Below are 127,302 nucleotides of genomic sequence, written 5' to 3' on the forward strand. Positions count from 1 at the left end.
TGTGGGAACTGGGAGATGGAAAGAATTGTGAGCTCAGTTTCGTAAACGTTAACTTTGAGAAGCAGTGAAGTAGCTGAATGCAGACACTACGTGGGCAGTGGATGTGAGTCTAGTACTCGGTGGTGAGGTAAAAAATGGAGAAACACACAAGACGGTTTTCAGGATACAGATATTTGTAGCCTTGGGAATGGCGAGTGGAGAGGAGGGAGGAGAGGGAGCATCGCTCATCGTGAACAACCCTCCCCCCTCCCCAGAAGACGGATGGAGGAGAAAGAAAAGAAGTGACCAGAATAAGGAAGAGAGCCAGGGGAATGGCTCACAGAGGGGAGCATTTCAAGAGGGAAGAAATGATCAGTTATTTGGAAAGCTGCCAAGAGACAGAGTAGGATGAGGACAAAAAGGTATCCATCGGTGTGGCAAGATAGAAGTCATCGGGGACTGTGGCAGAGATAATGCTGTGTGTTCACAAAATCATTTCCTTTTCCTCTCGGGCAGAGCCCAGGCATATTTCCCAGCCTCCCCTCCAGACGGGTAGGACATGTGACTCAACAAAAGGGTGTGAGCCCTTTCATGCCTGGACCCCAAAGCCTCCCGTGCCCTCTTCTGAGCTTTCTGTTCCTCTCTGGCAGCTAGACAAGAGGACTCTGAGGTCTCAGGGGACGTAAAGGCCCATGATGGAGGGGGCTGTGTCTCTGGATGACTGTGTGGAGCAGAGGCTCCTCTCCCCTCTTGCTCATGCCACCCCACACCGGAACCATAGCCTGCGTGAGGCACACTGGACTGTTCTAAGCTGCTGAAAGTTCAGGGGTATTTGTTGCAGCAGCTGGCCCAGCCTGAGTAACGCAGAGACCTTAAGATCCTTCTCAGCTGACTAGCGGGAGGAAAAGTTGGACTGCAGTGGACTGAGGAGGGAATGTAAGATGAGGAAGTGGAGATGGTGTGTAATCAACTCCTGAGAGGCTTGAGTAGGCAAGGAACGGGGAAGTGGCTGCTGCGGGATCAAGGAGATGAGGCTAAAGGGAGGAGAAACTTGAGCATGTTTACTTGCTAATGAAAATGACACAGTGGGGGGGGGAATCAACAATCAAGAAGATTACCAGGGTAATCCAATGCCCGAAGTTCTTCACTACCAACGCAAAACAGAAGTGTAATGGAAGTTTGATATCTAGCAATGCCAGGCACTGTGCAAAGGGTTTTTAGATATATTAATTATTTTAATGCTCACAGCACTATGAGATAGATGCCCGTGTTTCACAGATGAGGAAACTAAGGTCAACCTATGTCCTTGCAAATGTCACTGCTGAATATAATTATCCCAGTAGCTGTTCCAGTTCATGCTGCGATCCCGAACATGTGTCCCTCCAGATCTGGAACCCCCAGCCACTAGGTCTGGCTGAAGGCTTCACGTATGTGTTACTCTTCTCTCCTTGCCAAGGGCAAGGACTAGCATGAGGACATGGTGGGTGTGCATTAAATATTTTATAATTCTTGATTATGTTGTTTGAAAATTTCACATACATAATCTCATGTCATAGTTTGCTCAAGAAGTAAAGTTGTTAGAAGATGCTCTTTATGGCGAAAGAGTAAGAAATGGGGGCAAAGCAAGAGCCCCAACTTTACCAGCCATGCAAGTTCCTGTTAGCCTTTGCAAAAACCAGCATGTTCTAACTTCCTTCCTGCCTGCCTTCCCTTCTTCCTTCTTTCCTTCCTTTCCTTCTTTCTTCCTTCTCTTCTTTGTTGACTTCCTTTCTTCTTTCTTTCCTTATTTATTCATTTATCTGCTCATTCATCCTCTCAATAAAAACTTTATTACACACCTACTGTATGCAGAAAGCTGGGCTGGGGTGGGAAGCACAAAGATGATGTCCTTGCTAAAGAGCTTATGAGCTTGGAGGAACAAGACTGATAATGTCTGGGGCACGGTGCAGAGGCTGGTCTGCACTGAACAGAGGGTCTGTGCAGGGCTGGTGTGGATGGTACCCCCTTCCCATGAAGCCTTCTCCCGTGACCCTGCCTCTCGCAAATACGTATTACTCCGTCCTCCAGCTCTGTCTTCTATGTACATCACTTTTGGCCTTTTTGGAGAAACCATAGAAAGCCTTGCCCTGGGCCTCTCTTTGTATACCCAGACCCCAGCCCCTCAGCCTGTCACGTGTCCAGTGAGTGATCATCCTGAAAGAAAGATAAGGGAAATAATACTTTCTACTCTGCGCTGGGCACTGGGGGAGGTATTTTGTGGGGTGTGGGTACCACAGCCTCTCCTAGTCCTGGCAGGCGGGAACTAGTGCCCACAGTCAAGGGCCAGAGCGAGGACGAGGCTGGTACACAGGATCCTGCTGTTCTGAGAGCTGGGCCACAGTGACCCAAGGGCTCGTTGTCATTTCCAGCTCCCACTCCTGAGACGCTCACAGCGAAAGGGGGTGGAGAAAGAACGCTCCCATCTCAGCTCCTGAAGATATCAGACAGCCCTACTCTGGCCAGCGAGAAAGCGCCTGCCAGGCCCATCAGCCCAGAAGCAGCAGCAGCACATTTGAGTCAAGAGGATCAGCCAGCCCCGGAAAGCCCTCGCTCAGCCCTCCTGGAGACCGCGGCTGGGGCCCTAATTATCTCTCCTCTGAGGAGCTGGCCCTGGCTGGGTCTTCACAGAGCTGTGGGGCTGCTGCCGGTTCTGGGTCTGCTTTCTCCAGGGCCTCAGTCCCCCACAAAACCCCCAACTCAAAAAGACAGTTTAGAAACCCAAAGGTGAGGGTGGTTAAAGGTGGTCCTCCCGCACGATGCCGGCCAGAGAACCAACCATTCAAGCCACACTGCTCTCCCCGGCTTTTGTCCTCTTCTCAGTCCTCTAGCAGGAGGAGTGGTGCAGTTTAATCATTCCTCCATGCAGCAAGTATTTGTCAAGTGCCTACTATGTGCAAGATATGGAGCATCAACTGAAAACAGAAACACTCTACCCACCGCAAGCTAAAAACCTGGTGCAGGTTACTTTTCCAACCTGCTCCTTTGCCTTCATATAACATCTGCCAAACCACCCATACCCTGGGGCTGGGATGACAAATGTGGCAAGTGGCAGTCCTCAGATGGCCCTTGCCACGTCCCGTCTTTCCTGAGTGGCTTTTCTCTCTACGAGTTTGCATGTTCATCAGGCAAAGACCCTGTCATTTGGTTTCCTCATCCCCACAGGGCAGGCCCTGGGACCAGACACTCAACATGCATTCATGGGACAGAGCAGAATGAGACAGGAAAGCCCAGTGTTGAGTGCATGATTCCCTGGGCAGCACAGCAAGCTGCCAACAGCCCCACAGGGCACCAAAGGGGTATGGCTATTTGTTTTTTCTTGGCATCCTTGTTAATAAAGCAAGTTTCCGTGTTCTGACCACACACCTAAGGATTGCTGGGGGAAGCAGGCTTTTGATTCAAAAGCTCATCTGAGACCTCATGCATTTCCCCTAGAGGGAGACTAAGCTCTTTGTTCATGCAGATGTGGAACTTAGCCATGGAGTAGCGCTCACTGTCTCACTGCACCAAGATCAACTGGGCAGCTGCCACATGCTAGGCACTGATGACACACCCAGGCACTGATGTCACAGACCAGGCAGGGAGTTCAAGCGGTGAGGTGCCACAGTGTGGCTGGGACCTCAGTCATCTTTGTGTACTCCTGGAGGGCATGTATGTACCATCATCTTCACCTTGACACCACGCTGTGGGACCCTGTGTCCATCTGGTGGGATAGGGGAGGTGTGAATGACAGTGATTTTATCAAAACTCAGTCCCACCAGTGTCTGCCTGTTCCTTGAGCAACTGACGTCCAGTCTTTCCCCAGGGTGCACCTGGCCCGCCTGCCGCTGTCCATGGTGCTAATGGCTGTGGCCGACGGACTTCCCTTGGCAGGAAGGAATCGGGTTTCAGAAATCCAAGAATTAGCTCATGTTCCAGGCTTTGATGTGAGGCCATAGCGCTGTGTGGAAAGCTCAAACACTCCATATATGCCCTCACCTCCCAGCTCACACCCACGCAAGAGACTTCCTCCCTGGCTGGGCCAGAGGCTGGGTGGCTAAGAGGAACTGTTCCAGCCTCTCTGACTCCCTACTTCCTACCTCATGGCTACTCACTGTGCACTCACTCTGCTGTGTGTGTGTGTGTGTGTGTGTACACACAGGCGCGCACACACACACACACACACACACACTTCCCACGAAACACAGCTATAATGAGGCAACCACTAACCCTCTCCACAGTCAGGAGAGAGAGAAATCAAGCACAAAGCTAAAAATGCAGCTTTGACAATAGCAAAATGGCTTCCTCCAAACTCTGATCCTATTTTGCATTTTCTTATTCTGTAAAGTATTAGGAAGGAGCACATAATCCTCCTCATTTGGAGAGGGCCTGCAGTTCTGGGAGAAGACAGTGGGTACAATCAGGAATCAGAAAAATCCTCCAACCCCCACCACACAACCAAAATATCTAGCTTCCAATGGAGCCACTCTTGGGGACAAGGCAGCAATTCCCAAAGGGTTTTCCACCCTTGAAAGGAAAAGAAAAGTATTCCTGAGTAAAGCTGGTTTCAAAAACTCTGAGTCAAAAAAACTTTTGTTTCACTGATGAACTTTTCAGAACTTTTATCACTCATTGTGTTATTTTTCCCAGACATATTTGGCCAGATTTTGTTTATTATATAAATGTGCTATTTTATTATATTTACTAGTACAGCATGGATTCTAGAACATTCTTGCTTGAATTCCAAATTTGGCTCTGCCATTGACTAGCTGTGTTGCCTTGAGCAAGACCCTTCATCTCTCCATGCCACTGCTTCCTCACCTGTGAAATGGGCATAATGGCAGTACCTGCCTCACAGGGCTGTTACGACAGTTAAACGAGTCAACACATGAAGAGCTTTTAGAAAGTGTCTGGCATGTAGCAAGCGCTAGAACACTGTTGTCTAGTATTATTAGTGAGGTCACTAATATTTGTGAAACACATTCTTGGAAATTAAGGCATTGTCTCTGGACGGGTCCTACAGAAATGCATTTGTGTCTTGTAGACAATAAGGAAGGAAGGGAGGGAGGGAGGGAAAGAAAAAAATAAATACATTCTGGAACGTGCTTTGAGAGGAGGAAACTCTTTAAAAGCTTGTGCCTCTCAAAAGTGAGGGCAAGGAATTCGCACCACCAAAGGAAGCGCCTTTCCCTCCCACTGCCCTCTCTCCTACAAACTCAGGCCCTATCAAGGTTCTATAGTCCCTTCCCCTCTCCAGGCCTCAGTTTCCCCTTCTGTCACATGGACATAACCACTTGAGCCTTCCCTAACGGGCAGAGAAGGGGAGGGGGAGTGGAGTGAGAATCTCCCTGGACAGGCCTTGGAGGCAGAGAAGGAACAGACATTCTCCTTCTCTTGGGCTGTGGCTCCAAGAGGTCTTGGTCACCCCAGTGCCCCGGCCACAAAGCCAATCCCCAAGTCCTGAGTAGGGGTTTCTCCCCTGGCTCTCTCCTCCTCCTCCTTGCAGTGAAAGCAAAAATGGTGTCATAGCTCTAGGCTGTGGGTCCAGTGGCCCTCCCCGGAAAGGGGGTTCCCTCAAATGCCAGAGAATTGCACTCACAAGGACCTGAGGCTGGGGGGTGGCACTGGTGGGCGCAATTGAGGCAAAACAGTGTTTCCAGTGGAGTTGATCATCATGGTTTCCCGTGCCCACCTGCCCATACACCATTCTCCAGCTCTCAGCTCTATGCCATCTCACACACCTTCTCCCCATCTTATAAAACCCAAAACAAGCCCCAGTCAGCCCCTGTGCCAAGAGACAGACACTCTCTGAGAGGTGAGCACAGCTATCTCTCTGAAACCCTCTCAAAATGCAAATACCTCAGGGAAGAGCAACCTATTCATCACTAACATCTCAGTCTGAATTAGTATGAATATAATACAGGCTTTCCGGATGATAGAAGATGCTCTGTGCAGCCTGGGAGCCGAGTAGCAGGGACAGGTAAAGGGCCACCAGAGCAGCACAAGAGATTGGATCTTGGCACCAGAGCTCAGTTCAGAGTCTGGACTCTGATTGCTGGGTGACAGCCTGTCCAGCCCGAGCTGCCTCACCTGCCAAACTGGTATGATAGTGTTACCTCATGGAGTGCTGAAGAGGAGCCAATGAGATTGTGTGCTCAAATTGGTGGTGGGTGCCTGTAGTACCAGCTACTCAGGAGGCTGAGGCGGGAGGATCTCTTGAGCCCAGGAGGTCTGGGTTGTAGTATGCTATGCCGATCAGGAGTCCACGCTAAGATCAGCATCAATACAGTGACCTCCTGGGAGCAGGGGACCACCAGGTAGCCTAAGGGAGGGGTGAACCAGCCCAGGTCAGAAACGGAGCAGGTCAGAATTCCCCAAGCTGATCAGTAGTGGGGTCACGCCTGTGAGTAGCCCCTGCACACCAGCCTGGGCAACATAGCCAGATCCCATCTCTAAAAAAAGAAAAAGAAAGTTAAAAAGTGCCTGGCACATAAGGCGCACGTGGGCATTTTCATTCCCTCTTCCCTTCCTTTTCATGGCAAGAGAACGGCCTGGAGGTGGGAAGGGGGAGAGTTGGGAGGGGGCCGAGGCCTGACTCTGGCTGTCACGCTGGGAGATTTCTCTTCATCAGGCTGGCCTGCTTGTCTCAGGGGGAGGGAGGAAGACGTGGGGGTTCAGAAGGCCTCCCCAGATGCTGTACCTGAACCCCCCACCTCCAGGCCGGATGGCAGGTGCCTGGCGGTGGGCAGCAGGCAGCCTGCCTCTCGCCCTCACCCCTTCTCCCTCTCCACCAAGACTCCCTGCCTCGTCTCTTAGGCTGCTGGTTGGCAAAGCCACTCTATATGCAGAAGGGCAAGCCAGCTGGCTGAGCTCAGCCTGGGTGACACAAACAAGGGAAGGGTCTACAGAAAACACAGGCGGCCGTGGCCTCTGTCCCTGAGAGGAGCAGCAAGGGAGCCTCGGGGCCAGGCTTCAGCATGACACCACGGACGTGTGGGGAATGCAAGTGGGCCCAGGCCTGGGGCCCCCAGTGCCAGGCAAGGGTGAGCCAGCCACCAGAGCAGGAGGGCCGAGCCTGGTAGGGGAGTCCTTCCAGCTGGCTGTGTCCTCCCCAGGCCCTCGCTCCTTGTGCCCATCTGAGTCTGGGAGTGAAGAGGAGGGCATGTCTGCTGTGGGCCAGGATCTTCACTCCTGTCCCTGACCATGAACTTGTTCCATCATCAGCCCCGCAAAGCAGGAGCCACAGGGGTGGAGAAGTCTGCCCTAGGTCTGAGATCATTCAGGGGCTCTGTGAACTTGGAGGGGGAAGAAATACATCTTTATTATCACTAACGTTGAGAAGGTAAGCAAGGAGCCCCATGTAGTGTTGGCATTAAGTGTGACTTTGTCACCAAGAAGAATCATAGAGATTTTCATAGCCTAGTACAGTACTAACAGATACATGACATACAGTCACGTGACAGGTAGCCCCCTATAGTCTGGTTAATGGACTGTATTAATAAAAAAGCACATGGATCACCATATCATAAATTTGTGTTTTAAAATACTTTGATAATCATTTTTTAATAAATGTTTTCCTTTGTAGCCTTGTTCAATTTATTTTAGCCACATAAAGCACTCATTCAGAGGAGGGGTCCATAGTTTTACCAGGCTGTAAAAAGGATTGCTGTCAGGAAAAAAAGGTTAAAGATGTGTGTCCTGGAGCATGCTATATGACCTTGGGCACACAACTGAACTCCCCGTGCCTCAGTTGCCTCATCCATATAACGGGGACAATAGTGCCCGTGACGTGTGATGCTCAGAGGGTTAAATGTGATCAAAGTCTTCAGCACCGCCTGCCACACAGTGAGGGCCCACGCACAGAAACTGCCCCATCATCTGATTCCTCCTCCCCTTCCCAGGCACAGGGAGTGTCCCCAGCCCGCCGGGACCAGATGGAATCCCACCAGAGAAACAGAACCGGTAGGAGGGAGAGAGATGTGTGAGATTTGTTGCCAGGAACTGGCTTACACGACTGGGGGGCTGGCCAGGCAAGTCTCAGAACCCAGCGCAGGCCGTCAGGAGGGGCAGGCTGGGACTCTCCGCCAACACTGCGTCCACAGGTGGAATTCCTCCTTCTCAGGAAGCCTCAGCTCTGCTTGCAAGGCCTTTCAACTGACTGATGCAGGCCCACCCAGATTGCCAAGGGCATTCTCTTTTATTTCGGTCACCTGCTCATAGATACTAACCTCACTGCTATGGTTGGACTGTCCCCTCAAACCTCAAGTTGACACTGAATCCCCAGTGTAACAGTATTAGGGGGTGGAGCCTTTAAGAGATGATTGGGTCATGAGGGCTGTGCCCTCATGAGTGGATTAATCCATTCATGGATCAATGGCTTACTGGATTAATGGGTTATCATGGGAGTGGGTTAGTTATCGTGAGAGTGGGTCTGTTATAAAATCCTGTTTAGCTCTCTCCTGAGCCCCACCCCCCAACCCACCTGATGCCCTGCATCACCTCCGGACTCTACAGAGTCCCCACCAGCAAGAAGGCCCTCACCAGATGTGACCCCTTGACCTTGGATTTCTCAGCCTCCAGAACTATAAAAAATAAATTCATTTTCTTAATAAATTACCCAGACTCAGACATTCAGTTATAGCAACAGAAAATGGACTGACACACACCTACAAGATAGCTTCACAGCAACCCCTAGATTAGCATTTGATCGAATAACTGGGGACCATAGCCTGACCTAGTGGACACTGAAGACTGGTGGTCACACCACCCAGGCACAGGACAGTGGGTCCTGGAGAGTTTCATATGGGGGCAGGGGAGACAGGGAGTAGGAAGTGAACGTGGACCCCTCAGTTAATTCCCCCACTGCACAATGAGGCCTGCCCCACCCCTCATTTGGAGCCTTGCCCAGGGCCTGCCCCCTCACCTCTGTTTCGTGGGACATCTGGGCCCTCTAGTGTGCTCAGAGCATGTGGGTGTAAGACACACACACACAGAGAATGCCATGTCCTCGGGAAATGTGGTGAGCTCAGAGGGCCTCAGGGTGGCACTGGCAGGACACTCGCTTGGGCCAAACCTCACCTGGGATGCCAAGGTGAACAAGATATGACCAGTCCCCTTGAGGGGCCACCGCCTGGTGGTGCAGCAGACAAATAGGGGACAAGGGGCCTCTCAGAAGTACACACATCAGGTGCAGCCATCACTCCGAGAGCCTAGAGCCTCTTTGGGAGGGGGTTGGGGAGGGGTCTACTGTGCTGGTTTGGCCCACTCTGGCCCAGGATCTCGATTCTCATTGCCAGGTCGGCTTTACGCTATCAGAGCCCCTTGGCTGGGGACTTTATGAAGAAGCGAAGTGTTTGAAGCACCACTGACCCGCCCTCTCTGCCGGGAAACCCGGCTGAGCTCCCGGCAGGCTGCCATCCTGCCCCAGCCCACCCCAAGGCAGGGGCAGCAGCCGAGTCTGTACGCGTTGCTCTGAGAACTACTGCAGACGCTGGGGACCGCAGCTGCTGTCCCTCTGTCTGCATAGGACAGTGCCCACCGACTTCCGACTGCCACCCCAGGGCCCAGCGCTCTCCGCACACTGAGGCAAGGGTCACTCCCTGCCTGGGCTTCACACCGGAAAGAGGCCCCACGTGGCCTGGCGCAGTCCCTTCACACTTCCTGTGTAGCGTGTCCCCTGGCGGCAGCCGGCGGTCACTACTGTCTCATCTTTCTGCATCTCCAGGAGGTCCCAGCAGCAGGAGGTCGGGAAAGGCTGGGAAAGGTTCTGGAAGAAAGGGGCCAACTGACGTGGGTTTTATGAACCAGAGGTTAAAGAAAGGAAGGGATTTTTGGGCTTCAGAACACCACATGCAAAGAAATGGAGGTATTAAGGGAAGGGGCTCTTGCACCCCACGGGCTGGCAAAATAGGGAAGGCAGAGGGAGGAGGGTACCATTCTCGGTCGGTGGAAATAAAGCTGGAATGAGGAAGAGCATGAGGGAGTCTGTCTACGAAGCTGAAAGTGGGAACAAGCCTTTGTCAAAAGCCGGGTCAGTCGGGGCCTTCATTAATTGGCACACTGGAGAGTCAGCTCCTCTAAAAACAGTGGAAATTTCTGTTCTAAAGGACCCCTCCCAGGTCTCCGTTTATATGACTCATAAAGTGGCCTTCAGGCAGAAAGAAACCCAGCTCACCAGCGACAGAAGGGCCCCAGGATCAGAAGGGACCTGGGCAGGGAACTGCCACCCACACGGAGCACAGGCCCATTGCCCACATGAGGGAGCCTCCGCCCCAACAGCGTCACCGCCCAGAGAGGGATCCATCGGGAGGGTTAAATTCCACACCTCTCTGCAAATGGGAGCAGGTGAAGAGTACGAGGCATGCATACTGCCCTTTGGAGACCACAGCCATGTCGCCTGTGCTATCTTAAGGAATCCTCATAACAGCCACTCCAGATATATGGGATCAGCCCCATTTTACAGAGGAGGAAACTGAAGCTCAGAGAGATTAAGCAACTTCTTCTAGGTCACACAGCAGTTGAGTAGCACAAGTGGTGTTTGAACCCCGTTCTACGTGGAGCCTTCACAGGCTCTTTGCTGCATTCCACTGGGGTCTGGACGTTCAGAGACGAGTCTGCTGTGACCATCACAGGCATCCTCACAGCCTGCTGGCTGGTAGGGAGCACTGCCACCGTGGCTGTGATCACAGCTATCACGATCTCCATCTGATAGATGCTGAGGCTGAGGCCTGGGAGAGTCACTCAGTCTCTGTGTGAGGTTGGACCACCCTCTCCTGCAGCTCCTCCCCACCCCAAGACCCTCCAGGTCTGGAGGAGCAGTGCCACAAGCAACTCCTTGTAGCTACGCTTCTCTAGGTCACAGTGTAGAAAACTGGGCCTGGTTCCCCGCCTCCTCCTGAAGGTGGGAGCCGAGGGCATTGCTGGGCGTCGGGAGGTGCCAGCCAAGAGATGGTGGTGCAGCTGCACCCGGCTTCAAGTGCACGCAGGTGATGAAAAACTTAGTGTCCACTCTGGCCCTGACTCTCCGTGCAGTGAGTGCATGAGGTCCCCTCTCGGGCTCTGTCGCTCCTCTGGGAAATAAGAGGGTGGGAGAGATGATCTTCGAGCTCAATCATTCCATATAAACGCTAGGGTGCTGGGACAGATTATATTAATCTGTTGTAAGAAATAACACAAACTAGGTGGCTTAAACAACAGAAATTTAGTTTCTTACAGCTCTGGAAGCTCGAAGTTTGAGATCAAGGGGTCGGCAGGGTTGTCTCTCCCAAGGTCTCTCCCCGTGTCTTCACGTGGTCGTCCCTCTGTGTGTTGTCTGTGTGACAGTCTCCTCTTCCTACAAGGATGCCAGTCATGGTAGATTAGGAGCCACCCATATGACTTCATTTTGCCTTAATTACATCTTTAAAAGCTCTGTCTCCAAGTTAGTCCCATTCTGGGGTACTGGGGCTGAAGGACTTGGACGTGTGAATTTGGGGGAGAAGACACAATCGAGCCTATAGCACAGATAGAAGACACTCTTCATTTTATAAAAGAAGTTGCAGTCCCAGCCTTTTAACAGTGGGCTCCCTGGTGCATTCAAAAGAGAATTTCATTCTCACTTTTTTCCCAGGTCCCATCAGTGGCACGCATGGGGCCTGTCTGCAATCTGACATTAGGGGATAGAAATGGGCCCCATCCTTGTGCCTGACACATGCTGGCACTGGCTGGCGGAGGGAGAACAGAGTCCTTGGCCCCAGGAGTGCATCATCTTAGCAGGAGAATAAGATGTGCCAGGGTTAGAGTAGAAAGTGCGTGGGCTCCACCAGCAGATCCTAACACAGCTATCACCAGCTGGGGGACCTTGGACGAGAGACCTCTGTGAGCCTCAGTTTTGTCATCTGGATCATGGGACTCACAGTACTGCAGCAGACATTGTTCGTCCACACCATCTCAGCGCACACGGGCCACCCTTCCACTGCCAGCACCTGCGCATCTGTGCCCGAGGTGCAGAAAGAGCTGGCTGCCTGGCTGCCAGAGCCCGGCCTGCACTCTGCCCCTGTGCACGGGAGGCTGGAAGATCCCTGGAATCGCCGACTTGCTGGAGCAGCCATTCACCAGTGGCCATGGAAGTTGGTACATAAACACTCCAACGTCCTGGTCCTTTCAGAGGGACACTGTTGCATACCTGTGCCATGCCCCTCCTGGTGTCGCCCACCTCCCCTCCCAAATGCACTGCTTACCCTTGCACTCTTGTCCCGGCTCTGCTCGCCTGCAGGCTGGGATCGCACGCGATCACATGAGCACGCACTCTCACGCCTGCCCATGGCAAGTATCCGAAAACTGCTTGCTATTTTGTGGGTGGTGGTGAAGGGAATAGTATATTTATAATACCTTTAGGCCAGGAATTTGCATCTCCTCTGTCCTCTGGTCCTCCCTGGCTTCCACCTGCCTCTCTAAGCCCTCAGGGGTGCCCCAGGCTCTCTGGGCACCCCCAGCAGTGCCCTCATTCCAATGGCCCCGTGCCAAAGGGAGGGTGGGGGCAGGGAAACAGCTGGCCCCGGCCCCCAACAGACACTCTCTTCCCACCTCAGCTGTCTGGCCTTCCCCCGCCCCCCACAACATCCCGAGAGACCCAGCGGTGCGTCTTTCCACAGCCCTCTATCCCCTTCCGCAACCCAGGAAGGAGACGTGGAGATGGGCCGGCGGGGGTACAGGCCCCCCTTTCCTGAACAGCCACCTTCTCTTTAGCAGCACAAACCCACTCCCTCCTCCCACCTCAGGCCCCCTCACACCTCCAGTCATCCCAGTGATGTCCACAGTTTGGGGTGCCTCTCTGAGCTTTTACAACATGGTGAATTCGCCATTTCTTAATTGGCTGGAGAGGGCAAAGCTTTAACAGGGGGGTGGGCCCTCCTGGGCACTGGCCGCAGGACACTACAAGATATGATTCCAGTGCAGACGGAACAGCAGTCTGCCCAAGGGCAGGCCTATTTGGGGCAGCAGGGCAGACTTGCACGGAGACCCACACATGTGCTCTCAAAAGGACCCAGACGACCCCTCTGCCGTGTGCCCCAGGTTTCAAACCCAGGCTAGTCTGAGTTCCCAAAATGTGGGCATTTGATGAAAGTTGGGCTTCAGAATAAGGATAGGGATGGGGGTGGATGAAAATACACCTGGCCCCTCTGCCTGACCCCTCCCTGCTTTGGCCTGGGGGTTGGGAGAAGCCATGGAGGCTAGGACCCCTCTCTGCCTCTCCCAGCTCCTGCTCCTGCTCCGTCCACTGGGCTGGCCCTGTCTGCTGGGCCCTCCCCATGTGTCCTCTGCCAGCCCATGGCAGCAATGGCCAGAGAACCCAGCCAGCCCCCTGCCCACCCTGGGCCCTGCTCAGAGGACAGGGCTGAACTGATTCTGTCAGGAAGGGTTAGTCTTGTCTCCAGGCTGGCTGGATGCGAGGGAATGAGACAAATTCGTGCAGACAGCCTCGATCCAGAGCGCTATCTGTCAAACATGCTGGCCACCTCTCTGGGAAGATCACGCAGGCTTCCTGCATCCCATCTTGAGAAGGCTGGCCTGAGGCTCCAGGGAGGAGACAGGAGATGCCAGGTGCCTGCAAGCTGAGGCCTCGGGGGGAAGGGTGTCAGGACCCGCTACTTCCAGGCTCTTGCAGAAAGGCCAACAGCTGGTGCCTTCTCCTGCCCCAGGTAGAGACTGATCAGACACCTGATTCCAGCATGGTTCCAGCTGCATGCGCCCCTGCCTGGTCCTGCAATAGCTCCGGCCAGGCTTTCCTCCTGCAGTTGGGTGGATGAAGGGAGGGCCTGGTGAACACAACAGGGCGTCCTTGTGTGCGGGCTCTAGCTTGTTTCCGCACAGACAAGCTGGTGGTGCAGCGGGTAGCAGGCACCGCGGATGGACCTCAGGGTCGGCTCAGAGGTGGGAGGGGCTGCCCCCACCCCAAAGCCTTACTTCCATCCTTTCCTCTGCTGACCACTACGATATAAAAACTCCCAACACGAGGCCATAGGTGCTGCTTCCCCCATGAAAACTGACTGAAGAGTAGACTTAGGACACTCTCCCCAAATCTTCACCCCCATAACACAGGCCGGTAATGCTAGAAGCTTCAGGCAAGACCTTATAAAGAATTTAAGGAATTAAGGAGCCCTAGGCCCTGCGGCCTGGCTTACAAAAGAATAACTCTCTTTCCACCAACTTCTTGGCCTTTGTGAGGGCCCAGCCTGCCCAGCCCAGCCTCCTGGGCACTGGCTGAGTCTCAGCCAAGACTACCAGACCCAGCAAGTCCAGACTCAAGAGAAAAAACCAGACCTTCTCTGCTTGCACCCACCCGAGGCCCATCCTCACATTTATGGCTAATTGATGGGGCGCCGAGCTGTGGGTGACTCCTTTCTGGAAGCCCCAGGCCCTATAAACAGGTCCTCCCCTCATTGCTGGGCCTCGGCAAGGAGACAGTGGCTCAGTGGGACACAACCAGCCCACTGCCAATCGGGAGGAACCACACAGCAGCGGAGATGGGACTGTTTCCCTGCGGTGGAGACTGTACAGAGGGGAGCGGAGCAGGATTAAAATTCGCCACCTGGCCGCCCACCTGCACATCTGAAGAGCGCCGTTTCCTCAAGGCCCACCGAGCTCCCCAGAAGGAAGCTTTAGTAGCTATTTCCTTACGAAGCCAAATGTGTGTGCAATGTTTCCTAATAAAATGCAAAGGCTGTCGGAGACACTCCAGCCCCCTCATTTAGCTCTGAGGTGTAATTAATACATAAATTAAGCTCCTGCAGACTCACAAATGTCCAGGAAAAAAAAAATGAGGAATATAATTAGTTTGCCCATCTGACTCCATCTGTCAGCTCTGAGCTCAACGCCACGTAGCAGATCCTGAGGGCTTCTGCGGCCGCATCGGCTGAGCCAGGCTCTGCTCCTGCTCTGCCCCAGGGAAGTGGCCCCTCGGAGGGGGAAATCCAGCCTTCTGGGGAGCAAGGCTCCAGAGTCAGCCTCTTCTGGAAGCCAGGCCAAGCAGCAGAGCCGCCAGGGACCTCCAACGTGGCCCTAGGAGATGGCCCGGGCTGGGGAGGGCAGCCACGGTAGCCACGGGGAAGTTGCGTGTGCACCTTCCAGCCACGTCCTTATCTGGGCAGACCTTCGAGTGGAAGGAGTGGCTCACCCTCCTCCTCCAACCTGTCATCTCTGTCACTTACTATCTACAAGAAGAGAAAGGCTGGAAAGGGGAGAGGGAACTGGAGGGGAAGGCGCCAGGGAGAAGGAAGGAGACGAGAAGGCGTGTGGGAACAGAGGGGCCAGAGGGAGGAGTAGAATTAATAATGCTTATGTGACATCCGGGGCTCTGGTACAGTGGGTCACTTGATAGTCAGCCCTCTGGGAAAGGACAAATGGTCTTCCAAAAAATCTTCCCTTCCAAAAAATTATTTGTATTACAAAATTAATATGTTTGTTTTAAAAACGTTTAAATAAGACACAAGAGTATGAGGTTAAAGAAAAGCACCTCCAAATTCTTCTCCCCTTTACTCACGATTCTCAGGGGGGACATCATTAATAGTCTTGTGTGTATCCTTTAAAGTGCATTAATATTGAGTGCGATAACTGTCAAAGGCAGGCTTGTGCCGTCCGTGCTGTTTGGCAAGTCAGAGGCTCCCTCGTGGTCGCCAGGCGCCATGCGGTGCAGCGCGTCCTGTGTTCCTGCACACAGCTCAGTCTTATTCTTTGTAGTAAACGCACACTACTCTGGCGTGTGAAATGGTCTCTATGTGTTTTATTTATTTCTATTTACTGCCTAATTCATGCAGGCTCTTATTGATGGATAATTGGCTTATTTCTAAAATTTTACTCATAAATAATGCTGGGGAGATATTCAGGGCTGGTAGTATTTTTCTTATTTTTAAAGACAGAAATAAAACAAGACTTAGGAAGATCCAGTGTCTTGCCTGGGGGGTTACACAACTAGGAAGCGGCAAAAGCTCTCTTGGATTCACCTCTTCCGACGCCACCTCCGGCCCTCTGTTCATTTAGCCACCGAGAGGGTGAGGCAGGAGACAGGACAGGTTGGAGGGGGGAGTAGGGGCTGTAGCAGAGGGGAGAAGGAAACTTCAAGGAAAAAAAGGCAAAAAAAAAATCAAGGGGGCTGGGGATGGGGTAGTAAGAGGGGCAGCAAATAATTATCCAAACAAAGTCACCTTCTTATAAGAATTAAAAAATTCTTACAAGCCACATTTATGTGTTAAAGCAGTGCCTTGCAGTGTTGTGCATAATGATGAAGCCCACCTTGGCCCAGCCCAGCTCTGCGATGCTCCAGCCTAGAGTCCTGAAGGCTGAGACTCACCAAATGCTGTGGCGGGTCCCTTGCCCTAACCTCCTACTCTCGCCTCAGCCCACCTTGTGGCTCCTGCCCCTTGACACCACGGAAATGGTGCTTTCCAAAGACCAGGGACCTTCAGGTAAACCAAACCCCATGCATAGGCCCAGGCCCTCAAGTTCTCGAAATTACAGAGTGCATCCTACCCTTCCCCAGCTCTTCTCACACTGGGGTCCAAAGTCAAGGCTGCTTTCGCAGGAGATACGCCCATCCAAGGCCTACCAGAACCGTTCCCCACGGCACCGAGGGGAGACTCTGCCCCTAAGCCTTCCCCAGTGCTCACCTCCACCTCCTTCTAGAAGTGAGAAGTGCAGTTCCCTGAGATGTGGTGGCCCTGAGAAGAGGTGGCCTTGGGCTGGCCCTGGGCTGCCCTGCCTCTCTCAAGGAGGCAGAGTGGTGGCTGCAGGGCAGCGAGCCCAACCGCGAGCCCAACCGTCCTGGTTACAAACTTTTCTCAGTACCCCCAAGATATGCATGTTTACTTATTTTTCCATGAGAGCTAGAGCTTTAATAAATTATGTACTTTATTAAGCACACACAAAATTATGCATGAAAAGAAAATATAACAAGGAAATATTTTCAAGGTAATGCTTTAATTTTACTTGTTAATGGTACCCAATGAAAAAGCCTTTTCCTATTCTCACTAATCGATACTAAAAGTAGCATTGTTAGTGAGAGCAAGGTGCTTGAGAATCTTCCCTGTCAGTCTGTACACTAAATATTAGTGAAACAATTCCTTTCTTATTTTCAGTTTAAAAAATACATAGAACTAGAAGGTCTAATATTTTATTCCCATGTCTCAAGGGGTTTTCCTATAAACCCCATGGAGTGCGGACCCCACCGGTAAAGTAATTAGGAGCTCAGACTCTAGACTTGGACCACCTGGATTCAAATCCCAGCCCTCCCTCTGTGCCAAGTTCTAACTGTTGAATAAATTGTGCAGGAGGCCACTGGTTTGGCCTGAGCTCCTACAAGGCCAAGCAGAGAACACTCGCTGCAGTTCCACGCCTCCAAGCCAAAGCTAAGTTGTTTATCTGACCTTCTGAGAAACCAGGAGAGAGAGAGATAATAGCCAAATCTCCAAACAGGCCAGTTTAGCCAGCATGATAAGGAAGTCCTCTCTGCTTTAACCTTTACAAGGAAAGTGACTTTGAAATAACCAATCCACTTTCATTCTCTGTTTCCACTTCCTTCTGCCTATAAGGCCAGGTTCCCCTGCTCAGCTCATCAGAACACACATTCTATTTTATAGAAAGAGGTGTTGCCTAGTTTCTAGAATAGCAAATAAAGCCAATTAAAATTTCTAAGCTAAATTTGTTGTAGTTTTGTCTTTTGCCATAACACTGTATAACAATTTACCCCAAGACCTAGTGTCTGAGAACAACCTTAATCATGTATTACCTCCCACAAGTTCTGCAGGTCGGGAATTCGGGAGTGGCTTCTCCCGGCAGCCCCAACTTGGGGTCTGTCATGAGGTGGCACTCAGATGTCAGCTGGGGCTGCAGTCATCTGAAGGCTTGGCTGGGTTTCTATAGTGGCTGTGATATTGAGATATAATAAGAAATATATATTTTGGTTTCCACCTCCATTTCCTGACATACAGCTTCTAAAACCCTTGGAATCTCCAAAGTAATAAGTGTTTTTTTGTATGCTGATGAGATGACTGATAGCTAGGGGTAGCCTAGATAACCACAAGGGGATGGGGGCTGGTTGCCATGGGAACCAACCACAGTGATTAGAGAGTTGGAACTTTCAGCCCCACCTTCCCGCCCTCAGAGCAATGATACCCAAGGCCAAGGCAGAACCTGCGAGACCTCTCCTGGCCTAGTCTCGGAAGTCACGCACCATCACTTCTGCCAAGGTCTCCATTGGCCACATAGGCCAGCCTGACTTACTGCAGGAAGTTCTGGTGTAGCTGTCCATCATTTTGGTGAACACAGAGACAGGGGTCACCAGGGCCACTGCAGAGGCCACTGTCACAGATTTGCTAGCTGTGTGAGCTCAGGGAGGTTCCTTGATGGCTCTGTGTCTCGTTGTCCTGGTCTATAAAACAAGGGAAATGATCACCTGAAACTGTGACACCTTTCCCCACCTATCATAAGGGTCAGAGCTGATACTCCCATAACAAAAGACAGGGTAACAAGGGACGAGCATAACAAATTTATTTAACCAAAGTTTTATGTGGCATGAGAGCCATCAGAAATGAAGACCCAAGGACCCAGGGAAAACTGTCTGTTTTTATGCTTAGTTCGATGAAGAACGGACAGCCGTGTAGAACTGTGACCGGACACAAGGATGTGCGCTAATGGTGACAGACCGCGGGGAAACCCGGCAAGGCTGTCTGCTCAGACTCTTTCTGGCCTCTGTGGAGCTCCGTCTCCAGGCGGGGGCAGGCCTCCTCTGGAATGAGGGTCTTCGTGGAAAAAGGGAGAAGGTGTAAAGGCCCACTGGCTAGGTGACCTATGTCCGCTTGACCTATGTCTGTAACTGGGAAAAAGTACCCTGCAGAGATAAACCAAAGCAATTAACTTATAACTGATTGTTTAAACTTTCCAGCTGCCTGTCGTAAAGTTTGTTGTGCTTGCTTAAGGCCTGAAAGAATGTTTCTTAATTGGTGCTATCTGTTTCTGTAAACCTGCTCGCTTAAAGATTGTAACCGAAACGGGGGTCCGAGGCTGGTCCCAGACCCCACAGCTGTGGAGAAGATGATATAATGTTGTTTCTACCACTGTGCCTAAAGTCACGTAGCTCTAACTTAAGATAGTATAAAACCTCCCTGCTTTTTCGGCTCAGCACCATTCTCTGTACCTGTACCCTAACAGGGCAGGGGGTGGTCGCTGGCCAGCTAATAAAGACTCATAATTTGGCTCAATTCGGTCTCTAGGTGGTCATTTCTCGCACTCCACGCTATAACAAAGAGAGAGAGTGACTTTTCTAGGTTTTATGACTTGCTTTGGGGGAAAGGGGTTCTGGTTTCTACGATCTGCCTTGGGAAAGAGGAATTCTGGTTCCCATGTTGTGCTTTGGGGGAGAAAGAAAGAAGGGAGGGACATAGTAGGGCAGGAGAAGGTCAGGGAGAGACTTTGCTTCTGAGGCCACTTCTGAGGACTTCAGTCTCCCTCGGTTCCGAGCAATCAGCAGGCCCCAGGGCCGCGCTTTGGGGTGCTGTTTTCTGAGCCTTAACAAGACTAAACTGCACTGAATAAGTAGTAAATGTTTTGATTTTGTCAATCCCTGTCTTCAGTCAGGCTCTATCAAAACTCCTTTTCCTGTCCCTTAAGGACATCTCGGACAGGCGTCCAGCCCAGTTGAAAACCTCAGTCTCGTGTCCAACTGATCACTTCTTCCCTCTGCCCTCTGCCAGCCCAGGCCAGGCCTCTGGGCCCTGCAAAAAAGTGAGGCTAGGGTCTGCCACTTCCTCCCCCACCTCCCTCTGCTGAGTTACTTTCCTTCGTGGGGTTGGGCAGGAGAGAGGCCATCTGTGGGGCCAGTGCCCTCATGTCACTCTCCGGGGCATGGGTGAGTCCCTTGCCAACGTTTTCTGAAAGGTTCGTGGCTGCAGAGTCTGCTGACATGTGCGATCCCACCATGTACCCTCTTCTGCCACCCCTGGCTCCTGCCGTCCATCCCAGATGGGCACCAGCCCCGCTTGCAGCATCCTGGCCAGGCTGCGCATTACAGGCTGCTCCTGGGCAGCTCCTTTCCACTTGCCTCTGTCCCCTGCCCCTTCCTGTGGGCACCCCAGTCACCAAGAGGCCTCCTCCTCAGGCCCCTCCTTGTCTTCAGAGACCCTCCCCTTGCCCTGGTCAGTGGGAGGAAGGGCTCGGCCCTCAGGTCGCAGCCCCTTCTCCCTATTGCTATTAGCCACCGCTGCCCAAGGTCCACACTCACCTCACTTTCCACACGGTTCTCCCCTCCACCCACACCCCGTGTCACACTGCCCCCATCTGTCCTCCAGAGCCACCCTTCTAAAATGGAAATGTGACCCTGCCACTATTCTGCTTAAAAGGGCACCCTTCAGGTCAAGTGCAAACTGCACGGGGTGGGCCTCAAGGGGAGGGGAGGGGCGGGGCAGCTGCCACTGCCCCCGAAGGCAGGGAGCCTGCTGGGACGCTGCTGCTTCCAAGAAAAGGAAGAATTTTCTTGCCCCCAGGTACACGCTTTGACGTACTAAGTACTTTGAACTGAAGAGATGGCCTTGGAAGCCACATCTCTCTGACCTCTTGCTCCCATCTCTTGACCCTCTGCCTCTCCCCAGGCGCAGGGAGGGGCATTCTCTGAAGCTGTTTCCTCTCAGGGAAGTTCCTCCAGAAGGAATGCAACTGTCCTGGCCCCTCCTTAAAACCTCGCCAAGCAGAGAAGACCAGAGTTGCCGTCACACCCAGGGCCCAGGAGAGCTCTGTCCCAGGCTAGATTTGGTTCTTTGGGCCCATTCTTCTCCCCTAAGATTCATTTACTCTTCCTCTGAAAGTGCTTCCAGCCGCACGGCCCTCTTCCCTACGAAGAGGGTATTTAAGCTTCCACCATCTGGCCCTTCTTTGAGTTTCATGCTTTGTGTGACTCCCGTGCAAGTGCACATTAACACATTTGTATGCCTTTTCTCCTGTTGCTCTGTCTATTGTCAGTTTGTTATTTACAGACTCAAATTCTTGAACTTGCATGGAGTGGAAGGAAAGTTGCTTTCACCCCTACACCTGCACCCTGGCTGGAGCAGTTGTACATGGCCCCAGCCGGCCTCCTGGGTATCGAATGCTGCAAACCACCCTACAAAGGGGGAGCAGCAGAGGTCAAGGTCCCCCTCCCAGAGCACAGCCCTGCTCTGTGGACAGCTGCACCCAGTTTCAGCTTGCCTTTCCCCAAGGTGCTAAAGAGAGAGACTTGTATCCTGGTCTGTGAGCTCGAGCCTGCACCCACGTTGATGCCGCGGCGGTTTGCTGAGCCCTCTGCTCACGCCTGTCCTCGGCACACCCTCACTGCACGTGCACTGCCCTCCAGCCACACCAAACTGCTGGCACGTTGTGCTGCTCCTTTTGAGGGGAAGGCTCTCCATTTCTTCCCCCACTGCTCCTCCCACCTTCAGTCCCTACGCTCACCTCCTCTGCTCCCCGAGGGCTTCAGTATAGCTGTGGCAATGCTCTCCACACAGGGTGGGAGGCACGGACCCCAGAGAACACATAGCCTCCCCTCCAGGAGCTCCAGGGTAGCTGAAGACACTAGTAGGTAAGGAAGGCGCTGGGATGACGCAAAGACAGGAGCGTGTACGAGCTGCACTGCGGGGCCAGCGAGAGGAACTGGCCCTGCTGACAGGTACAGAGGGAGGCTCCTGCCAATGGCAGGGCTGCTGGATCTGGTGCCTGGAAGCTGGATTTGCGTTTTCTTTCCCCAACCCCAGGTGATTCCTGCTGAGGTGGCCACACCAGCGGGGGAGGGCAGAGGTGCTGCTTTCCTCCTAGCGATGGCCCCAGTGTGCTGCTGCAGCCTCCCCACGACACCTACTGTATGTGCAAGGCTGGGCATTTGCATAAGCCTCTGCCGAAGGCTGCCAGAGAAGAGGGGTAACAAAATAACAATACAACTAACAATTATTGTTTACCATGTTCCTGGTACATCCATGTGCTTTACAAGTACTAACTTATTTAATTTTCACTAATGACACTATGAGATGGGGACTGTTATACCCATTGTACAGATGAGGAAGCTCATCTGTTCATTAACTTGCCCATGGTCCCATGACTGGTGTGGCAGAACCAGGATATAAACCCGGTCAGTTTGGTCCCAAGCCCTCACTTCCTGATTTTTTTAACTATTTTTTTTTTTGAAAACTTCAAACATACACACAAATAGAATGAGAGAATAAAACTTCCTCTGTCCTTCACCCAACATCAACAATTATCAACACATGGCCAATTTTGTTTCATATGTGTGACCACTGACTTTCCGAGAGGACCTCGAGGATTTTGAAGCAAATCCAAGACATTATATTATTTCATTCATGAATATTTCAGGACCATGTCCTAAAAGCTGAGAACTTTTTTTTTAAGCATATAGCCACAATACTATTATCTGACCTTAAAAAGTTGACAATACTTGCTTAATATCAACTATTTAATCCCTGCTCAAATGTCTAGTTGTCTTACAAATGCCAGACTAGTAATCTATGGTTCCCTCAACTCTTTTCTCTCTCTCTCTCCTCCTTCCCCTGTCCCAACTTCTCTCCCTTTCTCTCTGTCTAGACTGTAATTTAATTGCTGAAGAAACAGGATTAATTCTCCTCTTAAATCCCCCGTAGCCTGGGTTTCCTTGATTGCAACCTGATGGTGTAGATGGCTCGTTCCTCTGTCCTCTGTGTTTCTATGAATTAGTAGCTGGATCTTAATCAGATCAGGTTAGAATTTCTGGCAAGACCATTTTAAAGGTGCTGAGGCATTCTTCCCTGGAAAGGTGCATTGTATCTAGCTGTTTCTCTTTCTGTGGTGACAATAGGGCCTGGATCTCTAATTCACTGGCGGTTGCAAAATGGTGCTATTCCAATTCTGTCATTCCTTCTCCATCTCCTTTTATAGAGACACTTCTCCTGGCCTATTACTTGGTTACTCAGTGGTACAATTTATATAGGGAAGAAAAAAATTTTTCTTCTTTCCCTTTATTTGCCAGTTTCAAAGTAACAAATTTGTTTACTAGTATCCTCAAAATTGATCAATTAGGTTTGGGTTTCTTGGGAGTTTAGTTTGTATAGAGTTTCAGTTGTATGGGTGAAAAAGTTCTAGAGGTCTGTTGCTCAACAATGTGAATATACTTAACAGCACTGAACTGTGCACATAAAAATAGTTGAGATAGAAAATTTACTGTTATGTATTTTTTACCACAATCATTTCGTTTAAGAAAAGCCCAACACCCTCCATCACCAAAATTCCCCCTGAATTCTCTGTGGCCGCTGTCCTTTCCCTGGGATCCTACCCTCAGTGGTACCCACACCCCCAGATTGCTGCTGTGCCCCAGAATTCAACCCAGTATGTGGCTCACGGGTCTAGAGAAGATGACTTCTCTAATTAGTCTCCAGGTAGGACAATATCAAAGACATTTATTTATCTTCCCAACTCTATGATCACTTGACTAGGAAAAAAGAAAAGAAAGGAAGAACCACAGTATATAATGGTACATTTGAAAATGAAGCATTTGTGTGTGTGCATGTATAAGTATGTATGTACACATATGCATATATGCATATGCTTGTATATGCATAGAATATTTCTAGAAGAATGCACAAGAAACTAGTAACATTTGTTGCCTCTGGGATTGGCAACAAATGTTGGCAACTAGTAGGAGATTGACTTCTTAGTATAACATATTTTATAGTGTCTTAATTTTCTATCCTGTGCATTATTATTTTTTTTTTCCTTTGGAAGGGATTTTGGTTTTGTTTTGTTTTGTTTGAAGAGGCAAATTTTAATGATAAAAAATTAAAATGGCAAAAACATTCAGTCATAGTCCCACCTCTCTGACTTACTCAGATCTGCTGATTTTCACATGGATTAAATACAAACGAAGGGTGGCCCTGGGCTTGGTTATTAGCAGCTCAACAATATGACCAATGTCTGGGTTCCTTCCATCTTTCTGCTCTGCCACCTCAGCTGGTGGACCTTGTCCTTGGACTTCCTAACCTCGTAGCTATGAGAGTCAGGCATATGATCAAAACAGGACACTGCCCAGACGGAGGGAAGAGACCCTCCCTTCCTATTTTTAGGAGTAAAGAAACTTTTCCCCATTGCCTTCCTGAAGACTTAGCTCACATGTCTCACTGGCCAGAATTATGTCACATGTATTAGTTCATTGTCCATTTTGTGTTTCTACAAAGGAATACCTGAGACTGGGTAGTTTATAAAGAAAACAGGTTTATTTGGCTCACAGTTCTGCAGACTGTACAAGAATCGTGACATCAGCATCTGCTTCCGATGAGGCCTTTAGGAAGCTCTCAGTCAAGGCAGAAGGTGAAGGGGGAGCAGGCGTGTCACGTGGTGAGAGAAGGAGCAACAAAGAGAGGAGGGGCTGCCCAAGCTCTTTTAAACAACCAGCTGTCCTGTGAACTAACAAAGTGAGAACTCATCGTGACTGTGGGGAGGGCGCCAAGACATTCATAAGGGATCCACCCCATGACCCAAACACCTCCCACCAGGCCCCACCTCCAACATTGGGGAGCAAATTTCAACAGGACATTTGGAGGGGACAAATATCCAAAACATATCACATGTCCATGCCCAAACCAATCCCTGGGAAGGGAAAGGGACCACCTTGAACGTCTCAGAGCAAGCAGGGCTCTGCAACACTATCAGACCAACCTCCCCTCTCGAAAACAATTACTGTATCCTTATAACCACCCTCCTTCAATCCAGAAACAAAGTTCATAGATAACATAACTTATCCACCAATACACATTTTGAAAAAGAAACCAAATGATCCTCTAGCTGTATTGTAAAGGAGAAATTAAAAGTGATTTATAATAAATTATTATATCTTTTATTAAGCAAATGCCCGGGCAGCAAGTTCCCTAGAACATAATGAAGTAGTGAAGCACTCACCACTGCACAGGGAAATGCCAAGGCTGCACTGGCCGAAGACACAGGCAAACTCGGGAGATGACTCACCTAGCACAAGGCCACTGCCACGGACGGCGTGATTTTCCAAAATGGTAACAGCTCTTGATAAAGTTTCAAACAAAACAAAGTGCAATCTTCCCCTGATTTATATAGTAGTTACATTCCTTAAAAATTCAGGGTATATTATTATAAAAACATACACAGGCCGGGCACGGTGACTCACGCCTGTAATCCTAGCACTCTGGGAGGCGGAGGCGGGTGGATCCCTTGAGGTCAGGAGTTCGAGACCAGCCTGAACAAGAGCTAGACCCCCGTCTCTACTAAAAATAGAAAGAAATTATCTGGCCAACTAAAAATATATATAGAAAAAATTAGCTGGGCATGGTGGCGCATGCCTGTAGTCCCAGCTACTTGGGAAGCTGAGGCAGGAGGATTGCTTAAGCCCAGGAGTTTGAGGTTGCTGTGAGCTAGGCTGATGCCATGGCACTCACTCTAGCCCGGGCAACAAAGCAAGACTCTGTCTCAAAAAAAAAAAAAAAAGCATACACAAAGATACTTGGAAGTTATATGTCAAGTGGAATGAAGTTTTAGGCTTAGAGAGGGTTTTCATCTCCATGGTAGTCTCATGGGACATCAGAAAGTCATGTGGGATATGGGGTCATTCTGTCTTAGGAAGGACTGTCCCACACACGGTAGGGTATTTAACATTCCCAGACCCCATCTGTTGAAAGCCTATAGCCCTCTGCCCAAAATATCAAAGCTCCCACTGATTTCCAGAACACACTTAGGGAATGGCACTGTCCTATTTAAGAACTACTAGCTTAGACCAGCCAGCCCCTCCCAGCCCCTGTGACCTCACAGACTGGGTAGACACCTGAACAAAATTGGGGTTCTTGTAGGAAGCATGGAAGGTGCACGGAGGTTGAACAGGTAATCAACAGTCTGTTCATCACGGGAAACATTTGAACATATTTGCTTCTAGCATTTCCTGTGTATACATATTTTTAAATACAACTAAGAATAACTGACTTACTGAAAGGGCAGAACCCCGTGGGCATATATTAATACAAGCGGTGGCTTGTTTTCCCCCTGCCAGCACAATTTTTCAGCTCTGTTCTGTCAGCGCTCCTTTCCGGGCCCCTGGGTGACAGCTGGGACTGTCCCAGCTTTCGTGTCACTGTGAGCTACCACAGCTGTGGCAGCCTATGGGAAGCACAGCCTCCTCTCCATCAGAACTCGGTCTCGCACAAGCGTCTTCCCTCCCCGGCTCAGACCTGCCCTGTGCATCTGAGGGTCACTCCCTCTCCACCACCCGCCTGCACACTCCTGGCTCTTCCAAGTTCAGGGTGCAGAAGAGGAGGCCGTGGGTCATCTGTTGCACATATCAGTTCTGCCTTGGCCTCCAGGGTGGGTTTGGAGGAGCCCCTCCTCACAAGGTTCTCTGCACGCCACGAGGAATCCCTCCATGTGCGCAGTGCGCTGTCTGGCTGATCCTGTGTGGCATGCCCTCTCTGGCCCCGCCTGTTCCGCCCTCACGTCCTTTCCCTGGGGGAGCCCCATCTCCCCATCTCTCAAATGGGTTTCTTTCAAGGTAGCTGAAGCCCAGCTTCTGGGAAGTCCATCTGGCTCTTGGGAGATTGGGCGTCTTTGCCTTTCCAACACCTGACCCTCTAAGAGATAGGAAAAAGCAAGGTGTTTTTTCTACTCTCCCACACTGCTCAACACAGAACTCCTGACACCAGGTGTGTGTGTGTGGAGGGGGGCGGTGTTTCTCACCCACCAGACAATTCTGCAGCGGACACCAGCTGAGTGTCCTCCAATTCAATTCAGCCCTGACACTTTCTACCTGGAGGTATCATCAGTTGCTACAGGTTGAGGATTCAGTCCCACAAGACTATGCCCACTTCAGATGCCAGTTACAAGCATAGGTTGTGACCTCTGCTTCTGACCCACCAGCTATATCCTGAGGCTCCCGTGACCCCCCTCCTTGGGTGAGATTAACTTGCTAGAGCAGTTCATAGAACTCAGGGGAGTGCTTTAGTTATGATTGCTGGTTTGTTATTAAAGGATAGGATAAGTACAAATGAACAGCCAGATGAGGAGATCCATGCAGTGAGGTCTAGAAGGGTCGAGGGCTTCCATCCCTGCGGATGGGGGTGCACCATCCTCCCGGCAAGCAGGTGTGCTCTCCAGCCTGGAAGCTCTCTGAACCCCGGGCAGAGTTCAGGGATTTTTTTTATGGAGGCTTCATCGCATAGGCAAGATTGAGTGACCCATTTCCATCCCCTCCCCTCTCTCTGTAGAATAGTGTGTGGGGCTGAACGCTCTAAGCTTCTGATCATGGCTTTGACTTTCTGGTGACTAGCCCCCACCCAGGAGCTCCTTAAGAGTTGCCTCACTAGAACAAAAGATGTTCCCATGACCCAGAAAATTCCAAGGAACTTAGGTGCTCTGTGTCAGGAACCAGAAGCAGGATCAAACGCCAAATATTAGAACAAAAGATTCTCCTAGCACCCCTGTCACTCAGAAAATTACAGTTGATCCATGCAGTCAAAAATATGCCTATATAACTTTTGAATCCTCAAAAAAATGTAGCTACTAATAGCCTACTGTTGATCAGAAGCCTTGCCAATAACATAAACAGTCAATTAACACATATTTTGTTTATTTGTATCTTTTGCATATTGTATTCTTCCAATTACATAAACCGAAGAAAAGAAAATGGTATTAAGAAAATCCTAAGGAGGAGAAAACCCATTTTACTGTGTGATATCTGTCATACAGTACTGTGCAGCATCTATCAATACTGTAAACTTGCACCGCCTGTTTACAAGATGAATGGTCCATCTGCAATGGCCACGCCCGCAGCTGCAGACCTCAATCTGTGGTGCATGTCAAGCAAATCAACTTTTTCTTGTAATGTCACTACTTTTCTCTGCTTCTTGGGAGCACTTCCGGCATCACCGGGGACACTTTATATGGATCCATGATTCAAGGTTTACAGCATTGCACTATAAACATGATGAAAATATGAGAGAACCTCAAGAGATCGCTTTTTACTGCGATACCCAACTTACTGGAGAGACAGCTGCTCACACAGACACGATTAGTGCCACACACGGCGTTTTAGCAGAAACTCCCAACACTTGAGCTCAATGCAAGAGCAACCGGAGATGGCTACAAAATTATTACAGTAATACAATATGAACTACAGTTAATTTTATGCATTATAACTTAATACTGGATCTTTATGTTTGTTTACATTTCTCTCAACTATGAATGGTGCCACATATGGTCTGTGTGTATGAAAGTTTTGATAAATGTTAACTTTTTATAATGGATTTGTTTGTATTTTGTGGTAGTAAATGATAAAATAGACTAATACCTACATATATTTTATGCAACAGGGGTGGGGCCCTAAGGAGGTGATTAGGCCATGAAGGCTCACCCCTCAAGAATGGATTAGTGTCCCCTGCTTCGGTCCCTTCCTCTATATGAGGATGCAGCAACATGGTGTCATCTTGGAAGCAGAGAACAGACGTCAGCAGACACTAAAACGGCCGGTGCCCTGATCTTGGACTTCCCAGCCTCCAGAACTGTGATAAATAAATTTCTACTATTTAAAAATTACCCAGTCTCGGGTATTTCACTATAGCAGCACAAATGTACTAAGACATGTCAGTACCCCAAATTCCACAAGCCATTCTCTTGGGGCCCCTTTTGCTTGGCCTAAGCATGAGGTTCTGCCTTGTCCCCCATGAAGAAAGAGGGTACACAGAAAAACTCTACAAATTAACTTCAGTGAATCTCTTAATTTCTAATCTTCTATTTTTACATCTTAGAAGAGAAAAGACAGGCTAGGAAATTACAGGAAAAGCTCATATTCTCTTAAATGACCCACAACCCCAATCTAGATCTCTTCCCTTGAATTTTGGTGTATAAACCCCACATGTGTTGATACATTTACATATGCATATATAAAATAATTTACATATATACATATGTAAAAATCATATATGTATATAAATGTGTGTTTGTGTATAACCTCAGAAAACATTTACTATTATTTTGGTGGTTTTATTATTTGCATAAATGATGTCTTGCTGTATATATTATTCTGTAACTTGGTTTTCCCACATAATATTTTGGACATCTTTTAGGCCCCATTTCACACTCTATTGGCTCACCTTTTGCACAACAGTTGCTGTGGCAACCAGCTGCTACCAGGTATAGCCTGACAGCTTCACCTCAGCTGCACAGGTATGTCTTCCTTTCCACCCCAGCCATCGTGGGGTTCTGGCAAAATTAGAAGTGCCAGGGAGCTAACCCTCCCTGGAGCAATCCCTGCCCAATAGGAGATGGGAGCCAATGAATAAATATTCCACACTTTCAGGTTTCAGGCCTGCAATCTCAGGCATGTTCTACATGATGTCTCTGGGGGTCCCCAATTAAACTGAGTCCCTATTGCCCACAGCAACAGTGGCTCAATAACACCAGCGGGATTGGCTTTCCCTGCCTCCCGACTTCAGTCTGCCCCATTCTCCACCTCTTCATCCCTCAGATCACATCCCAAAATAAATTACCCAAATGCAATCCCTTATCTCAGGTTTTTGGTGGAATCCAAGCTAAAACGCCAAATAAAAAATATTGTTAAAAATAAGTGTGTGTTGGTCAACATGGACCTACTTGAGTGGTCCTCAAAGTATGGTCTGGAAACTCGCTCCCTGAGACCATTTCTGGGAGTCCTCAAGGTCAAAACTATTTCCACAGTCACACTAAGAATTTATATTCCCTTTTCGCTTTCATTCTCTCTCAATTTTACAGTGGCGTTTTCAAGAGACTACATTACATGTGAATAGGTTGAATGCAGAAGCAGATATGAGAAACCAGCTGTTTTCTAGGATGCCAGAAGTTAAAGAGATTTGCAAAAAAAAGTAAAATAATAGCACTCTTCTCACTAAATTTTTGTGTTTTGAAAATATAGTTATTTTTCATAAAAATGTTAATATGAATAGAAATATGTTGACTGGTAATGGGTTGATTACTATCATTTTAATGAATTAACAAATAAATAGTTTTAAAATTTCTCAGTTTTAATTTCTAATACTGTAATTATAAGTAGCTATTTGAGGTCCTTAATAATTTTCAAGAGAGCAAAGGCTGCCAAGACCAAAAAGTTTGAGAGCTGCTGATTGAGTTCATTGTCTTTAACTCCTACGCCCAGTGTATACATTCTATCTGCAGGTGTACCCTGTTGGTTTTATTCATTCTCTTCCTGATGAACATTTAGGCTACTTCAATGTTCTTCCGTCGCAATGGATGCTGCAAACCTTCCTGCTGCTGTACCTTGTGTGGGCATGCCAAGGTTTCTCTACGGTAGATTCCTAGAAACAGAATGCTAGGTCAGGAAGTATAAGCATCTGTGGTTATAAAAATATTAAAATGCTGCAAATTGTCCTCTGTATTTGCCTGTACAATTTATGTTCCCTGCATCAGTATACAAAGTACACATTTCTTCACACCCTCTCTCATCAACACTTTACATTGTCCAACTTTGATTTTAACTAATCTGATGGCTGAAAATAGACTCTCTCTCACCACTATTTTCCTTTGGATTTCCCTGATAGCTCATGAGATTGGTCATCTTTTTGTACGATTACTGGCCATTTGGACTTTTTCTTAGGAATTACTTGTTCACACCCGTGCCCATTTTTCTATTGGATTGTGCCTTTGTCTTCTAAATTTGTGAGAGTCCATCCTATATTCCATATATTAAACCTTTGTTTACAAAAAAGCTGCTTCATTCACATTTTTGTCACCATTAAAGTAAAACAAATTAATAAATAAATAAACCGTTAGATCTGTTGCCAGTGTGCTCTTCCACCCCATCATGTTTTTTACCTTTATGTTTCTTTTGTCATGTCAAAATGATTTTGATGTCAAATTTATCATTTTTTCCTGTATTTTTTGTGTCTTAAGTCTTTCCTGCCCCCAGATCATAAAAATATTTTCTGATATTATCTTCTAATGCTTTTTAATGTTACTATTTTATAATTAGATTGTTTATCCATGTATAATTTATTTTTGTTTACAGTGTGAAGTAAAGATCTAATTTGACTGTCCCTGTGACTAGCCAATAATCCCAACATCATTTATTAAATAGTCTATCTCTATCCCATTGATTTATGATGTCAAGCTTTAATATAAAAAAACTTCCCATATAAAATAAGCTCTTTATTCTGTTCCATTTATCTATTTGCCCAAACCTGTTTAATACTACACTATTTGAATTATTATAGCTTTATAATGTCTTCATATCTGGTACAGTTTTCCTCATTATTCTTTTTTAGGATTATATTAATAGTTCTTGCCTATTTAGCTTTTCAGTTTATTATAATTTTAAAGTCAATTTGCCAAGTTGAATTAAAAATTTTCCTGTCAATTTCATTTGAGTTTTATTAAATTTATAGATTAATTTGAAAAAAGTGGTTTTTTTTACAATATTTACTTTCCAATTTATTTATTTGAGTCTTCTTTCAATTCCTTCAATAAAAGCTTATAATTTCCTGCAAAGAGTTATGATACGTCTTTGGCAAAGTATATTCCAAAACACATTATAGTTTTGGTTGTCTTTTTTACTATTATATTACTAATTGAATATTGCTGGTATATAGAAATGCTATTGGTTTTTATATGTTGGTTTTATATCTGGTTTTTTTATCTTAATCTCTATTATATGTTCTAATAATTTTTCAGTTCATTTGTTTTGATTCTATGTAGACAATCATATTACCCATTAATTATGACACTTTGTCTTTTTCTTTCCATTTCTTTATTCCTGCGTTTCCTTTTCTTGTCTTATTGTACTATTTAGCACAATATTCATTATCCTGACTTTGAATCTGTTAATGTAATGAATTTCTCCGATAGATATTCTAATATTAAACCATCTGTATACTGCTGGGATAAACCTTACTTGATTGTGATATATTCATATTTTATTAGACTGCTTATTCCTTTTTTCTTTCTTTCTTTTTTTTTTTTTAAGAGAGAGAGATGGGAGCTCACTATTTCGCCCAGGCTGGCTTTGAACTCTTCAAATGATACTCCCACCTCAGCCTCCCGAGTACCTGGGATTACAGGTACGAGCCACCATGCCTGGCTCAAACTGCTTATGTCAATGTGAAAATATTTTTGTTTAGAATTTTTACATCAATGGTCATAACTTATCCATAATTATCTTTTTCTGTGCTACCCTAATCAAGTTAGGCATACTAACAGGATAAAATGAGTTACATAGTATCCCATACACTCTATATACTCTAGGGAACTGTTTGTATAAGATGAGCATTATCCATTCCTTGAATACTAGATAGAATTTACCCATAAATGATATAAACCAAGTGTCTTTGCAAGGTAGGTCTAACTCTAATCTCAATTCCTTTCATTGTTATTGGTATAGTATGTTCATAGTTTCTTTGGAAGGAGGGGACAGTACTGGTAATTTTTATTCTTATCAAAAAACTTTTTATGTAGGTTTTCAACTCTGTTGGCATAAAGTTATTAATAGTATTCTAGTATTTAAATCTTATCTATGTTTGTAATTGTATTTCCCTTTCCCTTCCTCTGGTTTATTGTGTCTTTTTGCCTTTTTTATTGATAGTATTTGATGAAGGCTTTTCTATTTCGGGGTCTTCTCAGGATCCAGGTTTTGGGTTTATTAATCAAGTATAGTTTTTAATGCTAAATTCTATTTTATCTCTGTTTCTTTCCTCTCCTTTGTCTTTTTTTCCAGACCGGAAAAAATTCCAATAGAATTTTCAGCCATAGTGGAAACATTCTGTGTCTACCACTAGCCACACATGACTATGGAGCCCTTGAAGTGTGGTTAGTGGTCTAAGGAATTAAATTTTTAATTTTATTCCACTTAAACTAAATTTATTTAAATAGCCACACGTGGCTAATGGTCAACTGTATTGGACAGTGCGATTCTAGAGTCTTCATTTGAAAATTTATGTCAATTTTCAATTTTTCTCATTTTCTAATAAATGAGTTTCTGTCTGCAAATATTCTTTTGAATATAATCTATAGGTTTTGCAATGTAGTGTTTTTATTTCTCTTCAATTCTAAATTATATGTTTCCTCTCTAGCTCTAAAATTATATTTTTTTCCAGTTAAGATTAGAAATGTGTTATTACATGTACAGGGAAGTATAGGGATAGTGAAATTTTTGTTAACCATTTCTAGTTTCCAGCTTTCCTGTGGTCAGGAAACATGGTTTGCATGTTATTGATGTTAGGGTTTGTTTGCGTATTTTGGGGTGACTGGACATTTGGAGCCTAGTGGACCGCCAATGCTCATAAATGGTCCACAGGTATTTGAAGAGAATGTGTATTTTTCACACACACATCCCCAAAGCAGAAAAAAACACAAATACTCTCCAGCTTGCCCTGAGGCCTCTCATTTGCTGCTTCTCATGGAGATACTGGACCAAAGAGGCTCCTTCTTCTCAAGTCTAAGTACGTATTTGTTATTTTTTACATTTTTTTTTCTATCTTTTTCTTGATTATGGCCCCAAAATGGAAGATTTCTGCCATGCTCATTCTACTGCCTTGAAACTCTTGATTTTCAGACTCTCTAGCTCAAGGACAAAGCTCTTCCTCCACCTCAAGTAGCCACAGAGGAGCTTGTGCTACGCATCCCACCCCTCTGAGTAAACGAGCCCCCGGCGAGTGTTAGGTCCCGCACGCAAGCACTCAAGCACGCACGCACTCAAGCACGCACGCACGCACTCAAGCACGCACGCACGCACGCACGCACGCAGAGGATTCGGGGCAGAGGTGGGCGGCAGCAGCAGGCTGCCTGGGCTGCCGCTCCGCAGGGCACACTTGGCGTGTCGGGAGGGGTGGGGACGGGGGAAGACAAAAGGGTGGCAGTGGCCCAGGAGGGCACAAAGGATGGCAAAGTTGCTGCTTTTACAGTAGCGGTGGGAGGTGGTTCATGGAAACGTAGAAATCAATGGAGCTACCTCTGCCACCATTGAAAATGATTTATTATTTGTTCAACAAAATATACGCTTAAGAAAAAAATAAAAACCAAGGGCACAACCCACTTGCTAAATCCTGTCGGGGTGTAAAGGCATCAGCTCTGGGTACCCACCTGCCCCAGCAGGGTGGCTACACACTCTAGGGCCGTATACTCCTTCTCTGCTGCTCACCAGCTGGTGACTATGGGCAAGCCACCCACCCTCTGGACCTCAACTATTTGGAAAATGGGGACATTAACACCCATCTCACAGTTTGTAATGAGGCTTTAGAGTCCACATGTTAAATATTCAGAACACAGCTTGAAAAATCTAGAACTTCTTTCCCCATCTAGGCACCTCTGTATTCCCTGATGCATAACACAGGGCCTCTTGCTAGAAGGGGCAATAAATGGAAAGCAAAGAAATAGCATGTGGATACTAGATGAGGGATCTCTCCATATTGTCGAGGGCTGCAAAGGTGCAAGGCATTGGCTGTGCTGGCAACGCTGGTGGTCCCTGAGTACCTCCAGCTTAGCCATCGGAGGCCTACTGCCAAGAATGCTCCTCCATCAAGGTGGTTCAGTGGGCCGAGTAGCAGAGATCCACTAGGAGCATTAGCAATGTCAAGCTGCTGGAGCTGAAGAGGAAGGAAGCAACAAGCACAGGAGGAAGCTAGGCTAGAAATCTTGGAGTCATCGTTGACTCATCCTTTATTGTAATAGTTGCCAAAACTTACAGCTCCAAGACAACAGTGAAGGAGGGCCACAGTTATTTTCAACACTTCAGGAAGCTAAATGGAAACCACGCCTACAATAAGGTCTCAGAGTTAACTGAAGATCTCTGTTGTTATCTGGAAGGTAACACCAGCTATGTAATGATGATCAGAAGCCCTGACTGGCTGTGTTCAAATCAGAGTCCAAGCATAGCTCCCAGCTGCCTGTGCAAGTGACCATGTTCCTAGGGGACACAGAGGGTGCCATGGACCTGGGACAAGACAGGAAGGCCAGCGTCAAGCTCACTGCCCTCAACAAGCTGCTCGGCTTCTAGCAGGTGAGCTCTGGGATTTGGGACCCAGGAGCTCCTCCTCCCCCCACCGCCCACATTCCTGCCCTTCAATTCCCTGTACTATGCACAGGTCTGATGATTCTTCTAGGCCTTGGTGGGTTCTCACCTTTTAAGCTGCCTTCAATCTGCCCGTTTCTTCAAGATGGCACCAGGCATGGCCCATGCTGCTGAGACTGCCTGCTAGACCCAGGACTCCAGGTCCCATGTGATTTCACTTTCACCTGCTCTCTGAACCTCGAGGCCAGGCTATCCACATCAACTGAGATGGTCCCTGTGGGGTCTAGCCAAGTGATTGTGATATGTTCCCACATGCTACCTCCCCTGTCTTCCTTCCTACACTCCCCCATTTACCTACAATTCCCCATTTACTCCCCTTGCCTAGAATCTCAACATCTAGATTATGCAGAAGGACTTGCTCTGGAAGCTCTAGGATGTCCATGCTTATGGGAATGAGTCTGAGGCAAGACTAGACTGTCCATGAGCCTATGAAGCCTGGACTAAGTTTCTCTCCTTGTCTGGATATTTGGACCACGAGATCGAGAGGGGTCTCCTACCTGATGGGCTATGGCAAACAGAGCCAGAGTCTAGAGGGGAGAAATGTGGTGCCTAGAGCATAGGAGTCCTGATTTTTCCCTGGACCCAGGCTACAAGCAGGGTGACAAGAAGATAAGACACCAGAGGAGACCCTTTGTGAATTTACCTTCACTACAGAGTAGTTCATGCACTGAAACCACAGAATGGCACTGAGATGGAGCACTTCCAGGTGGGAAACTTTGCCCTGATGGTACAGTCTCCTAGTCAAAAGCAGTATCTCTGGACCACCCGGAGGACTTGTTAGCACACAGCTTGCTGGGCTCCACCATCAGAGTTTCTGACTTAGTAGGTCTGGGGTAGGGCCTGAGAATTTTCATTTCTAACAAGTTCTCAAGTGAGAAGGATGCTGCTGGTCCAGGGAACACACTTTGAGAACCACAGTTCCGGGTTGAAAGCTGGAAGGACAGAGACACTGAGGGGCAACACCTAAGTGAGTCAAGATGAGTACTCCCTCGGGGCAGGGGCCAAGTCTGATTCCCTAAATCTCTAGGACCCAGCTCTGTTCAATGCATGTATACATGTAATGCGTGTATACATGTAATACACATGACAACTACAACGTACAGGCCAGTGGAGGAGGGTTTAGGGACCCATATGGTTACCCTTACATTGTATGGGAAGTGGTAAAATATCAACTCTAAACAGACTGCATGTGGTTAGTTATTGTTAGGGGTTGAACTGTTTCCCTTCAAAATTCATGTTGAAGTTTTCAGAATGTGACCTTATTTGGAGATATGGTCTTTACAGAAATAACCAAGTTAAAATGAGGTCATTAGGGTGGGACCGAATCCAATATGACTTTGTCCTTTAAAAGTGGAGAAGTTTGGACATAGAGGCACAGGGAAAATGCCATGTGAAATTTGGGGTTATGCTGCCACACCCCAAGGAACTGCCAGCAGCTGGGAGAACGGCCCGGAACAGATCCCTCCCTGGCACTTTCCGAGGGAGCACGGCCTACCAGCGCCTGGATCTCGGACTTCCGGGCTCCAGACTGTGAGATGATTCGTTTCTGTTGTTTAAGCTACAGTGTTCATGGTACTTGGCTATGGTGGCCCCAGGAAACTAAAACAGTTATATATATTACATTATCTACAGCAACCAAAAAAATGTCAACCCCCATCCATGATAAAAACAAATAAAATGTCTCAGCAGACTAGGATTGAAAAGGAATATCCTTAACCTGATCAAGGGCATCTACAGAAACACACAACTAACATCGAGTTTAATGGTGAAAGACAATGCTGTCCTCTGGGATCAAGAACAGGGAAAGAGTGGCGACGCTCACCACTCCTGTGCGCTTATCCAAGAGAGATAAAACACCTTCACGCAAAAGCCTGTATGCAAATGTTTATAGTGGCTTTATTCACAATTCACCAAAAACTGGGACCAACCTAACATGACCTTCACCTGGTAAATGAATATGCAAAGCGTGATCTTAATACATCCGTACAATGAACTGCTCGCCAGCAAGAGAAGAAATACTGACATACGGAGCAACCTGAGTCTCACACACACTGTGCTGGCCGGGGAAGCCAGACTCGAGGGCTGCACACTGTGTGCTTCATTTTTATGACACACCGGAAAAGGGAAAGTTATAGGAACAAATCCACAGACCACAACAGGACAGCAAGAGGGAATTTTGGGGGGAATTGGAACTGTTCTGTATCTCAACTATGGACATGATTATATGACTATATGTCAAAACTCATACAGCAAAAAATGTGAATTTTTCTGTATGTAGATAGGTTTTGTAAAAGTGAATAAATGGAATGGAGAGCCTGGGAGCAAAGGGCAGGAGCTGGGCCAGGGCCGTGGCAGATCCAGGATTAGGGTCAGAGGTTAAGGTGAGTCTTAGCAGGATCCTGGGGAGATGGCTGCAGGTGGGCAAGGAACGGGGAGAGGGGCCAGTCTCAGAATGACTTGTAGATCTCGTTAGAAGGACAGATTCCTACTGGGGCTGCTCGCATGCTCCCCTGGTGTGGGATGGGCACTTCCTTTGTGGGGCGGCTGTGGACACTCCGGCCCTGGCCATGGTCCAGTGAGAACGCAAAGGAAAGGGTCAGGTCTGAGAATAACTTTCATAATAATACGAAAGGGGCAGGGCAGGGTGGTCCTATGGTGATGCTTTCAATTAAGCAGCAACAGCACTCAGTGAAACCTATTGTGAGGGACAGATTCTGACTCGATGGACGTGGCCACGGAAGACATAGCTTATCCGGGCGTCAGTGGAGGACGAACATGCAATTCCTGTGTTCCCACAGCTCACACGAGGGCTCTGCAACATCCTGAGGACTCCAGCATAGTTTTCTCTGTCCTTTCATTTCATTAATTGTACATAAAGCCACCAACGTATGTGCCCAAGCACTTGGCTTTTATTTCTTTGGTACGTGACCAACGGTATGTTTTGATGGATATCAAACAGGGATGGGGTGAGGAAAAACGGATTCTGCAGAAATTCTCCCTTTCTCCGTTACCGGCTTGCTCATTCAACTTGCACCTCTATTTTCTAGCAAGTTGTTTTGCTCTCAATGTTTAAACAAAAAAAAAAAAAGAAAGAAAATCCTTGCATGTCTTGTTTGGAGAATTACAATGGTTTTCATTGTCTGTAAAACCAAGGACGTTTTTTGCATGTAGCTCTTTCATGTAGGGCAATCTGTCCTTAGGGAGGGATATGGCACTTTAAATAGAGAGTTTTCCCTTCAAGTCAAACTTCTAGCTATTTAAAGAAAGTTATTGATTCTGGAAATTTTGGTTCTGTGGCTCTGGAGGGAGGTCCAGGAATCTGTATTTTGAACAAGTGAATGAGGTGAGTTTGACACTACAGACATCTACAAGCCTTTGGGACATGCTGTTCTAATCTGGAATGGAAACACTGAGGTACAGTCCCCCTGTTTGACTGAACTTGGGCAGGTCCATTTTGGCTGCCCCTGACTTGTTTTTGTAACGGAGTAGAAAACTCGTTAAACATCGCAGGTGCCCAGTGCAGTGCTTGCTGACAGGAAGTCACAGGGAAGACAAAAGCACAGTTTCCGCTTTGGTGCATTTCACAGTCAAGTGCAGGGAGAAGCAGATGGGGGTTTAGGCTGCAGGCGGGGGAGGCCGGGGCAGGGGAGGCCAGGCCTGAGGTGGCAGATTGGCATTTTGATCCCACACTGTGGGTTCTGTGGAAAGGATTCAGCGAGACAGCGAAGGGCGATTCCCACCCATCCTCCCCACAACCCCGCCACCAGATACCAGTTTTTCTCCCAGGGCCGTCTTGGATAATCACCACCTCAGCTTTCTGCCCACCAGGAGGAGCTCTGGTTTGGTGGGTGTGCCGAGGGTTGACCATGAGGATGTGAGGTGCAAAGGCGGAGAGCCGGATGGCTGGACTTGCAGGCAGAAGCACGCACTCCTCACACCGGCCCCTCCTCCAGTCTCCCGCAGCCCGAGTGCCCCTGGCAGCGTCTGGGTGCTCCCCTGGGCACACCCGACCAGGAAAGGCGCTGGGCTTGGGCTCTAACCCGGGACTCAGGTCTGTCCTCCTGCCTCCCCTCTCCTCTCCCCGCAGGGAACACTCAGGGCCTTTTTCCTCTTTCTGTTCAGGAGATGAAGACTCTTCCATTGTCATGGGTAATTTCAGGCTTTTTTATTTTTTTCAAGGCAAAGATTCTCATTGCCCCTGAGCTTGAAGTCCCTCTTTGCCTGGTTCCTGGCAGATTACACAGAAAGCAGAATACGGCCAATAGCCCAGGGAACAATTCCACTCCTTCCGGGCAGGGATCCATTTTCCAATTATTTCTTTATCCCATTTACTTAATGACCAAATCTAGTGTCATTCCATATTTTACAGCCATGAGCCGAGCCATGATGAGGGGAAATGGTCCATGCCACTGCCAACGAGGGGCCCTGCCTCCTCCGAGCCTGGAGGGACCCAGGGAGGCTTCCAGGCCGTCTCCTCTACGCACCTGTGCACCTACCACCGCCTCCAGGGTCGGCTTCCCCCTTCCCAGTTGTAGTCTTCTGCTCTGCCCACCCCTGGGACCCTCCCCTCGGCAGGAGACCCAGGCCTAGTGGCCCAGGACCCTGGTGGCCCCAGCCTTACAAAGCCCTTCTCACTCTGGCCCTCGCCCTCCCCTCCACAGGGCTGCTCTCCCCTGCAGTGGCACCTGCTGCTGGCCCTGGCACTCCCGTGGCAAGGTGGAAAGCGCTGTGCCAAGTGATTTTCCGAGTATTGTGTCCTTTAGTCCCTGCGACAACCACAGAGGCCAGAGAGGTTGGATGATTCCTGCAAGGCCACACAGGCAGCAAGTGAAAGAGCTACAACCTGAACCCCGCCCAGATTCTGAAGCCTATGCTCTCTGCCCCATGCTAGCTAACCCCACAAAGGCCACCAAGGGCAACCCCAAACCAAGCCCAGGGGTTCCTCTGGGCCTCGGCCTCCCTGACCACCACGCGGCATTTGACCCCAGTGGGCCTTCCCTCCTGCCTAGCGCTCCTGACTGCTGGGCCTCCTCAGCTCTCGTCCTCTGTCTCTCTCCCCTCTCCCCACTCCCGGCTTGGGTCCTCAGCCTTCCTCTCCTCTCACTGCACATACTCCAGCCGGCTTCCTGTGCTTTCAACTCTGATCTCTCTGTCCCATGCCCGTCACATCTGTGCATCCAGCCCTCGCGCAACTTCTTGGCTACAGATGTGTGTTTGCAAAGGCTTCACCACTCCTCCCACACTCCCTCCACCAGAAGCTGTGTCCTGGGTCATTGTGCCCCAATTTGCCCACCCGCACAGGCTGGAGACTCCAGGGTCGGCTCTGCCGGACTCTGCACTGATAGAGTCAGCTGCCCGCGCTGCTGCGTATTCTCGTCCTTGCTGATGCTTGGGGCATGTCCCTTGGAGGCCTTGGGAGCTCTTAATTGCCCCTTTTCAGGGGAACAAGCCCTGGAGCCCCTCACCTATCTTGGCTTTGCTAGCCAGTCAAGTGAGTAAACACAGGACTGCACCGGACTCAGCTCAGCAGCCACCTCCACCTGGAAGCCACCCCTCGCATCCAGGCACTTTCTCCTGGGGACTACTCTGGTATTGTGTCATTCTGTGCTAGGTGCTGGGGACACTGGTGACATATGGTCCCTGTCCTTGAGAAGTTCCCAGTTTTCCTGGAGGAAGTAAACAAGTCAATAGACAAATGTGGAGAAGATGCCTCAGGTCAGGTTTGCATGCAGGGAGTTATCACTTGTGAGGGAATGCCGAAAGCAAGAGCCAGCGGAGGGAGAAGGTAAACTGAGATGCAGTCCCAACAAGACCTCAGCTGACCCCAGGAAGAGCTCTGAAGCTGGGTGGCCCCTCAGAATTATCCCAAACTGAGGCAAGAATACTGGCCTCTACCCGCATCCTGGCCACCAAAATGTGGGCTGCTCCCAGAAAGGGCATGTGTTTGGGCAAGACATCTGCCTTCGGCGGAAGGCGATTCCAGAGAGGGCTGCGGCCATTGCTCCACCAGCACCCAAGGCACCTGGAGAAATGAGCGCCTCTGTCCAGAAGGGGGTCTTGGCAGCATGCCATGGCATCCAATGCAGGGCACACACGGGGGCACCCACAGGAGGGGTGGCTAGAAATAAGGGGCCATCAGATCTTCCCGTCTAGCCTGGGCCTTGAACTACACGTAGGTGTTTGTCAATTAGACAATCTTTTTCCTTCAGCTCCTCCACACACAAATATACCAATAATGGCTAATATTTTCTCTGCACTTACTACATGCCAGGCCCTGTGCTAAGCTCTTCACATGCATAGCTTATTTGCCCTGCACAAGGACCCTATAAATCAGGAGTATTATTGTCCCCATCTGACCTAAATGGACTGCGAGGCCTAGAGAGGTAAAGTGACTTGTCCAAGTTCACACAGCAAGTGAAAGGCTAAGCTCCCTCTCCCCGTTCTTCTTAGTAAACTCCTTTCACCCTTCAAAGCCCAGCTCGGCGCCCACAGCCCTATCACGCCCTCCTCATTTCCCTTAGGAAGACCAAATCCCCCGGGCCTCACACCTTGGTTTCTAGCCCCTTCGCCACCCTGGACAAGGTCACCTGGAGGTTCCATCCAGACTGTGAATGTCCCTCTTTAACCACACCCCCAGCTGAACCCACGACTTGAGGGATCTGTGGCCTTGTCCCCGGGTTGAGTGGGATTCTACTGCCCCTCCCCTGGACTCAGGCTTTGCCCACACACCTTCCTCCCAGGGCCTGTACTTAATCAAGGGCAGCTGAGCTGCACTGGGGACTCCCTGAGCTTGTGGTCAGCTGGCACCGTTACATCTTTCTCACCTGTGCCCTGGGACGCTGTCCCTGCTCACACCCTGCTGGGGCACCGGTTATTTGGTCAACCTGATCGAGACATAGGAGCCTGGAGGGTCCTGGGGCTCCTCGTGCTGGGAAACTGTGTTTGGAAACAACACATTCATTGTATCCATTGGGGAAGCATCAGAAGTCGACGATAATTTGTGTTTTGTCCTCGCTGGCTGTCACAGGGCAGGTTCCCTAGAAGCAGACCCTTAGATGAACACTGGGGAGACTGATTGAGGATGTGCTCCCAGGAGAACCAGGTAAGGGATGTGGGGAGAAGGACAGGAAAGGGAAGAAATTACACAGGCTTGGGTGGTGGGAGCTGGACTGTCACACCCCAGCCCTGGCCAGGCAGTGCCTCAGGGGTGCCCCAGCAGGACGCCAGCTCCCCGGCCACCCACACTCCGGCCCTGTGTGCATGCACGTGTGGCCGCACTGGCTGCCCTCCACGGTCGGCTGGAGGGAGTGGCAGGTGGAGGCCGTTAGACACAAAGCACCCAGCGCCCAGGGAAGGGCACAGACACGGTAACACGGATCTGAGAGGGTCAGAGCAGTGTCCCCTGGACTACCGTAAGTATTTTTGCCTCCCCATTACCAAGAAAGTACGAAGCGTTTGGTTCCCTGGGTTGTTACCTGTTCCGTGTTGCTCAGCCAGCTAAGATCAGAACTTGCCAAAGCTCGTGCGGAGACAAGGCACCCACAGAGGCTCTTGTTTGCAAAAGTCTGTGTTCATGAAGCTGATGGAGCTGGACTTCCCCAGAAGGAAAAGACACTAATGTCTGATAGGGTTGGAATCCAAGGAAAGAAGTATATGAAGTTTCCCCAGGGCCTAAAAACTAAAATTAGAAATTTCTAAGATGGCAGGAACCCTTCATCCAAGCCGCTTCCTAAACAGATAGCAAACCCCATAGGAGGGTGCCCGGGGGGGCTGACATGAAATCATGAGGCTCCCAGCCTTAGTGAAGACCCCCAAGCTGCAGCCTGGCCAGGAAGCAGAGGGACACACCTGCTAGGATAGGAACTTAGAGTAGCCAGTGACAGCAGAAGGCCGGAGGGCTGTCCCTCAGTGCTCGCCCAGGGTGAGGCCTGTCCAAACGCTGACAGATACAGATTTCTCATTTATCCTGACAAATGGGGACTTGCAGCCAATTTAATTTGATTTAAAGCAAATAAAATAATGTGACATCCTTTCATCCCCAGCAAGAGCTAATCCCTTTCTCCAGTGCTCCCACGGCATGGAGGACATTTCCCTGACTGGCTCTTTGAGTGACTGTCCTTCCTCCCCAGGAGACCCTCGTCTCCTTAGCAGGGAGGTGGTGCTTTCTTCACCGTTTCTGCAGCCCAGGTGCCTATCGACGGCCCAGCACCCAGTGGGTCTGCAATAAACGGGATCTATTGTAATCAACCTTTCTGCACAATAGCACATAAAACATCAAAGTACTATTTTCTGTTTGCATTTTTGCATTTCCTCTCCCTTCTTCTCACCCCAAAGCTCTCCAAGCAGAAGCTCATAAATGTTGCATGAACGAAGGGATGGAAGGATAGAGGGATGGATGGATGGACGGACAGAGGGATGAACTGACGATGAGGCTAGTGAGCATATGCAGCAATGCTTTTATCAGAGTGATCTGTTTGGACCACTGCCATTTCCTGTTGGCTGAGCAATGAGCATGCCAGGGGGCCAATCAGCTCTAAATGCCAGGGAGCATGTGGCCAGAGGAAGTTTCTTGCCATCTCTCCTTCACCCTGACCATCATGGCCCCAAGGGCTCGCCGAGGCCCTTGAGACCAATTCTGCCATCAGAAAGGAAAAGCCCTAGCAAAACATTTTGCATTCAGAACATTAACATTTATAGCACAGTCAGAGAACTATGAAATATCTCCCCAGCAAGCACTGGGCAATGCCATGCTGGTGGGCTCTCAGGAGCCCTGCAAAACTTACTTGTACCTTTCCTACCCTGAACCCGCATTACAAATACATGGCACACAAAATTCAAACTGTACAACATGAGAATTCCGGCATGGAACACTCTCATTCTCGTATGTTGCTGTTGGGAGTGAACATTGATACCACCTCTACTCAAGAGAATTTGACAATATCAACCTTTTTAATGTGCATACCGTTTGATCCAGGCACTCTACTCCTAGGAATTCATCCTGCAAACACAATCGTACCTGTGTATTAAAACACCATAAACAGTGTTTGTAAAAGCAGTTCATGGAAACCATCCAACTCCCTCTCAGTCTCTCTGATACTCTGCAGCCATCAGAAAGAATGAGAGTGCTGCATGTCCTGATATGGAACATTCCCCAGGATATATTGCTTAAGAGGGGAACGAGGTGCAGATCACTGTGAATCATTTACTACCATTTGCGATGGTCTTAACGTAGCATAGACCAGCCCTGGAAGGATCTGTAAGAATGAGTACCAGGGGTAGCTTGCAGGAAGGGACCACGGAGGCTGGGCGACAAGAGTAGAGAAACTCTTCTCATGTTGCACATTTTGAATTTTGTGTATCATGTGCATGTATTATGCTTAATCAAATAATCAATTTTAATATTATTAATTTTAAAAATTAATATCCTCACCCACCCAGTGCCAGGGTATCTGACATTCTGCCTATGGAGAATCACAAGGTTAAAATCTTGGATTGAACATTGTTTCTTCTTAGAAGCTCTTTAAAATGCATACCTCACTAGAAGTGACTTAAGTGTGATCTAGCCTATCAGACTGACTTTCCTCATTCAGGCATGCAAAAAAACCTCTGTTCTTGGCCAGGCATGGTGGCTCATGCCTGTAATCCTAGCACTCTGGGAGGCCAAGACGGGAGGATTGCTCAAGGTTAGGAGTTCAAGACCAGCCTGAGCAAGAGTGAGACCCCATCTCTACTAAAAATAGAAAGAAATTAGCTGAACAACTAAAAATATACAGAAAAAATTAGCCGGGTATGGTGGCGCATGCCTGTAGTCCCAGCTACTCGGGAGGCTGAAGCAGGAGGATTGCTTGATCCCAGGAGTTTGAGGTTGCTGTGAGCTAGGATGACACCATGGCACTCTAGCCCAGGCAACAGAGTGAGACTCTGTCTCAAAAAACAAATGAACAAACAAAAACCTCTGTTCCACACACTTGTGCAGGCACCAGAGAGGCAGGGAGAAGCAGGGCTGACCTCCCAGTCAGCCAGGCTGACAGCTGTGCACACAGAGTAATAGCCCTGCGCAGGGATGGGACAAATCCACCCTGACATTTGAGGCAACTGAGGTAAGGATGCAAGTGGGAGGTGATGTTAGGATTTAGAATTCTCAGACTCCTTGGGTTTCATTGGAACATGCTGGCATGAGAGAGCCAGGCCTTGGCCTTGGCCTTGGCCTGGCTCCGTGTCTTTCCATTCTCTCTCTGGCACTGTCCATAAAGCAAGAGGCCGAGAAGGCCGTTCCAGGGAGAGGAGTGGCTGGACAAGAGGCTGAGTGCAGAAGGCGAAGGGAGAAAGAGCAAGAGGGCAGGGGCCCAACCTCCCTGCTCACTGCCTCCCTGCTTCAGCGCCTGCCCTGCTCATGCCCCTCTGGTCTCCCCTGGCCCTCCATGGGTACACCCTTGCTACCCACAGGGACACTCAAGGACCAGAGCACTACCTGCGAACTTGGAAATGCAGACCCTCAGCCCGAGACCTCAGAGCTACTGAATCAGAGTTTGCATTCTAACCGCAGCCCCAGGCGAGCCCTGCAAACTTAGTAATTTGTGCAGTGGTGGTCTACTGGTCTACGCCAAACTCCAGCCCCGATGGCGCTCCGTTTAGCGGTGGTGGGCATTCTGCCTTGGACTGTTGCTTCTGGAGTGCACCTTAGGGAAGCGGCGGGGGGGGGGGGGGGGGGACTGCACTTACCATTCAGTCCCCTCGTGGTCTCTGGGTCCTTGGTCGCTCACAGCAGTCTGTGGGTGGAGTGAGCACCAGCCACTTTGCAGCATCATCGTTCCCTCCTGATGAAGCTCTTCTTGGCCCTGGCCTCTTTTGGATGCCCTGGAACACAGTGGCCACAATGTCCACTAAGGGACTCTCTGGGGAGGCAGGGAGGGAGAAGCTGCCCTCACCTTTCCAGCACTCCTGGATGAAAGAGGATGCCCTGGGCTGGGCTGGGGTCTCCTGGGTCCTCAGTCTCAAGCTGTCTTCTGATGTCTGTGAGTTCGTTGAGGTCAGGACCACGTCCTACACAGGATGGGCACAGAATATACAGTAGGATGGGCCCCGTATCTGGCCCACCTCCTCATGTTTCAGGAATGGGCCACTGGGGAGTCTCGGGGAGGAGTAGGCCCTGCCTCCTCCAGGAAAGCTTAAAAGGCCCTGGCCTGGGCCTGGGCAGCTGGGAAGCAGGCAGATGCCCCAGGTTCAGACAGTCGGGTGCTCCCACCAAGGATTCAGGTCTAGAGTGAGTGACATCTAGAACACCCCATCAAGAACACAGGTCAGAATTCCTGCTGGCCAAGGTGGCATCCCTGCCCCCAGCAGCAGAGGCAGCAGGGCCAGTGGTGGCATCTGGTGTCCACAGCGATGGCCACGGTGTCCCATGACCTTGGCTGTCTCTCCAGCTGCCTGTGGTTCCCACCTGTGTCCCTTCAGCCCCTCCAGATTCCACAAGGGGCCTGTGTCCTGCTCCAGGCAGGTGGAGTCCAGGTCAGTGGGGGCACAAGTCTGATCATCACTGAAGGGGAGGGAGGGGAAGAGGACATGACGCTGTCAGAACCTGTGTGTCGTCCTCGGAATTTAAGGCTGTTTTTAGCCCAATTCCCATCACCCAATGCAGCACGGACAGACTTCACCCTGCCTCTCCCGTGAGTGCACACCTCTGCTGTAACACTTGTGGCCTGCTGTTAGTCAAGCATCTTCATTTGCTTGTGGATGTTTGGAGGGCAATCTACATTTCTTCTCTGTGTGCCTCAGTTTCTCCATCTTTATAGAGGAGATTGGATAAGATTTCTAAGGCTGCTTCCCCTGCTGGCCCTACGAGCTGGTCCGTGCATTCAGCCAATCCGTCAGCCATCAAGCACGCCTTCCTGCAAGACTCTAGCGGGGTTACACACCATGGGAAACTGAGGCCCGGAGGGAGGAAAGGTGAATTGCCCAAGGTTAAAGAGATAAAACCAGCAGTGTGAGTAAGGGAGAGAGTGTTCAGTTACCGCAGGACTCCAAATTCTATAAGAACTGATACTTGTTCTTTAGAGGGAGCCCTCACCTTTTGCATTTACGCATGTATTTGCAAATCAATACCCATCAATAATTGAAGGAGATGGGCGAAGACTCTAGCAAAGGTCCCCAGGTCTTCCTAGATGTGTCCAGAATAGTGAGCACTCACCCCCAGGTGGTACCATATGTTGGGGAAGGTGTTGGGCAGTCCCACCCTGCCCCTGCCTGCCCACCCACACTCACCAACCCCTCCAGGACCTGATGGGGCATCGCTCCACACACGGGCCACCTTCAGCAGTCACTAAACCTCTCTCCCTGTTCACTGTAATAAAATGGGCATGGTTGTTGAAAGAATAAACAGATCTCGATTTTCTCATCTCTAAGTGAGGAGGTTGGACTGGAATTAACAAGAATATCCTTGACGTTCTTTCCAGCTGACATCCTCGTGTCTGCCTCGATCAGTGGTTGTGAAACAGGATTATGTAAGGTCCCGTGGCCTCACCGATTGTTTGGCACATCCAGGCTTTTTCCCCAGCTAGATAACGATGTGCCTGAGGGCAGGGATTGTGCCGACACCCACCAGGTGCCGGTGAGTCAGCGTCTGGGTCCACACTTGCTGTATCAGATGCCCCATCCCGCAGCCCTCAACCACCCTCTGACCTCGGCCCTGCGGGTGGTCCCTCTGCGGCCCCAGGGCTTCTCCCACACGGATGCAGGTCACATGCACAGCTCAGGAGTGCAGGACAGTCAATGACTCTTGCAGCCCTTGGTCATGGGAGTGGGCGTGCCGAGTGCCGGGTGGGAGGCAGAAATGTACACACTCCCCAGGAGCTTCCCACGGGACAGAGGTCAGGTCAGCGACACACCCTGACTTGACCTCCCCTCCTCCATGTCACTGCCCCGGCCCCTTGCTCTGCTCCCTGACCTCTCCTCCCAAATAAACCGCCAGCATGTGCACACCCGGGCTGTGGCTCTGCTCTTGGTGGGACTCCAGGCAGGGACTCATGCCCTGGGGACTTGAGCCTGTGCCAGAGGAGGCAGGAGGGGCATGGCTGGAGCTGTGGGCCCCAGCCAAGTAGGGCTTCGGGGTGTGGGTGAGAGCCCACGTAGGGGAGAGGGCTCCTGACAGGGAACGAGGAGGAGAGAACACAAGGGCAGAAATAACCAAGCAGGGGGATTTCTCTCAGACGGCCTCAGTCTCCCTGGCCCTGGCCCTGGCATGGACACAGCCTGCTTTCTCCCCTGGCCCCCCAAACCTGCCAACATCAAGGCAGGTGCTCAAGACGGCAGCTCACTGAGGTCTGGGAGCGTTGGTGCATAATTGGCACACACAGCTGGAAACAGCTTTCTAGAAAGCAGCTCCTAGATCCCACCCTGTTTCAGAGACCCCTCTCTCTCCAGAACAAAATCTCTGTTATTTTAAAATTCAGGATATTTTACAATCCCGAATGTCCGGTCGCTCTGGCCCAGGTGTGGGGTGAGGGGTTCGAGGGGAGTGTGCCTTTCATGGCTCCTTAAAAGCATCATTCCAGAGGAGCAGATCTCTGCCTCTCAGAGAGGAAGTCTGTCTTCCTCCCAACCCAAGTGGCTCGATTTGCAGCCTGCCTTTTAAAATTAATATTATATTCCTGTTTATTAAAGAAGTATCTACCTGTACCAGTATGAAAGAGCTGGGCTGGCCCGCTAAGTGGTCAAGGGCTCAGAGCGGCACGAGGTAGCTGGCATCAAAGCTTGGGCTGCCACTGACAGTTGTGTAAATTGTGCTGTGTCTGGTGCTGACAACCCGGGTTGGAGGAGGTGCAGCAAGGAGGGGCATAGCAGGTGCGTGGTGGCCTCTCCTCGGCAGCAGGGAGCAGCAAGAGCAAGGCTGTCTGTCCCCCCAATCACCCTCGCACCCCCGCTGCCCCCACTAGTCTTTGCCAGCTCCTTGCAGCACTGCCACCCCCTCAGCCTCTTGTGGCTCATCCACCCGTGGCTCTGGCCTCTAACTGGGCAGGATTGTATAGGCTAGGGAGAAAAGAAGGAAGTCAAGTCCAAGTTGGGACAATCCCAGAATGTCCAGGCTGGAACCGGCGAGGGCCCTCTCAGTGCTCAGACAAGGAAGTAGGAACAGAGAGGGCGACTAAGTCAAAGGCACTCCAGCCTTGTGGGGGATCCTGGGTCCCCGCAGGATGCAGAGGGGATCCTGGACCCCAGCCACACCCTCAGGGTACGTGCTCAGAGAGGGTGTGTGGCCAGACAGTCTCCAGCTGTGTTTCCCACTTCAAGCTACAGCCCACCCACTGCCACAGTAAGCGATGTGCTCAGTGACGCCACATCCTGACAGCCAGTGTTCGCAAACTTTTATTTGCAGCTTTATTAGAGGGTTGGGTCAACAAGCTTTTCCTTTAATGAAAAAGAATGAAGTGGGATAGAATAAAATTTTAAAAAGTCAGATGTTATTATACATTATACATTTTGTTTCTAACAACTTTGTCTCAATTACGAGCGTATAACCTAGATTTGATTATGTGTGTACGGGGATAGGTGTGCTAATGTGAAAAAGCTTGAATGCCATTGCCTTATACCCATTTGACAAACCAACCACCCAACAAGGGCTTTCAAACATTGGTATTTGCCAGCTGAAGGGAGAGATCTTGAGCCTGGAACAAACTCCTCAATTCAAGTGCCACTTTCTCCTGCAGCGAGAGAGGGGTTGAGGCCGGGTGCACACTCAATACTGCCCCGCGCTTGACTATTCATAAAGCACCATCCATTGGTGTTTGATTCTCAGTGCTGGAGCATCAGTGTTCTCAACTGAGAGATGGGCATGCGGAGTCTTCCCACAAGAGCGCTGAAGACGCCAGAGATGATGCCCGTGAGCTCCCGGCACAGGGCCCTGCTTTGCAGGCAGCGGGACAGCCAGCTCACAGATGCGGAGTCCCCACGGCCCCTCGTGCCAGCACTCTCTCCAGCCTCTGCTCACAGGGTTTAAGGCGGGGCTGCTGCCTCGAGAAAGAGCCTTTTGGGGCTGACCGGGGTGGAGGTGGAGCGGATGCTTCCGCTCTGCCCCCTGAAGTTCACTTAAAATGAACGGACAATAGACGAATGAATAGGAGAAAAAGGCATGCAAATTTACTAATGTGCATAAGCATGGGAGCCCCACAGACTGTGAGACTCAAAGGAGGGCCAGGTGGCTGAAGCATCAATAGTACAGGCAGAGGCAGGGGTGGGTGTAGGCAATTCTGAGCAGCAGTAAATAATCTCAGGGGAATTGAATGCCCCCCCCCCCCACTCCCGCAGACATCCCCTTGTAAATGATTCTCTTAGGACACTAAATGGCCCCCACACACAAGGTATGGGAAGGTGAGGGGCAAAGCTGCTCTGTGAACCAAGGTTCAGGGCCTCCTTTGATGGGGTGCATGCTCTCAGATCTCACGGCTCCCTCAAAAAAAAACCTTTTTTAAAAAATGTATTTCTTTAATTTATTTTTATTTTAGGATATTGTGAGGGTACAAACATTTTGGTTACATTTTATGACTTTGCCTTACCCAAGCGAGGATTAGAGGCTTGCCCTTCCCCTCTACAATGCTCACCGAGTCCAAAAACATGTATTTTTATTTTATTTTTTGGAGATGGGGTCTCACTCTGTCACCCAGGCTGGAGTGTGGTGCAACCACCCTAGTCCTCCCGCCGCAGCCTCCTGAGCAGCTGGGATTCCAGGCAAGAGCCCAGCAATGTTGTCATCTCACGTGGATAAAGTCTCCTAGGTAATTGTCCAAAGCCACCCTCAGAAGCACAGATGAAAAGTCTGTCAAGTGTGGTGATAGGTTTTAACTTTTTCTCTTCTCTGGTAGGTAGTTAATCTTTCCTGGTTATTTGATAAGATCCCTAGGGAGGGAGTCTTAAGACAATTGCATTTCTTTTGCAAAAAAGTTTCCTTAGTCAGATAAGGAAATTCCAGAAAGACTCCCTCCCTGCACTTGGTGGTGGTGGTGGGGGGGGGGGATAAATAAGAGAAGGTTAGAAAATTCTTGGTTCTGAGGCAGCTTCTGAGGCCTTCCATTTTCTTTTAATCCCGAGTGCCACCCCCCCACCGTGTCCAAGCACTACACTTTGGGGAATGGTTCTCTGTGTCCCGGCAGGGGAGCGGGGTTGTCTTCAGAGCATGTGCCAGGTGGGAGACCCTAAGGGTCAGAGACGGCTTCCTGGACCTGAGGCTCAAGTAGGGTTCACAGGAAAGGCGCCCCAGGCCTCAGGCTCGCCCCCAAACTCACTCTGGGGAAGTCTGTGGGGGGCAGGCTCCTGATTTTTCTCCTCGCTCTCCTTTTCCAAAAGGCAGACCAGGCCCTGCAGCCCTGTGCCCCACACTCGGTCCCCACCACGCATGTGGGCTCCTGAGGGGGGCTCCTCCCCAGAAGTTCATACCAGGCCTCTGGTTAATTTTTCAGCAGCCACTCGCCTGCTAATGGCCCCAGGAAACGGCCGGCTCCATCCCTGCCTAAGTGCTGGCCTCCCCAACCCCTGCCCAGCGTGGGCAGGAAGCCCAGCACTGCCCTGTGCCCCACAGTGGCCCACGGCCAACTCCCCACATTGCCATGGCTTCTGTTTGCCCTCTACCAAGGACGTGGGGCTTGGCATCTCATTTTACCCATGATTGTACGTGCTCCCTGTGTGATAGCCTGGGGCAGTGAAGAGTTGTGTCCCTGTCCCTTGGGGTGCAGTTGAGTTCCCAAGCACATGCTGCCCAGGAAGGTTGCAGCTCAGCCCCCACCAGCTGGAATTCTTACCCACTCCATACCTGAGCATTTGGTTCCTCCAGGGCCGAAGGGGACCTCCTTTCCCAAGTCTAACGCACTCCTAATCTCCCACCCAGGATTAACTTCTTCCCTAGATGACTAGCTAAGAGAACTCATTCCGTACACCAAGAAAACCCCACCCCCAACCAGCCACAGAGTGTGGTCTGGCCTGGACAAGGCTGACTTAAGAAAAGAGCAACAAAGACCCCCGTGGCTGAAATAGACTCTAAGTACCTTAAAGATGAGCCAGGCCCCAGGGCTGGGGATGGAGAGCCGCCTCAGTGCCACCATGTTAGGGGCCCAGGCCCACTGCAGGGGTGCAGGGGATCGGCGGGGTCTGGAGGTCTAGGTGACCCCATGCCCACATGTATACACACACACAAGGCACACTACTTATTGATCAGGTGGCACAGCATCGTAGGCAGTGGCGTGGGGAAGGCGGCGTGGAATCAGAGTCAGGCAGCCTTGGATGGGACTCCAGTGTGAGATGAGGAAATCCCCTGCCTCTCTCCAAGCTGTCCTTTTCTTTTCTTCTTTGTGTATGAGCACACGTGTATGTGTGTTTGGGGGGCTGGGGTTTGAGACAGGGTCTCACTCTGTTGCCCAGGCTGGAGTGTAGTGGGGCGACCATAGTTCATTGTAACCTTGAACTCCTGGGCTCAGCCAATCTTCCCACCTCAACCTCCTGCCTAGCTGAGACTACAGGTGTGTACCACCATACCCAGCTAATTTTTAAATTTTTTTTAGAGACTTGAGGTCTCCATACATTGCCCAGGCCCCTCTTGAACTCCTGGCCTCAAGTGATCCTCCCACCTCAGCCTCCCAGAGTGCTAGGATTACAGGTATGAGCCACCATACTCAGTTTTAAGCTGTTCTTTTCTATGGAATGAGGACATTGTCCCCAACCAAATAGCCTATGCAAAGCCCATGCCTGTGCCTGAAATCCTTCTCTCTAGTGTCCCTTGGTGCCCATGTGCCTGGAATCTTTCTCTCTGGTGGCCCCACTTCCTGCACAGCGGGACCTACCCACGTTGGCGCACCATAGTTGCTTGCTGTCTCCTGCTGAGGCCCACTGAGAAGGGACTGTGTGGAGGGGAGGCGATGGCCTTTCCCTGTGAGGCCCTCTGAGGCTTAAGGCAAAGTCAGAAGTAAAAAAGGCGGGGGCACCCCTCCCCAACCAGCTGCCATCCCAGGGCACCCAGCCTAAGGCCAGCTACATTTACATGTTATTTGCATACATCTGCATACGTGCTGTTGTCCCAGTGTGTCTTATAGTCAATTATTGCATTCAGGCAGCTCTGTGTTCCAGGAAGGGAGCACCAGCAAAGATGTGGCCTCCTGGGCTTGATGACAAGAAGGTACCCAAAGCCCCTCTTCACCCCCAGCAGAAAATATCTCCCCTGGGGCTGCCCCATGCTTTCCCTGAACCCACTCCCAGGCTGCTGCCCGCTGCCTTTGGTAGCTCCCATCACAAGTTCTTGTTAATTGGGGAAGGTGCGGGGCCTGGCACCCCTAACCTCTCCCACTCAGTGGACCCTAATTTAATCAGGTTAGATGTTTCCCATTTAATAGTGTGGTAGGAAGATTATTAATTGTTATAAATCATTTAATAATAACTTGCATATTTCAAAATAGCTACAGGAGAAGAATTGTGATGTTCTTAACACAAAGAAAAAGTCAATGTTTGAGGTGACAGATAACCCAATAACACTGATTTGACCACTGTACAGTATATACATGTATCAAAATATCACATGTGCCTCTAAAATGTATACAACTATGCTATGTCAATTTTAAAAAATCTAAAAAAATCTTCCCCATACTTCACCCTGACCTCACCTAGACACCAGGTGTGAGCGATTTCTGACTCCTCAGACTGTTTGAGACGGAGGCCTGAGGAGGGGAGGGGCTGGCAGAGCTGGCGTCCCAAGAAGTCAGAGTGGCCACACGGGCCTGGAGCAGGGAGGTGGAGAGAGGGGTGCTTCCCAGGAGGACGAGCGTTTCTGGGGCTGCAGGAAGAGTGAAATGGAATGAGAGAGCTGAGGGAAGACTGGGCCTCGCAACCACCCAAATCAGGCCCCCCAGCAAGGCTGAGGCTGAGTGACAGAGTCCACCCTGCTTCCTGGCATGCTCCTTCCATCACCCCCAGCGTCTGAAATCCAGAGAATTGATTGTGGTGGAGGAGGACAAGGAGCCAAGGTGAGGTGAGGCGGGGAATTCAGTGTGTTCAAGGCCTGCATTGTACCATCTGCACTTGGCTTACTCTGCCTGGTATTACCATTCCCATTTTACAGATAAGAAAACTGAGGCTCAACATTAAACCTAGGTCCTGGTAACTTCAAAAGCCTTGTTCTTTCTAGGTGGCAAAGTCAGTAGGTGGGCCACAGGTCTTGCAGTCACTTCCCTTCCTGGTCTTGGCGGGCAAGATCAGGACCTTGGCTAAACTGCCTGTCTGCTGACTTTCCAGCCCCAGCTGGAGGCCCGCTGTGGGCACTTGTTCTGCACCCTTTAATTAAATGTGCAGCCTCGGGGCCTGGGCAACAGGCTTCCAACACACAAGACTTAGTGTGTCCCCTAAGCAGACTTCAAAATATAGCCTGGAGACCCCGTCCGCCACTTGCCCATTAAGCCCAGCCTGGTATCTTCCTTCTTTGATCCAGCCTCTGCACAGCGACCGGGGAGAGAAGCCCTTCTGAAATGAATAGGGGCAAACAGACAACAGGGATGTAGATGGAGGGGTGAGCACCAAAAAAGACCTGCGGATTCGAATCCTGGCTCTGCCACTTCTTTTTTTTTTTTTTTTTTTTTTTGAGACAGTCTCACTGTGTGGCCCAGGGTAGAGTGCCGTGGCATCAGCCTAGCTCACAGCAACCTCAAACTCCTGGGCTTAAACAATCCTACTGCCTCAGCCTCCCGAGTAGTTGGGACTACAGGCATGTGCCACCATGCCCGGCTAACTTTTTTCTATATATATTTTTAGTTGTCCAGATAATTTCTTTCTATTTTTAGTAGAGACGGGGTCTCACTCTTGCTCAGGCTGGTCTTGAACTCCTGACCTCCAGCAATCCTCCCGCCTCGGCCTCCCAGAGTGCTAGGGTTACACAGGCGTGAGCCCCGCGCCCAGCCTCTGCCACTTTCTGAGCTATGTCACAGCAGACATATGACTTAACCTCCTCCTGCCTCAGTTTCCCTATTCAAAAATGGGGAAAATGTACTATGAGGATTAAATGAGTTAATACAGTCAAAATGCTTTGAACAGCACCTAGTATGTAGCAAGCACTCAAAAAATGTTAGCTATTATCATCACACAGACAGGCATGCCTCCTAAAATCTTCCTGGCCTCCCAGTGCCAGCATGATAAAGCCTCATTTCTCACCAAAGACAAACCAGGCCTCTCGTCACCTGCCCCCTCCCTCCCAGCCCCATCTCCTGAAGTGCCTTTCAGAGCCCCCAGCCTGTGTACAGGACCTGTTCCCAGAAACTCTCAAAGCAGCGGGGGGAAGTTCTAAGATCTCAGACACCTCAAGCAGGAAGGAGTGGGAGGCCCAGCAAGAAGAGATTTTATGAGTCGCTCAGCCATGGGGGCAGGGCATGGCCAGGTTTCCTGATTCCCAGACCAGGGTGCCCAGGGTACCCATGGTTCCTGTGGGATGGGGAGGAGAGGGGTCAGGGGCTGCTGGCATCCATTGCCCACATGGGATTCCTTGCCGTGGGGCAGGGGGAGGCAGGAGGAGAGCCATTTCCTGATGGCTTCTCAGAGGAGGTGTGGGTTTAGATAATCACACAGGATAATGAAAACCTTTTCCCACCCTGAGGTATATTTCCTCTTGGAACTGGCTATCAGTAGTCTGCCTTCCTGTCTCTAACATCCCTTCTTTTCCTTTCGGAGGGTCTGACTGCAAATGTCTGAGGATGGCTCTGAGTCAGGCACGGTGGCTCACACCTGTAATGCCAGCACTTTCGGGGCCGAGGTGGGGAGCTCCCTTGAGGCCAAGAGTTCAAGACCAGCCTGGGCAACACAGTGAGACTCTACCTCTACAAAAATTTTTTTAAAAAACTAATAAAGACGTCTCTGTTATGATGTCCCTCTTGTGTGCATGTCCACGAAATCAGGTAGCATGCCAGGCAGAACCGGACTCCCCATGACTGACCCGGCATTCCACAGACCTGCTTCCCTGCCGTGAGGATCTCAGGTGGACACACCGAGGCACTGGGCGTGGCTGGTGGGATCTCCCCTAGGCAGGCTGTGGTACATGGGGAGGAGCGTTTGAGAGAAAGGCTCTCCAGTCAGACTGCATGGATGGCCCCTGCTGGGCCCTCACAGCAAGCTGGCCCCAGTCCTCGAACCAAGAGGGTCACCAAAGGTGTGCAGGCCACTGCCCATAGGCCTTCTCCGCCTAGGGAGACAAAGGCAGCAGAAGATCTGGAGTCAGCTGGACCTGGCTCCTCTGGGATCTGCCGCGTCCGCACTGGGTCATGCTGAGCCAGTCACATCCTCATCTGAAAAATGGGGCCAATCCCACTCATTTGGCAGGGACTCAGTGGGGACTGCAGGGGGTGATCTCAATGTAGCACAGGGCTTGCCATAGGAGGGACTCCGGCAAAGGTCACGTCCCTCCCCTCGCCTCCCCTTGAGGGCCAAGATCAAGGAGACCGAGACCGGGGCAGGTTGAAACCCATGCCCAGCCCTGGAGGCAGGGCTTATCTCCACCTCTGATCCCAGTGTGTTTGCAGCAGACCCTGAGGCCAGGGCCCCCCAACCCTGCCTGTGCTGGGCAGTGACCTGCCTGCCCCTAAGCCTCTGCTGACACTTATCTCCACGGCCCATGCTGAGCTGAGTGAGTCCGGCCTCAAGGCCACATGTGGCCTTCTGGATCCTTGAGTGCGGCCTTTTGACTGAATCCAAATTTTACAGACCAAATCCTTTTAATAAAGGAATTTGTTCTGTGAAGCTTGGATTTGGTGGAGGGGCCGCAGTTGGGGATCTGGAGGGCCACGTGTGGCCTTGAGGCTGCAGGTTCCCCAACCCCGGTAGACCACGGTGCCCGACTGGGATAGAGGGAAGCTGGCCTGGCACAGCCAGGAGGCACTTCCTGGGCCCAGAGGCAGATTCCGCTCGCCTGGCCTGCCCGTGGTAACATGCGCTGCCCCTCAGCTGGCCATGAGAAAGGCGCTCGCCCCTGGGCAACGGGAGAAGCCAGTGCTGTAGCCCCGTGCTGCTCCAAAGGCAGTGCCCGTGACGGCCTGGGAGGGTTTTAGAATTGCCGAGTGCCAGGCCCACCCAGACCCCCCAAATTAGATGGGCATTATAACAAGACCCCCTAGGAAATTGTATACACGGTAAACTTTGAGAAGCGCAATCTACAGCACAGTTGGGGAACTGACAACTCCCTGGACACCTGGGTGGATGCAGGTGAACAGAAACCTAGAACTGGAGGAAGCTCACCCTCACCAGGGTGCACTATAATCCGTACTCCGCTTTCTTATAGGTCCTGTGAGCCAATAGCCTGATTTCATCTGCTTTTTTTTTTTCTTTTTTTTTTTTTTGGAGTCTGGCGTCTCCGCCGGGCTCAGAAGTTGCAGGAGGAGGCGCTTCTGCCCGGAGAGGAGTTAATGATTTCATCTGCTTTTGAACTTCTGTCAGTGTGGAGTGAATGGCTCTCACCTTCACCACACTCAGTACCTATTACACAAAGCCCCAAGGAAAAAATATGACTAGTATATTTGCTCCTTTCCAATAACTGATCCTATTCCCCCTTGACCACGGCAATGGGACACTCAGACCCATGTTCTGACTGTATTATCCTCGTTAAATATATTTAAATTCCACTGTCTTTTCCCCAGTCCATGATTTTTCTGCGTCTGGTTCATCGTTAAGCTTTTCCTTGTAAGCTGTCCCCAGCTGCTTTGGAAAAAGCTGACTGTGTAAGCAAAATAAACAGGAAAGGTCTGTGCATGCCGGTGGCAGAGCCCCCTTCCCCTTGACTGCCACCACCCTGTCACAGTCAGGGCACACCCTCTGCCGGATTTTGGAGATGAGCACAGAGGGTTTGGGAGCAGGATGCCTCCTTGGACCTCTGACACGAGTTACTAAGAAAAGAAAACCCAACCAGCTGGGGGCCCTTCAGGGACCACCATCACAGGACACTCACACTTCCCTGTGTCCTGCCTGCCCTGAGAGCCCATCTCACCAGACCTGGACCTCGAGGTAGTGTCCCCTCTGCCAGGCGACTCGCCACAGGCTGGGGCAGGGATAGTGGGACCGGGGCCCTGGTCACCAGGGGCCACAGCTGCCGTCTCTCCTATGCTGCTCCTTGTACTGCTGGGACCCCCTTGTCGCAAGCCTAGACAGTTGATCCTGCACAAAAGTTTAAGTACCTACTATGTGCCAGGGAGCTCCTTAGAAAAACTTCCCCTCCGTCCCGTCCTTTGTCCACCCTCCCCTTGCAGCACCTACCTTTAGAACCTTCTCCACACTCTTGTGCTGGCCATGGCCAAACCTCCCTGCGGATACACAGATCTCACTACACAGAGCTCCGAGCGTCCCCCATCTGAGAGCTCAAGTTGCAGTAGAGGATGGAAGGAGGGCAGCCTTATGCTGCAGTAGGGTGCTGAACTCTGGGGTGCAGGGAGATCCGGTGTATGGGGGGTGTCCTAATGTCCCCTAAGCCACGCCTTATAATGCCGTGCAACGCTGGCTCACAATAGTGTGCTGTGGAAAGCAGCAGCTTGCCTCCCCGCTTGGTGGCTTCTCTCAGACCATTCCCTTCGCCCAGTGCTGCCTCAGCTCTGAGTGTTGCTGGCATGACTGTGCCCACTGGATCATCACAACAGCAAAGACAATTCCTCCATTTGCCTGAATCACCCCCTGGATCCTTCACCCCAAATGCAGCCTCACCACCTCCCTTACACAAGGGAACAGCTGCCTGTGCCCCCAGAAGCTTGGAGGAGTCTCAGGGCACCCGGTCTAGTGGGACAAAAGTGTGGGGCAGGGGGAGCAGCACCTTCCCTGGGACCACAGCCTGCCCTGGCCTGGGCAGGACAAGATCCAGGTGGCCTGGCTCCTGGCCAGGGCTGTCAGAGCGCAGCAGGCACACGGCTTCCCGTGGCCATCTCATTTTAATAGTCCGAGTGTTTATTTTGTGGGATGGATGTGCTCTGTCCCAGCCTATAAATGCTGGATCAACCCAAGAAGCTGTGACGGAAAAACATGCCTCTCCTCTCAGTCCAAGTAGGAGATGAATCTAGATTCTCTTCCTAGACACTCTTGTCTTCTTGGCCAAAGGGCTAGCCTTGTCTTCAAGGAAAAGGGCAAGCCCAGGCGCTCTATAGATTGAATACTCAGCGAGTCCAGGTCCAGACATCCCTAAATGCATGTGTGGAACACGCCTGACTGGGCATCACGCCGGCTCTGGGGCGTACAAGGGAGGTGAGTGGGCCGAGCCGTGGGGGAGCTTCCCAGAGGTGCTGAGGGAGGGGTGCTGAGGAAGGGCGAGGTCAGGGGTGCATCTATTCAGCAAATATTTACTGAGCACCTACTGTGTGCCTGGCACTGCCCTGGGCACCATGGATACAGAAATGAATAAACAGATAAAAACCCCTGCCGTGGAGGAGCTCATATTTCTGTAGGAGAAGACAGTTACTAAACAACAGACATAAAGTCTGCTTTATAGTGTTGAAAGGTGATAAAGGCTATGAAGAAACAAAAGGAAAGAAATAGAGCAAGTACATGGAAGGGGGCTGGGGGAGATCGGGGGGCCTCCGGGAGGTGATGACATTTCAGCAAAGACTAAAAGGAGAAATGGGGAGCCGTGGGGACACCTGGGGTCCAGGCGGAGGGAACAGCCAGGGGCAGGATCCTGCGAATCTCTGTGAGGACAAGGGAGAAGGCTGGCCTGGTGGGACACAGTGAGCAGAAAGAGGGAGACAGAGGGTGAGGTGGCAGAGCATAGAGCAGGCCGATCACGTGGGCCTCACGGCCACTGCAAGGGTTTCACTTTTGCTCAGAGACTAGAGACGAGAGAGCCAGGGGAGCGTTTGAGCAGAGGAGTAACAGGATCCGACAAACAGCTGAAAGGATGGCTCTGGGTTGCACTGCCCTTGGCAGAGGACGCCAGAGTCTGGCCCATACAAGGTGCCCAACAAACCTCAGCACATCACTTTCCCTCCTGGAGAGGAGAGGGCTCATCTGCCTTGGAGAATTTGGCCCCCAAACTCCAGGAAACAGTTCCTGAGCTCTCACCCACACCAGACCCCATGCCGGTGAGACAGGCTCACACTCAAGGCTCCCCCAGTCTAGGCAGCGGTGGACAGGCCAAGTGCCAAAGGCCAAGGGCGTGGTCGGGTGCTCTGTCTGCCAAGGTGCGGTGTCACTCCCCTCCCTCCCGTGCCTTTCAGGCCTCGCAGTTCTCTCTTGCAGAAGCTTACGCTCCTTTGGGATACCCTCTGCTAAGCTCTGCCAGCCCAGCTCTCTCTCTCTCTCCAGCTCATGGGGGGCCCCACAAAGAGACCTGCTTGCATGGAGACCTTCCCGGGATGCTGGAAGACCTCTCAGCGCTTCCGTTTCCTAAGCTCGATCTCCTTGTGCCACCGGTTGGCACTAAAGGAAGGATGTTCCAAGATCCCCACCAGCTCCATGCCAGGGCACCAAGGAGCTAGGAACCGGTTCTTGCCTGTCAGAGTTTACAACTCACTGCAGGGGCCACCTGCTAGACCTGACATTCTAAGGGCAGGGACATCTGTGTCCCCAGCACTGGGAACACTGCCTGGAACGGTGGGGGCACTGTGAGTGTTGAATGGATAAAGGACCTATGAGAACTGCCCACAGGAGTCCCCAGAGGGCATTGCCCTGGAGCACGGTGGGCCAGGAAGGTCCCTGAAGGAGGCAGAAAAGGCTCTGGGCCTTGGGGCCTGGCTGAGCAGGGAGCTGGGGGGAGGAACCTACATCGTGAGCAAGCACAGGTGTGCCAGGGTGGGTCTCGGTGGGCAGGAGGGTGGAGGAGAGGCCCCTCGCAGCAGCACTCCCTCCACAGGAGATCAGAACTCTGCCTCTGCATCCCCACTGTGCCCTTTGGGGTCCAGTTGTGGGGCCACCCCTGAGGCCCAGCCCCTGCCTCTGGCCTCCCTGGGGCTTTAGCTCCCCAACAGAGGCTGGCTTCCTGGAAAACAGGATTCTCAGACTTCCTAAGAATAACCTGAAGCTCCTCATCAGGGACAAATGAAATAGTCTCCCCTCAAGAATATTCTAGAAAGAGTCCTAAGGGTCAGGAAACCCCCACTCGGCCTCCCAAGAAGCTGAGTGAAGTTGGTGCCCCACCTAACCATAAGAGCCCCCATCTCCTCACTTGTCAAGGGAGGGGAATGCCTGAGGCAGCAAGTGTAGTCACTGAGAGAGCCCGATGCACATACCTCTAGAAAGGTACGCAAAAGATGTCCTCACTTTACACCCCGACTCACTGGGGCGCAGTGAAGCCATGGGCATTAGAGGGCCGGGGAGGCTAGCTGGTGGTGCCCCAGGGCAGGAAAGGCCACCACTGCTCCCAGGCATTGAAACCTGAGGACTACTGGGAAGGTGGGCAAGGGACAGAGATGTGGCTGAGACCACAAAGGCCTGGGTGTGACCTTGTTAAGAGGGAAGACAAAGGGCCTCTCCTGCCCTCACTTCCATGGCATGCAGTCCGGCGCCTTGGCATCTTCCCACCTGTGCAACCTTGGCCTGCCACTTAACCTGGGTTACAAAAGGGACGTGGATTTGCGGTGTCCCTCAGGTTAACGGAGAGAGGACCTAGAGGTCTCCCTGGCCCCCACGCCCTCCTGGTCCTGGGGAAGAGGTGGGCCCGGAGTTCTGCTTACTTTAATGGTGTGCAGGGGACTGCAGATCAGGAAGTGGCGGGGCTGGCTTTGAACTCCTGCCCCCCGGCCAGGGCGGACGGACGGTGGTCAGACGATACTGCAGCTGCCAAGGCTGCAGGGCTGGGCGGGGATCGAGGGCCCTGCGGCTCCCAGATTGTGGCCCTGGTAGAGGTGGCCGAGCCGGATAAGCAACAGCGGGCTGGCGGGCGGCCACCTCCCCTGCAGGTCCGGCCCTCATGGGCGGGTGGGGCGCGGAGAGAGGAGGAGCCTCGGGCCGAGCCACCGCCTCCGCCGCGGACCTTCAGCCGCCGGCGCTGCTCCGAGCAGCGGGCCACGGAGGTGAGTGACCCCTTCCCCGGTCGCCGTGGGGCTGTGGGCTTCGCCCTGTCCCGGGACTCTTTTCCTGGTGCCCGCCGAGTAGCACCCTGCGCCACCGCCGCACGGAGCCCGGGCGCCTCCACATGTTTGGAGGCGACCCCGTCCCCTGGGACTGGGCCACGTGCGCCCGGGGGCAGAGAAACTGGGTCCTGTGCCCCGCAACCCCGTGAGCCTGCCTGCCCGGGACCAAAGCCGCGCGCGCCAGGCTAGTGGGCAGAGCAGGCGGCGGCAGTGGGGGGAGCAGGCGGCCCGAGCCCGGGGTGCAGACGTAGGCGCCCCTCCCCGGCTGAGTCCACAGGTCTCATGTGCCCCGCGGCTCTGGCTAGCCCGTCCCGGGGGAAGGGTGGCAGCCCTGGGCGGGATTTTCCGGGTTCTTCCTCGCCAGGCCTCCCAACCCCTTCGCAGCCGAGCAGAGCAGGGACCCAGGCGCCCGACCTTGGCCCAGTGGAGGCTGGACCGCCCAGTGCAAAGTTCCCCCTCCTGCCCACTTCCTGAAATTTGGGGGCAGGCTGCCCGGAGAGGTGTGGTTGGAACTTTCATCACCCTGGATAAATGAAGGGGAGGCTTCCCCCAGCTAATACGTAGTTTGGGGGCCAGGAGGCCGATCTGCAGGGAAAATGCAGGCAGGTCCTGTTGGAGCCCTGACAGAAGACACTGAGAGGCCTCCCAGTTATCCAGGGCCCCCTCTGAGATGCTCCAGAATGGGGTTCTGGTTCAGGGAGGTATTTCTATCCATCGGAGTGCAGCCATAATGTAATTAATGGCAAATATTTATTGCACCTTTATGTGTGCCAGGTACCTTGCTAAGGGCTTTGCACACACTACGCCAACAGGAAGGCCTTATTATTATCTCTTGTTACAGATGGGGAAACTGAGCCTCAGAGAGCCTGGGTATTTTGCAAGGGTACACAGCGAACAAGTTGCAGAAGTAGGATATGAACCCAGATTTATCTGACTTGGGAACCCAGAGGAACCTATTAGTGGAGAGAGACAGACCAAGTCTCAGAGGATTCTGCCAGCCCAAAGAATGCAGTGCTGAGGGCCAGAATGTCCACAAACCGAAAGATCTCTTCTGGGTGTGCCCTCTCAGTCACCTGCAAGGTTTGTGAAAAATATAGATGCCCAAGTCCCACCTGCAGCTGACCAAATCAGCCAGGAGCCCTGGAGGACCTAGACTGTCTTACTCATCTCTGTCCGCAGCGGCCTGCAGAGGGGCTGGCAGGGAGCCCCTGCGTAATCAATGTCTGATGGATGAATGGGTGCAGTGGGGCACACGGTGTCACTGGGGGAGTAGTGGGGGAGGGAAGGCTTCCTGAAGGAGGCTTTGAATGGTAGACAGGTGGCCTCTGCCAACAAGCTGGGAGGAAGATATGGAATTGGCATGGGGTGAAGCTGGCCTCAGAGACAGCAGGGAACGCAGGCCAGGCCACCTGTTTACGTGAGAGTTGAACAGCCTGCCCCAAGCTTGCTGAGGTCCCCAGGACCTGGCCTGGTTAAACGGGGACCACACATGTGCCCTTTCTAGCCTAGAGATGTCAGACAGGTAGATTCCTCTCCTGTTTATATTTCCTATTCTGGTCACTGGGAGCCTGAGGTGTCAAGACACAAAGGTTTGTTGTTGTTGTTGTTGTTCTGTCCCATGGCCCTTCCCTCCTTGGACTGATCAGAGACCAAGGTGTTGGACAGGGCTTCAGGTAGTTAAAAAGTGAAAGTTCTTGACTGCAGTCCAAAGCCCCACACCTGAGTGATGGGTGGGGCAAGAGCCTGGCTTCGGAGTCAGATGGGCTGAGTCTGAACCTCGGCTCTTCACCCTACGACATGAGTCTATAAAACCTTGCCAAGGGCTTAGAACAGGATATCCTCATTAAACAGGGACAATAATGCCTGGGTGGAAGGTTAACTGTGTAAAGTGCTGAGTTTTAGGAGTGCAGTAAATATCAGATCCCTCCCCATTCCCCTAGGGTTTGAGTGTTAACCAGCTGGGGAGCTTCCAGGCTCATTGCACTTCTCATCTCAACCTCTCAGTTTCTTAGAGAAGGTAACTGAGGCACAGAGAGTGGCCTCCAAGTCCCCTTGCAACTGGCGTTGGCTCTGAACCCTAGGGTTCCCAGCTCAGCTGGATGCCTACCAGGCTGGGAGGAGAAGTCTGCGCTGCCTGCTTCATTCCCTGTCTAGCTGCAAATGAAAACCTCAGTGGACTCGGGTGGCTTTCAGGCAGTTTGGGACAGGGCAGGGAAGCTAGCCATTTGGGGATGTCCAGCCCCCTTGCCTTCCAGCTGAGGCTGGACCCACCCCTTCCTGCCCTCCTTGTCATGCATAGTGGCCGGGTCTTCCTGAGCTGGGCAGGCTTGAGCTGAGTAAATTAAGCCCTCCATGAAACTGCTTCCTAGCATCTAGACCGGGAATGGGCCTCTTGATTTAAAACAAGGAAGTTTGCCAGTTTAAGTAGTTATTAAAACCAAAAGCCAAGTTGGCTCCTTTCCTCCCTACGGGGCCTAGAGGAGCATGTGCCTCTTTTTTTCACTCCTACCCCACTTCTGCCAACCCCATCCCAATTTGGGAGGCTGTGGAGGTCACAGAACTTGGAGAGGAGAAGGCAAGGGGTCGCGCAGGACCCTCTAGGGGGTACTGAAAATTGGGCTGCAGAAGTCTCACTTCCTCCCATCTGCCCCCTGCAGCTGGGCCCACCTACCTGTCCAACATGACTTCCTGCAGGTCCCAGGCCTCTGCGTGCTCCAACCTGTCAGCCCTTAACAACCTTGGCATGCCATACACCACCACCATCACCCTAGAATGACAGTCCTTGTCACTGTTCAGGCAGTGCCCTTCATGGCAGGCCCTGGGCCCAGCACATTATATAGCTGAGGTCATTTGTAACTCAAGACTCTTAGGGGGTAGATAGTGTTATTCTCCCAGCCGTGTAACTTTCCCAAGGACACATGTGACTCCAGCCTCTCCTTTGTTCCAAACCTGAGACTCCTAACCACTAACTGTACGTCCAAATTCTGCCTCATCACTTATTCATTCAGCAAACGTTTACTGAGCACTAACTTTGTGCCAGAAACTTCAAGACTGGCTGAGTCCCACTTCTGGCAGGATGAGTGTTGCTGTCACTTACCACACTGTAAACACCCACACGCGTCACATATTTCTGAATACAAGTGAGGAGGTGCAGTGTCAGTGAGGCCCAGGACCCACAGCTGGTGTAAGCCAGGATGCCAAATCAGAGATGTCCCCACAGCCCAAGCTGGAGGTACCCGCTGCTGTGCCTGCCATCAGGGCCGATGGGTAACTGCTATAGTGGATCATAAACTCCTGCAGTGCCACGTCGGCCCGGGGCAGAATGTTCCCTCCCCTTCAGGTGTGGCTGAACAGACCGGGGTTTGGCCGCTTTGGCAACGTAAGAACTTGTCACTGGAGAATTACTTGGTACTCAACTCTTCCCAATCAGTCTGTCCTCATGCATCCCCAGAGTCACCTGGCGGAACGGGCACAGGTGAGCACTGATTGTTCTGCAATCAGGCAGTAACTCACTCCTGTCTCCGACTTCCGCTTAATGAGAGCCAGGTGGGATCGAAGCAAACAGGACATTGTAGAGCCTTCTTGAGCTGTCAGATTAAATTGTTTTAAAAAAATACAGACCTAAGATTATAAAACTAATCACAGGAAAGTGTGAAGGGATTTGAGGATTGGCTAATGGGCCTTGTAAACTTTATTCGGGGTAGTGGGCTGTCTCAAAGCCGGTGTGGTAGGGTCTGTGATGGAACGACCTTCCTGTTACCGTAGGTACCCGATGCTGGTGAGGTGACTGTCCAGCTGTAGGGAAGGTCGGCTTGTGATCTGTGTTGGGCTTGAGAGGGAGAAGGCTTGCCCGGGGCTGAGACCCAGCACAGCTGGGGAGAGGGTCTCTCTGAAGGTGAACGCACTCTGGGTGCACAGCTGGAGGTCAGGGTGTCTGTGAGCTGGGCCCTGCAGGGGAAGCCCGGCCTGCACGTTGCTGCAGTGGGCACCCTGGCTGAAGCTTTCTGGGTGACTAGCCAGGCCTGCGCACGGGTCCTAGTGCGTTGGATGCAGGGGGCGTGTGGGAGTCCCACTGTCCAGCGAATCAGCCCCCACCTGGGTGGGGGACAAGAGCAGCTGTGGGAAGTGAGACCAGGCCCTTTGTGGCTGGTCCTCGGAGATGGCTCCAGACTTGCCAGAAATAAGGTGGTCCCTGGAACTGGGGGGGAAGGAAGACAGTGCTGGGCCCAGCAGCCAAGGACTGTGATAGGGGAGGCGAGTTCCATCAGGAAAGCCCTGCCCTCCTGGTACTCCTGGATCAGGAGGCTATTCCTGGATCCACAGCCCAAAGGGGAGACCTTACAACACCCATGCTGGTGTGAGCTCTGGAGTTCTGGAGTAGCTGCTTTTTGTCCTCCCATGACCTTTGCTAGAACTCTCCTGAACATATGGTGTGGCTGTGAGTGGAGTACTGAGGGGAGGGGGATTCCCAAGGAGGGAGCTCAGTGAGAACCACAGGGAGCAGCTGTCGCAGCTGACCCAGAGCCCTCCAGGAACTGGGGTGCTTGTGAGCTCCTGTCCTGCCGATGCCTTGGAAGGCTTGCTTTCCTAAGGAAGAGTGGTTCCCTCTCAGTACGGCTTCTCCAAGGGGACCCAGAGACCACCCAGGAGCTTTGGTAAGAACACAGAGCCCTGAACACCCCTGCCACCCCCACCTCAGTCGGGGGCTGGGGCTGCCCAGAAACCTGCTGCTTAAGCTCCCTGGGTGATTCCGGTGTTCACTAGTGGGCCCCGTGGGCCCCATAGGCACCGGCCTGCCTCATTTGTGGATGTGCAGGAGTGGGGGACACACAGGTCCCTGCCCTCAGCTGACGCTGCTGAGTGACCAAAGAGCAACAGGGCACCAGAGGCAGGGAGGTCAGGGCCGTGTGCGGTGAGTGGCCCACGGCAGAGCAAGGAGAAGCGTACACAGGAGCCGCTCTAAGGGAGGTGTAGGGAGCGGAGGTGGTTTCCACATTCACCGTTTTGCTTAATCGTCAGACCAGAGAGGGAAAGCTGCCTGCCCACGGTCACCCTGCTGGCACGTGGCCGAACCTCAGTTCACACCCCGGTCTGTCAGACCACACGGCTGCCCCTGTGAATTCAGCGTGGGGAGAGACTGCTGGGTGGGGGAGCTGTGGGGAGCTGGCCGGAGCCTTACGTGCCCAAGCGCTTGGGCGGGATCTCCCAGGAAGGGGGATTTGGACGGGCCAGGAGGATGTCGAGACTCGGTGGACGTCGTGGCGCTGGCCGAAGCGGAGGGGCAGGACCTGGCAGGCGGGGTAGTGGGAGGTCAGCCTGTGTAAGGCCTGTGCTGGGCTGTGGGGAGATTCAGGGATCTAACTGTGCCCACAGGAGCTCTCACTCTGGTAAGGGGCAGACGTGGGGGGCCACGGGAGCCAGAGAACTCTGCGGGCCCGTTCGGGTCGTTGGTATTAATAATAACGGCAACCCTGCCCAGGGCCCGGTGCTGTGTGTTCTGGTTATCAAATGCCCAGGGTTACTTCGAGGTGACGTACGCCAAGATCGCTGGTTTCCAGACAAGTTGAAAACAACTGAATGTACTTGTCCCTAAGAATGGACTTAGCACAATTTACTCCAGTGATACAAAAGCCTCCAAACCTCTGGCCTCCTTAGGGCTGCAGGTGCGGCCTCCACGTCAACGGAAAAGCCAGCCACAGCCACAGGAACGTGCCCGTGTCCCCCGAAGTCCACGCTTTGCCCTTGGGACAGTGCTGTGTTGTGTTATGGATTTTTCTATCTGTCTGTCTTTCTTCCCACCCTGGGCACTGACTAGCAAGTAAAAGATGACAATGAAGCCTTTGTCAGTACAAAATGCCGAGAGAATTATCACTAAGCCAATGACAGCCATGGGTTGATCGCAATAAATTTCCCGCACAGAATTTGATAAATTGCCACTTTCTACAGCCATTATGTTTGTCTTTGTATCCTGAAGAGTAAATGCCTCCCCCATCCCCCCTTTCTTTCTCTCATGTGCATGTGCGTGTCAGATGACATTTATTCATTTTATGCATCCTGGGTTCTGCTGGTCGTCCCGCCTCAGTTCCTGTAGCAAAGAGACCCGAGTCTGAGCCACTAATTACCACCAGTGAGGTTTCCTCCCCAAACAGGAAGTCTCAGGCCTGACTGCTCTCTCTCCCAGTGCACTCTCTAACCAAGCATCAGTCACACTCCCGCCCCGGCCCTGTGGCCAGGAGCTGGCACACAGGCTGAGGGGGAGGCAGCCCGGCTGTCCAAGCCCCTGGCAGGCCCTTCGCCTTCTGAGAAACCAAAAGTGAGAACGAAAGTCAGGCTGTCCACAGACTGGAGACACGAGCGAGAAGGGGTGGTCGGACCACAGTGGGGTTGTCGAGGGACTCAAGCTTCAGACCCTGTGCCAGCCAGATGTCGCACCAGCCTGCTGTTGGTAAGTCTGGTTAAGGTGCAGACCCAAGGTGGCATGGGTCGTGTGCGGGTCCCTCCCAGCAGCCCCACCAGTCCCTGGCCTAGCGCACCCCTCGAATCTCTGGGGAGTCCAGAGAACTTAACATCTCCCGGGGCTCTGTGCCGCCTTGGAACTGGCAGCAAAGAGTGGAGTATGATGCGGTTCTTGCCAAAATCAAATGGCAAATGTTCTCTTCTGCACATTTTCATGGCCCCCTTTTGAGGGAGGGGAGTCCAGGCTATTAAATCAGGAGCCTTTGCAAAGTAAAAGGTTCAAGGATTTATCATACATGGCGCCTTCATGTAGTGACAGCAACAGCTTTGTGGGATCTGGCGTGTGTGAGTGTGTGTTTTTAAAAAGATAATAGTGTTTGTGATGCATTTCTGTGGAAGGCAGCCCATCGAGATTATAAATTTTACTTATTGGTAACCTTTGCTACATTGGTTTATCACAGAACTGTTGCTGCAAGTAATTGAACCGGATTTTTCTAGAATGATTTGAAAATCTAGATGTTTGTAAAAAGCCCTATAAATTATTCATTCACTTTTATTTTGCAAAGTGGTGTGGCGATAAACTTGTTTTCCATCAGATGAAACTTGCACGTATGCGTATTTGTGTGTGGATTGGCTTATGTGTGTGCCTGAGCTTTTGTAGGAACGTCTCAGCCTACCTTTTAAAAATATAATGATTTTTTTATGATGTCTAAATAACGATTCCAGGCAGTATTACAAGAAATATAACAGTAAAACGTTTGTAAGAATCCATCAGAAAGGAAAAAATGCCCACAGAGAAAATAGAAACGCACCAATTAAGATGTGTGTGGCTATAACTGAGCTTTTAAACCCTGATTTGAAACTGGCGTCTTCTGTCCTCTCTCCTCTCAGGTCAGCTGTGGGAGGCCAGGGGTGGGATGCGGAGAGGGACCAGGGGTCAGCGGAGCCTTCTGGCCCCCAAGACTGAAGGGTCCCAATGAGAACAAAGCCCGGGGGGCCATGCTACCGTGCTTGGGTCTGGGATACAGGGCGGCCCCAGATCTGCAGAAACAGCCCAAGAATGAGACGCTGGAAAGTGTGAGTTGGGGCAGCTCAGGGAGGAGGAGGAAAACCGAAGGGGAAGAGAGCAGAAGACATCAGAGCCTGGTGCCGACCGGGTGACCAGCTGTTACTCACGTCTGTGGCAAGGCACCTGCGGCCCTCGCCACTCTGGAGGCAGCTGGAACGCAGGCACCGGGTGGGATTAGGGCACAGTAGATCCGGGGCAGGCAGGAGCCAACTCTGGGGCCCAGGGGGAGCCTGGACCTCAGTTTTGTCACCTGCAAAGTGGAAGTAATGGCAGCCTCCTGCAGGTCAAACCCGGCATGCGCACACCCACGGCCCGATCTCCGGCATTTGCCTCTTGCTCCTGCAGCTGTGTCTGCCCCAGGCACTTGCTGGGTGCTGGGATGTGCCTGCTCAGCTCCTCTCGGTTGGGGAAGGTGGAGCTCATGTCCCCGGGGAGGCCCGGGATTTCTACATGGGGCAGGAAAGGGAACTTCCCTGATAGCTGTCTTTATTTGCATAGCAAGTGCCTGCTTTTTACTTAGATTGTAGATTTCAGATCCGTAAAATGGGAAAGACTTTACAGAAGCTGTTATTCATTTTACCTGACTGGGAAATGTGAATTATTCATATCAAAGAGTGTTAGTTTTAATATTAACAGTAGCATGTGGGGAGCGGTGAAGGGGGTTATCAGGGGTAGGGCCCCAGCACCATCCACCCCTTTGGACCTTGAAGGGAAAGTGTGCACCATTGCATGCCGGCTCCATACCCAGGCTGCAGTGGTATTAGGCATTCGCGATACTGTGATTTCATTGCCACTGGCTGCAGGGGGCCCCAGCTAGGTCCTGGGGAGAACAACTATGTCTCACAAGCACTCCCACCCCCAGGCTCAGAATCTGGTCATTACATCATTCAAGCCACAAACATTAATTGAGCACCTACTGTATGCAAGGCCCTGGGCTAGGAGCTAGAGGCACAGAAATGAATAAGTGCCTCCCTTCTGGTGGGGTGACAGACAAGTGAAGCAGTGTGTGCAGTCAATAGTAATGTGACAAAAGTGGATTGAGTCCCAGAGTATGAAGTCTCCGCTGTCCTAGGTCCAGGTTAAAGCCAGGAGCTGCTCCCAGGGCTGTGTGGACCAGCCTTTTGTGCTCTGGGGACTCTTGCAAAATTTAGAGCTCTTGCAAAAGTTGGAGCTGGCACATGGCAGGTGGTTGGGAAGTGGCTGCATGACTCTCCCCACCTTTAGAGCAGATGGAAGATGGGGCCGACTTCCAGTGTCCATCAGAGTCCAAAGGAAGAGGCCACCAAGGGTCAGGGGAGGGCCCCCCAGAGGCTTCCTGGAAAAGGCAGTGCATCATCTGGGCAAACCAGGGGGAAGCATGCATCTCCAAGCCCAAGAATCAGTTGATACGAGGTTGATCAGGTGTCTGAGCTCCTTGGCAGACACCCTGGAGCTGTCTCAGTGTGTCTCAGCTGCCCCTTGCCCCTTCAGCCCCCCTGCCCAGAAATAGGGCCAAGACACAGCCCTGATTCTGCATACACTGCAAGGGGAGGGGTGGGGGCAGCCACAGCCCACAAGACCCACCAGCCCCAGGGTGTGCAGCTCCAAGTTTCCCTGAAAAGCAAGAAAGCACCCAACTTCAGATGTTGAGGCTGCAGATTCAGCTGCCGCTGCCTGATGGCCTCCAGCCTGGTTGGCTTAACCGGCCCATAGGGAGCTGGCTGCCCCCCTATGCCAGCTCCCTGACCTCACTGGGCAAGTGAGCCACTCCTCCCTGGCTCCACAGCCTGGCCATGCCCTCATTCGAGCATTTTGCTCCTTGCTGCACAGGGTAGCTGGCTTTTCTCCTAAGAGCCCAAAGAGGGCAGGCTGTCTTTGGCCACCAGCACGGCCCTGATGCCTTGCTCCATGAGGGTACACAGGGAAAATTAATGAAGGAATTTCTCAGAGGAGGCTTGGCAAGACCAACCATTGCATAAAATTGCACAGGCTGTGCACTGCACAACTTCAGGGGTCACTCTCCCCAGGAGTTACAGTGTGCATGGCGCCCCCTGGCGTTGTGCACCATGGGGACTCCAGGGCTTGGCCATCCTCCCAATTGCACCACCCCAATTCCCCACCCCCACTTCCAGCCCCTGGCCTTGGTGCTGACCGCTGGGCTTTCCTCTTCCCCTTCCCAACCAGCGCCAACCCCATCCTGCCCACGTGCTGGCACTGCGGAGTAATGAACTGTAATGGATTGTTCCAACTGTTCTCAAGGCTGGACTGTCGAGTCATGGTGGAGAAGGAGTCCTGGATGAAAGGCCGGAAACTCCACCCTCTGAGAACATGCCCCCAGTCAGGGTGTTAGGGGGCTCCTGGGTTCCCCAGCACCGCTCCTCTCTTCTGCTCCAGCCTGCAGTGGCCTGTGACCCACATGGGCAGGGGAGGAGGTCGCGGGAGCAGTGTCCCTCAGTGGCTCCACTAACAATGTCGTGGTGACGCTGACCACCTTCTCACCAGAGAGTCCCCGCCGAGGGGTGCGCAGGGATGAGGAGCGCAGGGAGAGAGCGCTGATAGTCTGCCTGGGGGCCAGGGAGGGCTACTGAAGGGTGGGCCCTGCAGCAGCATCAGACACTCCAGGCATGGAGCCCAGCAATGTGTTTTCACAAGGCCTCCAGGTAATGCTGATGCAGCTCAGGTCTGACCTGATGCGGCCTGAGTGCTGGGGTCACAGAAGTGAGTAGTAGAACTGAGTAAACGGTTCCCTCCTTGAGAAGCTTGGAGTCCAGGGAGGAGACAGACAGGAAGGGAAAAAATACTGTCTAGTGGGGCAGGGGTTGCTCTCGAGGGCTGTGAAGGCAGAGGCAGCTGGTGTGAGCTTGATCCAGGAGCTGGGGGTCCTGGCAACCCCGATGACATGAGGACTGTCCCTGACAGGGAGCGGGGTATTAGGACTCTCAGCTGCTAGAGGACTCAGGGAGCGCAGTGTCCCTGTCCCAAACCACCAGGACCCTGCCCCTGACAGCCAGCCTCTCCCTACGGTACCCCCTCCCCCAGCTCAGCCGCCCCTTCTCCCTCCTCCCCGAGTCCCAAATAGCAGCAGGTTTTTTCCTCCAATTGTCTTGGGGAGAAATGGGCGTGTGCTTCCAGGCCATTATCTTAGAGCACATTTTTAGAACGTTTTAAAGTAAATTTTTCCATTTGGCAGAGAACACCGTATATTGATTTAGACGCATCTATTTCTGCTTTACACAGACAAAAAGGTTTACAAAAAATCCTAGAGAGAAAGAAGAATAAAATGAAAAATGAGTGAATTTAACAGGCCTAAAATATGGCACTTTACTTACCTCATATAATTCTTACAACTCATTAAAGTAAGTAGCATCACCCCATGGCGCAGACGAGGAAACCGGGCCCCAGAAAGGTGAAGTGACTTGCCCATGTCCTGCCAGCTGCCCTGGGGACAGCAGCCTGGCCTGGCTGGGCAAGCTCCCAGTGACCAGTGGTGGCTTCAGGTGTGTGATTTGGAGTGTCCCAGGGATCGGATCCTCTGCCTAATTAGGGAAGGGATGACTTTGCAGGGAAGAAAGGAAGTAATCGGCCCTAATGCCCCACCGACAGACTTGCAGCTGTGCGCCAGTTCCCCCGCACAACCTGGTATAAATCCTCAGCCACGTGGGCGGATAGCAGGCGATGCTTCCTGTCCCCTCCCGCTGCAACACATCTGCCCTGCTCACTCACCCATCCCAGGCGCTGGTGGGGTGGGCTTCAGACCCCAGCACTTGGCACACGCATGCCGTCCCACGTGGCCCTGAAACAGCTGTCAGCTTGCATGGATGGAGTGCAGAGAAGTAGCTGTGTGAGCAAAAGCCAAGAGAACTGTTTAGCCCAAGGTACCATCTCTCCTGAGGTCATGGGCTTAGAAAACTCAGTGATGGGGAAAACAACTAGGAAATAACTTTAGAAGGTTACAGAAGCCACTCTTAGTTTGTTCTGTGTTGCTATAAAGGAATACACAAGGCTGGGCAATATATAATGAAAAAAGGTTTATTTGGCTCACGATTCTGATGGCTGAAAAGTTCAAGATTTGGGCATCTGCATCTGGAGAGGGCTGCAGGCTGCTTCCACGCAGGGCGGATGGCAAAGATCGCATGGCGAGAGAGGAAGCAGAGAGAGCGGAAGGTGCTAGGCTCTTTAAAACAGCCAGCTTTCACGGGGACTAGTGGAGTGAGAGAACTCACCCCTGAAAGAAGGCGTTAATCTATTCCTGAGGGACCTGCCCCATGACCCAAACACCTCCTTCGCTGGGGACCAAATCACATTTCAACATGAGGTTTGGAGGGGACAAACATCCAAACCATAGCCGCCACCAACATTGATGTCACAAAATTGATGCCTTAAGCTCTCACCCAAAATGTGTTTACTCTTAGTTTACACATGCTAGTAACAGTTTGCGGTGTCTCCGTTTCTTTTTTCATGGCGACTTTTCTTTTTTTATAACAACTTTATTGAGCTAGACTTCCCATACCATACAATTCAGCCATTTAAAGTATATAATTCAATGGCTTTTAGTGTATCCAGCATCGTGCAGCCATCCCCACGATCAATTTTAGAATATTTTCATCAACCCAAAAAGAAACCCTGTACCAGTAAGCAGTCACCTCCCATTGTCGCCCATTGCCTGGCAACCACTAATCTACTTTGTGTCTCTTGGATTTGCTTATTCCAGCATTTCATTAAAATGTAGTTATATGATATGTGACCTCTTGCAACTGGCTTCTTTCATGTAGCATAATACTTTCAAGGTTCATCCGTGTGGGAGCGTGTATCGGTGCTTAGTTTCTTTTTATGGCCAAATCTTACCCCATTGCATGGATGTGCCACGTTTTGTTTAAGCATCCATCAGTTGATGGGCATTTGGGTTGTTTTCTACTTTGGGGCTATTATGAATAATACTACTGTGAATATTGGTGTAAATGTTTTTGTGTGGCTATATGTTTTCATTTTTCTTTGTTATAAGCCTAGGAGTAGAATTGCTGGGTGATATTGAAACTGTTTAATCTTCTGACGGACTGCCAGACTCTTTTCCACACTGGCTGCACCATTTTACAATTCCACCAGCAGTGTGAGTGATTTCTCCACATCCTCACCAACACTTGTTATTATCTGTCTTTTAAAAAAATTATTATTATAGCCATCATAGTGGGTGTAAAGTGATGTCTCCCTGTGGTTTTAATTTGCATTTCCTTGAGGGCTAATGATGTGAAACATCTTTTTTTTTTTTTTTTTTTTTTTTTTTTTGAGACAGAGTCTCACTCTGTTGCCCAGGCTAGAGTGAGTGCCGTGGCGTTAGCCTAGTTCACAGCAACGTCAAACTCCTGAGCTCAAGCGATCCTCCTGTCTCAGCCTCCCGAGTAGCTGGGACTACAGGCATGCACCACCATGCCCGGCTAATTTTTTCTATATATATTTTTAGCTGTCCATATAATTTCTTTCTATTTTTAGTAGAGATGGGGTCTCGCTCTTGCTCAGGCTGGTCTCGAACTCCTGAGCTCAAACGATCCGCCCACCTCGGCCTCCGAGAGTGCTAGGATTACAGGCGTGAGCCACCGCGCCCGGCCTGAAACATCTTTTCATATACTTAGTGGCCATTTGTCTATCTTCTTTGAAGAAATGTCTATTCAAATCTTTTGCCCATTTTTATATAAGTCATTTGTCTTTTTAAACATTAAGCTTTAAGAGTTTTTATTTATTTATTTTTTATTTTTTAAAGGCAAGGTCTCACTCTGTCACCCAGGCTGGAGTGCAGTATTTTGATCATAGCTCACTGCAGCCTCCAGCTCCTGGCCTCAAGCGATCCTTCTACCTCAGCCTCCAGAGTAGCTGGGACTACAGGCAGGCATCACCACACTCAGCTAATTTTTATTTTTTGTAGAGACAGGGTCTTGATATGTTGTCCAGGCTGGTCTCAAACTCCTGGGCCAAAGCCATCTTCCTACCTTGGCCTCCCAAGTGTTGGGATTACAGGCGTGAGCCATGAGCCTGGCCCATCTCTACACTTTGTACATTTAGAGAAGAGTTCTGTGGGAGAATCTGTGTTTTCATGATAACTGGCTTCAGGGTGTCAAGGCTGGCCTCTGATTGTCGGTTGCCCCGGCACCCCTGCCCACACCTGACCCCGCAGAGACCCCCGTGGCAAGGCCTGCCCTGGCCACTCATACCTGGAGGGTGGTCGGCTGCCCACAGAGAAGAGGCCATGGGGCTGTGGCCGTCATGACCGCCCACCACATGTGGCCTGCTCAAGAGCAGGCAGAAGCTGGCAGGCAGGCCGGCGGGCCTGGCGTGGCTCCCAGCCACGAACAGAACCCACACTGTGGCCCTGCCGGGAAGTGGGAGGGGACAGGCGAGCCTGGGCAGAGACCCAGAGCCCACAGGGACACGGGAGCCTCTGTGGTGTTTTGTCCGCAGCTTGGGAGGGGAGGTGGTGGGTCTGTGTGCAGACGACAGGCCTCTGCCCACCAAGCTGCAATCTGATCCCCTCCCTGCTCCCTCATCGGTCTATAAATAGGTCCTGAAAGGAGCTGGGGCTCAGACAGGGTTAGTTACACCCTCACCTGCAGGCCACATGGACAGGCAACAGGGGCTTCCGCTGGACCTCTGGGACCTCCAGAACTAGCACCACCTGTGCTGCTCCAGCCCCCGCCGGCCTCTACACCTGCAGCGGCCTTGTGCTAGGCAGCCGGAGGGCAGGAGAGTTTGATGTGGCCACTGCCCGGGAAGAACTTAGAGGACACACACACACACACACACACACCCCTCAGGAGAGATGGCTCCGAGCTCTAAACATACCAACCCATTTCGTCTTCACTACAACGCTTAGAGAGGTGGAGTTAGTGTCCTCATTTTAAAGGTGAGGGAACCAGACATTCTGGAGAGAGGTCGGGTCTGGTGTGGGCCGGGTGGGGGTCCTGGTGGGCGCTTGCACGTCTGTGCGGGTGTGGCCCCCCCATCTGTGGGCGCAGGAAGCGTGGCCCCCGCAAAAATGACCCTCGGTGGCTCAGCTCAGCCAGTCCCCGCTCCGCCGTGAGAGAGGCAGGGCGATGTGTCAAAGCCACTTTAAAGCTGTGCGGGAGGCTAAGGAGTTCCCTGCACCGTGGCGGAGGCAGGACAGGAAGGTGTGTCCCCTGACTCTCAGGATGGACAGTCAGTCAGTACCCCCTTTCCACACTGACCTCTCTCCCCACTGGTGTGGGCCCAGCCTGGCCGCTCTCCAGACGGCTCGCTGCCCTCTGTCTGGGCGGTAAGACGCTGAGTGAAGTCAGACTACAGAGGCAGACAGACCGCCAGCCAGCTCTTCCTTCCCTCACCTGTCTGTGCCACCCGGAGCAAGTTCCTCAACCTCCGGGAGCCTCAGTTTCCTCCTCTGCAAACTGGGGATATTAACAGGGTCTAATGCATGGGGTCCTTGTGAGGACTAGGGGACTATCACTCCAGGAAAGGCCTGAGAACAGTGCCCAGTGCATGGCAGGCATCCCATAAATAGGAGCTTCCGTTGCCTTGTAAAAGGCCCATGCCACAGTTTTTAAAACCTTTTAGGATTGCATTATGTGTCATCTGAGATCAGAGATGTGATCTCCATTGACCAAGGTGGGAGCTGGGGTCCACAGGGGCTTGTCTGAGGACACACAGCTGGTTCATGGCAGAGCCAGGCCACAGTCTCCTGGCCCCCCTGCTCCATACTGGCATTAGACCCTGTACCCACCCCCTTACCTGCTGTTGAGGGTGCCAGGGGAGTGCTGTGGAAAAGTGGGAAGAGGCAGACACCCACGTGGGGCAATTCAAGCCATCCCTGCTGCTCCCCCAGTTCCAGGCAGGGCCTCTTAACCCCTGTGGTCCCATAGGCTGGTGGAGCCTGTGGACTTCTGCCCAGAATAATTCTCTCACGTGCATAAAATAAAATAACCTAGGGTTAGAAAGGAAACACAATGAAACAGTCAAAAAAAAAATTTTTTTTTTTTTTTTTTTTTTTGAGACAGAGTCTCACTCTGTTGCCCAGGCTAGAGTGTTGTGGCGTCAGCCTAGCTCACAGCAACCTCAAACTCCTGGGCTCAAGCGATCCTCCTGCCTCAGCCTCCCAAGTAGCTGGGACTACAGGCATGCGCCACCAGGCCCAGCTAATTTTTTCTACATATATTTTTAGCTGTCCATATAATTTCTTTCTATTTTTAGTAGAGATGGGGTCTCGCTCTTGCTCAGGCTGGTCACAAACTCCTGAGCTCAAACGATCTGCCTGCCTCGGCCTCCCAGAGTGCTAGGATTACAGGCGTGAGCCACCCTGCCCGGCCAACAGTCAAAATTTTTGTTAAAAGATGTACAGTAGCAATATGCATGCTTCCGTATCAGCACATTAAATAACAAGATCTACTAGCAGGTCTAATATCTACCATAATTTCAAATTAGTGATGAGTTTAAATAGCGTTAGGAGAACTTGTTTACAATTAAATTTGTGATATGACATTGGTCAGTATTGATGAAAAACTCTGTTGCTTACCTTCATGCTTAAAGGAACTGGTAAATTTCATTTAGAAGTTGGTGACAATTAAAATATAATTTTCCCATCCAAGTTTACTGTAGACTCCTGCCCAAGTCTAGGGTTTCCTCCATGTCCACTCATATCTGGGGCTCAGCGAAGGAGGTCCCAGGGCACCCACCCTGCCTCAGGGGCCATTTACTGTCATGTCTCCGAGTCCTAGCCTTGGAGAAGAGGGCTTCAGGGTTCGTTCCTATCATACATTCGTTCAGTGAACACCGAGCACCACCTTTGTGCCAGGCCCCAAGACAAATAGTGAGGTCCAAAGTCAGGTAAGATGAGGTCCCTGACTCCAGCTGTTCCTCACGTCCTTCAGGGAGAGCATGAGCAGAACTGTTCCAAAATGCAAAATGCAGCCAAGCACAGGAACACGCTCACTCTTCCCGTGATGGTGAAGTTGAGGTTAAATGGTCACTCCCGGCTAGTGACACTGTCCCTCACATAATCCTGAAAAGAAGTGTGGCACTGTATAGCTTTGGTCATGGAAATCCCAGGGCCTTCTCCCCCATGCCCACCCTGCCAGTTTGTCCCGAGGAAATAATTCAGCAGGAAAGACAAAGGAGGGAGGGCAGAAGTCCTTCTCTCTCCCCTTCCTGAGTCTGTTCCCTCCTCAGGGCAGGCGCTGGGTCTTGCTCAGCTTGTCCCCTGGTGCCGGCACGTGGTGGCACTCAGTGAACACCTGCTGGGTGACTGTCTGACTGTCATGCAGTTACTGTGGACAAGAGGAGGGAGGTGGCAGGAAGGGAGCCCTCCAGTGACCAGGTTCCTCTCTTCTTGCAGCCACCAAGATGTCAGGAGAGATGGAGAAGCCGCTGATCGGCCGTCGCCTGGTGGACAGCAATAGCAGCCTTGCCGAGGCCCCCAGTGAGGCCCCCAAAGTGGGCATCCTGGGGAGCGGGGACTTTGCCCGCTCCCTGGCCACACGCCTGGTGAACTCTGGCTTCAGCGTGGTGGTGGGGAGCCGCAACCCCAAACGCACAGCTGGGCTGTTCCCCTCAGTGGCCCAGGTGACTTTCCAGGGGGATGCAGTGAGCTCCCCAGAGGTCATCTTCGTGGCCGTGTTCCGGGAGCACTACTCTTCGCTGTGCAGTCTCAGCCACCAGCTGGCCGGCAAGATCCTGGTGGATGTGAGCAACCCCACAGAGCAAGAGCACCTTCAACATCGCGAGTCCAATGCTGAGTACCTGGCCTCCCTCTTCCCCACCTGCACAGTGGTTAAGGCCCTCAACGTCATCTCTGCCTGGGCCCTGCAGGCTGGCCCGAGGGATGGGAACAGGCAGGTAGGTTCTGGCGGAATAACATCCATCATAACAATATATATAAATGGCTAATTTTCCTTGTGGCTTTCAGCATGCCAGGCCTTTTTCATACATTATTTTACAGCCAATGTCACATCACTGCAAAATTTCATTTTGCAGAGCAGGAAACTGAGGCTCAGGGATGTTAATGACTTTACTTACTCAGAGTCCCACCGCTGGTGAGCTGGGATATGAACCCACTCCATAGGAATCTGAACCCCAGGTCCCTTCTGCTATGGTTTCAAAAGCAGCTATTCCAAGGGCCGGTGGGGGCTGCCTAGACGGGCATTTTGCCTGTGGCCACTGATGTCAGTGAGCTGGGCAAGACCCTCACTGTTAGCAGTTTCTCTCCATAAATAGTGGGCCTGGCTGGGAGGTCCAGGTGGCAGAGGAAAGACCCCTGACCCAGGAGGCAGAACCCCTCTGCCCCCAGCTGCACCATTAACGGGCAGCTCACTTGGGCAAGTCGCTGTCCCTCTGAGCCTCAGTTTCCTCAGCTGCTCAGTACGGAGTTTGGCCCAGATGCTCACTGAGGCCCTGCCCACTCCAGAGGCCTGTGACCCCATCTGACTGCCACTTCCTGCCCACAGGTGCCCATCTGTGGTGACCAGCCGGAAGCCAAGCATGCTGTCTCTGAGATGGTGCACGCCATGGGCTTCATGCCTGTGGACATGGGATCCCTGGCGTCCGCCCGGGAAGTGGAGGCCATTCCCCTGCGCCTCCTCCCGGGGTGGAAGGTGCCCACCCTCCTGGCCCTGGGGCTCTTCATCTGCTTCTATGCCTACAACTTCATCCGGGACGTGCTGCAGCCCTACGTGCAGGAAAGCAAGAACAAGTTCTACAAGCTGCCGGTGTCCGTGGTCAACACCACGCTGCCATGCGTGGCCTACGTGCTGCTGTCGCTGGTGTACTTGCCCGGCGTGCTGGCATCCGCCCTGCAGCTGCGGCGGGGCACCAAGTACCGCCGCTTCCCCGACTGGCTGGACCACTGGCTGCAGCACCGCAAGCAGATCGGGCTGCTCAGCTTCTTCTGCGCCGCCCTGCACGCGCTCTACAGCTTCTGCCTGCCGCTGAGGCGCTCCCAGCACTACGACCTGGTCAACCTGGCCATCAAGCAGGTACCGCCCCGCGCCCGCCCGCGCTCCCTGCCGCACGCAGCACGTGCCCGCCCAGCGCCCTCGGTGAGCCAGGTGCGGCTGGAACCCACAGGTGCAGCCGCACCACTTGCCAACTGAGGATTCTGTTCCGATCGGGCAGCGCCCACATCCTGCTGTCCAAGATTTTGAGTATCAGTGAAGAAAGCAGATGAAAATCCCTACCCTCGTGGGTACAGCCCAGGTGGGGCAGACTTAAAATAAAGCAGTGAGTTGTAGCACGCCATTAGGAAGTCGTGAGTGCTAAGGCACAAAGGAAGGCAGGGGAGGGTAGTGGGGGTGCGGTTTTAGAGATGGTCAGGGGAGGCCTTGCTCAGTGGACGCTATGTGAGCAGAGGTGGGAAGAAGGGGAGAGTGGGCCAGGTAGCCAGCGGGGGGTGACGCAGGCCCAGGGAGCAGCGAGAGCTGAGTCACATGCCTGGCATGTTGGAGGAGCAGCCAAGAGGCCCCCATAGCGAGAGCCCACAAGGGAGTGGCAGAAGAGGCCTGAAAGGTCAAAGCCAGACCAGGGGGTCTTGAAGGCCGAGGAAGGGCTTTGACCTGGGGCTCTGCATGAAATAGGGAGCCAAGGAGTGATGATTTTGAATTGAGGAGTGATGACCCACCTGATACCTGGCTCACTCTGGCTGCTGGGCTGAGAACAGACAACCGGGCCCAGAGGCAGCTGGGCTCCTAGGAGCCGGAGGAGGCCGTGCACGCCAGATGCCAGGCAGCGAGGCTGGGAGGGCACTGGAGCAGCAGAGAGGCAGGGCGGCCCTGGACGACACAGAAGTGCTGATGTAGTGGGCCTGGGGTGTGGGGTGATCAAGGATGACTCTGGGGTTTTGGTCGGAGCGCCTGGAAGCATAGAGTTGCCATCAGCTGAGACAGGGAAGGCTGCAGGAATGAGGGTTTTGGGATTTAGGGATTTTTATTTGGGGGGCTGGTATTATTCACTCATCTATAAAACCCACATGGTGCTCCTTTGCCAGCAGAATTCCTGGGAAGTGGAGGGCCTTCAGGACAGGCCACGTGGGGACAGGGGTGGCATCAGCTGGCACCTGTACCCATAGAAACAGGCTCCGGATGCTCCATCCTGGTTCACAAGCTCACCTGGCTTGACTACAGGTGAGCAGACCTGCTAGTCCCAAGCTCAGGTCTGCAAGCAACACTGCCTTTCTCCATTTTCTCCAACTTACTTCCACCTCCAGGCCCAGCCTCTGGGCTGGTTGGTGCATGGCTCCTGACCACTCCAGGACGATAGCTGCCCAGTGGGGTTTGGTCCAGGCACCAGTGAGACACTTCTCATCCACTCCTCATTGCAGCCTGGATGGCCCCTGCAGCTCCTGTTCCTGCTCAGGATGCAGGGGCCTAGTGGTCCCCTCGGGGGGCACACCTACCACAGGGCCACCGCCTCAGAGGATGGGGTACCAGGAGCCGTGGGAAGTGAGGCTGGTGGCTCCTGGGAACAGACATCAGCCCCTCCCTACTCACTCCCGGGGCTCCTCCTTCCTTGCTGGCAGCTTCCCAGCTGCCCTCGTCCTTCCCCACCCACAGACACCTGGCATCATTGTATCTGTGGGCTCAGACTCTCATAAGAGAAAGGAAGAATCCCCGACTTCAGGCAGAGAAGCAAGATGCCTGATGGAATTGAGAGGAAGGGAAAAAATAATAGTCACAAGCCTTTAAAAAGACCTTGCTGTATACCAGCTACCATTCTAAGAGCTTTTCATACCTACTGTGGATGCATGTAACCTATCTCATCCCTGTAAGGCAAGTGCTGGTCTATCCTTATTTTTTTTTTTTTTTTTTTTTTGAGACAGAGTCTCGCTTTGTTGCCCTGGCTAGAGTGAGTGCCGTGGCATCAACCTAGCTCACAGCAACCTCAAACTCCTGGGCTTAAGCGATCCTACTGCCTCAGCCTCCCGAGTAGCTGGGACTACAGGCATGCGCCACATGCCCGGCTAATTTTTTCTATATATATTTTAGTTGGCCAGATAATTTCTTTGTATTTTTAGTAGAGACGGGGTCTCCCTCTTGCTCAGGCTGGTCTCGAACTCCTGACTTTGAGGGATCCACCCGCCTCGGCCTCCCAGAGTGCTAGGATTACAGGCGTGAGCCACCACGCCTGGCCTGGTCTATCCTTATTTTACAGATGAGAAAACTGAGGCAGAGAGAGGTTAAGCAACTTGACCAAAGTCACACAGCCAGTAAGTAGCAGAGCTGGGATTCAGATCCAGCTGGTACCTACACTGCTTTCTACAGGGAAAACAAACGCAAAGTAACAGTTGAATAAATGATTTCAGAACTCAGATCATTCATTCACTCATTCACCGAGCACCTACTCTGCTGGGCCCTGGGGCCCTGGGCCCACCCTTGTCCCGTGCCTCAGCTGGTGTGGGGGGCATAGAGGCCTGAAGGCCAGAGCTCTGGACTCTTGTTCTCCAGTATCACTGCTTAGAACAAAGACCTTGACTTTGAAAAAGTTATAGCCCCTCTTTTGTCCTCAGGGCCCTGATGTGTAGATCAAGTTCTCTCCTAGTGTCTATATATATATATATATATATATATATATATTTTTTTTTTTTTAGCATGAAATGAAGTTTATTGAGGAAAGGCAAGATAGATTTACAGAACAAGAGCAAGATATATTCACCACAGATGACAAACGGGCCTCCCTGTCGCAACAAAAGGGCCTAGTGCTAATATTTTTAATGCTGTTTGGTATTTTTACTCACTTCTAAACAGTCAATCCCCTCAGCAGGAGGTTCTGAGAGGCTCTTTGGGGACTGGTCCAACGTTTGCTGCCCAGGAGGTGGCAGATCTGATATGGGAGCCCCTGTCCTTTGCGTTGGCAGGTGTTTCAGGCAGGGGTGAGGAAGAAGGTAATGCCCCTCCCCCCAGACACAAGGCATGACCACTGCTCCCTCCCTCCCCTGCCACCCTCCGGCGTCCTTCCTCTAAATTCTCTGCCCTGTCAAGGTTCTCCTTGATATTATGTTAACTCAGTGTTGCCATGATGCAGATACCAGGGCACCGAGGGGCTCATGAGAGGAACTTCTCCCCCACATTCCAAAGTCCCGGAGGGCTGTGGCCTTGGCGAGGTTGCCAGGCAACCATCCCTCCCGCAGGACCTGATTGCTCTCAGGGACACCCAAGGCCTCACAGGCAAAGGGGCTTAAACTTGTCCCGCTGAGTTCTCAAGGGCAGAGCCAGGGCTGAGGTGGGTGTCCCTGGGGCATGGTCTGAGGGAGCCAGGGGCTTCCCAGAGTGGCCCAGGAGTGGGGAGTTGCCCGAGCCTGGAGATGTTGGGGCAGCCATGCCCTCGGGTCCTGAGCCTGGCACTGAGGCTGTTCTGCATTCAGTTCCTGGCGCAGGGCCTCCCAGGGCAGTCCCTGCCTGCTGGGTGACTTTCCCTGCCTGCCCAGGGGCACCTCGCCACAGCACCCCCGCATGGCCACTCCCCACTCCGGCTGCCCGCGGGGCCCTGTCGTTAAAGGAGAGTGCTGGCCTGGGCACAGAAAACGCCTTCTCCAAGATCTCCTTAAAGCCCCTGAGTCCATAGATTTGGAAGCAAACCTGGATCCCAGCTGTAGAGAAAACCATTGAGATCATGTTCATTGACAGTATTATCACCAACGATAGCTGGTATTTGCATAGTGCTTTCAGATTTGTTTGTGCGTTTCCCCAGAGATGCATTTCAGGATCAAAATCAAAGATCAAGATCAAAGACAATGTTTAACCTGCACACTGTTTTCCTATTTCCCTCACCTCAAACTAAATCAGCACATGGCTGTCAAAGAACAGTCTAAAACTCTCACCCGGCCATGCCACTGCTGAAGGTGTTCAGTGACTCCCACTGTCCTTGGGATAATGGTAGACGCCTCATGATGCGGCCACACTCCCTTTCCAGCCTCATCTCCCCCACTTCTCCTGGGACATGTCACATTTGGGTCCCATGTTGTCCTCTAAATGGGCAGAGCTCATTTCCCTTGGCCCAGAATAACCATCCTGGGACATCTTGACAGCCTGGCACACTCCTATTCCTCCTTCAAAACCCTACCTCTGTTAAGCTCCCCCAGCCCATCCCCCAGCTTACTCATACCCACCTCTGTCATCTGTTCTATTTTGTGCATACTTCTATTATTTTTCTTATACACCACTTCGTACCCAACTCAAAGTTCCATGACTGGGTCTTCCACACCTTCAGGTCCAGGGTTCCTAACACAGATTCCCAGGGCAGTGCACGTTCACTGAGCGACTGCTTGTTAAATTGGCCACAACACCAGGCATCCCTTAAGACGAGTACACGTACAGCCTGGTGCAAGAACTAATCTAACTGCCCAGTTGCCACTAAGAACAACAGCACCAGTCATTTGTTATTTTAGGCACCTACTGTGTGCCAGCACATGCTACTCGTCTCACCAACACCGTCCTTTTAAGTCCTGCAGTAACATAGCAAGAGAGACACAGGATGCTATTGGCAGGGAAAGTGACTGCCCAGGGTCTCACGACTGCCCCCCAGTGGCAGAGTCAACGTTAGACCCCAAGGCCTGTGGGACTCCAATGGGGTCTCTCCACCGCCCACCCAGGCAGCCCCTTGCACACCCTGCTGCCTCCTCCTCCTCTGGGTCTGGCAGGCAACGGGTGGGTACCCCCTCTTCCCACCCCCTGCCCGCCATGGGGACAGGGAGAAGGGCCGCTGCTGCAGCCTCACTGGTCCTTCAACATCTAACCCGCAGCCTAGAGGGAAATCCCACGCCCGAACGCCATCTTTCCGTCTCTCGTTGGCGACCGCCCCCTCGGTGTTCTCTAGGTGGCCAATTCGATTAGCCCTAGACATGGGGAGTCACTAGGGAGACGGAGAGCTGTTACAACTCCCTTCCGGTGAGCTGCGCCCGGCACGGGGCACCGCGGCGTTCTGAGGGCAGTGCTGTGGCAGGTTGCGGGGGACTCTCACGGGCTGTTTGCGGTGGCCGGGGACCGGGTCCTCATGCAGGTCCTCACGAGCCACTGCTCCCTCACCTACCTCATCCCTCCCTTCCCAGCATCACTGCGGAGTGGAAATATTAGAGGAAAAAAACAAGCCATTTCGCAAGCAAATGTGGCATACGTGTGTAATCATCCAACTCTGACTTGTGACATTAACTGCCTGATCTTACCAGAACGCGGAGAGGAATGACTAATGAAGCATAGTCGAAGAACAAACAACTTGCGATGAGGAGATGACTTATTCAGCAGCAGTTGCTGACACTGCGAGGTGTGAGTAAGACTCCTCGGGGCAGAGTGACGGAGGAGACCTCTGCCCGCCGCACGCCTTCCTGGCTAACACTGACTGCAGCCCCCGCCGGCCACGCACCACCGGAGAACTCTAGACATGACCTCATCCAGCTCTCGGTAGAGAAACTGAGGCCCAGAGACAGGGTTGCCTAGAGTCACACACGACTGGAGAGTCCCCAGACTCCAGGTCCTTTTGTGGCTAAAGGCACCAAACTGAGCCAGCCTGTCCTAAAATAGAACAGAGACAAACATTTTTTAAAAAACTGCAGGGAAGGTACCCAACGAATGGTATTTTCTCAGTGTCTTTCAACTCTCTCTCATAAGCTTTTCAACCATTTTTGCTCAGACTACTGGATTCATTTTTAATATTTTATCTGCTAACCAGGCTTATGTTATTTGTTTTCCTGCTGAGATAGTTTCTCAAAAAACCTGCATGAGTCACTGTTTGGAGAGGCAGAGACCTGCCTACTAAAGCGTAGTTGCATTTTCTAATGGAAATACTGTTCCGCGTTCTGCTGGTAGAATTAAAGTACCAGCATTTCTTGGTATTTCTCAGAGAACACCTTGACTTCCGGGAACTCTGCTACCTGGTCTGCTTGAGAAATGACGGTTCTAATGGGAGGCCCCTGATAAAAGTGCGAGTGAGTGTCGGCCGGGCTGGGAGGGTCTCAGTGGCACTCCAGGTAGGGAGAGAAAGTGTGGAAATCTCTGGACCCACAGGGGCTCCTTGACTTATGTGTCCTGGGGCTTGCTGAGGATCCCAGAGCTCTGTGAGGGCAGGTATCCTTATTCTCTGCAGCCCAGGGCCCAGCACACAGTAGGTGCTTCATATGTGCTCACTGAACTGTTTGATGCATGGCTGTCCGTCTCTGTCACCTGGCAAAGTTGAGCCAAAGCTGTATGCTGCAGACAGATGGAGAACTGGGTAGGAAGAGAGGAGTGTGGGGGCTTTGAGTCAGGAAATCTTGGGGGTCAGCGTCTGTGTGTGTCTTTGTGTGTCCTGAGTGTGAACCAGTGACCGGGAACAGCCTGGGAGGCCGGGAAGACGGGGTCCAGGCTGGGAGGAGAAGCAGTCAGCAGAGGCATGAGCCCATCTGGCCGACGGAGCTGGGATAGCTCCTCTCTCCTGTCCTGGGATTCAGGGGCCACAAACTGTGTGATGTCGTCATGCCTGGGGGTATTTCGTGTTGACTTCCTGGACTCCTTACTCTTGACTGACCTGACCATTCTGCTTGGCTGACCCCCCGGGCAGGTGTGTAAAAGCCTTGGGAAGCCAGGTTTTTGGAGCCAGACTGCATGGGTCCTGAGCCCAGCTGTCCATCTGTGTGACCTTGAGAAGGTAACTTGGTCTTTGTGCCTCGTTTTCCTCGTCTGTAAAATGGGATAATGGTGAGTTCTACTTCATGGTGTGGTTGCAAGGATTCAATGAGGTAATGCTCGAGAAGCACGCATCACAGAGCCAGGAACATGTTTGGGCTGTGAGCATCAGCTGTTGCCATCTTTCTTGTGTCCTTAAGCACTCGCCTGCCCTCCCAGGGCACCAGCCTTTGCCACAGTGTTCATGGTTTTCTTTCCATCCGTGTCAGGTCTTGGCCAACAAGAGCCACCTTTGGGTGGAGGAAGAAGTCTGGAGGATGGAGATATACCTTTCCATGGGAGTGCTGGCCCTCGGCACGCTGTCCCTGCTGGCTGTGACTTCGCTGCCGTCCATCGCAAACTCGCTCAACTGGAGGGAGTTCAGCTTCGTTCAGGTAAAGTAGGTCTTCCCTCTGCTAGTGAGCCTCAGCCTGGCCCAAGCCCAACTCCCACAAGGAAGCACCTGCCCCTCCGAGAACTGCCTCGGCTTTGATCATCTGTACAGCGAGACTGCTCTGCCACACGCGAGGGCCCGCCTAACCTGGAGGGCCCATCCGAGCCTCCCGATAATGGGCTTCCTGGGACAAGCTTATTCTCCAGACATCTGGGGAAGCCAGATATAGGCGTGTGAAAAAATTAGAGACCAGAACACTGGACCCTGGGTCAAGCAGTCTCAGCTTCTACAAACAATTCCTAAGCTTCCCAAACAAAATTCCATGACATGCAGTCACCCTGCTGGTCTAGGTAGGACATTCTGCTGGTCTAGGTAGGAGCCAGTGAGCTAGTGAGTGGGCCTAGCCCACCGCCTCACACCCTCATCTCAACCCAGCTCTGTTGTTCCTTTTAACCCCATGATTCTCGCAGAGCTGATGGCAGGTAACCTGTTAGGGTCACCAGTTTATAGGGGATGAGACACAGCTTTTCCCAAAGGACACCATTCCTATGAAAAATCCAGAGAAAAGGAGGTCTATAGTCAAATAAATTTGAGAAAGATTTGATTACCCTAAGAGATGCACAATGCATCTCAGCACATCAAAGATTCTAATGATGTCTACAACAAACCAACCTTTGTTAACCAGACTTATTCGAGCATTAGCGCCCTCCCCACCTCTTTTCCAAATCAACACTCCACGGACACTCTCAGAAATGCTGCTAGTGGCATGAGGTTCTCATGCATGTGTTCATTCATCAAACGTTTATTGAGCACTTACTGCATGCCAGGCAATGCTCTAGGCCTGGGATGCGATAGGGAACAAGACAGGCAGAGCCCCCTTTCAACTATAACGACAACTGAGACGGAGACATTCTTTACATTTCTTTGGCATCTCCCACTGTTCTTCACACAGAATACGTGGTCAGTGTTGGCGGATTAACTCATCCCTCCCAGGGGTAGGAGCTGACTAATGCTGGATCCTGCCATTGTGTTGTATCAGGGCAGAGAACAGCGATCGTATCCACCCCCACTAGCAACAAAAATCTGTCGAGTATCTGTGCAGCGAGGACACGGTACAGGACTGAGGGACAGTGACAGTGTCATGCTCTTACATAATCCAATTGAATTGTCCCCGATTGGGGATGCTTCACGTCGCTTAGAACAACACAGAGTTGTGGTTGTGTATTTTCTAAAGTGTGTCTGTTTCTGAATCTCCCTGGCTCTGCTCATCTCAGAAGGTCCCCGGAGGAGCGCTCAGAGCTGACACATGCGAGCATACGAGCAGGGGAGGAATTTTATTTATCTGCCACTAATCCCCATGTGTCTCACACCCAAATCTAGGATTTTCCTGTTCCCACCTGGAGTATCCCGGGCGCGTGGTTTATCCGCAATTAAAGCAGACTGCAGGCTGCTCCCCTCACCAGAAAGCTGCTCCCGTAAGCAGCCGTAGATTACATGCCCCGGCTCCGGCTGCCGGGGAAAGCCTGTGGATTTGATTTTGTTAGCAAAAGCTGACTGCGGCTGCAAAAGCTGTGTTCTACTTTACATATTAAAGAGTCAAAACACAAATAGGACAGTCCTTTTGCCACTGCGAGAGCAGGGGGGCTTGGATGGAAAGGCAGGATTTTACTTGTGGAAATCCAATGCCGGCATTCTGTCCACAAAACCCAGATGCTGATCCGGAGGAGGCACCGTCGCCCGGGCAGCCTGGGTGCCAGCTCTCCCCCCGACTACCCTGCTCCGTGACCGTGGGCAGATCACACCCGCACCCTGAGCCTCAGGTTACACCCCTGGAAGATGGAGTCCATGCCCTATAGGGACTTTGTGAGCACAGTGAGAGATTGTGTGTGAAAGAAAAATAAAAGGCATTTTGCTATTATTCCTAGGGTGTCTGGCCACATTGCTGATTAGATTACCAACCACCCATTTTTGGGTTCAGTAGGAGGCAGTGAGACAGAGGCCCAGAAACTCCAGCCCTGCGTCAGAGTGGTCCAGGTCTGTGTTTGCAGACCGGTGGACACTCATTCGTGGGTCATGCAATCAAGTCAGTGGGTCACAACCAGCATTTCCTGCACGAAATGGAATAATAGAACGGCAGTGAAAGCATCAGAGTGATTTGCGTGCTGTAAGGGTAGACGTCTTTTCAGTTATAGTGATTCAGTGGGTATGTATATATGTGTGCCGTACCTGGCTGTCCACTGGGCAGTAGTGTCACACACAACGCTTACTGTGCGCTGCCATCCTGAACGCTCTGGGAGAAATACAGATCCCCAGGCCCGCTCCCACCTATGCTCTCAGATGCTCAGGGATGGCTCTGGAAGTCTATTTTTGCAGCTCTCTGGGTGACTCATAGGTGCACATGCTGCAGCGTGTGGCAACCTCCGGTGGAGGGAACACAGGCAGTGAAGCCAGCAGGCCGGGTTCAGTCCCAAGACACCCACCTACCGGCCCTGCGCCATCAGACAAGTTTCCTAGTCCCCCAGGGCTTCTGCTTGCTCACCTGCACCTGTGTCCACCTCGTGTCACACAGAGGATGTGAGCTAGACACTATGACATGCAAGACGTGTGCACCCAATAGTGGCTTGCTGATTTCAGAGGTAAACTGCAACCTTCTCCCATAAAGTTAGCACAGCCAGTGAGGAGCTACTAGAACCCCATCCCCTCCCCTGTCACACACGACCACAGCAGCCACTGGGGCGTAGAAACCAGCTGTGGGGACGGCTGTGGGTCTCAGGGGCCTGGGCTGACCCCTGAGTCTGTAATGGTCTGTTTAGCTAAAAACAGTGTGTTGATTCCACAAAGAGGTGACTTGTGTTTGCATTTATCCTTTTGTTCCCAAGGCTATTTTCAAAGTTTTAAATTTTGGTTTGTGTTTCTTGGGTGTTTTTGTTATCATTTTGGTTTCGTTTGGCTGTGCTGAGTACTCCTGATCTAGCCAATTAAGCATTGTTAGATGTTAGATTGCAACAGACCCAGGTCAGAGCAGCTCACCTGCTCAGAAAAATTAGGGTTCAGCCTTTAGCTCCCAAGTTCTGTTCACAGGAAGTTCGGACTTCCTGTGACCTTGCCCGCTCCAGCCACCTGCCTGAAATAATGACAGAGACCAGCCTGGCCCCAGCTTTGTGAGCGATTGTCCAAAGCCCCTTCTCTCTGTAGTAACTGAGTACCAGCAGGAGATACTGACGACCTGCTGTTTCTTTTTTGCTAACAAGCTTACGTATCATAAAAATGGCCCTAGCTTGAGGGGGTTATTAATTGCCCCGTGACAATCCCTGTCCTTCTTTTGGCCTTCTTTGGCTGTTTTGGGATTTTTAAATTGTTCCCAAGGAGAAAGAGTTTCAGGGAAACAAACTTGCTGGAATCTGCCTGGCTTCCCACTGGGATCGGGAAGTCAAAGGCCCTTTGTTATTGGCTAGCCTTTGGCTGTCAGCCCTGCCAGGAACCATTAGCCCGAGGCTGGGGCTTCCTGCCATGTGTGCGTGGGATTTCGGATGGCAGTGGGACGAGGATGTATGATCAGAGCTGACTGCTGCTGGTGGACCCGGGAGCGGCGTCTCCCAGAATGCCCAGCACTGCCCATAACTCTCCAGATACTGGGGACAGTAGCCCACATGGCCAAACACTGGAGCTACAGGGCATGTTACCCGAGGGAGATTCCAAGGCCTCGCTGGGGCCGCTAGGGCCGGCTTCCTAGGCCCGAGTGGGTTCTCCTTGCTGCACCATCTGGGAAGGCCCCACAATGCAGAGTGCGGACACTGACAGCCCTCAGTGGATCTGTGCTAAGGGACAGATAGATGGGTCCAGGCCTTCCCCAGTCAAATGACCCGGGCGGAGCAACCCGCGTGGACTTCTCAACCTGAAACTAGAAGGGCGTGATGACGAGAGTCTCCTAAATGAGCGGTTCAGTCCTGGCTGCACAACACCATCATCTGCTGAACTTTAAAAACAACAGATGCCCGAGCACCGGCGCAAACCAATTTAATCTGAATTTCTAGGGGTGGGACTTGGCCACTAATATTCTACCCAAGCTCCCCAGGTGGTTTCCATGTGTAGCCAGATTTGAAAACCACAGTGTCAGACTGATAAACCCTCAGGGATAAAAGGCACCTTCCAGCCGTCTCAGCAACGCCAGTACCTCCACAGCAAGGAAGGGTGGGAGGGCCCACAGTTTGGGCCTGGGCGCCTGGTTGGCGAACATCAGGGTGACCGACGCAGGCTATTCACAGCTTATTCCTAATGGTCAGTGCTGGGGACCTCTTTAACCCGAGTCTTCCGTAACAAGAGATCAGAACTTAGAAAAAGTTGGTGATGCTCAGAAGTTACAGGGGATTTGGAACACTTGATAGACATACCTGGAAGTGACAAGGATTTGGTTACATGTGACTTACAGTCAAGGAGGCTTCCATTTGGGGGCCAACCACATGAAAAATGACATGATGGCGTAAAGCCAACCATGGCTTCCCAACTGGAGGCGTTGAGCCAGGAAGTTGTTAAGGATGAGACGAGAAGATCCTTGGACACAAAGCCAGGAACCAGGGATAGCTAGGAAGGATAGAGAATATTTTGTTTGGTTATTTTATTTGGGACCAAAAATGTACCTGGGAACCATCTGTGAAATTAGTGTGCAGCCATGGAAAATGTTTATTGTTAATATCGTATTTAGCAGAAGCATTACAAGCAATTCTTCCAAACCATGTTCCTTCACTTGCTGCGTTCACCGTCCTGTTTGTCTCGGAGTGGGTACAAGCAAAGCACTGCCCGCACCGGGGGAAGCGAGAAAGCAGGCACCGTGCGCAGTCAGACCCACTGAGAAACCTGTCGGGTGGAACAGGGGGGCAAACGAGACGGTGTCTCCCGGCTAAGCCCTGGGTTGATGCCGACAAGCTGGGCTAGAAGGAAACCCAGGAGGCCCAGTTGCAGCTTCTCCATGGAAACCTCAAACTCAGTCTATAAAGAGCACCCGAGGTATCACTGTGCCACCACGTTTAAGTTAAACCCTTGCAATGACTCCTTGAGAAAATGCATATGCGTTCATTGCTTTACAAGTCACTGTTATTTTCATTCCTTATGTAATAAAAACAGGTCTCTCCTGCCCCCAAATCTCTCTTGGCTCCTTGGTGCTTGCAGAATTCAGTCAGAAGCGCCCAGGCCTCTCCTCCCTGTCCCTGTGAAGCCCTAACCCACAGTGCCCTCTGCCGTATCGCTGCCTGCCTCCACGCTTCCCCTGCTGACCTCAGCTTTTGGAATCACTCACTTCCCACGGAGGCTGATGAAGCGGCTTGCCCAGGCCCAGTGTCAGCTGAGCCAGCACCAGCAGTAGAGCCTGGGTCCCCTCCCTTGCAGTCCATGAGGACCCTTGCATGCCAGAGGCTGCGGTTACGGAGCAGCACTTCCCAGCCATTTTCACATCGCAGCTCCTGTAAAAGTCATGTTTGGGGCGGTGGCCAGGCTGCCCTTGGCTGGACGCCACCCATGAGAGCCCACATGAGACGCAAGGGGTGGGAAGCTCTTGTGAAATGGCCCAAGCATTTCCATCTGGAGTCGAGATGTTCTCATCTCCCTATGGTCGCTAATCTCCCAGGCAGGAGAGTAGGCCTGGCGTGGTTTCCACCTGGGTGTTCATAGCTCAGCGTAGGGCAGGCGGGGGAGGACCGGCGTGCACAGAGAGCACCTGCCCGGTGTTCTGGGGCTTTCTGTATGGTGCCAGGTCACCTGGACCACAGGCCCCTGCCAGCCACCTGCACTACTAGTGTCAAATCCACATGCCACCTGTAAATTATTTATTTACATTTATCTTTAAGCCAACTTAAAATCAATTTTCACTTTTTATCTGGCCTTAACTTTGGCCAAATATTATCTGTGAAATTATGATTTTGGTATGCTGGCAGACACTTGTCACTCTAATATACATTAAAATATACACAAAACTGTAAAGTGGGTTTTTTTAATTAATTAATTTATTTATTTCTAGTTAAGTGTTTTTAAACTGCTTTGAGTCTAATTCCATCAAAAATCATCTGGCAGCCACCAAAGGTACAGATAACACAGGGGAAAAGCATTACCTAATTGCGTCCACATGGATCACGCAGTCCTTATACACCTTCAGCATAGAAGCATCATTCCACTTTTCTGTTGGGGAAGCTGAGGCTCAGACTTGAGGCAGTTGCCACAGGATCACGCAGGCAGAGAGTGACAGGGCTGGGGTTGGAGCCATGGCCACGAGCACCAAAGCCGCTCTCCCTCCCTCCGCCAGGAGAGCAGATGGGCCGTGGGCAGAGTTGCTATTTGTCACCCGGCCCTCACCCCAGCCTTCTTTTCCCTCCGCAGTCCACGCTGGGCTTCGTGGCCCTGGTGCTGAGCACGCTGCACACGCTCACCTACGGCTGGACCCGCGCCTTCGAGGAGAAACGCTACAAGTTCTTCCTGCCGCCCACCTTCACGCTCACGCTGCTGGTGCCCTGCGTCGTCATCCTGGCCAAAGGCCTGTTCCTCCTGCCCTGCTTCAGCCGCAGACTTGCCAGGATCCGGAGGGGCTGGGAGAGGGACGGCGCCGTCAAGTTCACGCTGCCCACGAGCCCCACCCTCGACGAGAAGACGAGCTGCGTGTGAGGTTCTGCGGGCTCCGGATACCAGGCACGGCGGGATGGCACCCTGAGCCTGTTAGGTTTTCTTTTCTGGATGGCGCAGAGCGGTGTAATTGTGTGCAAATGGGTGGTTTGAAGTCTGAATTTCTGGGATGCAAATGTATGCAGTAATATTCAGAATGACACACGCACGTGTGATATGTATGTACATATAGTCCATATATATATAACAGGATTTTCAATTATATTTACTTAGCTAAAAAGTTGGATCCCTGAGATTTCAACATGTATATTTAAAAGGAAGTGCCAGATGTTGGGAGAAGAGCAGATCGTGATATGGTGACATTTGCAAGGATGTACACACACTTTCTGTACAGAAGGGGCCTGTCCCTTGGTGAATGCGATCCATTCGTTACCCTCCACCCCCATCCCCTTTGCAGAGCCGGGGCTCTAAGGTGCAGGGAAGACAACAGCTCTGCCTGGAGCCGCCCCAGGTGCACACGTGGGGCTGAAGACTGACAGGGGAGCCGGGGAGCAAAGGCGGGGAGGGGGCAGGAGCCCTGAGCGTGGGCCCTGGGAGCCCAAAGAAGGTCTTTGCCGGGCAGCGGCAGGTGGGTGGGGGCGGGGCTGAAGCTGCTCCACATCATCCTCCCTGAGCTGGGAGATTTTTTTTTCTCTGAAAGTCAGAAGTCACCATGGAGCCTGCAAATTGATCCTCCTGTGAGAGTGTGAAGTCACCTCCTCGCCAGAGCCATTAATGAACCCCGTCTTGAGAACAAGTGTAATTTCTTTCCCTGCGTTAAGTTGGTGATGACCGTTCTTTCAGCCACTGTGCCTTCTCACCTTTTCCATCATTAGATCCAGCGTCTCCCAGGAAGGCCTAGAGCAGACCCTTAGAAATCAGTCCAAGGGGAGGGAGAAAAAACACGCAGCTCACTAGGCGATGGAGCTGAGCCCTTCCTGGGACCCTGCCCGGGGGCTGACGGACTGTGTTCGTTAAGTCAGTGCCGTGGAAAGCACTGGGGACCCCCCACTGTCCTCCGCTGCTGCCGGGCAAAGAACTCGCCTTCCAAGCACCCAGAAAACCACCCTGACTCCAAGTTCTTCCTGATGAGTGCTACCTTTCAAAACAGCGGGGAGGGGCTTTTCTGCCAAAGCTACAAATCTAAAATGCTGCTGCACATGAGGGCAGGCCACCACCAGGGCCACAGGACGCTTGTCCTCCACCCACACACCATCCGTCAGGGGTTCCTGCTGAAACCGGTTGGCCTCCCCTGTGGAGAAACAGCTGTTCTCAGCTGGGCCCCCAAGTCCCCGCAGAACCAGGGAGATCTGCCACCGAAGAGGCATCTTTGAACACAAAGGAGTGAGGTCTCGATGGGTCCCCTGGCCCCAAAGGGACCCAGAGAGTAGGGCCGGCGAAGGCTGCCCAGAGGGTGCCGTGCGCTAAGATGCCCCTCCCTCCCCCAGGAGCTTCATGGGCTCATGGCTGTGGAGCACATGAGGGCCCTTCAGGGAAACGGGGGAAAGCCCAGTGCAAGGACATCCCATCAGGCCTGGGGCGGAGGGAGGGGAGGCCGTGCCTCGGAAGCTCCCTGCTTCCTGCCGCTACTGTCCGTCTGCTGCTCCACGGCTGAGCGGCAGAAGCTTGTCTCATAAACTAGCGCTGATGGCGTGTCTGCCGTGGCCCACAGACAGCCTCGCTGGGAAGCGAACAAGCGAAGCAGAGATGGTAGCATTTGATGGCATTTGAGGGCCCATCGATTCCCTGCCAATGGGAAGCAGAGAGGACGTGGGTAACGGAACCCAGTGGTCCCCAACCCTGGGGGGACTGGCTGCCTTCCTTGTCTGGCCCTCCCGGGGCAGGGTGGTAGCTTAGACCAAAGATGCTGACCCAGAGCAGAGCCCCAGTGCACACCCTCCCCTTCCCCGGCCACCTCCTGCTGAAGGCGCCCATCTGGAGGGACGCGATTCCAAGGTGGGGGCAAGAGGGGACAGGCACCACCGAGGGAGGGCCTGTCATCTACCAGCTGGACGGAAGGTGGGTGGGATGTGCGCTGAGCCCTGATCTTGTGTCTGCTGCTGCTCTTCCCTCCCTCGCCAGGCAGCTGACGACAGCGTCGCCACGAGGACGCGTCACTCCCTGCAGCTTGGTAAATTCTATGTGCCTCTGGGTACAAAAGTGCCTCAACTAACATACTCTGGAAATCCTAAATGCCACGGTCTGAGCTTGATGTCTAAAATCTATGCCATTGAAAGAATCTGTGTTTGTTTTTTTTTTAACCTATGGATCTTGTCTGAGAAGCCCCCAAAATAAACACTTAACCTTCCATGAATTTCAGGCCTTTATGTCTGCCGTGCCCACCTGTTCACTGACGGCCTTCGGATTGGAGCCTGTGCTCAGTCAGGCGACGTGCAAGGTGTTGGGGCTGCCACGACGGACACAGAATGATCTGTGCTGAGCTGGCCACTGAGGGGGGCAGACATTCGGATCCATAGCAGCAGGCCAGGGAGGCAGTGGGGGACCCTGGTGACAGGGAGCGGGATGGGGGTGTGGGGACATGCAAACAGTACTCCAGGCCCGCTGAGTTCAGGGAAGGCTCCCGGAGTGGTCTGAAGGCTGAGGTCATGAGGGTCGGTAAGAGCATCACGCCTTCTGCAATTACAATGTGCCTGAGTCTCATAGGGGTATAGTCCAAATGCAGATTCTGATTCATGGGTCTGGGGTGAAACCCAAGATCTTCCGGGTGACACAGAAGGTGTTGCTCCTTGGACACTCTGAGTAACAAGAGCTTAGATGGCTTTCCTTGCTGCTGCCGTGCTGTAGTCTGTGACGTTCAAACCAGTGCGTGCACATCTCTGCCCCATGAATCGTCCCCATGAGCCTGCTTCCCCTGGCAGCCCTGGGAAGGTATGTGTCTGCTGCTGCTACAACCCCCCTTGTCCCCTTAAGGGCAGAGGGGGGAAACACTCCACCCCTAAAGCCACAGCCTTGGAAACAAAAGGCGCTCTCTTCCGAGTCCACCCACCATCACGCAGCCAAGCCTTCCCATTGAGGAGACCAGACTATCTCACTGTGTTGGGCGGTGGGCGGGGGGAGACAAGAAACCCAGTGTCCAGAGCAGTCTAGTGGCTAAAAACCACTTCTTGGGAACAATAACCAAAAGATGGCCCTGCCATTGTGAGTCCATGGCAAGTGGTTTTCAAAGGACAAGCCATGGCCAGGAAATAACTTCACTACAAAAAATTTTCAAGGTGAAAAATACCGTGTGCTGCAGGTTCCCTTTCCTACTGTGTCTTCCCATGCTTAACGTTGGAAGAGTGAACTTCACAGAGAAGTAACAAAATAGATGAAAAATACCCACTACTAAGGCAGCTCACATAAGAACTAAGGAACAATGAAAATAACTCATATCAGTTAAGGAGACAAAGTTGTCCTTCAGCTATTTGACAAGTTGAATCTTTCCCAAAAGCAATGAAGTTGGCCCCGGAAGTGCAGAAGCTCTCTTGCGCTGGGTCACTGCTCTCCACAAAGTGACAGTTGGCACCATGGAAGCAGAAATTCTCAATCCCATCAGACCATCACCAATTTTTTCTAACATATATTTTGAAAATCGCTTTTAAGTAACCTGAAATACAATTTGGAAATAATATAACCTGCCTATGCATATAATTTTTAAATCAATTTAAGTTCTTAATTGAAACATAAAGTAGAAATAAAGATAAAGTAATTTATATTATACTAAAGTATATATAAAGTAATGATGAATAATAACTAGTATTAGATAATAGTCTTACATAAATAAGTTGGCTTTTTTTTTCCACTGAGGCATTTTATTTGTAAGTATGTATTACATCCCTAGAAAAAGAATCCCAGAATTTTCCCTCCTGTGTGCTTTCTTCTTGCTTCTTCATGGTCCATGATGCCAGCTGAAGCAACAAAACCAAACTGGCGGGACGGGAGCAGATTATTCTGCCATTTTTCTAGATCTTTGAGTTGCACATCCAATCTGGGGCTGATCACTCTACACTTGTTTAACCTGCCTGTGAGGTTCACAGCAATTTTCCCAGCTGTGTGATCATCAATGATTTCAAATTCACCAATTAACCGTGCTTCATCATCACAGTTAAAAACCGGACAATGACTTTGGAGCACGGCCTTATAAGAATCTGGCGTTTGCCTCTCTTTTTGGCATTGTTGATGCTCTTAGGAGCATCAGCCAGGATATTCATGCGCACCATTATGGCGGCATGGAAAGATGGCAGAAAGAGGCAGTAAATTGGTTTTAAGAGAAATACAATGATATTCAACTACACATTGTTGACTTTCTTGCTTTATAACTGACATTTTAAGACAAGGGCTAAAGTGTGTGTGTGTGTGTGAGTGAGTGTGTTCACTGTGAGTGTCTGAGACCGTGTTGAATGCTATGAAGTCAAGTAGGGCAAAGACCCATAGATACTGACTAGATTTGGAAACATGGAAACTTACTGGTGAGGATTTCAGTGGGGAGTTGGGGGTAAAACCTAGATCAGGTAAGAGGGAAATGGAGACAGTAATTCTGAACAACTCTTTTGAGATCTGGCTATAAAGTAGGAGGGAGAAAGGATTGGCACCGGGGCGGGGCGGGGCGGGGTTTGGTGCTGAAGGAGGGCTGGTTATTTTTCCCATGGTTCTGACCTGAACATGTTTGAAATGTTTCTGGAAAAAAATATGAACAGAAATGGTTGAAGACACAAGACAGAGAGAGTAAAGGAGAGAGAGAGAGAGAGAGAGAATGAATCCAGGTCCTGGAGGACATGGGAAGAGATGGAGCCCAGGGCACAGGCGGCTGCAGAGCAGGGGAGCAGGCCCTCTACCTCCAGGAGGGAGGGCGCAGGAGGGAGGGTTTAGCTGTGCTGATGTGACTTGGGATAGTTCCCTTCTGTTGATATCTGTGTTCTTCATGAAAAAGCAGTCAATGCCATCTGCTGAGTGACAGGGAAGGAAGAGGGTTTGGCTCTGAGGGTTGAAGAGGGATGAAAAGGTTAAACATAATTGTGGGAGAAAGTGAAAAGGAAGCTGCCCAGAGAAATATGATAGGGTTAAAAAAAAAAAAAAAAAAAGACTTGATTATAACAGTTTTTGTCCAAGGTTAAATATACCTAATTGTGTTTCCTGGGAAGTGTGCAAAGTAGATTTTTGTTTAGTTAAATTCTATTTCCCCCCAGCAATTTCTATAATAATTCCAGATAATTTGTCTTAGTTCAGTTTGATCTCTAGTAGTTACCCAGAAATGCTTTGGCTTCATTTCTGTTTGTTCAGAAATGAACAATCCCATGTGGAACCTTTGATGCACTAGGCAACCAGAAAACCTCCACTGCCAATTTTCCCATAAAGTGAATAATCAACACCCTTATTTATTGAGTGTTGATTCCATTTATTGGACCAGAAACCTAGCTTATTTCTATAATTCCCATCATACAACAGCCTACTCTTAAAAATCTAATTTTAGCCAACAGTTAAAACTTTTCCCCAACTAGAGAATTTATTAGGGCTTTCTCTTCCTGAAGGGTCCTCCCGCTACAAAACAACTAGTTCCTGCACAAAAGACATACTTTTTAAGGCACTGCTGAACTTTTGGGAGGTAAGGGAAATCACCAGGGCAGAAGATAAATGGGAACACACACTAATAAACAAAACAAAGCTGTCCTTGGCTCCTGGCAGAAGGAAATTCAAGTTCTTTCTGGAGAAAAGCAACCTCAGTTCAGAACAACCAAATAAAGAGCCGGATATCTAAGATCAACAAACCACAGGTGAGAATCAGCAGAATCAGGGACTTCAAAGAACACAGTTATCAAATATAGAATAATGATATATTAAATATCTAAAGAATTAAAAAATAAGGTTGCAAAATATAAGTAAGCAATAAGACTACAAAGGATCAGACATGACACTAAATAGAATTTTCAGAAATGAAAAATTGTTGGAAACAAACTTACTTTTGTGGCCTTAAGACCAGAATGGAGAAAATTAGTGAATTCAAAATGGAGCTGAAGAAATTACTTAGAATGCAATAAAGAGACAAATGAATAGAAAATATGAGAGAGGTTAAAAGAGACAGAGATTTAAAAAATCTAACATACAAATAACTGGAGTTCCAGAAGGAAAGAACAGTGGAGAGGCAAATTTTAAAGAGATAAAGGCTGAGGATTTTCCAAAACTACTGAAAGACTAGAATCCATAAAAGTAGAAAGCACAACATACACCACTAGGCAGGAAAACAAATTTAAAAGTAAAATTAGACTTAGACACACTAAGAAGCTCTTAAAAGCAGTCAGAGAAAAATTACACATCACCTATAATTGTGGAATTATAACAGACTTCTTAACAAAATCAATGGATATCAGAAAATAGTGGTGTAATATGTTGATAGTACAGAGAGGAAATAATTGTCAACCTAGAACTTTAAATTCAGCAAAATTGATTCTTAAGATGCAAAATAAGAATGTTTCAGATAACAAAAATTGAGAGAATTTGCCAACAGTTCTTCTCTAAAGAGAAGAACATACACTTCAGAGAGAAGGAAAATAATCCCAGAGGGGGATCTGAAAAACAAGGAGAAATGTGAGCAGAGAAATGCTGACCACGTGGGTAAATCTAAACAAACGTTTTCTATGTAAAATAATAATGGTATCAATTTATGTGAGTTTTTTTTAAAAGGACACACTAACTGACTAAATGATAATGGCATGTAAATTGACTGAGTAAAGGATTGAGTTAAAATGTTATAAAGCTCTTATATTAGTTTAGAGATGGGGCAAATTATGGACTAATTTAGATTTTGCTAAGTACATCTGGAAGAACATCAAGAGTAACCCCTAAAAAGCTAAAACTATAATTATAACACCCAAATCCTAAGGAAGGCAAAAACAAAAAAAGAAAACAAACAAAATTTCAATTTTTAAAAGCAAGAAACAAGAAAAATAGCACAGATAAAGCAAGACACATAGAAAACAAAAGGTAGATATTAGGAACAAATCCACATATATCAATAATTGTGAAGCAGATTACCATGCACTAATATCAATCTCTATGACAGGTACAACATGCATTGGTTACTAAGGGAGGACTTTAAACACCTGGCCAATTTCTGCTAAGGTTCCTAGATCTGGAAGGTGCCCAGGTCTGGCAGAAGCCTTTACACAAACCCAGGTTCCAGAGGTTTTGCACAAACCCAACTGCCAGAGTATGAGTCTGGTGAGACAGAATACTGGCACAAGGCAGGCAGAGCAGATTATTACTCACAGGTAGACAGCAAGGATGAACAGGTTATCTAAAGCAAGGCCATTTGTCCTCGAGGCTGCATTGGAAGAACAAGAACAAGTGGTTTGAGGAGAAAGACAGAGAAGTTTTATTACTTTTCTGGCAAAGGAGGAGGATGGAGACTCCTGTCTGAAATACCATCATCCTCCTAATAAGCAGAAACACAGAGCTTTTAAACGATCAGTTCTCAGCTTCAGGTAATTGCTGTTCAACTCTAGCTGATGATCCTGATGGTCCCATCTCTGCCGAAGACAATCTGCTGACCTCCACGCAGGACCTTTCTTTAGCAGGCTGAGCCATCTCCGGTAGCACAAGTAACAAAAGACTTACCCTGCCTCTCCCAACCACTGGCCTGGGGCAGCGATGCAGGTTTTAGTTCTCCAAAAGGAGTGGAGGATGTTTTAAAGAGACAGAAAACATTTTTGCCTTTTTTTTTTTTTCACGCCATCCCCTCTGTTACAAAGGGAAGCCTAGGATCTGTGGTGAGCTGGTCCCCGAGACTCAAGAAAGCTGCTCAGGACCGGTGGAATCTCATCTGCATATGCCCCACTTTGCACTGCAGCAGGGCCCCTGAAAGCAGTCCATGGGGATTCTATACCCCAGGGGTACTCAGCTCCCTGAGCCTAAGCCTTACAGGGCATCCTGTTCTGGGAGGAACCAAGACTAAGCATGGGCTGTTCTGGATGGTTCTTCCTTATCTCAGGATGCTGCATTCTCAGTACATTCCAGCCAAGAATTGTCAGAAAGAGGGGGAGACCTGGATCAGCCAAGACCATTCAGGAACTTGTCCCCCTGCAATAATCACAATAAAATCCAAATAGATTAAATGCTTCAGTTAACAGAGATTCTCAGATTGGATTTTGTCAGTATAATCACATGCTATTTACAAATGGCATACCTAAAGACTGAAGGTAAAGATATGGAAAAAGATGTGTTAAGCCAAAAAGAAAAATTAAAGTTAAGGTAGCTACATTATTATCATACAAAGCATACTTTATGACAAAGGACAGCATTAAGGCTAAAGAGAGTCACTACACAATGATAAAATGAAGATTTAAATATTTTAGAATTATATGCATTTAATAATGTAGTCTCAAAATACATAAAGCAAAAAGAAAGAAATGTGAACAAATCCATCATCGTACTACTAGAGTACAAGCAAAAAATTATGTGTGTGTGTGCCTACACACGTGTGTGTATAGCAGCACACGTTTGATATCACAAGAAATAGAAAAATTATGTTCTTCATAAGAAAACAAATTGAAAACATACCATAAAGCAAATTTCAACAAATTTCAAAGAATAAGTATCATACAGACTGTATTCTCTCAACTAAATGCAAGAAAGTTAAAAATTAAGAATGAAATGCTGGCCAGGCGCGGTGGCTCACGCCTGTAATCCTAGCACTCTGGGAGGCCGAGGCGGGTGGATCCCTCAAGGTCAGGAGTTTGAGACCAGCCTGAGCAAGAGCGAGACCCCGTCTCTACTAAAAATAGAAAGAAATTATATGGACAACTAAAAATATATGTATAGAAAAATTAGCCGGGCATAGTGGCGCATGCCTGTAGTCCCAGCTACTCGGGAGGCTGAGGCAGGAGGATCGCTTGAGCCCAGGAGTTTGAGGTTGCTGTGAGCTAGGCTGACGCCACGGCACTCACTCTAGCCTGGGCAACAAAGTGAAACTCTGTCTCAAAAAAAAAAAAAAAAAAAAAAAAAGTGAAATGCTATATATTAAATGCCTATACATTTTGAAATTTCAAATATACATTTCTAAATAATCAAAGAAAAATTATAAAGGAAAATTTTCAAAAAATTAAAATTGAGTGATTATTAAGTATCTCCATATCTGCTGTTGGGAGATGCAGCAGAAGTATTACTTAGAAGAATATCAATAGTCTTGATAGGAATTAATGCACAAAGAATGTAATCCACAGAAAGTAAAAGAAAGATATGCTGAACAAACGAGCAGAAATTAGTGAAAATAGGAAACAAAGATACAATAAAGAGGACTGACAAACCCAAAGGTTGGTTTTGGATAAAACTAATGAAATAGATGAATCTTTGATAAGGCTGATCATGGAAAGAAGATAAAATGCTCAAATAAATAATTTTATATAAAAAGAAGACAACACTACAGATGAAACAGAAACTTAAATGGTATCAAGAGAATATCACACGTGAGATTATGCAAATAAATTTGAAAACTTAGACAGAATGGACAAAAATATAACTTACCAAAACTGACTCAAGAAAACAAGAAGTCTGGATATTCCTAAAGTCATTAAAGAAATTATATCAGTAGTTTAAAATTCCACCCCACCCCCTGACACACACACACACAAACCCCCAGGCAAGGATGGTTTTACAGCAAAATCCTACTAAACTTTCAAAGAACAAATAATTCTATGTTATCTAATCTCTTTCAAAAATTATAAAAAAGATGCACTATTCCCCAGATTATTCTATGAAGCCATGAAAGATAATAAAAATGGACAAGAAATAAATGAGAAAGGAAAGTTATAGGCTAATCTCACTCCTAATATAAAAATCCTATACAAAGATATTAGCAAACTAAATCTTTTTTTTTTTTTTTTTTTTTTTTTTTTTTGAAACAGGGCTGCACTCTATTGCCCAGGCTAAAGTGTAGTGGCATCATCATAGCTCACTGCAACCTCAAACTCCTGGGCTCACGTGATTTTCCTGCCTCAGCCTCCCAAGTAGCTGGGACTACAAGGCGTGAGCCACAATACCCAGCTAATTTTTAAATTTTTTGTAGAGGTAGGCTCTCGCTATGTTGCTCAAGCTTGTCTTGACCTCCTAGGCTCAAGGAATCCTCCTGCCTTGGCCTCCCTAAGTGCTAGGATTATAGGCATGAACTACCACACCCAGTCTAAATCTTATAGTATATAAAAAGGTCATACCCCATGACTAAATCTGGCTTATTCCAGGAATGCAAGTGTATGGTTTAAAATAAGAAACTATAAATACCATTCACCAAATTCACCACATTAAAAATTTTGATCATCTCAATAGATAAAGCAAGCAAATGATAAATTCAAAACCAATTAGAGATTCTTACTTAGTAAAAGAGGAATAATGCATTCAGTTTGGGCAGGTTGTTAAAAAGAAAAAGAGGAAGAAAAGGGAAATTCCTTAACGTGATAAAGGTAATCTATTAAAAACTTATAGAAAATATCACTCTACTGGTGAAATGTTAGTAGCAGTTCATTTAAAATCAGGACCAAGGCAAGGGTGTCCACTGGTACCACTTTTATTTAAGATTGTACCAGTGGTCCTAGCCAATGCAAAAAAGGAAAACACAAAACTATCATTATTTACAGATAATGTAATTGCCTACACTGGAAACCAAAAGGAATGTAAAAATTATTATAAGTAATAAGATAGTTTAGTCAGGTGGCTGCTTTTAAATTATATAAACATTTATTGATTTCTCATACACCAGCAAGGAATGGTAAGGAAACAAATTAAAAAAAAATACCTCTTTTAATGGCAACAAAAAAATACAATATAGGTAGAATAAATCTAATAGATCTGCTGGAGACCTATAAGTAAAAATTATATAATTTTTACTGAAAATACTGAAGGAGAGCAAGATATATTCCAGGTTCCTGGGAAGGAAAATGAACACTGTAAGGCCATCAGTTTTCTCTAAATTGATGTAGAGTCCTGTTGGCACGACTGATCTTTCAGCCAACACTGACTTAAGGAACATTAGAAAAAGAAGCTGGAATCCTGGCGGTTTTCATAGCTACTTTCTGGTAAAATCAAGAAAGTGGTTTTACTACAACTTACAGAATAGATGTCAGCAGCCTGGAAGAAAATTGCAGAAAAAATACTGGAGTTGCTTTTTTTAAAAGTGCTGCATTATAAAAAGAAATGAGCCATTCATATATACAACAACACAAATGGACCACAAATCTTTATGCTGATCTGAAAGAAGCCAGACACAAAAGAGTACATCCTATGTGAATTCATTCATATGGAGTTCTGAACAGGCAAAATTATCCTATATCCAATCAGATGTTAGGAGAAAAAAACTCATTAATGATGAAAGAAATCAGAACAGAGGTCGCCTCTAGCGGGTGAAGACCGACTGGGAATGGGTGTGAGAGATCTTTCTGGGATGATGGAAATGTTCTGCATATTTATAAGAGTGAGGGTTATATAACCACTGAGAATCATCAAATTTTATCTGTACATTTATGCTGTATATTTATTATACCTCAAAAAAATTTAAATTATATATCAACAATGTTCTTGGTGGATCAGAGTTTGATATTTTCGTAGAAAAACATGGAATCAATTACTCTAAGTCAAAAGTGACTCAGGGAGTATGTCAGTGAAAATGATGGATAAGGACCTCTGAAATTCTCTCCTTCATAAAAACGATGAGAAAACTAGCAAAAAATGTTCAGTATCAACTTTTTCAGAACTCTGGAAATTAACCAAAGACCTGCAATAATCTGGGGAACATTTATTCACGAAAACAGCTGAATCTCAGTAAGAACAGAGAGCTTCCCGGTGTCTTCACTCGCCCTGCTCCCCTCCCCCACTCTCCAGCTCTTTAGGTGCCTTGCAAGCCCGCAGCCTACAATCACAGTGCAAAGCTGGCACCCGCCAGAGTACAGGAGTGCGCTGGCGCTCCTTCAAAGCTTCATTCCCACGGCACTGTCATTCTCTCAACCGCGTGGGGGCTTCCTGGAAGACCTCAAGACTGCAAGACTGCCTTTATTTGACCTGACTCTGAGTGCACCCAGTGAAAAATGGTTTTTCCAGGGCCATTTGTTGAAAATAATTACAGGCGATTATTTCACTTTGTGGTTACCTGAGGTAGTGGATAACAGTTGGGGCAAAGAGTACACCAACCAAAAAGCTTAAAAGGAAAAGCTGAGAAATGAGATGTCTACAGGGGCTTTGAAAAGTTGCATGTGTTCCTTGGAATTTAGAAGTCCACATGCATGCATAGGGCTGTGTGCATGGTCATGACTGTGCATGTGCTCAGGAAAGACCTCATAAGGCCCTATGCTCTCCCCTCCAGCTGGCCTTAAGGCACGGCGCAAACATGAAGTGAAGGCTAAAGCCAAGCTACCACCTGCCTGATGGAGTTTTCATGGTGTGCCCTCAACCCCCCCCCCCACACACACACACAGAGACTCCCACAGCAAAGAGTGGGAGACTTATCAGTTCTAGACATTTAAGGTATTCTCTGTCCAGTCATGAACTGACAACTAAGCTAAGCAAGCAGAGACTTCAGTGGTGGTCATGCCCAACAAAGAATATAGACTTTACTGATTTAATTCAGAAAGATCACTAGACAAACAGCAATCAGAAGAAACAATAATAAACCATGGGGAAGGAGAAGAATTTTGCCTTAATTAGTTTGTACTGCTATAATAAAATACCCGAGACTGGGTAAATTTATAAAGAACAGCAATATATTTTCACACAGTTCTGGAGGCTGAGAAGGTGCCAAGATCAAGGTGCCAGTATGTCTGGTTTTCTGGTGAGGGCTGCTCTCTGCTTCCAAGATGGTGCCTTATTTCTGCATTCTCTGGAGGGCAGGAACCCTGTGTCTTCACATGGCGGAAGACAGAACAGAAAGAGAACCAAATACTGTGTGAAGCCTCTTTTATAAGGACCTTAATCCCATTCACGAGGAAGGAGCCCTCATGGCCTAATCACCTCTTAAAGGTCCTCCCTCTTGGTAGCATCACATTGGCCACTAAGTTTCAACACTTGATTTTGGAAGGGATATATTCAAATCATAGCAAATCTGATTTCCAGAGTTGCCACATCATATTATCTAAAATGCTGGATCCTCAAGAGAAAAATATGAGAGATGCAAAGCAATGAGAAAGTATAGCCCATCCAAAGAAAAAAAATCAGTCAATAGAAATTATCCCTGAGGAAGCTAAGACATTGGACTTACTAGACAAAGACTTTAAATCATCTATTTTTACTATGTTTAAAGAACTAAAAGAAACCATGTCTAAATAACTATAGGAAAACATCAGAAAGATATATCACCAAACAGAGAATATCAATAAAGAGATAGAAATTCTGGAATTGAAACATGCAATAGAAATTCTGGAATTACAAAAATACAATAACGGAAATTTGTTAAAAAATCATTAGCAGGACTCAACAGCAGATTAAGCATACAGAAGAAGGAATCAGCAAACTTAAAACAGGTCAATTGAGATTATATAGTCTGAGAACCAGAGAGGAAAAAGAATGAAGAAAAATGAATGGAGCCCAAAAGACCAGTGGGACACTATCAAGCATATTAACATATACGTAATGTGAGTCTCAGAAGAAGAGGATAAAGAGAAAAGAACTAAAAGAACATGTGAATAATAGCCAAAAATTTCCCAAACTTTATGAAAAACATTAATCTACACATCCAAAAATGTCAATGAACTCCAAGTAGGATATATTCAAAGAGATCCACACCTATACACATCGTAATCAAGCTGTCTAAAGCCAAAAGAAAAGAATCTTGAATGTAACAAGACAGGAGGGATCTTCAACAAGACTGACAGCTGACTTTTCATCAAAAACCATGGAGACCAGTGGCAGTAGGATGGCAAATATAAAGTGCTGAAAGATAAAGGCAATCAACCAATACTTTCATATCCAACAAATCTATCTTAAAAAGTGAAAGAGAGAGAGATCAACATCTGGCATAATAATGTAAGGAGTTCCACTGATCCACTCCCCAGTGAAACTGATAAAAAATATTTATTTAAAAGAACATTTAAAGCCTCTGGAAATAGCCCACTGACCTATGGACAATGAAGGAAAATATATACAAGAAAATTTACAAAAATAAATTGGTAAGAAAGGCAAGAATGTGTGATATTTGAACAAGACTACTCCCTTCCTGTTCCTTATGAGCTCACTGAGGCTCAGATTCCACTCTAGACTGCTACAGCCAAGAACACAGGGCTATCTCTTCCCAAGATACAGTTAGTTGAAGGGCTTTCTTTCTAGAAGGAGCAACATCAGAAGTTTAACGCTATGGGGGAGGAAGGGAATAGATTTCATTTAAATGATCCAGCCAGTCATTAAAAAACAAACAAGCAAATAAAAAGAACAAGCTCTGAAGGCACAAGAGTAACTGGAGTTGCTAAAGAATATTATCTAAAATATCTAGTCTCCAACATGAGTCATACAAGATATAGGAGAGTATAACCTATATACTGTGGGGAAAAAGGACAACAGAAACTCTCTGTGGGAATGACCAGAAGTCAAATTTCACAGAAAAAAATTCAAAATACCCATTATAAATATGTTCAAAAATGAAGGCATTCCCAGGTAAACAAAAACTGAAATAATTTGTCACTAGCAGAGATGCTTTAAAAGATATGCTAATGGAAGTCCTCTGGGCCAGATTGAAAGGACACTAGACAGTAACTCGAATCCTCATGAAGAAATAAAGAGCACCAGTAAAGGTAACTACAGAGATAAATATAAAAGGAAGTATAAATGTATTTTATTTGTAACTCTTTTTTCCTCATATCTGACTTAAAATACAACATATAAAACAATAATTATATCTCTGTGTTGATGGACACATAGTGTATAATGATGTAATTTGTACAATAACATCACAAAGGAGGGAGGAGAAAATGGAGTATACAGAAGCAAAGCTTTTGTATAATATTGAAATTAATTTGGTATTAATACAAACTAAATTGTTACAAATTTATGTCAATTATAATCCCCAGGGCAATCACAAAGAAATAATTTTTAAATAAACAGTAAAAGAAATGATAAGAGAATTGAAATAGTACACTAGAAAATATCTATTTAACACAAAAGAAAGCAGTAAGGCCGGGCGCGGTGGCTCACGCCTGTAATCCTAGCACTCTGGGAGGCCGAGGTGGGCGGATCGTTTGAGCTCAGGAGTTCGAGACCAGCCTGAGCAAGAGCGAGACCCCATCTCTACTAAAAATAGAAAGAAATTATATGGACAGCTAAAAATATATATAGAAAAAATTAGCCGGGCATGGTGGTGCATGCCTGTAGTCCCAGCTACTCAGGAGGCTGAGACAGGAGGATCGCTTGAGCTCAGGAGTTTGAGGTTGCTATGAGCTAGGCTGACGCCACGGCACTCACTCTAGCCTGGGCAACAGAGTGAGACTCTGTCTCAAAAAAAAAAAAAAAAAAAAAAGAAAGCAGTAAGGAAGACACAGAGGAACAAAAAAGACAGAAGACATATAGAAAACAAATAGCAATATGACAAATAAATTCTAACTTATCAGTAATTACACTAAATGTAAAAGGATTTAACACTCCAAGTAAAAGGCAGAGATTGGCATAATAATTTTTTTAAAATGACCCAACTATATATTGTCCACAAGAGATACATTTACAGTTCAAAGACACAAATAGGTTGAAAATAAAAGGATGGAAAAAGATATACAAATAGTAACCAAAAGAAAACTAGATGGCTATATGCTAAGGATAAAATATACTTTAAAACAAAAACTATTACTGGAGACAAAGAAGAACATTTTATAATAATAGAAGTGTCAATCCATCAAGAATACATAACAGGCTGGGCGTGGGGGCTCATGCCTGTAATCCTAGCACTCTGAGAGGCAGAAACAGGAGGATCACTTGAGGTCGGGAGTTTGAGACCAGCCTGAGCAAGAGCAAGACCCCATCTTTACTAAAAACAGAAAGAAATTAGGTGGACAACTAAAATTATATAGAAAAAAATTAGCCAGGCATGGTGACACATGCCTGTAGTCCCAGCTACTCGGGAGGCTGAGGCAGAAGGACTGCTTGAACCCAGGAGTTTGAGGTTGCTGTGAGCTAGTTAATGCTATAGCACTCTAGCCCAGGCAATAGAGTGAGACTCTGTCTCAAAAAAAAAAAAAAAAAAGGAAGACTACATGACAGTTATACATATATGCACCTAACAACACAGTCCCAAAATACATAAAGTAAAAATTGTCAGACTTGAAGGGGAAAATAGACAATTCAACAATAACAATTGGAGACTTTAATACCTCATTTTCAGTAATTGGTAGAACTAGACAAAAGATCACCAAGGAAATAGAAGACTTGAACAACACTATAAAAAAAAAACTAGATTTAACACACATCTATAGAACACACTACTCGACAAAAGCAGAATTCTTAATTATTAAATACATATGGAACATTCTCCAGGATAGACCATACATTAGGGCATGTAAAACAAGGCCGGAGTGCAGTGGCATGATCACAGCTCACTGCAACCTCCAACTCCCAAGCTCAAGTGATCCTCTTGCCTCAGCTTCCCGAGTAGCTAGGACTGCAGGCACATGCCACCATGCCCAGCTAATTTTCTTTTTTTATTTTTTGTAGAGATGGAGTCTCACTGTGTTGCCCCAGCTGGGCTCGAACTCCTGGCCTCAAGTGATCCTCTCACCTCGGCCCTCCAAAGTGCTAGGATTATAGGCATGAGCCACTGCACCCAGCCCCAGTAAATTTTAAAAGATAGAAATCACAGAAAGTATATTCTCTGACTACAGCAAAATGAAACTAAAAATTAATAACAGAAATAAATTTGAAAAAATTCACAAATATGCAGAAATTAAACAACACACTCCTTAATAACCAAGATGTCAAAGAAGAAATAACAAGGAACATTAGAAAAAATTTTGAGATGAATGAAAACAAAAATACAACATCCCAAAGCTTATGGGATACAGTTAAAGCAGTGCTTAGAGGGAACTTTATATTGTAAATACCTATATTAAGAAGAGAAAAAACTCAAATAAATAACCTAAACTTCCACCTCAATAAACTAGAAAAGCAAGAGAAAAATCCAAAGAAACCACAAGGAAGGTGGCAGCACAAATTGATATAAACATTTTAGAAAATAATTTAGCATTATCTTATAATGTTGAACATTTGCATCCCCTAAGAGCCTGTAATTTCTCCTCTAAGTGTATTTAGAAAAATTCTTGTAGGTGTGCAACAGTAGATGTGTATAAAAATATTCATGAGGGTTCTGGGAAGGCAGAAACCTTAATGGTATAATTATTTAATCTCTACAAATCTGCTATAAATATACACAAAGCCACCAGGATGACAAAACTAAAAACCGGTGGAAAATAACTACAACAAACCAAATGACATGGAATTCCTACAAACCCTAAAACACTAATGGGTAGAGACACGCCTACAAGATCTTCAAGGTGTTAGCACCAATGTCAGGGGAAGCAGAAGGAAGCAACGGGGCATCTGACAGACCTAAGAACTCAAGAATCACCAAGAAGCAGCCGTTGTCAAGCCAGCTGGCCGGCTGGAGAACAGCATCTGGCCGGGGTGGTACCTGCATACCCCGACCCCACCTGAGCGCCCAGGGCAAAGACAGGGCCCCATAAACCACTCAGAACTAGCCAGCCCAAGCCCCCATCCAGGACAATCACCAACTGAGGAGCAACTGCCAGGAACAGAATCCAAACTGAGCAGGTCAGGAAAATAGAGAAAAGAAAAAAAAAGAGAATCCGGAAAAAAATATTAACAGGGGAAAACAGTTGGGAGGTCTCAGGAAGTATATTTTTTGATACTTAAAAACAATAGAAGAGAGTGTTCTACCATTGTGAAATGAGAAAAACTCTTACATTATGCCTCCTTTCAAAAAGTTCAGGAAATCTAATATTATGTAAACATAAGTAGCAGAAAAGGATTGAAGTCAAATCCCACACAGTTATTCAAAGAAAAAATAAGGAGTAGAATAACATCCCTGCAGACAATGAAAGCTGCCAGGGAAACACACAGCGGAAAACTATAGCCTAATATTTTGACATGAAAGAAAAGAGAAGGGAGAAGGGGAGGGGAGGGGAGGGGAGGGGAGAGAGGGCAGGGAGGCCGGTGGTTGCTCTCGGGGAAGAGGGAGGGCATCGTGCTTGGGAAAGGGAGAGTGGCAGGCTATGGGGTCAGAATCGGTCTCCTTGTCATGGGGGCGCTTAAAGGTGTTCATCTTTCAGTAACATTAACCTTTCATTTTGTTCTATGCTATATATACATATATATGTGTATCTTAACAACTAAATTGTTTTTAAAAGGGTGTTTGTGGCAGTATTGTTCATAATTGCCCCAAACTAGAAACAACTTGAATTCCATTGACAAGGGAATACACGAATAAAATGTACTATTTGGATGATGGCCTGTTATTCAGCAATGAAAATAAATGACCCAGGAACATGATTATGGAGTGGGGAAGAAAGCAAGTAGCATAACTACACGCTCTGTGATGTCATTTTTATAAATCTCAGCAACCAAGTGAAAACAAAAGGGGATATATACATACATAATTCTTAAAATTATATTTTAAGGAAGCAAGGCTGGTAAACACAAAATTTAGGATAGTGGATGTACATCATATGGTACCATTTTTATAATGCTCAGAAATGAGCAAAAACTAAGCAATATTATTTAGGAATATGATTTAAAAACTGTACTTTAAGAAAGCAAAGCATGATAAACCCAAAATTCAAGCTAGTTTTTATTTGCAGGGAAGCAAGTTGGAAGGGATAGGGGAGCTATCCCAAATTTTCTTCTTAAGTTGTGTGAGTTCACAGTGTAGTTTTTATCATGATATTCCAATATTTACAAATGTGTTTTATATGAAGAGTTTATCAGATCTACACACAAAGGAAAAAAATTAAAAATTTAATTCTCCCTTTCATCAGCCATTCATTCGTTCTGTCGGTCACGCTCACTCCGTGCCAGGCCCTGTGCTAGGTCCTAGGGATAGCAGTGAGCAAACAGACACCATGGCCGCCCGCTCAGAGCTCACAGCCTTCCAGGACTTTCTATGCTGGTGGAGGCGGGGCCAAGTGGGAAGCAGCCTTTTAAAAGTGTGCAGAGCGTAAGAGCCAGGACAATCCACGGTCAGAACCTTCGGTTTAAGGACAACTAGAAGGTACCTTCTTGGTATCACCTGAAGGAAATAATTTTTAAATTAAAGTAATTAAGACAGCCAACAAAAAACAGCAGAAATGCCAGGCGCTCTGGGATGGCGGTTCCTAACACTACCAATTCCGTTCCATGAGGAAGCTTTCATCTGTCTTAAGCAACATGCTGTACGCACACATGCATGCAGGCACACAGGCCATTCAGAGTTTATGTCCTCTCTACATTTCCGTGTTAGGATCTCCTTTCATTTACATATTGACAGTGATGATGGACAGTTGTTGGACTTTGTTACTGTTTAAGGAAGTATTGTTTCTTTTTTTTTTTTTTTTTGAGACAGAGTCTCACTTTGTTGCCCAGGCTAGAGTGAGTGCCGTGGCATCAGCTCACAGCAACCTCAAACTCCTGAGCTCAAGGGATCCTCCTGTCTCAGCCTCCCGAGTAGTTGGGACTACAGGCATGCACCACCATGCCCGGCTAATTTTTTCTATATATATTTTTAGCTGTCCATATAATTTCTTTCTATTTTTAGTAGAGATGGGGTCTTGCTCTTGCTCAGGCTGGTCTCGAACTCCTGAGCTCAAAGGATCCGCCCACCTCGGCCTCCCAGAGTGCTAGGATTACAGGCGTGAGCCACCGCGCCCGGCCGTATTGTTTCATTTTTAATGTCCTTAGTAAAATAAAGAACTGCCAAATCCAATCAGTCTCTAAGATTTAAATTCTTTATTATTTAAATCCCAAAGTTGGAGAATCATGGCCCAGAGTCACGTTTAGACCCAACACTTTCTTTTCTTGAGAGAGAATATAGGAAAACTGAGCTCGCTTTTCAGTAACAAATAATCGCCAGTGGGATCCGAGGTGGCTGAAACCTAGCCTGGCTTCAGGAGCAGCCTGGCCTCGCCACCCAGCCCAGCACCACCCCTCCCAGGACTTACCGTGTCAGTGGGGCCCCCCAGAAAGGTCCCTCGTGTATCTCTGCTCAGCTTCCTCGCCCACGAGTGGAGACGAAAACCACCAGGCTGTCGTGAAGGTTAAAGAAGGTGAAGATGCTTCCGGCTCAGTTCCTGGCACATAACAGCAAAGACAGCGAGGGCTGTGTGTATGGCAGACATTCTATCGCAAATGCATCTGCTCCCGCAAGATGTCGCTATTACAGAATCGGCCTGCAAGGAGGTTTCTCTGAAGCTCCAGGGACACCTTTGGGGAGTGTGCGGTGTCCAAGGTCAAGTGTTTAATCTGCTGGTCCCGTCTTCATTCTAGTGGCCTGTGTAGCCACCAACTGCACTCATTTTAGTTCATCTCCACAGCACCTGCCTTTTCCACAGTGCTTGTACCTCATCTTCTTTACCTCAGTGTTTCCTTCCAATCAACTCACTTTTCCCCCAGAATACATTAATTTTTAATGTTCCTTGTGGAGAGGCAGTGTAACGCAGAGGTTAAGAACACAAAGTCTGAGCCACCACGGTTTCAGCACCGCTTCTACCACTTCCTAATCTGATTTAAACCCCCATGCCTCAGTTTCCCCATCTATAAAATGAGGGTGATTATAGTTCTTACCACATAGGTTTATTAGGTTATGAGAATCATGAGTCTCTCTTTGTAGAGTATTTACAACAGATCTTCCACAGAGTGCTGTGTAAGCGCTAAGTGAACATCTCTAATGTAAATGAAAAATCAGTGTGACCTGCCATTAGGCCTTAAAACAAATGCAACCTTAAAAATAAATAAAAATACAATCATATTATTAAATTCTAACTAGATATTTACCTGCTAAAATGCTTGGTGAAAACCTGCTCTCTCTTTCCAAAAAAATAAAACAGAGAGAGAGGCTAGTGGAGAGTTAGGGACATGCCAACACCAAACCGAGACCCACTCGCTACTCAACCAGAAGACCTGAAAGAGAACTGAAACAAGAGTAACTGTCTTACCATGCTACCCACCCTCAATCATCCCCAGGCCCACTACGAGTAGGTTGTACGTGTTCTGGAAAGTTCTGGAGAGACCATTAGATGTAAACAGTTGGGAAAGTGAGAGGTGTCCTGAGTAGCCCATATAAATGAAAAATGAAACCAGGCATTCCTGTGTCGATCTATTTATCACAAACACCCCTGGGCTGCGAATGAAATATCTTACACTGAGAGGTTGGCTCCGAGGCAGCGAATCTGTTTTCACTTTGAATTGAAACTCTGTTGTCCGAGGCGCTGCCAGGGTGGGACTGTCACTCACCAAGCCTCCTTTCTGTCCTTGATCTCTGGGTGACTCAGCGCTTCCCGGCAGGTGATTCCAGGTGACAGCCAACTTGTCTCCTATTCTCTTTCTCAGTCAGAGCTGGCTCTTAATGTTCATGTATTTATTCTTTAACCACCTGAGACGGATGGCTGGAGGGACGGGTAGGAGATTTGGCATCTTGGCGCCTCGGAACCTTCTGTCTGGCGTGGCCCAGGTTACAAGCACCGGTGAAGTGTCAGTCTCGGCAGACCCTGATGGACGGGGTGAGCACCCCGGTGCGTCCTCCCTGCACAAGAGGATTAAGGGGGGGTTTAGAAAGCAGAGCTCCATCTCTGGAGGGAAGGTGCCACAGAGACGTCAACACACAGTGCTGCATAACCAGTTCAACAGCAGAACAACAAAAATGGGAAGGGAAGATTAAAAAATAATCCAAATTTCATAGCACTGAGAGGTGTGCTGAAATGGGGAATCAAGTGGAAGCATTAAACCCAGAATCACAAACACTTCCATGTCACTCTTCTAAAACCTCAAGGATAGGCAGGAAACAAAATGCTTGCCCTTGGGAGGATTCTTCTATGTCCCTACAGAAAGAAGCATGTCTGCTTCTGAGGTTCTCTCTGTGAGGATTGAGCCACCTTGGAGTTGTCACAGATAATTAGCTGGGCCGTTCACAGTGGAGCAGCCCTAGTTAGTCCCCCTTCCAACTCAGGAAATCTCTCTACTGGACCCTTGGTGGAGAGGAAGGGTAGGTCCCTGAGATGCTGGTAGCATCTCCTTAGAGGCTTTGGGCTGGCTGTCAGTGGTGCCACCAAGGTGCAGTTGGGGACAAGGGGACAGGGGCTTAGCATTCAGCAGTCTGTTGGCACCCTCCCTGCCCTCCCATTCTTTGTGTCATGTCATGTGCTTGGCAGGGGAAGCATTAAGCCCACCCCCCAAGGCTGCCACCCCTCTCTCCACATTCCTAGGCATCCAGCCCAGGGTCTGCCCTGGTTCCAACTCTCTTCTCCCCCTGTCCTTCTACACTGTATATGATCAAATCCAACAAATCAGATATTGGAATTCGACAGTGGGACTGAATCTTGGAAACTGGGGTTTCCCAGAAAGTCCAGTGCACAAGTGAGCCCCATGCAACTTCATGCCAAAATGGCCCCAGACTTTCAGGAGCACAGCTGAGGCGTTCAGTGCCGTCTTCCTGGGAGAATCCAGTTGTTCAACTTGCTCACTCATGAGAGTAAAGCGGTTTCAGGCATCAGGCTCACCCCTCCTCCAAGCCACATCCTTTTCTCCAAACACTGAGGTTCCCAGAAACCTCTGTGATTAACCAGCTCCCAACTTTAGTTTCATGCCCTCTCAATCGTCACAGCCAGGAGAGCATGCCTCGTTAACCAGGAAGGAATGTGCACATTCTGCCAGTGATGGGAGCTCCCTAGCCTGGCAGAGCCGTGCCACAGCCAGGCACCGTGCCAAACACTTGACAGACATCCCAATAGTCAATTCTGACACCCCAGGAAGTAGACACTAGTAGCTTAATTTTACAGACGACGAAAATGGGGCTCCGACCAAATCGCCCAGAGCCATACAGCTCGTTAAGGGCAGAGAACGTTTCCATAGCAGGTCTCTGGCAACCCCAGAGCCTCTGTCCTTAACTGCGGCGTTACTGTACCCGTGGAATCCCCAAGGGGCCTCAGTGGGTCACTGGGCTTGTGTAATTTTGATCTGGGTATATACTGACAAATTACCTCTACCCCAAAAATATTGTTCCAGGTTTTCTCATGCTGTTACTACACAGAAATACTGATGGACATCGGCCTGTGTTCATTTTGTATACTAGCCATCTTTTTTTTTCAATCTAACAGCTAAAATATTTTCATGTTTAAAATTGAAATACATGTGCATGGATGAAAAAAATTTAAAAATAAATATGTCATGGATATTTGCCAACAAAATCTTATGGTTGACAATTTCCTAAAGGATTTAACCCACAATTTCATGTGAATGAATTTAGATTTGAATATCTATAGGCAGCATCATGTGAACCTATCCTCTGCAATGCCGGCTGCAGAGACCCTACGCCAATTAACCTGTCTGAGCTTCGGTTTTCTGATCTGTACGAAGGGGATGGGATATCTACGTGCCAGGGTTGTGGAGATCAGAAAAAGTCATCCACAAAAACCCACCACAGTCCTCACTAAACATCATTACTCTTGTCATTTCCTTCTCAGGGTTCCTTAAATAGGGAATACAAATTTATTTACATGCTCTTACTGAATTCTTAAAAATTGATAATTGAGTCAAATCCAAATTTTATATATATATATAATAAAATTATCTACTGTGCATAAAACCATTTGAAAAGAATGACATGATAACTATCATCTGACATTTTATTTAACAAGATATAGTGCCATAGTCTCAGGCACAAAGTGACCTTAACTGCTTCCAAATTCCTTCCCTTTTTTCCCTGCAACAAATCATATAGTGAAGGAAGACCTTCATCAGGGTCATGCAAGTTGGAAGGGCTTCCTGGGGACCAGTGCAGGCCTCTCTGGGGCGTGGAGGGAGGTCTCAGCAATGGGCTTTAATGGGGCTTTTTCCCACAGGATCCGTCCTGTCTCCCTTTGGATGTGTGGGGACCGCCAGAGCTGGGACCACGTTTGCTGTCGTATCCCACCCTCAACACCTAGCCAACCCAAACCAGCAAATGAATTTTAAACAGGTAGTGCACATCCAGCGCTGTGTCAGGGCCTGGGGAGAATAGAAAAGAAACAGAAATTGCAGTCCTGGCTCTGAGACATGAATAATCTCATTGAGCAATTTTGGCAGAGGCTGAGTTTTCTGGATATCATTGCTGGTATCTGAATTTCTTAATATAAGTTCCAGAAAGCCCAGGAACTTTTAGAAGAGTATGTGATACAACAGGGAAAATGACTCCATTCGTTCATACATAAATAAATAGACCCCCACACTTATTAACTCCCAGCATGTGCAGGCAGTGGAGATACGGCAGTGTATACGACCCCATCCCCAACCTCGGGGAGAGCCCCATCTTAGGCAGAAGATCAATATATAAAAAAACAAGGCCATGGCGTGTTGTCAGCCCTACAAAAGACTGGCCAGGACATGGGGAGGACCCAAAGGAGAGCAGAGGCATGAGGTGGCGGGAGGGTGGGACAGAAAAGGCCTTAGGGATGAAGTGGTCCTTGGCCGTGTCTCCCAGGATGAATGCTAATCTGGTGGATGGGGTGGGGCATTCCAAACAGAGACCGAATGGGCAGTCTGTAGTACCTAGCAGCACGGTGCGTCCAGAGAGAACAGATGGGGGACTGGGGGACTTGGGGACGGGGGAAAGCCAGGGCAGGCGGGGGCGGGGGGGCTGCCGAATCACACAGCAAGAGAAAAGGCTAGAGGTGTGGCTAGAAATCAAACCAAGGAGGTCCCCGGCACCATGCCAGAATGTGCCCGTTATTCTGAAGGAACCGGGGACCCATCAGATGGCTTTAAACAGGGAGGGATACCATCAGACTTGCATTTTCAAAGGATCACTCTGGCAGCAAGTGTGAAGGACGGACCCGGTGGGTGAGAGTCTGCAGGTAAGGACAGCGGATGGGGGAGTGTCTCCACGGTCAGAACGAGAAATGATGAGGCTGGAACCAGGGCAGTGGCAGTGGGAAGAGAAGGGGAGGGCGTTCTAGTGGGACCTTGATCCCAGCAATTCCCAGCTGACTCCTGTTGAGCAGGAACAGCAAGTAGTGAAAGGCAAAGAAGGAGATCGCTCCCTCCGGCTACGAGTGGGAATGTCTTCCTGGTACCCACAGTGAGCATCAGGAGCCTCCTTTCACCAGGAGGTCCCTCCCGATGGTTGGTTAGGGCCGGCTCCACCACGTACAGAGCCGGGTAACCTTGCACGGGTCACTTTACCCCGAAGTGCCTCCCTCCCACATCTGTAAAATGCAGGCTAGTACCTACCTGGGGCGGGGAGGGGTGAGCATTAGTGACAAAATACCTGTCAATCAATGCTGGCTGTTACTACACCCGGTTCCGTCTCTCTCCTCATAGCTTAGCTTGTCCTAAAGAGCTTGCTGAACCTTGTGGGAAAAATACCCCAAATTTGGAAACATAGCTTTCATCGCTCATGAAAGGTCTACCTAATGAGGGTGATGAGAAACCAGGCAATCATCACAGCCCAGTCCGTCCCACGTCAACATGACAGGTTCTCTTTCACACTCACGGGCACAGCCCAGGATCGGCCCCCCCGCCCCCGCCCCCCGGCCTGGCCACGAGGGCCTCGTGTCCACAAGTCCACGAACTTCAAAGGTTATTGAAAGGAGAGCTAATAATATGCTTTTTGTTGGGAGGTCCCATACGCTTTTTTAAAAAACGGAAATCTCAGTTTTTGTTGAGAAGAACAAAGGGGAGTATGACATTGACGATCTGTGAAGGAGACATGTTTGTTCAAAGACATTAGGATCCTTTTTGATTACTTGAGTTGTTCATGAAGTAAGTTTTTAACTGACATGAAGTTCCGCTGCTTATGAAGGAAACTGATTTCCTCAAAAGCCTTTCTAGAAAACGATCCACCTTCTCTCCTCACTCTTGAAGAAGGGGGTTAGATTTGGGCAAAATTCTGTGTGGCTTTTTTTTTTTTTTTTTTTTTTTAACAAAATAGCATTGCTCTTAAATTCCAACTTCTTATAATAATAGAGTTTTTCTTCGGTTAAGCTGGGAGAGTGATTTGGACCATATATATGTTAGCCTTGGATATTTAAAAAGAAGGGTGCAGAACTTACCTATGGTACCAGATCTCAAGGCAGCAGGCAAATGACGGAGGGACGGGGAGGGAACCAGAACGGGCGCGGAGGGATTACAGGGGCAGGGGGCACATTCCGTATCCTGGTTGGGATGTGGGCTGTGCATTCATCAAAACCCAAAGAAATATGCACTTGAGACCTTTGCATGTTGCTGTCTGCAAATTATACTTTGAGTTTTAAGAAGGGAGAGAGCCAGCAAGCGGATTTCTAAACGTGATAGAAGGGCCCTATTCGTTTACTCCATCTCCTCAGAAACCCCAGGAAGATGGGAGAAAAGGGATAATCTAGGCATAAACCCATGGAGACAAAGAGGCCTGGAGAGATGACATCAGGGCCAAGAGTTGGTCCAGGTTCTGAAGATGGAAAGTGGATGAGGAGTAGGAAGGAAGTGACAAGCTGAAAAAGCTCCAACTCCAAGGCTGGCGGGAAGCAACATATAGTTCTCAACAAATAAACAGGTATTTTCCAAAGCACTAACACATTATTGGTATTCTTTTTAGAAATAAGTAAGACTACAGAGGTACAACTGAGTTATTGGCTTTGAAATAATTAAGCATTGACTTTTTTTTTTTTTTTTTTTGGTAGAAACAGGGTCTCACTGTGTTGTACAGGCTGGCCTCGAACTCCTGGCATCAAGCGATCCTCCCACCTCCGCCTCCCAAAGCGCTGGGATTACAGACATGAGCCACCACATCCGGCCTAAGCATTGACTTAAAATAAATCAAAATTTTAGGCAGTAGCAATCACTCGATCACTTTTGAGCACTAGTACAACATGCCATACCATTTACAAGCCCAAGACTTTGTCTTTCAGCTACAGGACTCCAAGGCGGACTTACACAGGCTTACAAGGCGACTACTACGCACAGTCCTTACCAAGCGACTCATACCGGCTCTGCCTGCCATCTCCGAAGCCCGGGCAGACTCTGCTGCCACCTGGTGGCTGAGGGTAGGCAGAGGAGGGCGAGTGGCCTGACCCGCCGCCTGCCCTTCTGCTCTGTGTAATGAATACTGGCTGAAACAGCAGGAAAGGTGTTATATTGCAGGAAGGGCTGCTCTACAAGACCTACAGATGAATAGCTGGGCATTAATCGGCTGGTGCCTGGCCAGGTCTAGAAAATTCAACCTGCAAAACCTGCCTTTGCAAGATTTTTCTTCCCAAAGATTGTATTTGTTTGGACAATCTCTGTATCCATTCATTCTACCAACCCACCCAATCCCACTCTGTTTTTGCAAGTTATAGCCAAAGAATAGAAAGAGGGATGGATTTATTCTTACAGAAGGGAAATATAAATTGTTCTGCTGTTGTTAACGAGCCCATTAGTCCTAACCAGGGAAAAATTCCCACCAGGAGGAAAGGAACATGTAAAAGAAACATTTGATAGGTAATGCACTCAGGGTTAGCTGCATCCGAGGGCAATGGGAAGGGAAGGATTCTTGGAAAATGAAAAACGAGCCTTCCCTGGGTCCAGAACACTGCTGGGTTGTGCGGCTGGAGCCGACAGGTGGGGGAAGGAGAACCGCGAGTAGCAGGAAGACGGGAGGACGGGCAGGAAAAGGCCTGGCTCCGATGGTGGACAGGGGATAACCTCGCGTTCAGTGTCTAAACTTTCCGTATGATGGAATTAATATTCTTTCCTAGTGAAATAGCGATGTGACAGAAATTCTCCCCAGACAGAATGTGTGTGTGCCAGGCACTCAGGTAGGTGGCCTTACAGAAGCCTCAGAGAAATTCTTTGAGGTCAGTGTTATCCCCATTTAACAGAGCAAGAAACTGAGGCCTAGGCAGGCTGAACAGCTTGCCCAAGGTCACACCTCTAAGCGAGGGACAAAGTGTGCATCCTTCCAACCCAGGGCCATCTGACGTCAAGCGATGCGCCCTCCTCCGCCTCACGCTTGCCTAAAGCAAACACAGAAAGATAAATAATTCCAATGCATGCAAAAATGCACCACTGACTTTTTCCCATTTGTATAATTTTAAATGTCACCACAAGTTCACTTCTAGGTCACTTTTAAAACAAGCAACTTTGCTTTAAGGCAAGTGGGAAAAAAAATTCTGCCTTAATTTGTACAGTTGTACCATCCACTGTTCGGGTTTCTACTCAGCTTTCCAGGGAACAGTTCAAACAAAAACAAATGACAATCTAGGACACTTATCTCGCCTGTGGTGAATAACCACCGAGGCGTTTTTTCCAGCCCTCACATAAGGCGCAGGATCGCCCCCGGGCATACACGGAACACGCGGTGGAAAAGAGCTGTCAGCTGCATGAAAATGCAGGTGTGGCAGCAACTGAATTCAGACCTATGAAAACAACTAACTTTTCACATGGTTTTTAATCTCATTCCCTCAACGCCATTTGAAACACGTGTGCACTCGGGACCGCTGACCAATTATTCCAGAGCCCAGTTTACATCAGGTTACAGATGTGGATGACTGTTCTTCAACTAAAGAAACTCCTAGCAAGTTTGACCAGTCTACACAGAGCTATTTCGCTATGAGATGAGCTTCAAGAATCTGTACAATTTTGCTTGAAAATTCAACTACAATCTTAGTCGTTCATCCAAGAAATACCTACGCTGGCCTATAAAGTGCCAGCCTCTGTTCTATACACTGTGGACATTCTAATAGTAGGAGACAGAACAGAAAAAGGTTTTTAAAAAGAAAAAAGGAAAGCAGAGTTAGAGAAATGATGAGTTCTGCAGGGGTGGGCATTTGCTATTTTATATAGGGTAGGTAGAAAAGGCCTCTTTGATGGCATCTGAGCAGACACCTGACAGGAAAAAGGGGACGACCTATGCAAATAACTGTAGAAAAGGTGTTCCAAGCACAGGGAAGAGCAAGTGCAAAGGCCCTGGGGCCTGAGTATGTTTGGTGTGTACCAGGAAGAGAACCAAGGCCAAGGAGGCTCTGCAGAGTGAGGGGAGACACTAGATGAGGTCAGAGGTGGTAGGGGCTGGTCACATAGGACTGTGTAAGCCCCAGCAGGAAACCGCCTTTTTCTCTGAACGAGAGTTTTGAAGTGAAGCATGACAGGACCTGACTTATGTTCTAGAAGAATCACTCTGACTGCCCAAGAGAGAATTGTAGCAGGGTACGAGCAGGAGCAAGAAGCCCCATTGGAAAGAAGGCGACCGCAGTGATCCAGTGAGGGAGGGACCCGGTGCTGGTCGTGAAAGAGCCGACAGGAGGCCCAACGCTGGGTGTCATTTGAAGGCGGAGCAAACAGAACTGGCGGCTAGAGCGGGTGAGGGGGACGGAGAAATGAGAAATCACTCCAAGTTTCGGCCTGAACAAACGGAGAGCTGGAGTTCCCGTCCTGTGCTGGAGAGGACTGAGGAAGAACCAGGCTTGGGGAGAAAGCTCAGAAGCTCGGTTTCTACCAGAGTCCGAGGCATCTCTCAGCGGACATGTGCCAGCCACCTTTATGGGAAGGGGCAGTACCAGGGAGGGACTCCAGGGGGAGACCCGGGCTGTGGCAGAAAATTGGGAGTTGGCAGCCTCTAGTTGTTATTTAAAGCATGTGAGCACTCCTGGGAGGAGAGGTAGTTAGAGAAGTCAGAGGACCGCCCCTGGGCGTCCCACCTGCAAAGGCGAAGAAGGTGAGGAAGAACCACAAAGGAAATGAGGCGTGGCCGGCGAGGCCAAGCGAGCAGAGGGTTTGCAAGAAGGGTGTCTGTCCATTGATTCTGTGCGTCAAATGCTGCTGAGCATTAAGCAATTCAAAGGCAGAGAATCATCCTCCTGTGGCAACGGGAACATCTGGTGACCTTGGCAACTGCTGTTCCAGTACAATGATGGCCACAAGCCCCACTGGGCAGTTCGGAGGCAATGAGAGGAGAGAAGTGGAAAGCAGAGGGTGTGGATCACTCTGTTCAGGAATTTGGCTGTGAAAGATGAGGCAGCACTTGGGGGGGGGGGCGAGGGGGGTGGGAGACATTGCAGCACGTTCCCATGCTGGGGGGTCTGCTGGGGAGGGGAAGCTTGAGATGCAGGAGAGGGGACAGTGCTGAGTGTGTTCACGAGAGGTGGCGGGACCCACGCACCATGCACAGGTGAGGACAGACTTGGAAACATGAACTCCTGCCCACAGGAGGACGGCAGGCAGGGAACACAGGTACAACCACAAGGGCGGGGGGGACATGGCAGAGGTGGGGGACACGGCGTAGGTGGAGCACCGGCACATTGAGATGGCCGGATGGGAGGACAGCAGCTCTGAGTGAGAAGGGGAGGGGAGTGAGGGGAACCGCTGGGCAGCACCAGGAACAGACTGGAGCTCGGCAGTCAGGACCCAGAGCTCGGTCAGACAACAGGGGCAGCTAGTCCAGCGCAGGTGTGGAGAAGGCGGGGAGCAGGGGTTAAGCCCACGGACAGGGGTGTCAGGGAGGTGAGGGCCTACACAAAGGAATGATGAGGAAGGCTCAGAGGGTCTCAGTCAGGTCGGGGGCAAACAGTGAGAAGACAGTGGGATCAGTGAAGTGTAGGTCGGGGGGCTGAAGACCCCTTGGGGCGGGGGTCACCAAAGGCAGAGAGATGGAAAGGCAGAGGCTGGGAGGCGTGACACTGAGATTGTGTTGTGGACCAGGGTGCAGTGACTGATGGTGACCATGGCTCAGGTGTGCCTGCGGGAGTAGGTGGCTGGGACAGAGGAGACGAGAACCCTGCAACTGAGTTTCCACCTAAGGGGCCTCGGGCTCCAGGAAGGCCTGTCTGTGTCTATCCTGAATCATGACAGGAGCCATATTGGAGACAGCAACAGTGAGCCAGGGCTAAAACTGTCACGGAATAAGGGGGAACGGCATGGGGACTTGTCAGCAACAGGGTGGGGGGCGGGGACAGTGTACAGTCTGGTGGCATAAGGCTCAAAGCCGGGGTCATAGGGAGGAGGGCGGGGCAGCGATCGGGAAATTACACGAGGTGGCTGTTTTGCTAATAGAACTTAGCGCTGAAAGGATTTGCGGGTGGCAGCTCTCCACCTTCCCGGCTCTTGTTCCCAAGTCAGAAACGGAGGGGAGGAGTCCATAGTCCCCGGCCCGCCACTCAACTTAGTCCCGAGAAGGAGTCAGAGCCAGGAGAGTGCTCTGGTCACGGCCCCGACTGACCTGACTGACCAGGTGCAACTGGTCACAAAGATACTGTTAGTGGTGGTGGCATTAGGTGTTGGACTTAGGAGGAATGAGGCTAAAAGCAAAAGCCTGAGACTCTAAGGCAGCATTCCCCAAACGCTCTGCCTTCACTGAGTTCAAAAGGGTCACCTGACTTCATCGGGGACCTGAAATGGGTTTTCTCCGTCTGCAATCTCATTGCCTGTGAATGACATTGTTTATTGACACTCACAGGACGTGCTGGCAGCACCGAGCAGAGGAGGGTCACTGCTCTCTGACAACCACACTGCAGAGCAGCATGACACACACCCTGCGTGCTTCCTTTCGGTCATTACACGTTATGTGATCCTCTCACTGACTAATGATGGAAAAAAGAGTCTCCAAAGGCCATTATCTAAACTCTTATGTTCATAATCTAGCCCGAAATGCACATCTAGGGATGGGGGAAACTGGTCTCAGGTCCGATTCATTAAATACATTTATCTCCTTTGAAGGAAAGAAATGACAAAGCTGTGCCTTCCTCCTCCACATCCTCACCTCCTGCAGATGCTGGAAGCACAGAGAGAAAGGTACCGAGTGCCACCGAGTGGCGACCGGGTTCCACGTTGTGGGTTCAATGTGAGGGACGGGTATTTTCCAGGTCCACAGACATCCAAGACCCCACTGTCTTGATGGTAGAGTTCAAAATATTAACCTCAAACCAAGTTAAGTAAATATTCCACTTCAATCACCTTTGCTATTCTAGTTAATCATGAGTTGCTTAGAGTAAAATGAAGTGAAACTCCCAGTAATGGTAATCAGAGCCCCTCCCCCAACACACATGCATGTACCCCCATGTATGTGTGTACATGTGCACACACAGAGAAAAAAACTCTGACAGGAGTCTGGCTTCTCCGACACTGCCGTACTCAGACTCTGCCCAGCAGAGAAGTGGCCCAGCCATCTCAGCCCCGTCCCCACCACACACTCTTCCCTCCCCCTCCTGACTTCAGCAAGTGGCAGCAGTTTTCCAAAGGGGGCCAGGCCAGGCCACGTCTCTGGGTGTCCTAAATAGGCAGGGCGTCACCATCTCTCCTGCCTGTGTCTGGAGCAGCCAGAAAAAGAAGAGAAAGCACATTCGCTCTGGCAGAAAAGTTCTCAAACTCACATGAAACCTGGCCTGGCCAGTGGGGCTGGGGCCTGTACGATCCTTTGGAGCAGAAAGAGAAGACATGTTGTCTTCAACTGAGAACGACAAACATGTATGCAAAGGGGTGCCAACCAACTCGGATGGGAAACTGTCTCTTGGCCCGGGGGTGACAACCTTTCTGTCCTGTTTCTCCAAGTGCCCACCTCCCTTTGTTTTCAGAGTAGCAGAAAGTGGCATTTGAAGCCAGAAGAAACCTCTTTAACTTATCAGATTTTAGGCCTCGAGCAAGTGGCTTAATACCCGTGAGACTCAGGGCTCCTTGCTCCACGATGAAGTCGAGGCTTCTGCACCCGCGGCTCACAAGGAGCATGGTGAGACGCGTGGTGAGCACGCACTTCGTGCTGGCCCCTCGCCAGTCATGTCGCCCTTGATCCCCAACACTCTGTGAGGCAGCCCTTGTTATCCTCTCCGTGTCACAGGTGGGGCAGC

The 127,302-nt window shown here is 49.7% G+C and overlaps 1 protein-coding gene and 1 pseudogene across 3 annotated transcripts; one reads left to right on the plus strand and one right to left on the minus strand.

Annotated features, from left to right (window-relative positions):
• Positions 1-62,023: 62,023 nt before the first annotated feature.
• STEAP3 (STEAP3 metalloreductase) lies at positions 62,024-96,632 on the plus strand. 3 transcript variants are annotated; one of them, XM_069460823.1, is made up of 6 exons: positions 62,028-62,082; positions 68,172-68,587; positions 78,999-79,498; positions 80,107-80,634; positions 87,516-87,680; positions 94,046-96,632. In XM_069460823.1, exons 2-6 carry the CDS (start codon positions 68,566-68,568, stop codon positions 94,325-94,327), a joined length of 1,497 nt encoding a protein of 498 aa, XP_069316924.1. In that variant the 5' UTR covers positions 62,028-62,082; positions 68,172-68,565; the 3' UTR covers positions 94,328-96,632. The 3 variants fall into 3 exon arrangements, with proteins under 3 accessions (XP_069317014.1, XP_069316924.1, XP_069316845.1); XM_069460913.1 differs by lacking the exon at positions 68,172-68,587 and having other exon boundaries at positions 62,024-62,082; XM_069460744.1 differs by lacking the exons at positions 62,028-62,082; positions 68,172-68,587 and adding an exon at positions 62,987-63,222.
• Positions 96,633-98,131: 1,499 nt separating this feature from the next.
• Positions 98,132-98,547, minus strand: LOC138386839 (small ribosomal subunit protein uS8-like; annotated as a pseudogene).
• Between the last annotated feature and the right edge of the window lie 28,755 nt (positions 98,548-127,302).

The sequence above is a fragment of the Eulemur rufifrons genome, chromosome 1 (assembly GCF_041146395.1).
Source record: "Eulemur rufifrons isolate Redbay chromosome 1, OSU_ERuf_1, whole genome shotgun sequence".
In the NCBI taxonomy this organism is placed as follows: domain Eukaryota; kingdom Metazoa; phylum Chordata; class Mammalia; order Primates; family Lemuridae; genus Eulemur; species Eulemur rufifrons.

Coding starts and splice junctions, on each gene's coding strand:
- STEAP3 (XM_069460744.1), top strand. CDS start 63,057: ATGAACCCAGATTTATCTGACTTGGGAACCCAGAGGAACCTATTAGTG. Junction 63,223..78,998: donor CCCTCTCAGTCACCTGCAAG/GTTTGTGAAAAA, acceptor CTCTTCTTGCAG/CCACCAAGATGTCAGGAGAG. Junction 87,681..94,045: donor GGGAGTTCAGCTTCGTTCAG/GTAAAGTAGGTC, acceptor TTCCCTCCGCAG/TCCACGCTGGGCTTCGTGGC.